This window comes from Lacerta agilis, chromosome 3 (genome assembly GCF_009819535.1).
Source record: "Lacerta agilis isolate rLacAgi1 chromosome 3, rLacAgi1.pri, whole genome shotgun sequence".
Classification (NCBI taxonomy): Eukaryota; Metazoa; Chordata; class Lepidosauria; order Squamata; family Lacertidae; genus Lacerta; species Lacerta agilis.
Window position 1 is genome coordinate 93,815,866 of NC_046314.1, and position 144,179 is coordinate 93,960,044.

Here is a 144,179-nt window from a genome sequence, read left to right on the forward strand (position 1 = left end):
ATTATGTTTTTATATATGTTGGAAGTCGCCTAAAGTGGCTGGGGCAACCCAGTCATATGGATGGGATAATAATAATAATAATAATAATAATAATAATAATAATAATAATGTCCCTATTTTCATCAGAGAATTGTTGGACGGTATGCACCTGTTCATTTACTTTGCTGAGCAGGTTATCCCTGTTGCATTTAGCTGAGGAAGGTATACAGAAAGATCAGCAAATGGGAAGGATAAGTTGAAGATGAGACAACTGCTTTGCCTCCCATTTCACTAGGAAATTTTTAAGATACTCCTAGGTTCTCCCGTTTCTGGACTAGCAATTCCAGCTAAGAGCTAGCACACGCAGCCTCTTCCCATAGCCCATGCACCCTTGTGGAAAGGTCAAGAAATGTTTGTTCTCCTTTTGTGTCATCTACCAGTTGGCCACTGTTGGAATAATCATCACAGCTGCTCAGGAAGCTAAGAAGCTTTTGGCCATTCCCACCCCCACCCCCTTATAAAACCCTCCTGTCCTTGCACATATAAAAAGTGAATTTGCATTCCTTTTTTTTCTATGTCTGCAATATGATTTTTTCCTTGTGCTAACACTTCTTTGGGTGGGGGTGTGTGTTGTTGTTAAGGATTTATAATGCACTTTTCCTCCAAAGAAGTAGCTCCGAAGTAGCTGATGCGCTACCCATTCATTGCAATGTGAAGAAATATATTTGAAAATAAATGGCTCAACAATAGGAATAGGAGACAACAAGAGGAAGCAACATCAAGCGAAATTGATTGAAAATGTCTGCCTAAACAGAAATGTTTCGGCTTGTCCTCCAGAGGACTTCTTTCAGTTGTGCCACACCCCTAAGCTGCTACATGTGCAAGCCTTAGTGTGGGGTTTCTAGCCTTCTACTACTGCTCATGACTGCAGATGAGAGTTCTCTTTTGGCATAATGCTTCTGTTTCCATCTGTGCAGGGAGCAACAAGTTCAATAAGAAAGAGCATGGGCTTCTGCTCAGTTATCCCACTTTTTCTGTACAGTGGTATGGGCTAAATCTAGATGGAGAGTATCAAGAGGGAAAGGCAACAGTACAATTTGCAAGGAAGGGAAGTGTTCGCTGATTGCATTGCAAATATGACGATGTTGATGATGGAGCTATGATTGGCGAGGATACAACATAAAATTATAAAAACTGGTGTCTTTAAAGTCTAATTAATTGGCTGTTTTATGGTCTTTTGCTAGGATTGTCTATAGCCCTCAAATTACTAATATGAATATTGGCCCTTTGCCGATATTATATGGAATCAAAAGTTCACTCGTCCTAAGCAGAAGTAAACCCCACTAAGTTCAATGGCACTTCCTCCCAGGTATATGTGTATAGGAATGCAACCATAGCTTCTTCCTTTTGTCAGGTTGCAAACAAATACAGGCTACATTCAAAGGAGTAATTCACCATGACTTCCTCCTTACCCCCCTCTTATAGCTGAAGCTCTGAAATTCCAAGTACTCTTCTGTTCTTTTTATTTTAACTGCAGTGTGTTTCAGCTATCCTTCCCGGGCTCTGTGTCAACCTGGCACTGCAGATTGTGAGCTGTTTGCTTCTGTTAGGCTGATCTACTTTTTAGGAAACAGCAGCCTTCCTGGAAATGAAATCAATTAAAGTAATCAGGAGGCCTCTAGTGGCTTACAGTTTCTGAGGATCTTCCCTCAGAGGCTGTGCCCATAAAGTCATGTAGAAACGCACACTGGGATAGCGAAAATAAAGAGGATTGGCGTATGTTGTTGCTTGGTGTTTAGAAATCAGTAGCTCTTCCGTTATATCAGGCTTGGAGTATTTATGAATTGTTTTCCTTGAAGTCCGTTGAGTATTTCACACAGGGCAATCAGAATTTCCTAGGAAGCGAAAAAGAGAAGAATTTCAAAGTGATGACCTGTATATATTTGGACTAGCTGCTGAGGTGGTACTGATCCCAGCTCCAGCTAAGTCCACTAACTAGAAATGCTTTTGGAGGGGGAGCAACATTATGGTTCATAAACTGAATACCTCCCAAATTTTGTTCATTCAGCAAGGTTTTATGGGAAAGCTTTGTATCCCTGCTCCCTTTTCTTTTTTTAAAAAAAGTATGTGTTAAAATATAATAAAAGCTTTGTCTCCATGCCAGCTTTTGAGGAATTAAGTTAATGGGAAGAAGTAGGAGGAAAGAAAGTGGAGTTATAATTTCTCTTGGAATGTACTGGAGAGTAGAAACAGGAGTTTTTATTGCGTTGTAAACATTCAGTTCAACATAAATTGATGCAAAGGGAGTTGACAGGAAGTCTGAGTGGAGGAATTAGAGGTAAAACAGGTGGAAAAGAAATAGAACATTATCAATATTATTATTAGTGTTATTATTTTCCTTTTGACATCTTCTGTTTATTTACTTGTTGTAAATAAATTGTAACGTATGCAGAATTGTGAAATCAGAACATAAATAACCAAATAATTTTGTATGTAATCATTTTTATTTTTATTGTTGCAAATGATCTGGGTAATGGCTGAAATTCTGTAATCTTATTGTCTAATTTTGTTTTGTTAATTAAAATCATGCAAATAAAAAAGGGGGGGAAATAAAAAAGTAAGGGCAGGGTTCCATACCCTTGAACTGTACCTATTTAATGCCATGATGTTATGTACTGAATTTATTCCTAGTTCTGGAACTTCCCTTCCCCTTAGCCTACTTTGAGTGACACAGCACTGTCTGTTTTGCTAGGGACCTAGATGAGGCAACTTGGCTAGGCTGCACTGAATGTTCAGTTAATGTTTTGGGAGAATAAGACTTTGCTCAAAAAACAGAAGTGTGGCAATACTACATCTCAACGTTGCACAGAAAAGTGTATTTGAACTAGACCCGAGAAGAAGCCACTTCCTTCTTTAGTGTTTGTTTTTGACAAGTTGTGCAACCTGTGGCCCATTTTTTAAATTTTCGTTGGGTCCTCGCTTAGCATTTTCATCTATATTCATCTGAACTGTGCCCCTCAAAGGCCTGTGCCCTAAGCGGCTGCCTAGTTGGCCTAATGATATTGTTGACTCTGAACATGTGAACACGCCTCCCAAGGTGGCCTGATGAGAAGGTGCTTAAAGGAGACTCACAAATGTATGGCTAATTCTGGAGTGGTGCTGGTTTACACATTCTTGCTTCGTTGCATATGAATTTCCCTTTATCTGTTCCTGTATTGTGTTGCTGACTTCCTTTTTTTTTTACAAAAGTTCTTAATTCCTAGCACTGCAATTCACCTCCACAAACTAAGCCTTGTTGTAGGTGACTTAGTCACCATGTGATCTGCTTATTATTAGAACGCATTTAGTTCTCCAACACCCTAAAATGTCTCTCTCTCTCTGTGTGTGCATATATATATATATATATATATATATATATATATATATATACACTCTGTATCCTAGCAGAAAAGTGGCACATGACCTCCTGTCCTCAAGAATACTTGGCACGAATCCCTGCATCTTCACTGAACTCTATTGTTCCAGAGGGGAATAATACCAGCATACAAAAGTCTTGCTGACACTTCTAACTTGAAACACAAAATGCCATTAATCAAACGGTTGAATCTATTTGGGTTGGGTGGGGGAATAAATGGCTCAAAATCGAGGCAAACACAGGAGGTGATCTTCCTTGGACAACCTCAAGAAGAAAATGAGCGAAAGACACGTTTTAGGACTTCCGTTTTCCTTTGCAGATACAGCATAAAGAATGCACACTAAATCTTCCATTCTACATATGTAGAAACCTGCTTCATACCAGATCAGACTTTGTCAGCCATGCCCCATATTAGGTATTCTGACCCACAGTAGCTGTTCTGCATCTCAGTTAGAGGTCTTATCTTATTACCTCTTAGCTGATTCTTTCAACAGGAGATGCCACATACTGAACCAGGAACTTTCTCAATGCAATACATGTGTGCCACTAATGGGCTCCTGTCCTTTCACTAGATCAGATGCAGGGAACCTTCAGACATTGCTGAACTACAACTCTCATCACCCCTGGCTGTTGAGCATGCTTGGTGGGGCTGATGGGAGTTGCAGTTCAGCATTAGAGGGACTGTGAGTAGGGATCAACTCAGACAAGCAATGGGTTGGTGCGACGAACCTCCACATCAGACTCTCCCCTTGTTACTAAGTTATGTTTTTACTCAGGTGTTCTGGGTCAAATTAACACGCATCCCACCTGTCCCTTTGAGGTCCGTCTGTTATTGTCTTTCCCTTTGTTTAATAAACTGGGAATTTCTTAGTAACGGGGGTTTCCCTGTCCAGCGGCCGTGGCCGGTTATTTCCACTGCTCTGGGCTTTGGGGTTTAACCTCTCTTTTGCCTATAGTTCGGGGCCTCTCTTTGTTAGATCCCCTCACTATACCAGTTGACTAAGCCCTCTTAGCAACTCTGTAGCAATCACAGGTTTTTTCGCCCACTAGCCCCTCCTGAGGGAACTCTAAGACACAAACTATCGCCTTTCAGATTAGTTTTGCCCTTTACCTGAATTCCCCTCCTCAAGAGCTTATATAACCTGCTGGACCAAAAGAACGACGACTTGGCTCAAAAACAAGAGATCTTTATTTAGTACAGAGCATAGCGGTTTCAGTATAGGTTCATGAGCTTAGTTTGTTATCAGTGTATATTCTTCGTTTCATCAACATAAACATAAACACATCTTTAACGTTCCTAACCTAACCTAAACCTAACCTCGCCCCACACCCTCCTTCTTCAGTCACCACTCTCCAACCCTCTCACACCCTCACACAATCAACCAACAGCTGCTCCCTCCTTTTAAATAGCGGAATGTCCCGCCTCCTAAGGGTGTCTGTCACTCTAACTGGGGATTCCATTAACCCTTAAAACTCCATGGGTCTCTAAACAGCCCCTAACTATGACCTGATTCATCACAGTTGGCAATTCCCTTCCTATGCTGGAGGAACTGGTGCATGCCTCAGGCAGAGATGTAGTGGTCTGGGGTCATGAGTAGGGTCAAAGTTCCATTGCCATTTCTGCAGCAGATTCCCTGTCTCCAACATCCTACTGCTAGCCAATCAGATTTTTAGCTACTAAGAAGTCTTTTCACCCTTTGCGGTGATCGAAGCCAATCAGAGTTGAAGGAGGTGAGTCAGCCACTGATGACTGGCTCCTAGGGTGACTCTGGAGAATATGTAGGAAGAACACCGTATGCTTCAAAGCTGAGCATTTGAGAAGACTGAAAATATGAGGTGGTCAGTTTTAAGAAATGGCATGCAAGTTCTGTTACTTACAATGGAATTTCAAGGAAAACACAACTTAAATCACCCAGAAAGAACACATTGGAGCACTCTAAATCAATTGCACATGGATGTGCATAGCAAATAGTGGATCTAACTGAAAAGCAATGCATACAGAAATCTGCACTGATCATTGCAGTGCATCCCTAAGTACTGTTACTGTATAATTATGAAATTATTGTATAATTATAAAATTATTGTATAATCTTTGAAGGGGGGCATGGCTGTGGGGGAGGTGTGGCATGGCAGTGATTATTGTGAAGGGACCCTGCACTTCTGAATTTGCCACTAAACTACTGACCTCGGGTAGGGCTTCAGGAGAGATTGCACATGTGACAATATGCCCAATGCCGCAATTTTAGAGCTGTGCACAAATGGCCTGTATACAAATCTCCACCGACATGGCAATTGCTTTCAGAGTCGTTCCTCCACCTCCTTTTTTCTGGATTGCCGGAAAACGATGCATTATAGACATCGACGCACCACCACCGCATTTTCCAGAAGTTAGCGGCAGCCTCTTGTTCACGTCAATTTGGCAAAAGGCCGCTGAGTTTGTGCACCAGTTAGCTGCCAGCAAGGCAGCCGGATGCTCTGCTCACTGGCTTAATAACAATGGCCTGAAGTGAAAGCATTTTCCCAGCTTCGCCTTTCAGTTCAGCTGGCATAATGATAAGACATTGTTTTCCTCAATTCATATCCCATTCCCTGACGCTGCTTGCCAGTTCTAGGAAGTCATAAGGTGGTCCGGTGTTAGCTTCACTCTCCCCTTGCCCCCTGCAATGCACTCCCCTGCCCTTTGCCCCTGGGGAACTGTACGTCTGTCTCCAGCATCTGCCCTGTCTTCCTTTGGTGACCATCTTGAGGCACAGAACACAGGACAAGCAGATTTCGGGAACATCTTCTGTGTCAGCGCGTTGCCTTTGTTGTGTCTTGAGCGGCCTCCCTCCTCCTTCACTGACCTCATGCTCCTTCTGTCCTTGCAGAACATTGGCCTGTTATATGCCTTAATCTCTAGCACAATCCTCAGTTCCTTTATTTTATTTTTTTGCCTTATCATTTTCATTGCACTGAACTTCCATTCCATAATCTGTCCACTTTCTCCCATGACCATGATGTTTTATACTGCATGCGTCTTTTCACTATTGTTTGTTCCTCATTTTTCATCCATGTCAGCTCCTACTATGTCTCTGCCTAAGTCCTGCTTTCTCTAAGGCCTGAGATGAGCATAAGAATACAGTATAGGGACATAAGAAGACTCTGCTGGATCAGGCCAGTGGCCCATCTCGTCCCGCACCCTGTTTTCATTGGGGCCAACCATGCGAAGCCCACAAGCAAAACATGAGCACTGTCCCCTCGTGTACTTTCCAGCAACTGGAATTCAGATGCATTCCTGCCTCTGACATTGGAGGGAGATGCTTCGCAACTGGAAATCTACAGGGAAGCTTGCTGTGTTATAAAGATGAATGTGAGAGCCTACGTTTTGTTTAGAGTAGGGTATGGTAGTTGGTGGCAAGCAGGCTCAATCTGTTCCTCTTAAGATTGCCATATCCTACCCACTCCTCTCACCAATTCCCAATGCACTCCTCACTCCTTTCTGGACCATGCACATGACACCTGGTATATATGCACTCCCCAAACAATGATAAGCTATTTGTGAAACAATAATGCAGAGAAAGAAAGTCTGGCAGAATAACATTCTGAGGGGCCATTACAGAGAAGGCCCTGCTTCGTATGGAAACTAATCCAGTCTCCAAATAGCTTAACAACTTCAGCAAGGCTCCAATAGCTGATCTCATGATGAGTAGGGGGAGTCTGATGGGGAGGAAAAACTCTCCTTGAGATAAATATTTTCCTTCCTTTGGCATTCATCCTGGGGAAATGATTATCCATTGAAACAGATAATAAATTCCTCTCATTCTTGTGCAATATGCCTTTAAATATTTGTCCTAAATTTCCCTCTGATTTCTGAGCATTTCCCCCCTCTTTCCATTTGAGAAGCCCCTGGGATCTGTGTGTGCATAACTGTGTGCCCTAAAATTGCTGCCTTGGCCACTGATCACAATCTATCCCCTCTTTAGCAGCTCCTGGGTGCAGATGCAAGCCATCTCTTAAACTGCCACTGTTGTTTTGCTTTCAGTACCGTCCAAGGCTGGGCGAATCACAGAAATCCATAAAAAGGCTGCTACAAAGCACCTAATTTTGCTCTATTATTCCTGAGGGACACATTTCTTCTGGGCACATCTGGTGATCACATTATTATGCCCTGAAGCATGAGGACTCATAAGAATTAGATGAATCTTCCCTCCCATGCTAGTTCTGCACATCCATAACCAGAGATGTCTTAAAACAGACAAGACCCTCCGCACTTGGAGGGCACCAGGTTGGTGAAAGTTGCCTTAAGGAATCACTTCCATGCATCACCCAAAAGCACTGGCAAGTGCCACAGACAGTTAACATTTTATTTTTGAGGCCCACGAACGGAGTGGCTGGAAAAACAAAAGGAACACCGGGGAATACATATCTGACTACATTTTACAGATAAAAAGCCCCTATTTTTGCCCTATCCCTTATGCATTGCTGAAAGCTCTTTCTCGCCTACTGCATGCTGTATTCATTTTCTCTTCAACAACCTAAACAGCCAGAGGTTCTGACTTCGGCCCCAGCCTGTGGGTGCCCAGCAGCGTGTGCCACATGGTGTCACAACGTTGCATCACGCCATACGCACACCCATGCCACCACTGCTCTCCGGCGCCACTTTCAATGTGGTGACGGGGGTCAGGTGGCGCAGTGTAGGTGCACGTCCGCGGCATCAGCAGGCCCCAAAAGAGGCCCCACAATGGAGGCAGCGGCCCCGGCCCAGTTGCCGCCACAGCACCAGAGAGCTGGAGGTAAGGTAGCAGGCAGTAGTGGGTGGAGGCCGGGTATGCGCAGTGAAAATTTTGTTGGTGCCCAGGCTCCCAGGAGTTGTCACCCATGTAAACAGCATGGCAACCTTGTGCCAGCAACTGCCTCTCAGGCTAACTTACCTCACAGCGGTATTGTAGGAGAGAAGTGCATCTTGTGTTGTGGCAGAAGCAGTTCCCTGCCTCAAAGAGCTGACCATCTAAACAGTGAGGAAGTAAGAGTGGGGTCTGGGATAGGGTTGTCATATTTCAAACAGTGAAAATCGAGGCAGAAAAGTTGCTGCGCTTTGAGCTATTTTTATGGGGAAATGACAAAAACGCTGCTGCCAACATGGGCTGCCATACATCCGAATATTCCTGAACATTGGACCAATTTCCACCCGGACACTGCTGCCGACTGCAGTATTCCAAATATGCCCAGGAAAATCCAGGTGTATGTCAACCCGAGCCTGGGATAAACAAGATAAAACTATGAAGATTAAGGCAAATGTGGGAAGAAACATGAACAAATCTAGTTTGACATGTTTGGAATTTTTCAAAGATTAGTTCAAGGTGTAAAATGTTGTCCTCTTTACTCATTTTTTGTGGGTCCCATTTTCTACCTTACACCCAGTTTCCTCTCCGCAAAAAGACCAGCTCTTTTCCCTGCTATGCTAACAAATGTTAAAATCCCCCCTTTCAGTTTCATCGGCAAAGAATGTGTTGAGATCACACTGTTCCCCCCTTTCAGTTTCATCGGCAAAGAATGTGTTGAGATCACACTGTTCCGTAACAACGACTGCAGACAGGGATTTAAACGCTGTATACTCTCCATTCATCTTCGATATCATTACAACTTGTTTAAAGCATTTCCGTCCATTCAGTGAGAAAAGCCCGGGAGGCAGCAGGGGCTGTAGAAGGCTTCAGGCTGCTAAATGTTTCGCTTGAGAGCAAGTATAATAAAAGCTGAAGGGTCTGATTTCTGAAAACAGTTTAGGCTTGTTGTGGAAGCGTTTGCGATGAGCAGACTGGAGGAAACAGAATGCTCAGGCACCTGTGCACCTGCCTGCACGGGCCCTCTCAAAGAGGAAGTGATGTCATTAAGGTCGCGCCGTAGTAACAATGAGGAGAAACTGATGAAGAGCTGTTTTATAGCCTTTCTCTAATCCTGATGTCCTGTCTGTGTCTAGAGGGCAAGTATAAAACATGTTTTTCCAAGTTGCAGAAGGAAGTATAAGCGATTAGTACTCAGCAGACAACTCGCATAGAAGATTAATCAGGCATGAAGCTGGTTCTGAAGTGAAAAGTCTTCATGGTTTTTTTTAGTGGGGGTAGGAGAGAAAGAGAACATTTCCCACACGCAGAGAAATTTAGCATAATCAGGAGCATAGTGGGAGGTGTGAAAGTATGTGAAACTTGCATGTGTAAGAGAGGAAATATTTTAGAAACTTCACTTTTGTGTCATAGAATCATAGAATTTTAGCGTTGGAAGGGACCCCAATGGTCCTCTAGTCTGACCCCCTGCAATACAGGAATCTCAGCTAAAGCATCCATGACAGATGCCCTTCCAACCTCTGCTTAAAAACCTCCAAGGAAGGAGAATCCACAACCTCTTGATGGAGTCCATTCTACTGTCAGAAAGCTCTTACTGTCAGAAAGTTATTCTTGATGTTTAGTTGGAATCTTATTTATTGTAACTTGAAGCCATTGGTTTGAGTTCTACCCTCCAGAGCAAGAGAGAACTTTTTCATGGTTACGTTGAGAGACATGAAGGGGAAATTATTTCAGCTTTGGTTCAGCTTTGTTATCAAGCCCTACCCCATGAGGGAGTTGCAAAGTGGCCTTCCTCATTTGCCCAAGGTGGTTTCCAAGGCAGTACTATCACATCTTGTGTGGGGGTTACATTCTGAAGATAGTGTGTATATGCAAAAAAAAATGTGTATGCTCAAACCTCCACCTTGAACCACCCCCGCTCAGGCATCCTTACTATTCTGGAGCTAAGCGCCGAGTGGGCCTTGCCCCCCAAGCAAAGCTTTGCTTACCGGGCTCTAGGATGCTCTCGTGAGATCTCTCGGAGCCATCCAAATTCTTGCGAGATCTCTTGAGAGCACCCCAGAGCACAGTAAGCAAGGTAGAGAGCTTAAAACCTCTTTCTGTGCTAGGAAATCCCTGTGCAAAAATAGTTTTTAAGCTCTCTGCCTTCCATGCATTTAATTTGTGTGATTTCAAGCTAATGGACTTCAACCACCTAAGGTTGAAATCACACATGTTAAACGTGTGTAAGTTGTGATTGTACTGTACTCATAAAAGCACAAGATGAGCCAATGGCCTAGATAGATAGATAGATAGATAGATAGATAGATAGATAGATAGATATCAGAGCCCATTTGATCCCACTCTGGTAGAATATAAACAGAAAATTAAGGTCACAAGGTCAGGGTAAATGAAAATCTTGCATGGGGGAGCGTGTTCCAGAGGGCTGGTGCCACTGCAGAGAAGCCCCACTTCCATTTTGTCACTAGACGACAATCTGCAAGTACAGGTAGGTAGCCGTGTTGGTCTGCCATAGTCAAAACAAAATAAAAAATAAAAAATAAATCCTTCCAGTAGCACCTTAGAGACCAACTAAGTTTGATCTTGGTATGAGCTTTCGTGTGCATGCACACTTCTTCAGATAGTTACTGAGACCTGTCCCCTTATCTTCTGGCTGCTCTACAATATATCTGTTTTTGATGAGGGACCATGTACAAAGCTTTTTGAAACTATGCTGTATACACACGACAGCTTTAAAGCACATTCTAAGCACATTCTTTCCCTCAAAGAATTCTAGGTACTCACAGTTACAGTTCCCAGAAATCCTGAACAAACTACCATGCCCAGAATTCCTTGAGGGGGAAATGTGTTTTGAGTGTGCTATAAATGTATAGTGTGTACATAGTATATAGTTAGTGTCTTCCGGATCTTTTCTATCCACCTGCTTATTAGCATTCTCAAAGAACTCTAAAAGTTTAGATAGACAGTGCTCTCCTTTGCTGTTCTTCTTCAGCAAGACAACTTTTATATGCTTGGTAATTTTATTTTTATTATAGCTTTCCACCAGTTATCTTGGAACATACATTAAGCTAACGAGTCTGTAACTACCCAGATCCCTGCTGCCGGATCCCTTTTTTTAAAAGCTGGTGTTAGATCTGTTCTGAGTTATAGCCGCTGATCATATGTTACATACTTTTGTTAGAAGATTTCACCACCATTTTAAATGAATATTTTATATCTCAAGTTAAACAGCTTAGAAGTTTTTGTTGTTGATGATGATTAAGTGGTATATAAACATGTCAAATAAATATATAAAAGGACTTCAATTTCTTTCAGAACTCCCAGGTGGTTACTGCATGGAGCTGGTGGTTTGTACATTTTTTTTATTTATCAAGAAGGCCTAATTGTCACCACTATTTCTCTCAGCTCTTCAAACTCATCTCCTGAAAATGTCAGTTCAGGCATGGATCACTCCCCTACATATTCTTCAGTGAAGACAGACATAGCCATGTGTGTGGCTGATGAAGCATCTCAGCCCCAATGCCTGTCATGACTCTTGAACCCACTCCTTGCATTAGCTTAAGGAAAACAAAGATGTAGAGGAAATACAGACCATCCCTCTGTGGGGGCTCCCAGCAGCTCTGTAGGCCTCAGGACATAACTCTCCCACCTTCCTCAGTCATGGGGGTGAATTCTTCCCATCACTTCCATAGTGCCTACATAACTGAGCAGAGCCTTTTAACTTTAGCAAAGCTGGCTCCTCAATCAGACAAGACTGAGAGCTGTGTAGGCCCTGTCAGCCTACACAAGGCTTCCGAAGGTCTTGGCTGAGATAACACCTTCCAAAGCTCAGCAAGCAGGGCCCATCGGGAGCTGTCCAGGGTCCTGACCTGCTTGACATTGCCTGGACCTGACCTGCTTGATATGCTTCCACTTCCCCTGCTAGCCCCAGCAGCAAAGGATAGCATCAAGAGAAACAGCTATAAGGAGACTGGTGAATGGAGACGTGTAGAGGATGACCGTGGCTTTTTCTGGGCATATGCTAATGAAGACCCAGGTCTGGTGACTTGGGAAGCTAGAGGCCCACCTCTCATCTGTCTCACTTTTATAACTTTGAGACTCTTCCCTTCACTTTGGTAATAATGTAAAGTATCAACTCAAAATTGCAATGCATGCATTTCATTTGAGTTTTATTGCCTTAACAGACAGCATTAGATTACAAAAGAGAACATTTTTCTTCTCAGTTTTAGCTTATTCTTATGATTTACGACGAGATACAGCAAGAGTTCATAAACTTCCCTGACCCGCTGACAGTTTTTACAGGCTCCTTGATTTATTTTCCATCTCAGATTTAACAGCTTTCATGTGACTGATATTTCTCGAGTCCCGGCGTGGCTGCCTCGCAGCCCGAGAGAGCTCCTCTAATCTCCATGTTACTAATTTAAATGAAGTCTTGGTCTGTTGTTTAAAAAAGACATTTGTCATCTTGCTGAGGTTTACAGATCCTCTTGTAATGTAATGTCAGACACTTCTGAGATATGAGTTTTATAAAGCTTCCTGATATCGAGTGTTGTAAGAAGACATGCCAAGGTCAGTTGGATTTGCCAAACCAGTATATGGGAAGGCGGCGAGGAGGGAGGGGAAGGCTGGCTCACAATGTTTTGCAGAATTGGAAAAGAGAAGTTCTTAAGGAGCTGAGCACATTTAGATACAGATTTATATATGCTTCGAGTACATTTTGCAGATAAACTCCGTGCTGGGGGAGCAAGGGGTGTGAGAAACATTTTTCAACCCAAGGAAAAACAGAGGCAGCCACTCAACAGCTACGAACTTCTGATTAAACTTAAGTAGGCACGCAGGGAAACAAAACTCTTCTCACAGTCATGTGGGCTGTTAATATCGGTGGTTTCCCAGTGTGCTCTAAAGCTGTGGTGCCAGGCCGCCTCATTCAAGAAACTTACAGCTGGCTGGCTGTTTTCTTTGTACCTCTGCAAACAACACAAGAGTGAGCTGCGTTTTTAGAATAAACAAAGACCAAAGCTAATAAGCTAAATGGGAGAGATAAGGACAGTATCTCTCATCTGAACTCAGAAGAGTTCTCTTCCCCGTCCCTCAAAAGAAAAGGGAAAAACATCTGGAGGCTGAGAAACGCAAACAGTGGCAGGGAAAGTCCAGAGATTATTGCAACCTGCTGTGGGTCTGTTCCAGGAGCTTCTGCTAGTGCAGAGTGCAACAGCCAGCCTGGTGGTGGGGACAGACAACTGCCAACAGATGACACTGGAGCTAAAAGGCCTGTACTGGCATTTCTTCTGCTGCCAGGTCAGGTTCAAGGTTCTTGTGCTAGTGTAAAGGTAAAAGGACCCCTGACCATTAGGTCCAGTTGTGTCCGACTCTGGGATTGCGGCGCTCATCTCGCGTTACTGGCCGAGGGAGCTTCCGGGTCATGTGGCCAGCATGACTAAGCCGCTTCTGGCGAACCAGAGCAGCACACGGAAACGCCGTTTACCTTCCCGCCGGAGCGGTACCTATTTATCTACTTGCACTTTGACGTGCTTTCAAAATGCTAGGTGGGCAGGAGCTGGGACAGAGCAACGGGAGCTCACCCTGTCGCGGGGATTCGAACCGCCGACCTTCTGATCAGCAAGCCCTAGGCTCTGTGGTTTAACCCACAGCACCACCCGCGTCCCTTTTGTACACACCCTGTGCTAGTGTACAAAAGTCCTAAACAACTTAGGCCCAATTATCTTTTGTATACCTTTCAGTAGCTTTTGGCTGTAGAGCAGTTTATAAATCCGCTATTAAAATAAGTAAATTAATAAAATCTGTCCATTTCAGCTTCTCCCAGTGCCTCATGGTGCCCCCCCCATCTTAAATCAAATTGGCACATTTCTGCATCAGTTTGCATTTGTTTAGAAGACTTCTTAAAAATTAATTAGCATTTCAGGGCATATTTCTCCCCTTTATAACACACTTTAGCTTAATTTACTGTAGCTGTCCCCCCCCCAAAAAAAACACATGCATTATTGTGCCCATATAGGTATACTTTTTGTATGGGGAACTGCACTGTCAGTTTGGGAGACATACGAATTTTGAAGGATAGCTGTGTTTTTGGTCGCTGCTTGTTTCAGGAGATCCAAATAATGTAGGTTCACATTAAAATGTGAAGTGAACCGTAATTCTCCCCATCCCTGCATCCTACTAACAGTTGCTTCCTCTTTACACAACGGTCATCATCTTTGGTCTAGATTCACCAAAAGTATGCACTGGATTTTAAAAGATTTAAAAGTTGTTAATTTTTAAATGTGACTGTATATAAAATGTTGCTTGGAATGTGCTCGAAACAACCCTTCAGAAAGTCTGCCTTTAATAATATTTTTCAAGGGAAAAAAACCAGAACACAGCCATTGGTCTCTCTCTGAGAACCCATGACAGATGAAAGACGAAGGGTTTCTGCTTTGTTCTCCAAGGTTTACTCATTGAAAGGTAGGGCATACAAGACTTCAGTTGTTGTATATGGAGTGTATGGCTTTATTTTCTAGAACAAAGGCGCTGCTCCTTCAAAGAACACAGAAACAGCACAAGAGAAAACTCACGTTAACATTTGATATCTTTCGGGGGGTTTCAGCTCTAAGGCTTGGTTTTTGGTCCAGCTGAAAGGAATTTGACAGCGCTAATTAAACAATTGATTGTATAGTTCAAAAGACAATGTTCAGGATTACACTACAAAACATTTTGTGTTTCCCACTTTAATTGTACCTTTGTAGATGAAGTACGGGGTGGAATTGAGATTCTGGAATAACGAGCCTGGATTCTCCTAGGCAAATGGTTTGGCAGTGCACCAGGATGGACAGATCAGGCTAAGTCAGTTTTGCGGGTTCTCAATCATAGGTCCATGTTGGGCTGTCAAATTCACCTTTTTCTCTGCAAACCAGAACCGTCTACACACTTGCCCCTCACAATACATCTACAGTATGGCCCAAGTAAAGAGCAGCGTAATGACTTGCACATAGAGGAAATAGTTTCATGTCTTGGAGCCACTCAGAATTCAGGGGCCCCAGTTCTCATACAACATTGCATACATAAAAATCTGTATATATGAGGACTTTCTTAAATAATATTTTAAAAAAAAACAACCATGCAAACTGATGCTGTAATGTGATGTCCGGAAATTCAGCCTGGAAAAATGAGAAACTCAGAGATACTGAAACTGACAGATTTTTCAATCCCCTAGCAGGGGCAGATGGGGGTCCAACACCACCTGGAGAGTCCCTTATTCCAGATCCAGCACCTGGTAGACACCAATATTTGTATTGTAGCTGCATTTGTAGATCACATGTTGTGAAGGGTTGAGCTGAAAGATCTCTCTTCCACATAAGCATGGTTCTTCTGCCATGGTAGGTTGGTTAGTTTTGCTTAGCTGCATTGCTGAAGGACTTGACTTTGGCAGCACATTAGAAGCTTTGACTCTTTGCACTAGGTAAAGTTACAGTGGTACCTCGGTTTACGAACTTAATCCGTTCCGGAAGTCCGTTCTTAAACCAAAACCGAGGTGCGCTTTCCCTAATGAGGCCTCCTGCCGCCGGTGCCCTTCCACCATTTAGATTCCGTTCTTAGACCAAGGTAAAGTTCTCAAACCGGGACACTATTTCCAGTTTTGCAGTGTTTGTAAACTGAATCGTTCTTAAACTGGACTGTTCTTAAACCGAGGTACCGCTGTATTTATTTTTCATATTTATATTCCTGTTTCCCATATGATTTGTGAGTGAAGATGGAGTTTAGGTTTCTTTTGTAGAGCATTGTGCTTGCAGTTCTCTCTTGGCGTCCTAGAGCAGACTTTTTACTTGTTGTTGTGTTTTGTTTTGTTTTGCCTTGGAGATTCTGAAGTAGCATAGTTCCACAAACATTTACTCCAATCCTATCTATCTAATATTCTTTAGGAAGGTAGATAATAGGTTGGGAAGTCCTTGAGTTAGATATATGAAACACGTGCATGAAATTTACATGTGTTAACCGGATACTTTGCTCTAAGCTGCACGGCTATCTCCTGTCCTTGCTTAGTCACCATCTAGCTCTAACTTAGTTGATTGATAAAAATTCTAAACCTTCAACAATGGGTTCCAGAGCAGGTTACGTACAAACAAAACAAAACATTACATTACAGACATTTGGCTATCCAGATCGTGTTGGACATCTAGTCCTATCAGCCCCAGCCAGCATGGCAATTTCAGGGGAAAGAGGAAATATTATCATAGAATCATAGAGTTGGAAGAGACCACAAGGGCCATCCAGTCCAACCCCCTGCCAAGCAGGAAACACCACCAAAGCATTCCTGATTAACTGTAGCCTGAGAAGCCACAAGGCCAAGCAAATAGGACTACCCACCAAGAGTCTGAACTTCATGATCCAGCACAGAAGAGACAAGGTGAGTCTTATTGATATTTTTTCTCATGTCTCTGGCAGTAAAAGAATTGCACCAACTGCATCTGATTCTCAACAGTCACATAAATACAGTACAGAAAAGTCAGTTTCTGCTTTCAGAACCTGCCATTGCAGAAGATAGCAACACCAGGAGTGGAAACCAATCCACAGTTACTAAGTGCATGCAAACTTTGCAAGGTATGCTGAAGAGTTCTATTAAAAACATAACATCAATTGTATGGGATCATTACTGCCTCAGACCGCAGAAGTGATTGTGGCCAGTAACTGCTTTGGTGTTTCCTTGTGTAAAAATGATAGGGGCTGATGGCTGCATTCCAACAGCTGTGATGTATGCACTGCATCCATGTAAGTAAAAACTTTCGATTTTTGCCTGTAAATGTGTAACATATGGCACACATAAGAAGAGCCCAGCTGGATTGGGCCAAAGGCCCATCTAATCCAGCATCTGTCCTCACACTGACCCAGCAGATGCCTATCAGAAACAACAGCACTCTTCAAATCCATCTTCCCATGCAACTGGTATTCAGAGGCATAATGGCATCTGAAACTGGAGGTAGTCCACAGCCATCGTGGACTGCCTGTAGCCATTGATAATCTTATCCATGAATTTGCCTAATCCCCCTTTTAAGACACCCAAGAGGATGTCCATCCTTCCATCTTGCAGCAGTGAGTTCCATTCTTTAACCATGTGCAAAGTGCCCCTTTTGGTTGTCCTGAATCTTCCAACACTGAATGACCTTCTGTTCTAGTAGCAGAGGTGCCGCCTTGTGCCTAAGATTGAGGGGGCCTGGCATGCAGTGTGTGTGTGTGTGTGTGTGATGTCATGTGTGCAATGCATGATGCATGCGTGATGTCGCATCATCAAGAGGAGGCAGAGCATGGAGCCCAGCGCAGCCCAGTTTCATCTCTTGCGCTCCAGACGAGCCAGCCACATTCGGGCTGTGCCCAACCCCACTCTCAGCTTCCTTCAACATTGAGGGGGGCCAACATTGAGGGAGACCAGGGTCTGAACGCCTACTCAGCCATGAAGCTCACTGGGTGATGGTGGACCAGCCACTGCCTCTCAGTCAGTGAGGGTTGTTGTGGGAATTAAATTCGGAGGAGAACCATGTACACCATCTTGAGTTACCTAAACAAAAAAGGGCGTAATAAATAAAATAAGCAAATGTTCTGAAAACACCCCAAATGTTCTGACTTAGGTGAGTTGCTCCCTCTCAAACAGAACAGAAATTGGGAGTTCCTGTTCTATAGAGAAGATTGGGAAGCCCCCTCCACACAGAGAGTTCTGTGTTAACAACCCTTAATTCTAAAAGCATTGCAAGAGTTTACAGCCCCTGTCAAAAATGAGGAGTGACAGCTGGAGAAGTTAAACGTCACTTTCAGTGATCAGAAATGGTTTGTCTGTGCGCAAGAGTGTAAAGGTTGTGTTTTCAGCATTTTAGTTTCATTTCTTCCTCCCCTGTGCTTGGTTTATACAATGGCATGATTAATGTCTCGTTTGTGAGACGCTTATTCAATAGCAGGATTTTTTAACGTTTCACGGGCCTGACTGAGAAAAGACATAATAAGGGGGTTTAAGGCCTCCCTTGTAATCAGAGCTTGTCAAGAGAGGATAAACATGTATTGGAGCAAGCTAGTTACCAAATAGTTGTATATTTTTTATATATATTTAACTTGAGGGCAAATTATGAGGGAACATATTCTGCTTTGTGGCAGACAGCAGAGGAAACAAGTCTGTGACATGTTAGGAACAAACCTCACATTGCACGAGAGATCTGTGATTTGATCTCACAGTGTTTCTTGTTTTTACTTCAGCGGTGACTGAAAGTGCTCGAAATGTTTTTCGGTGCCAGGGATCGAGGAGGTTTAGCACTTCACCCCCACAATGTCTCCTACCTCCTTTGGGCTGCTGTTGGGTGGAATGGGGGAAATGCAGGTAAACTATTAGAACAGAACTGGGAATTATGTTCTGGCCAGTGGGCCAGATCCTTACCTCTTTTACCTCTCATACCCCTCACAGACAAAGTGATGACATCAGGTGATGGGAGACCCCAAGCAGGGTCCTAGAGGGAGGGGGAAGTGCAAATGGGACCCTAAGAAGTGTCTGAGCCTGGGAAGGAGGCCAGTAGACTGGGGAATGGACAGATAGATTGGAAGGGGGGTGGATCAAGTGGGCTGGCGGAGGAATCCTCGGATTCTTTGGAGGAAGTCATGTATGGGGTGGATGTGAGCTCAGTCCTTTGGCCTCACTGCCCTGATACAAATATTCTAGCTGCTGAGTGGCATGATCACTCAGCCCTGAAAGGGCATCCCCTGCAGAGCTCCACCGGCAGATTGCTGGATGGTCAAGCTCCATGTAAGCACCCACTCCTGTGATCAGCGAGTGTGCCTCATAACTAGATCATTCTTCTCTCCTAAGTATAGAGATGGCCATGGTCAGTGAAAACACAAAATCAGATGCAAGTTGTTACGGGGAGTAAAAGGAGTTCTAAAAATGCCAGAATATCGCCTTGGTGGGTAGACTACATTAAAAAGCTGGAAACTCCCTGAAGTAAAATACAGTTCCCACAAGTTGTTTGGAAGTCTTATTGATTTATTGTTTTTCTTATGTTTTTATCCAGCTTTTTTTCAAATCCTGGAATCCAACAGGGCCAGTGAAAGAGGCTGAGTTGACTGAAGAAGGGGACCAACTGCCACCACCTCATTCTTCTTCCTCCTGCCCGTCCCTCATGTCTCCTCGGGTTCTTTTTCTCTTTCTTTTTGCCACCACAGCGGTGGCAGCTCTCCTTCTCCACCCTGCTGTGCTACGAGAAATTGGCCACTGAGGCAAAGCAAGCTTCTGACCATCCTACCCAGAATGCATCACTCTGAGAATGGACCCCTCCTCTCGGGCCTTTCCCAGTGTGAGGCTGGGTGGCAGAGGAGGAGAACCTGCGGCAATAGGAGAAAGCGATAGTCTCCAACTTGGGTGGCTTAAAAGAGGATTAGAGAAGTTCACAGAGAATAAGTCTCTCAATGGCTGCCAGCCAGGATGGCTATGTTTTCTGCCTCTGTAATGCTTCTGAAACCACAGGAGTGCTGTACTATGCTCAGTTCCTGCTTGTGGATTTCCCAGAGGCATCTGGTTGGCCACTGTGAGAACCGGATGCTGGACGAGATGGGTCATTGGCCAAATCCAGCAGGACTTTTATGTTCTCATGAGCCTCTTGCAGAAGACTTGCAAAGGCGACCGCAGCCCATATGAGGTTCCAGTGGGCCCAGGTCAGCAGCAAGGCAAGCAAGAGGCGGGCAGCACCAATTTGGTGCCTGGACTAGCCCTGAAGGCAGCATAGGTGTGGTCCCTAGGCAGTCCCCCATCCAGGCACTGACCAGTCCCAGACCTGCTTAGCTTCAGAAAGGTGCTGGCCTCACATGCCTTCAGACCATACCCGGGGACTTCCACTTGTTCAGGAAATAAGAACCTGCACTCTCTTCTCTGTTTTCGACTTTACTTTGACAGCAGCTTTAAAACAATTAGCAAGCAGGTGCTGCCTGGTTAACAGCATGTGTGCACGTGTGTGCTAGTTCTGCATCTTTGTCTGCCGTTGGTGCCGTTTCATTAACTGAATCTTTTTAATTAGCAAAACATCTGCCAACTCCTGCAGTCTGTCAGGGAGCCCCATGGATGTTCTCTTTGTTGTACCTTTTTACAACATATGCCAACAGGTGGAATGAAAACTTGTTGTTTGTATCTTTGGGGTTTATGAGTAGGTGAGAGGAGGCTCAATTATATATTTACTTATACATCTCTCTGTTCTGCTCCCCATATATTAATATCTGTAAAACCTTATCTCTTCTAGTTTTACAATAGTTATCCCCACCTCTGTCCTAAACACATTATTCAGAACAAAGTGCAGACAAAATCTATTGTTGCTGTTTTGGTTCCCAGAATATGTATTATCTTCACACTGAATTGGCTTTTTTTGCTGCCCATGATGCCATCATGCAGGGAACTCTGATTGGCTATGGTGTGCCATCACTGTTTTTAGGAAGCAGCTAACGTAGATGGCTCTGCTTGACTCACCTTTATTTGCAATCACTTTTTCCACTCCTTGTGAGCATTCAGAGCTTTTAAACAATGATATGGCATTGTGAAAAGCTGGTGGCTATTGTTCTAATTGTTCTACAGCCATGATGTTGTTGTTGTTGTTCAGTCGTTCAGTCGTGTCCGACTCTTCGTGACCCCATGGACCAGAGCACGCCAGGCACGCCTATCATTCACTGCCTCCCGCAGTTTGGCCAAACTCATGTTAGTAGCTTCGAGAATACTGTCCAACCATCTCATCCTTTGTCGTCCCCTTCTCCTTGTGCCCTCCATCTTTCCCAACATCAGGGTCTTTTCCAGGGAGTCTTCTCTTCTCATGAGGTGGCCAAAGTACTGGAGCCTCAACTTCAGGATCTGTCCTTCTAGTGAGCACTCAGGGCCGATTTCCTTGAGAATGGATAGGTTTGATCTTCTTGCAGTCCATGGGACTCTCAAGAGTCTCCTCCAGCACCATAATTCAAAAGCATCAATTCTTCGGCGATCAGCCTTCTTGATGGTCCAGCTCTCACTTCCGTACATTACTACTGGGAAAACCATAGCTTTAACTATACGGACCTTTGTTGGCAAGGTGATGTCTTTGCTTTTTAAGATGCTGTCTAGGTTTGTCATTGCTTTCCTCCCAAGAAGCAGGCGTCTTCTAATTTCGTGACTGCTGTCACCATCTGCAGTGATCATGGAACCCAAGAAAGTGAAATCTCTCACTGCCTCCATTTCTTCCCCTTCTATTTGCCAGGAGGTGATGGGACCAGTGGCCATGATCTTAGTTTTTTTGATGTTGAGCTTCAGACCATATTTTGCGCTTTCCTCTTTCACCCTCATTAAAAGGTTCTTCAATTCCTCCTCACTTTCTGCCATCAAGGTTGTATCATCAGCATATCTGAGGTTGTTGATATTTTTTCCGGCAATCTTAATTCCGATTTGGGATTCATCCAGCCCAGCCTTTCGCATGATGAATTCTGCATATAAGTTAAATAAGCAGGGAGACAATATACAGCCTTGTCTTACTCCTTTCCCAATTTTGAACCAATCAGTTATTCCATATCCAGTTCTAACTGTAGCTTCTTGTCCCAAATAGAGATTTCTCAGGAGACAGATGAGGTGATCCGGCACTCCCATTTCTTTAAGAACTTTCCATAGTTTGCTGTGGTCGACACAGTCAAATGCTTTTGCGTAGTCAATGAAGCAGAAGTAGATGTTTTTCTGGAACTCTCTAGCTTTCTCCATAATCCAGCGCATGTTTGCAATTTGGTCTCTGGTTCCTCTGCCCCTTCGAAATCCAGCTTGCACTTCTGGGAGTTCTCGGTCCACGTACTGCTTAAGCCTGCCTTGTAGAATTTTAAGCATAACCTTGCTAGAGTGTGAAATGAGTGCAATTGTGCGGTAGTTAGAGCATTCTTTGGCACTGCCCTTCTTTGGGATTGGGATGTAAACTGATCTTCTCCAATCCTCTGGCCACTGCTGAGTTTTCCAAACTTGTTGGCATATTGAGTGTAGCACCTTAACAGCATCATCTTTTAGGATTTTAAATAGTTCAGCTGGAATATCATCACTTCCACTGGCCTTGTTGTTAGCAAGGCTTTCTAAGGCCCATTTGACTTCACTCTCCAGGATGTCTGGCTCAAGGTCAGCAACCACACTACCTGGGGTGCATGAGACCTCTATATCTTTCTGGTATAGTTCCTCTGTGTATTCTTGCCACCTCTTCTTGATGTCTTCTGCTTCTGTTAGGTCCTTTCCACTTTTGTCCTTAATTGTGGTAATCTTTGTACGAAATGTTCCTTTCATATCTCCAATTTTCTTGAACAGATCTCTTGTTTTTCCCATTCTGTTAGTTTCCTCTATTTCTTTGCATTGCTCGTTTAGAAAGGCCCTCTTGTCTCTCCTTGCTATTCTTTGGAAATCTGCATTCAATTTCCTGTATCTTTCACTATCTCCCTCGCATTTTGCTTGCCTTCTCTCCCCCGCTATTTTTAAGGCCTCATTGGACAGCCACTTTGCTTTCTTGCATTTCTTTTTCATTGGGATGGTTTTCGTTGCTGCCTCCTGTATAATGTTACGAGCCTCCATCCACAGTTCTTCAGGCACTCTATCCACCAAATCTAAGTCCTTAAACCTGTTTTTCACTTCAACTGTGTATTCATAAGGAATTTGATTTAGATTGTATCTTACTGGCCCAGTGGTTTTTCCTACTTTCTTCAGTTTAAGCTGGAATTTTGCTATAAGAAGCTGATGATCAGAGCCACAGTCAGCTCCAGGTCTTGTTTTTGCTGAGTGTATAGAGCTTCTCCATCTTTGGCTGCAGAGAATATAATCAATCTGATTTCGATGTCGCCCATCTGGTGATGTCCATGTGTAGAGTCGTCTCTTGTGTTGTTGGAAAAGAGTGTTTGTGATGACCAGCTTGTTCTCCTGACAGAACTCTATTAGCCTTTGCCCTGCTTCATTTTGAACTCCAAGGCCAAACTTGCCAGTTGTTCCTTTTATCTCTTGACTCCCTACTTTAGCATTCCAATCCCCTATAATGAGAAGAACATCCTTCTTTGGTGTCATTTCTATAAGGTGTTGTAAGTCTTCATAGAATTGGTCAATTTCAGTTTCTTCAGCACTGGAAGTTGGTGCATAAACTTGGATTACTGTGATGTTAAAAGGACTGCCTTGGATTCGTATCGAGATCAATCTATCATTTTTGAAATTGCATCCCAGTACAGCTTTCGCCACTCTTTTGTTGACTATGAGGGCCACTCCATTTCTTTTACGGGATTCCTGCCCGCAGTAGTAGATATGATAGTCATCTGAACTGAATTCGCCCATTCCCGTCCATTTTAGTTCACTGATGCCTAGGATGTCAATGTTTATTCTTGCCATCTCATTTTTGACCACATCCAGCTTACCAAGGTTCATGGTTCTTACATTCCAGGTTCCTATGCAATACTTTTCTTTACAGCATTGGACTTTCCTTTCGCTTCCAGGCATATCCGCAACTGAGTGTCCTTTCGGCTTTGGCCCAGCCGCTTCATCAGCTTTGGATCTACTTGTACTTGTCCTCCGCTCTTCCCCAGTAGCATGTTGGACGCCTTCCGACCTGAGGGGCTCATCTTCCAGCGTCATATCTTTTATATGCCTGTTGTCTTTGTCCATGGAGTTTTCTTGGCAGGGATACTGGAGTGGGTTGCCAGTTCCTCCTCCAGGTGGATCACGTTTGGTCCAAACTCTCCACTATGACCTGTCCATCTTGGGTGGCCCTGCACGGCATAGCTCATAGCTTCCCTGAGTAATTCAAGCCCCTTCGCCACGACAAGGCAGTGATCCATGAAGGGGACAGCCATGATACTGTACATTTTATATGTACTGTAAGCTGGTCAGAGTGGCTGGGGAAACCCAGCCAGATGGGTAGGGTATACTTATACTTATTATTATTATTATTATTATTATTATTATTATTATTATTATGCCTGAAACTAGCATTTGCAAACTTGTCTTCATTCCCAGCCATTTAGCAATCCAGATATTTGACTTTGCCTCCAGTGCCTAGTCTACTGCATAACTGCCAGGTACAGACCCAACATTTCATTTGCCTGTATATATTTATAAGGTTTATTGGTGAAGATAAAAGCAAGCTGAGGGGAAGGATGAGGTTCTGCACATGTCTGGCATTGGAAGAGGAAGGGATCGGCAAAGAAGCCATCTTTTGACATTGCCTGACCCTTGCAGCCTACAATGGTCCATTCAGTTAAGAATCATTTTGCCATTGTGAACGAAACTTCTTTTGTGATCACCATGCTTAAAAAATAATTGGAGCATGAAAGACAGCTAGATAGAAAAAAAAACGGTGCCTACAATATCCCTTTGCAAGAATAAAGGTTTCCTGAAGCTGTTCAAACAGGTAAGAACAAGGACAAACAGGAACTCTTCTGTGAGAAGACATCCAGCTCTCCCACCTGTTTCATTGCTGCCCACATAGCCTGAAGGGGTGTTCCTCTGCTTGGCATAATAATAATAATAATAATAATAATAATAATAATAATAATAATAAATTATTTATTTATTATTTATACCCCACCCATCTGGCTGGGTTTCCCCAGCCATTCTGTACGGCTTCCAACAGAACACTAAAATGCAATAATCTATTAAACATTAAAAGCCTCCCTAAAGTGATGCCTGTCTCCCATTTTAAAGAAGATGAGTCATTTATGGGGGGGGGGAGGCAGTTGGGACGGGAAAGCTGCCGACAGTGGCTAGAGCACAACTAGGGAATATGGCCCTATAAACATGGTTGGCCGGGGATTGAACTTGGGACGTTTTGCAGACAAACAGATGCTCTATCACTGAGCTACCTGAGGCCCTTCCCCTCAGTCTTCAAACCCTTGAGGGAAAGTGGCTGGTGCACAGAAAAAGCGGAGGGTGGGGCAAGCATCATTTCCTCCCCCTTGCTGTTGTTCCACTACAAAACCCTCCCCTCACCATGCTCGGCATATAGGCAGGAAAACGCAAAACATGGGCTGGGACTGCCATGTTTCCTGCTGTTCCCCACACAGAAGGAGAGTATGAATGGAGAAAGTGATGGGGGCACACAATTCAAACTGAACCTGTTTACAGCAGGGGCACTATGATCCCTGGATATTTTTTTCTGAAAACTGGGACTTCTCATGCTATGTCTTTAGCAACAGTTGTATTCCTCCAGAGATCCTCAACCTGCTTCTACTGCAGGGCTTCCTCCCTCAGAAATACTATTGTTACAAGAAACCCTCTGGATTCCTGGGCACTGGGGTTTGATTAGTGCCTCTCCCCATATGAAGCAACCTGGATGCAGCAAGCCCTTCTTTGTGTGCCTCCTCCAGTCATGGGGGGTAGCAACACAAGAAAGGGCCTCTTCTGCAGTGGGTCCCTGTTTGTGGAAGGCTCTGCCCTGGGAGACTCACCTGCCGTTTTTGTTACATATCTTTGGGCTCCAGGCGAAAACACTCCTTTTAAACTATGGCGGAGGGGAGCTGTTGTTTTGTTTGTTACTATGGTATGTATTTCTGTGTTTTTATATTGTAAACTTCCCTGTGGTCCTTGGGTGAAGGGCAGTACAGGCATCCCATAGGCATCTTGTTGGCCACTCTTGAAAACAGGATGCTGGATTAGATGGTCCGATAAACAGATCTAGGAGGCTCTTTTTATTGTCGTGAGCTACACAAAACAGTTGAGATCAGTCTTGGATGGGCAGGCACTGACAGAGGAGGAAGAACAGGAGCAGGAGGAAATGGAGGGGGTGTTGAACTGTGGAAACCTGGTTTGGAAGAGGGGGAATTCCCCCTTTCCACTTCAACTTCAGCCACTTTGGAAGGAGGGAAGAGATGCTGGCCCTCCGGTCCAACCTTCCTACAGAGCAGAAAGGGATTTAATTAGTTGAGAGCAGGAGGCTGATCCAGAGGTGGCATCTTTGACACCTAGAAAGTGGACCTACCCAGCCACAAAGCACACTCTTGGAATCTCAATATTCCTGCAGGGTGAGAGAGTCTGGCAAGTGATTGCACGCTGCCTCATCTTTGAAAGCTTGGAAGAAGGAGTGAAGGAACTTACTGGGACATCATATTTGCTTCCATCCAGTTCATTCACTTCTTGCCATGATCCTGAACTTCTAAATCATGGGTCGGCAAACTAAGGCCCGGGGGCTGGATCCGGCCCAATTGCCTTCTGGATCCGGCCCACGGACGGTCCAAGAATTGCCACATGGATCGGCGTGGAGATTCTGATCGTTCGGGCTGTGCCATTCCCCCCCCATACACCGTGGCGGTGCCCCCCCTCGTTCCTCCTGGCTTTTCCCCGCCCTGCCTAGAGGAGGAAAGGGGCTGGGCTTTGTTGAGCCATGGTTGGCTAAGCGCCATTTTAAGCAGCCCGTCTCTGGAGCCAGCCCTTTCACGCCACTCATTGTCCCGCCGCCACCAGCTCCTGCCACACACAAGGCACAGGTAAGAAGCCACCAGGGCCCATCCGGTGCTATGGAGAAGGGAGGGGAGAGTTGGGGGGTATTTTTTCCCCAAAATATACTCTGGCCCCCCACAAGGTCTGAGGGACAGTGGACCAGCACCCTGTGGAAAAGGTTTGCTGACCCCTGTCCTAAGTTGTGATTCCTGCTGTGTAACCTGTACCATTACTTGCTCAAATAATGATCTCTTTCCTGCAGCAAGAACCTCTGTCTGCATGTTTGGGCTGGGAGCAGGCTGCTTGTGTTCTTATGCTCATTGGCTATGCTGTCTGGGGCTGATGGGAGTTTGAGTTCAACAAGATCTGGAGGGCCACAGGTTGCTCACCTCTGTGGTGAAATATTCAGAGACAGGGTATACCAAATTAGACACAGTGTTGGTTTAATACACTCAGGCTTTCCACTCTCTTCAATGCAAAAGGTTACAGCCAATGAAACCGCTCTGCAATTATCATCCTTTCCCCTCCATCCCTGCGTCCTGATGCCGTTTCTGCTTAGAAATTGCTCCAGTCAAACTGTGACAATCTCTCCTCACACAATACAAAAGACATCCCTTAGCATTTTCTGACAACAGAAGGACAATGGATATCACAAAGAGAAGGCCTTGCCACCGCCACCTTTTTGAAAGTGCTTGCAACCACATCGAACATCAGAAGTGTTTGAACTTAAGCAATTAGAACAAGTTGTCAGGGACACAAGAAGCTCTTCAGAGGAACACAAAAGCAGCATGGATGTTGCCCAACAGTGTCTCAAACCTTCCACCTAGGTATGGTCACAGCTGAGTTGGTAGGGTCGGAATTTTTAAAAAAATAATAATAATAACCCTTCATGCTAGCCATTATATAGTCACAAAGGATTTTTTCTCTCCTGTATTACATCTTCTTCCCTGTGGCTTTTCCTTCTGTCTCCAAGTTCTTTTTAAAAATGCATATTCTTATATCTGAGCTCCCCAGATACACACACATACACACATTTTCCAGTTAATTTATCCACCTTCTTTTATTTCCCATCTTTTATCCTTTCACCTCTACTTTTCCTTCCATTCATTAATTATTTTTGCAGGGAAGGGGGCTCCCTTCTGTGTTCCCTTTCTGCATTTAAATCTGTTCATTGCTCTCCTTTCTTTGCCCCCATTACTCCCATATCTCAGGTGAGTGTCTTCGCGTTCACATCATTGTGCTCACTCCACCTGCCACCTCGGAGTTTTGACTTGACTCTTTGATCCTTTACTGAAGTTGTTAATGGGGTAGATGGCATGCCAGAGTTGACAAGCAGCTCAAGATGCTCCATTGAACTGGGAGGAGAAAAGGCAGTTTCTGATCTCGCAGAGCATGATGTGACCCTATAGGCTCCTCTCACACAAGACGGCATTCTTGGTAATGCGTTTCTCAAAAGAAGGGTGTACAGTATGGCACAAGAGTGCATCAGAAATACCTCTCACATTCAGTAACCAATATGTAGCAAGAAACTTGGAGCGGCACTGCCAAGAGTGTGAGCCAAAATGCCCCCTGAATTTCACAACCCTCGTTGTAGACTGCAAACAGAGACACCCTCTTGATTTTCAGCAGTGAAACCTTTGCCCTACTCATAGCTGGCAACTATCACACTTCCTTCATTTGCCAGACACCCCATTTTTTTCATTTGTTAAAACAGGGGTGGGAGACCTTTTGGTTTGGGCTAATATTGGGCAGGTTCCACACCAGCAAACAGATTACTCAGGTGCTCAGGCATTGTTTGTCCCTGCGTTTACTTCAGACCTGGGCTTTTTTTCAGCCAGGACTGACCAGAACTCAGTTCCTCTCAGATGAGCTCCATTTCCATCACAAGAGAACAAGGGAGGTATTCATAGTGCGTTCTGGCACCTCTTTTTCTAGAAAAATAGCACTGCTCCAGACAATCCCAGATGGGGAACATTTCTGGCCTGAATCTAGAGGTTTTGGGAGAGAGGCAATGCTAAGTGGGCTACTGTCCTGATCTATCAGGCCATTCTTATCTTCTTGTAATAGATAATGATTAAATATTTGGTGCAAGGTTCACAACAAAGTGGTGTCCAAAACTGAAGACCCTTCCATTTTTTTCACCCTATCCACTGGTAAAAATGGCATGGCAAAGTATTGGAAAGTGCTACCTATGAGTGTAAGCCTTACACTGCAAAGGATTTCTGTTAGTTTGCATAAATCCTACTGGCTGTGTGTAGTGGGAAATTAACTCAGAGAGAAGGGTTTTTTTGTTTGTTTTAATTATTCGAGACAGTTGTGTTTGTAAATGTGATTGACACTAAACCTCTGTTTTGGATGGTTTTGAATAAATGGATGAACATGAAACTTAGTCACTGTAAGCATACAGAGTAGGGGCATTGTGAATATTACAAAAGTTTTGCTACTGCAGGGGTCCTTTGCTGTTACTAACTCAATAAGTTGTACATTTTCAGGATAGGCAACTGGGGGGTGGGATAGAGAGCGTCATACATTCGTACATTGGAAGTTGAACGGAATCCGTTCCAGAAGTCCATTCGACTTCCAAAACATTCGGAAACCAAAGCGCAGCTTCTGATTGGCTGCAGGAAGCTCCTGCAGCCAACGAGAAGCTACAGAAGCCCTGTTGGACATTCAGGTTCCAAAGAATGTTTGCAAACCAGAACACTCACTTCCGGGTTTGCGGCGTTCAGGGCCAAAACGTCCAAGTACCAAGGCATTTGGGATCCAAGGTACGACAGGACTGGGGTACATTTCTTAAGGACTGTGTCCTCTTTCTTGGTTTCCCACTACTGCCAGTCAACAGACACAATAATAAAATTCAGTTATTCAAAAGTATGAGCTGGGTAGGCTTTGATGGTCACATGACAAGACCCAAACCCCTACAGGGGCTCCACTCTCAATTGCTGGAGCTTGCTGTCCCTGTGGCTTCTCCTTCTTGCTCTCGCTGCAAGCATATGAGTAGGGGTAAGGGGCAAGAGACAGATCATCCCCTTTCATTTGTCTCATGGTCTTCCCCTGTGGACATTGTCCTCCAAAACATTCCCAAATCACTGCCTGTTGATTTCCCCATGCCCAAGGTTCTGAGTCACTGGAGATGGCAGCTTGTCACCTCAACAACATATAGCTTGTGTTGTGAAAATCGATGCAGAAGGAAAGAGTAAGTCTATTTAAGAAATCAATCTGTCCAGTGGTCTGAGGGCTGTTAACCAAGAAGTACATTGCAATGACTCCATCAAAATATACTGCTATTTATTTGTCTTTTCCATTTTGGAAGTTGAGGCGTGATGCAAGTCATCTCCTCTTTCCTTGGGTCTCCCAGTTCAACTTTGTTTTTTGTTTTGTTTTTTACCAGGGAGAACACCCATGCTGGAGAGAAACAGATTGCCAATGTTCACTTATTTGTCCCATGTCTGGGAGAGGAATCAATCCAATGAATACCTTCAGTTGTTGTTGATTTCAGTCTGCTAACAATACCTAATTGATTGTATTGTCCCCTCCGTTGCATTTTATTTCCTTTGCATTGAAATGAATGGGGTGGGCCATTGTGATGACCATTTATGTAATAGCATAATTACATAAATAACGTAAGTTACATAATTTGGTGGAAGATGAACTGCAGCAGAATGGACGCGGTGCTTCAAATACAGGGCGGAATGGGAAATGATCCTGTCTTACTTCCCTACCCTCCAGTCCAGATGTTTTTGGACTGCAGCTGGGGCTGATGGGAGCTGGAGCCCAACACCACTTGTGGAGCCACGATTTCCCCACCCCTCTTTTAAGCAGCAGTAAACTAAGACAGCAGCATGTAAAATGGCACATCCTTGTAGTCAAAGCGTGCCATCTAGTTTTCGTTAACATTGGTTCTGGTTCAAACATTTCCCAAGCATTTTAAAGGTGGGAGCAGATGGAAGCCGAGTGAGGAGGATTCAGATCCCTTTTCTGATCTTCTGGTTTTCTGAAGGGCTTATTTGTAAGATAGGAATGGGACAGCTGGGCATCCATCATTGCAATGTGTGTGAAGATTTAGTGAGATTGATGCAGAAGGAAAGGACAAGTGCATTAACAAACCTATCCGTCCAAAAGTCAGGGGTACTGTTAACCAAGAAGTACATTACAGTGATTCCATCAAAATGTTATGTTATTTATTTAACTTTTCCATTTCCATTTTTATTTGGGTAAGATAATTGCTTGCGATAAGCTGCCTGTGCAGGAAGCTGGAAGCATGGAAGAAGCACAGCTGTTAGGCTGGGATATGTACTTTCAGCCGTAGCATTAGAACTGTGTGACGGCCCAGGCTATATTTGCATATTGAAATGATCTCAATTAAAGTCTTTTATCAGACAACTTCACAGAAAGAATCTCTAGAAACACAGGATTCCACCCAGCCTCCCAGCCCCCCCCCCCCCCGATTAGGGTCCCGATATGTTTATCTGCATTTGTATAAATGGTCGTTTTATAATTAATTTCATAACTAATAGGTTATTATGTTATTATTTTATATTTCTTTATACTCCACATTTTTCCCTGATGGGACTCAGGCAGCTTACAGATACAAAAATGGGGGGGGGGGGGGTTCCATTCAAAAACAATTAAACATTAATAGAACTAAAACTATATACATATATATAATCTATTTAGAACATAAAAATAATTACAGTAAAAACATCATGGCAACAGCCCAGCCATTAAAAGCAGTCAGTTCCCAAAAGCTTGTTGGAACGACACCTGACAATGAAAGGACAACAGGGAGGGATCCAGTCTAGCTTCTTCAGGGAGGGAGTCTGGAAGCTGCCACTGAGAAGGTCCTGTCCTGCATCCCCAGCAAGCAATCCTGTTAGGGTGGTGGAACCAAGAGAAGGGCCTCCCCTGAAGATCTAAAAACTCGGGCAGGTTCACATGAGGGAAAACGGTATTTCAGGTAGAGTTTGGATTTGATATCCCGCTTTATCACTACCCAAAGAAGTCTCAAAGTGGCTAACATTCTCCTTTCCCTTCTTCCCCTACAACAAACACTCTGTGAGGTGAGTGGGGCTGAGAGACTTCAAAGAAGTGTGACTAGCCCAAAGTCACCCAGCAGCTGCATGTGGAGGAGAGGAGACGTGAACCCGGTTCCCCAGATTACAAGTCTACCACTCTTAACCACTACACCACACTGGCTCTCACAGGTAGCTTGGACCTAAGCCGTGTAGGGCTTTATAGACAGTGGAGCTGTTATATAACCAGCTCCCTATATCCAGCCCCAGTCAGCAATCTGACTGCAGGTCTTTGAGCCAGTTTAAGTTTCTGGGCACTTTTCAAGGCAGCCCCATGCAGAACACATTTCAGTAATCCAAAAATGGGCTCTAACTGTGCAAATGCACTCCTGGCCACCACAGAAACCTGAGCGTCCATGTGAACCTGTGTCTTCAGGGGGAGTGTTACCCCATCCAGCACAGGCTGAATCCCTGTCCGGCTGGACAAGAGCACTAGTTTGTTTGTGTTTGTTTGTTTGTTGTTGTTTGTTTGTGGCATTTATATCCCATCCTTTTCTCTCCAGGAAACCCAAGGTCTGAGTGTTTGTTCTTTCCCCTCCTCATTTCATCTCCGCAACAACCCTGTGAGGTAGGTTAGGCTGAGAGGCAGTGACTGGCTCAAAGTCACCTGGTGAGCTTCACAGTTGGGTGGGGATTTGAATAAAGTGGAGAAGTGGATGAGACAGAGAGCTGGGAGGTATCTGTATGCCACCTCGAGCTCTTTGGGAGAAAGCTGGGGTGTAAATGTAATAATGAAAATATACGTGTTGCAAAGATGCAACAAAAATGACGTCATGTACCAAAATGAAAAAAGTAAAAGGGATTTAATATTTTTAAGAATGGAATAATAAAATGGGACAGTGCAGGGGAGGAGAAATCTTGCATTCCCCTTTAGTGGCAATCTTGGCAAAACAGCAATATTACCCATATCCAGTCCAGATTTAGATAATCTGGTAGAATATTTACTTATCCTTTTGAGTTGCATTTCATTACACCCAAACTGCAGTGCACTCATTACCAAGGGTAGGCAACCTAAGGCTCGTGGGCCAGATGTGGCCCAATCTCCTTCTCAATCCAGCCCACGGACGGTCTGGGAATCAGCGTGTTTTTACATGAGTAGAATGTGTCCTTTTATTTAAAATGCATCTCTGGGTTATTTGTGGGGCATAGGAATTTGTTCATTTCCCCCCCCAAAAAAAAAATATATATATATATAATCTGACCCACCACATGGTCTGAGGGACAGTGGACTGGCCCACGCCTGAAAAAGGTTGCTGACCCCTGCTCATTACAGTTTTTACATGCAGACTTTTATGGTTGTTAAGACTTCTAACTGCTGCCTTAAGGACTCTCCTCCTTTTTCCACACTACATAGATGATATAGATATAGGTATAGGTATAGGTATAGATATAGATATAGATATAGATATAGATATAGATATAGATATAGATATAGATATAGATATAGATATAGATATAGATAGTGGGTGTGCATTAGCCTCAGTGGCATATTCTTCTGAGCCACCAAAGGATCCTGCAAGTAGAATTTTTCTTCCTTAACAGGGTTTTGTTTTGTGTGTTTCCCTCCTCTGCGCCACAACTCGAAACCAAGAGGTTGTCCCAGCTGACATTGAAGAGGGAGAGGCGATACAATGTCGTAGGTGGGAATCCAAGCAGAATATATTTCCGTGAGGCTGTCAGGTCATGCAGCAAAGGGGTGTGTCCCAGAGTCAGTAATAGATGTAAACCACAAACATCAGTTCAAGAGGGAGCTGGGGCAGCGGAGAGAGATGGAGTGAGCCGCAGGAAAGATAATTGGGCTTAAGACGGTGAGCTGCCATAGAAAGTGATTTGTATCTCCAGCATCGAGAGATGCAGGCCTTTGATGGACTGGGTGGTTTTCTCCTGGCCATTTGTATGTCTCCAGAAAGCATTCCATGCTATCACAGTAGTAGTGGTCATAAAAAATTGAGTTAATAATATTACTCGTCCTTTAACCCATCCATTTAGGTTTGGTTGGGAATTGCCAATGATTCTCTCCTCTTGGACCTTCCTTCCTATTTTATTTCTTTCATTTTTGTAGTTGTATTTGCAAACCACGATTCCATTTTTTAAAAAAACCACAGTGGTTTAGGAGACGGGCTGTAACTCAGTAGTAGAGCATCTACCTTTGTTGCAGAAAGTCTTGGGTTCATTTCCCGCATCTCCAGGTAAGGCCATGAGAGACTCTCTTTCGGACACTTTGGAGAGCCTCTGCCAGTCATTGTAGACAATAATGAGGCAGGTGGACTCAATATAAAGCAACTTCCTATGTCCCGTTGTTTAAAGAGAAGAATGATACAAAAATTGCAACAGATCAATAGCTGACCATTACAGAAAATGTTTTTTTCCTAACTGGTGGCATAAACCTGACAGCCAAAAAAAAAGTCTTCAGCAAATGTTTGAAAGTTAATAATAACAAGAACAACAACAATAATAATGTCATCATTTTATTATTGATATGCTGCCCATCTGATTGGCTTGCCCCAGCAACTCCATGCTGCTCCCAACAAAATATTAAAAACACAATTAAACACCAACCATTAAAAACTTCCTCGAACAGGGCTGCCTTCAGTTGTCTTCTAAAAGTCAAATGGTTGTTTATCTGTTTGGCATCTGATGGGTATTCCACAGGGTGGGTGCCACTACCGAGAAGGCCCTCTGTCTGGTTCCCTGTAGTTCACGTCTTGCAGTGAGGGAATGGCCAGAAGGCCCTCAGAGCTAAATCTCAGTGTATGGGCTGAACAATGGAGGTGGGCTGCTGAATGTGTATCAGAAGAGCAGCGCTGATGTCAGATGAGCCTCGCCAGCTTGCGGAACAACCAGTGATGCTCCTGCAGATTATCTCAGTGAGTAAGGTGGAGTATAACGATTCAGGCAGTCTCCTATCTGCAACTGAGGATTAAACACATTTCCAAAAATGTACCTTAGCATGTGTGAGTTCCTGTAAGATGTCCTTGACAGAATGGCATGTGGCCCAGTAGAAAATATAGTCCATGAAGCAAAAGAAAGAAAGAGAGAGAGAGAGAGAGAGAGAGAAAGGTCCCCCACGATTCCTGTAAAGACATGTCTCCCAGAAGTTTTGCTTTGAACTGCAAGAGTGCTAAGCATGTTTGCTCAATACCATGACCTTTCCAATCAACTAAAAGCATCCTCTCAACAAGACTTATCCATGCACTATTCAAGACATTGAAAGCGCCTGCAGATACACCAGGGAGAAGTCCTTCCCCACCTGTACGTTTCACACAATAGGTGCTTCTTCCTCAAGAGGCTTACACTTTTTGCTAGCTAGCACACAAGATCTAAACAATGAGCTATAAATAAGTTGAATGATCTTCATTCGAACAATGCATGCTTTATATCAGAAGGACCATCTGTTCCCTATCAGTGATGAGTTGAAGGCAACTGTCAAGGTGGAGCCAGGAGCTGGGAATCACACTGGGGATCAGATCGAGGAGCAGCCACACCAGAAACCAGAACCAAGCAAAACCCAAGACAGATGATTACTCTTGATGGGCAACTCCATCAAGTCTGTTTTTATGGATCTTTATCCTTAAATTAGGCTGAGACCTGGCTACCATTGAAATGGAAGTTTTCTTAAAAACAGAGGACTTTCTTCTCACAGTCCTTCACCCTTGAGATGGGAAGAGACCATGTGAGCAGAAGGCCTTTTCTTCAAACAGCACCAAACTGTGGTTTGCTCTGATGTCTAGACATTTCTTACTGCTGGCATGGGTGGTGCTAAAATGGTGCAGAGGGGCAAGCACTCCCCCACCCCAAAAAACACCCCATGTTTGCCCCATCAATGCTTGCCTCCTGCCATTAACAGATACGGTTATTTTTCTTTCAGAGATCTTAACATGTGGGGCACAACTCACCCGTCCAGAAATACATTGCCCCTTCTGTGCCCTCCCGCCTCCCGGGAAAAATTATCTGCCACCACCACTGACAACTGAATGTATTTTAATGTGTGAAAATGCAGAATGAGAGCTGGAACTGTAATTCCCTCTTTGAGAGGGAGAGAGAACTGTTGCTTCTTCACAGGAAGAACTTCCTAACTTCATTAGAGGAAGGTTATTTCTGTATCTATTTCCTGGAGGAAATAAGGCATCCATTGTTATAGGAAACCTTCTTTCTCAAGAGACATGAGTAACTCCTTATTTGAAAAACATGGGCATGACAACAGGTGTTGTCCTGGTAAATGACTTCCTGTATACAGGACTTCCTTTTTTATATACCCAAAGTGATAATTGTGTAACATTCTTTAATCATTTTTTTATGGATATGCCCTTTGTACTGTGATTTCGGGTAGGGGGTGTCAGGAAGGGAAAGGGGGAAAGAATAGAAAAGGCCTGAAGTCTCAAACAGAAAATAGGAACTTGTTGAGTGACTCGAGCAAAAGGGAAAAAAGATGGCTGCCTCTTTAATTACCCTTTCTTTTATGGATTTGGTATCAGGAAAAACAAAATAAGTACAAGCATTCTCAGAATTACAGTTCCTGCTGAAACCACACATCAGCCAAGGGGGCATTGGATAGCTTTTCTTAAAATGACAAAAATGAAACGATTCACTTAAACTAGATTAGTATTAATGATACAGTCTCTGCTTTAAAAACCTCTATTGAAGGAGAGTCCCTCATCTTCCAAGCTAATCAGTTCCTCTGTCAAGCAACTTGCAGCATCAAGAAATTCCTCCTAATGGTTAGCCAAAAATCACCTTTCTTATCATATAACCCGTTGGTCCAAGACCTACCCTCCAGAGCAACGAAAACCAAATTTGCCCATCATCTGTGTCAGTGCTTTTCAACCACTGTTCCGCGGCACACTAGTGTGCCGCGAGATGTTGCCTGGTGTGCCGTGGGAAAAATTGTTTCTTTGATTCCTATTCAAGAGAATTACTTTATATTATAGTCAATATAGGCACAGAGTTAAATTTTTTAACATTTTCTAATGGTGGTGTGCCTCGTGATTTTTTTCATGAAACAAATGTGCCTTTGCCCAAAAAAGGTTGAAAAACACTGATCTATGTGACAGCTCTTCAAATATTTGAAGATGGTGATCTTATCATCTATAATTGTCTCTTCTCCAGGCTAGAGACAGCCAGTTCCTTCAGTCTGGTATCCTCATAGGACTTGACCCCCAAGCTGCTCAACACCGCCTGCACTGCCTTCCTCAGGACACATTCCAGTTTGTTGATATCCATAAATGGGCAGAGTACTTTCTGACTGTGTGAATGAACCCAATGAGTTCTGTGGCTGCATTGCCATGGCTCTCATGTCCCAACCACAATGTCATGTAAAGGCAATGTCAGGTAAATTGGTACCCTAAAAATCTTCGTGGTGCTGCTTCTTTCCCTTCAAATCCCTTCCCATTTTTTTCCAAAAAACCTATGAAGCAGCCGCTTAGTAAAACTAAGCACTGTACATGTCACTGAAATGAACACATATTCTCCCCTCATTTCTTTCTTCCCCCTCTACCTCTGACGACTTCCCTAGGTCAAACTTAAGATCGCAGTTTCCCTGTTTCAGGAACCTATCTTCATGCCAGAGCCCTCATCCTGAGCACCAGCTCAGCTATGGAGTCATGATGGTGATGATGATGCTTTATTGAATTTATAGTTCACAGAATAAAATCAAGATATAAAACCACAAAGTGCCAAGTAAAAATAAAAACAACAACCCAATAACCCCCTCCACACAGACACACAAAAACACATTTTAAAAGGGCATAGGATATAAATCACGTCAACCAAAGGCCTGGTTAAAAAGGAGCCATTTGGCCTGGCGCCTAAAGATGTGTAATGAAGGCACCAGGCAAACTTCCCTGGGGAGAGCATTCATCAGACAAGGAGCCACTGCAGAGAAGGCCCTATCTCACGTTGCCACCCACCAAACCTCTCGAGGAGGGGGCACACGAAGGAGGGCCTCAGAAGATGATCTCAGGGTCCAGGTAGGCTCATATGGAAAGATGCTGAAATACAGTGGTGCCCCGCTAGACGAATGCCTCACTAGACGAAAAACTCGCTAGACAAATGGCATTTGTCTAGCGGAAGCTGCCCCGCAAGACGAAAAAGTCAATGGGGCTGCTTCGCAAGACGAAAAATTTTCGTCTTTTTTTTCGTTTAGCGAAAGCGCGGCTGTCATTGCTGCTTCGCTAGACGAAAAACCCGCTAGACGTAAATTTTCGCAGGACGAATTATTTTCGTCTAGCGGGGCACCACTGTATGATGAAGGCCCCAGAATCCCGACTTAGCCTGAACCAAAGACTTACTCATATATGATTTGCATCCTGAAAGAACCACTGGGACCCCTGTGCTTCCCACGCAGACCCATCAATGCAGGCCATCAGCCTGGAGAAAGCAAATTGGGCTGCCCTTTTAAGATGATCCTCAAGGAAAGGAAAGGGGAGGAGACTAGGAGATACCCTCCAAGTGTCCCAATTCTCCAGGAACAGTCTGGGAATGGCAAAAGTTATCCTGGCTTCTGATTTGATCCCAGAATGTCCCTATTTCCCCTTTCAGTGCTGCCACCGCCAAGCTCAGAGAGGAGGATGAACCAGTGTTGTCCTGAACATCCATTGCATCTCCATGGCTGCTGCTGGCCTCCTCCTTTGGGCAGCCCAGAGCAGCTGCTGGAGAGGAGGAGAGGCACTGGGAATAAAAGGGTTCGGTGCATTCCAGGCCTTGAATGGAGCAACGTATTGGATTATGGGGTAAAATAAAGTTGGCTAAGGTGTAAACCCACCTCAGCAATAAGACATATTTCCATGCCTATGAGGAGAAGCTCTGCACATGCTCTATATGCATGTGGAGATTTCCCACTCCAATCAGGTCATTATTGACCAGGACTGCTGCCCACTGGGGTTCATTTCAGACTAAGTTAGTTGCACTCAGGTCCTACCAAAACCAATGTAAAGTTCCTCATGACTTAGTGCAACTATTTTGGTCTGAATCCAATTCAACATCTTCATCCCCTCCACACACACATCATAATTGCCAGACTGGTGTAATTTTTACATGCAAACATTCATGTAATTGGCTCCTTTAAAATTCAAGAAGACATTTTACGAAGGCTCAGACTGGTGTGTATGTATATATATATATAACCAGGGGGGTGAAGCTACAGAAGTGAATGTTGCTTTTCTGATAACTGATAATTAAATTGCAAGATTTCAGCTAATTAGATGGGGTTGGGCAGCCCATTCAGCACTGAGGGCCACATCAGAAATACATCACGAGCATGAGAACTGTAGCTAATTTGCAGAATTTATTTGCATCTCATTAGCACAATTTACAGGGCATCAGCCTGCCAGATGCCAGCTAGTTGCTGAACATGTTCCACTTATTTTATAACAATCTTATTCTGAAATAGAGAGCCTTCAATGTGAAAAAACCCATCAGCCTTTAATATACCCTGATAGATGGATTTAGACACAAGAGTTCAGAACTAAAGGTCTTTATTTATTTATTTATTTATTTATTAAAGATTTTCTTGGTTTACAGAAGTGTGTGTAATGTCTCTCGTATTTTTCCATATAACATTTTTACAGATCAGTTTTGGTTGTTGAGACACCCACCTCCTTCCCCCTTCTCTCCCTAATGTCTCAACTAAATGTCTTTTTAAAATAACGAAACAAAACATTTTATCCCTTGTTTAATGTCTGTTTGTCCCACTACTCCCCCAACTAAATGGTAGGGGAGAGGCTGAAATGATGAGAGCAGATTTTCATTGAGAAATTAAATCTCAAAGTGATCATAGTACCATGCAGTTGGAGGGGATATACAAGGTCAACTAATTCAACTCCCTGTCAAAGCAGGGAACCCCCTAGTACATTACCCCTGATTAGTGGTCATCTGCTCAAAAACCTCTAACAAAGGAGAATCTATCACCTTCTACGGCAGACATGTGGAACCTCTTCCCCGCAGACCAAACTTGGTCCATTTGGCCCACCAGGGGTTTTTGAGCAAGCCACACCCACCAGGTGCCTTCAAGGGAACAATCGGGAGCTTAAAGTGAGCTCTTGAGTGCTCCTTTGCTGAAGGAAGGTGTGGCGTTTGCCTTTCTAGGGAATACATATAAGAGCAGGAGTAAAAAAGGGGTTAAGTGGCTGGCCCTAGGCTGTCCAATAAACAGAGGGGGGAGGAGCTAGGGGCAGCTGAAGGAGTCAGTTAGAGTTAGAGAGCGGGGAGTTGGGAGAGTTGAGGAAGAGCAGTTGATCGAGGGAGTTGGTTGGTGGGTGGTTGTTGATTGTGAGGGTTGGTGGTGAGGTATAGTGGTGAGCGTAGGCAGGGTTGTAACCATTATCTTAAGTTGTTGAAGTTTTTAAATAAACACTTATTATTTTGTTTAAAATTGCACCCTGACTGTGAAAGTTATTACCAGGGAGGGGATCCTGGTTGGTGGCAGCAAAGCGTCGTGGTGGCACAGGGATCAATAGTCCGTCAAACGACCGGGGACCCTGTGTGATCGCCACAAAACTGGCGGCAGCGGCGGGATAAGATCAATACGCCAGCAGGAGACATCAATAAGCCCGTGGAGGGATATTGAAATCGTTGTGCCTGTTCACCACAAAATTGGCAGAAGCAGCTGGGGTTAAACAATACACCTGGAAGGGGAAGGGTAAATCTGTGAAGTGATAACCTAGCCCAGGGGTGTAGTTGTGGTTACCCAAGGACGCTGCAAGGCTAAGATAACAAAAGGAGAAAAGAGAGCTCACAAATCTGTTCTGGCAGAGGGTTTTGACTTGGGGTCGGAGGAAGTAAGCTTAACGGGTAGAGAGAAGACCCATAGCAGAACTTTGAGACCCGAGTCTGGAGAAACCTAGCCAGGGGGAACAGTGCTGAGAGGAGATTTCTCTTATTTTGTTAATTTAACTGTCAATCCTCAATCACACAATATGCCACCTAAAAAGACAAAGAACCCTGTGAGGGAACCAGCTCAAGATAGCTCTGAAGGGGAGGAAAATGGGAATCCTCTGAGGGAAGAGCAGAGCTTAGAACATGAAACTAATATTGTACCTGAGGCGAGAGAGCCACAAGTTTCTATAGAATTAGAAAAGTGGAAACTAGAACAACAATATAAATTTGAATTAGAAAAAATTAAGGCTCAACAAGAATTAGAAAAAGAAAGAATTCGAGCTGAGCAGGAAAGCAAAAGGGAGAGCGAAAGAATTCGAGCTGAGAGGGAAAGTGAGAGCGAAAGAATGCAATTTCAGTTGGAAATGAAGAAACTAGAATTAGCAGCCATGGAGAATCAAAATAACAGTAATAACACCAGTAGTCAAACAACAGGGAAGGTAGATTTAAAGCGATTCCCTGAGTTCAAGGAGAAAGATAGCCCAGAGGCTTTTCTGATATCATTTGAGAGAGCCTGTAAAGATTTCCAAGTGAAGGATGAGGAGAAAATGGTGATCTTAAGGGCTAGAATTAGTGGGGTACTGGCAGAAATATACGCCCAAATGACAGAAGAACAGTCAACAGATTTTGAGATGTTTAAACAATTAATTTATACGAGGTTTGGAATTACCTCAGAACAACTAAGAAAAAAATTCAGGAGTGTGACAAAGTTGAGAGAAGAAACGTATGCTCAGTTGGGGGCAAAAATTACAAATTACCTCAAAAAATGGTTAGAGCAGGAGGGTGCGGATTCAATTCAAAAAATCAGAGAGGTTATTGCGTTGGAGCAATTTTATGCCACCATAACTGGGGAGCTGAAATATCTTGTAAAGGAAAGAAGTCCTAAAACCATCCAGGAGGCAGCAAACATAGCTGACCAAATTAATGAAATTAGGGACCATGGATTTGATAGTCCAAAATTTGGCGGGAAATTGTGGGGGAACCCCAGAAACCAATTTCAATATGCTAAAGGAAGCTCTTCTCCGGCAATAAAAAAGGGAAACATACCACAGTCAAAAAGCCCAAGTGACGTGGGCCAAACTAACACCCATACCTCTGAGGTAAAAGAAAATAAATCTAATTATACTGGGGGAAGAGATATGAGGTGCTGGTCGTGTAATAAACTGGGCCACAGAAGCTTTGAATGTAAGACTGGTGAACAAGTTAAATCTGGGAGCACAAACACTCAAAAACACTCTTATTGTATCCACTCAGTAGGGCAGGGTGAGGCTAAGCAGGTTGCCACGGAAACCGAAGCTCTAGCTAGGCTTGAGACAGAGGAGATTCCTGAGGCCTCAGTAATACACTGTTACTTGATTAAACAGAATGATTTGCTCTTGAGAAAGTCAGGAGAAAATATTTGGATTGAAAACAAAAAATATCTAGGGTTAAAAGATACCGGATCCCAAATCACAATTGTTCATCCTGAGGTAATCAGTCCCGATAAAGTAATGCCAGGAAAAACTATAGAAATAAAAGGAATCGCCAAAGAGCCAGTTAGACTCCAAATGGCTGAGGTAAACATTAAGTTACATGACTGGAAGGGGAAGTGGCAAGTGGCCATTTCAGAGGAAATCCCTACTGCGGTCCTTATCGGTTGGGATCTCCTGGAGCATGTACAGAGTGCGTTTGTTATTACCCGCTCCAAGGGGGGCCCACTGTCAACTGATACTGAGGGAAGCGAAACAGTTGCCAATGAGGGCAGGACTCAAAGTCCTCAAGTTGAAACTTTGAGTGAGCCAGGCTTCCTAATACCTTTTAAAACTACTCAAAATTTCTCTCAGGAACAAAAGAATGACATGGGACTAAATAGCTGTTTTGAGGCAGCAAAATCTACTGTTCCATTAACCCCTGATTGCCCAGAGAGGTTCTGCCTAGAGGAGGGGCTGTTATATCGTGAAGCCCTTAGCACACCTTATAAAGGGGGAGGAGGAAACCGCAGACAACTAGTGGTTCCTCACATGTACCGAGAAAAAATCATAAAGCAAGCCCATAATAGTATTTTTGGGGCACATATGGGGATAACTCGGACCAAACGAAGAGTGGCGCAAAATTTCTATTGGCCAGGCATGGGGAAGCAAATTAGAATGTATTGCCAAGCCTGTGACATTTGCCAGAGGCAGGGATCAGGTCAGGACAAAACCAAGGCAAAACTGTGTCCTTTACCTGTAATCTCCACACCAGTCCAGAGGTTAGGACCCTTGCCTAGAGCAACCAAAAAGGGGAATGAAATGCAACTAGCCTGGGAGGGACCATCCCAAATTGTGTCCAAAATAAATAATGTAAACTACCTTATCCAGCAGGGGGATGAGGGGCGCAAGGTAGTTCACGTAAACATGATTAAGCCTTACCAGAGAACCGAAAGCCGGGCTCCCTATGCTATCCGAGAGGACACAGAAGAAGCAGAAATACCATGCTGGGAGGGGAGAGGGGAGCAAGAATGTAATATACAAGAAGTTAAGCTAGCCCCTACCTTAACCCATTCACAGCAGGAAGAAATAAGAAACAACCTACAAAAATTTAAAACGATTTTCAGTAATACTCCAAGACTAGCAAAAGGGGTAGTCCATCACACTGACACCGGGATTGCAAAGTCTTGTGATTTCATATTTGTTATGCCGTATGATGAACAGAGTCAGATGTGGTCGCAATGCAAAGCCAGAGCCGATGCTCCATATAACCACACCATAATGGAATATGAAAAATACATTCACATGGGCATTAATCCAAAGAAGATTGTGATGGGTGTTCCATGGTACGGCTATGATTATACCTGTCTAGGTTCAATTAAGGCCCATGTTTGTTCAATTGCAAAAGTTCCTTTCCAAGGGGCTCCATGCAGTGACATGGCAGGATGTCAGCGCCCATATAAAGTAAACATGGATCTAGTAAACAGTTTTATTTCCGGGATCCTGTGGGATGAGGAACAGGAAGCCCCATATTTAGAATGCAAGGTCTTTATATTTGACATTGGGGGGCAGGCCTGGAAAGCTTATGACTGGTCACATATTACCACAGTGGCGATTTGTGAAAAATATGACCCTGAGCTTATGGGTTATGTCCATTCAAGAGGAGTCAGAGTTGTTTTAAAAAGTGACCTATCTGTGAGATCAGTTAGAACAACTATTCAAAGTTATGATAAAACATTCATCAGTTGGAAATATAGAAAGAAAAACATACTGAAAGTTATAGTTGCCAGGGTGTCCCATCAACTTTCTATGAAAGTGAAAGTGTTTCCTACACTAGAGATTGTGTGGTGGGAAGTTGGGTACCCTGCTGCTCATGCAATACAAATAAATGCCCAAGATGAACGTGGTTACACAGCATTAACGTGGCCACCACATCAAAGACATAAAAAAGTCGTCTTCAAATTGTTTGAAGTGGGAACTGATAATTCAATACAGATCAAAGATGGACTGACAGCAAGGGAGATTGCTAACAGCAATAGGCAATCAGAGCTTTTTAATCTACTTTCATTAAGTAAACCCGTGTGTCCAAAAAGCTTCAGCAAGCTGACTAAAAAAGCAGCTTTCCACAAACTTCTGAAAGCAGTTCCCAATGAATTAAAAAGCCAGACAACTAGTTCTAATGCAGTTTTTGATGACTTGGAGACGTTTGTACAAGGCATCGAGCTTCAACACTTAACAGAGATCCTGAAGGAGAGAAAGGGTGATCCAAGAGAGCTTTTGACCCTGAGAAACAAAGACTCTACACAGATTGGAATCCACAATCGTTACAGACGCATCTGCAGGGATCGGTGTGGGACTGTGTCATATGGCGGGGGAAGACAACTTGCATCCCATCACGTGTGGCAGAGAAAAGACTGGTGCCCAGAGAAAGACACTTCTTGTGGCGGTTAAGGACAATAAGGAGCGTGAAAGGATCCTGGACATCGTTGCAGATGCCTTATCACGAAGACCCGAAGGCAAAGATTAATATGGACAGTTACAAATTTTCTTGCAATTAACTAAAGGTCTAATATTGCATGAACTATTGTATATAATGTGGGAAAAAACAATTATTCAGCCAGCATAAGAGGAGGAGTTAAGGTTAGTAAACTTAGAAAAATGTTTGTTTGAATTAATGTGTCCCGCAGTTTGATCAGGAGTATAACTCTGTGCAGTTATCCCTCCTGAATCAAACTTATTTAAGGGGGGAGGTATGTGGCGTTTGCCTTTCTAGGGAATACATATAAGAGCAGGAGTAAAAAAGGGGTTAAGTGGCTGGCCCTAGGCTGTCCAATAAACAGAGGGGGGAGGAGCTAGGGGCAGCTGAAGGAGTCAGTTAGAGTTAGAGAGCGGGGAGTTGGGAGAGTTGAGGAAGAGCAGTTGATCGAGGGAGTTGGTTGGTGGGTGGTTGTTGATTGTGAGGGTTGGTGGTGAGGTATAGTGGTGAGCGTAGGCAGGGTTGTAACCATTATCTTAAGTTGTTGAAGTTTTTAAATAAACACTTATTATTTTGTTTAAAATTGCACCCTGACTGTGAAAGTTATTACCAGGGAGGGGATCCTGGTTGGTGGCAGCAAAGCGTCGTGGTGGCACAGGGATCAATAGTCCGTCAAACGACCGGGGACCCTGTGTGATCGCCACAGAAGGTGTGTTTCCACCACCCATCATCTGAATATGCACTTCCACAGCTGCTCCTTGAACATCTGAAAACTGGTGGCTCATAGAACAGCAAAGAGTTGTTTGCAAAAGGGCTTTCAAATAGCCTGCACTGCTTCTTGAAGCTCTGAAAACCAGAGGTTCAAAGAGCAGGGCAGGGCAGCATCACCTGACAGGATAATGACATGTGATTGAAAGGTGAGCAACCCTGCCCACCTGTCAAATTTCGCCTGCTAGGGGTAGGGAGTAAAAAAAAACTGCCCTGCCAGACAGAAATGGTTCACAACCCCTGATGAGCTCTATATAGACAGGGAGCCTTTCTTATGAGTGAGGAGTGGGATGAACTGCAGAACCCTCACTAGTTGGTTTAATGCAGCATCTCTCCCTCTATCTGGTCAGAATGTGGATGTAGTTTTCGGGATGCACAAGAGTTCCTTTCTGTGCATATTTTGGTAACAGTTGCAATGCATCATGGGCCATGTAGTGTTAGGCTGGGGTGCTTCATTAAACGCTTCCTAGATGGATCCACATGGATCTGAAAATAACAATGCAGATTTTGCCAAGCCTACACATAAATTCGGAGCATGATCTTGTGCTGTACAACTCCCTGTCTCTTACCATTTCAGATTAAAATCCAGAGGTTGCCCTACCCAAGAAAACTGGGAGTCCAAGTGCAAGTCTCTGGCTGGGTATTATAATGTGCAGTTGCCTGCTTGCAACACAATGTTGACTCTGGCAATCAGCAGAAATCTTGCCATTGATCTCCATGGGAAGAGGATTGTGTCCTTGCTTATTAAAGAGGCCAATTTCTTCAATGCCTTTGTTCCTCAAAGGAGAGCAGTTTGCCAATAATTGTTTTTATCCTGAAAGGTTTTGTCTGAAACTCAGATTGGGGTCGAGAACCACAGGAAAAAAAATGTTTCGGCTCGCTGCAAATTTTGCATAAATCTCAGATGAGTGCATGGAAGCTTGTTTTAATCTCATCTGCGACGTCTTCTGGGAGGAAGCCAGATACGACAGCACTTGTTTAAAACATGCATTTTGCTGCCCCTTCCCAAGACTTCACCCAATTCACCTGCTAGGCCAGCGGCGCCTTAAAACTAAAGTGGAAGCTTTTCAGGCCAGGGTGGAGTAGGGGGGACAGAAGCCAGACGAGAGCTCAGCTAGACAGACAGCCATCCCCTTAACTCTGGGTATCAAAATCCCAGAGAAAGAGAACAAGCCCAACATTCTTGGATGGGAATCACACCTTCCACACTTTTATTTTTACTTGAGCACACCTACTGTACATAGTAGCGTGGCTGCTTCCAGTCTTTACCATCTGCTCAGATGGCATGATGCCTACACACATGTTGGATGATATATAGGTGCCAGGCAACAATGCGGATTGATGGGCAGTCTGCACAACTCTGCAATTTCTCTCTCTTGTGCATGGAGGCTGTCCTCCGCCAGAAATGAAGCATTGGCACTTTGCGTCTCCATAGACTTGCTCGCACCTGTTGACACTTCCATGCCAAAAAACGAAAAAAAGGAGAAGAAATACTTGAGCAAGCAAAACAAAGGAGACATTAACCTTACAAGAGCAATCATTTCCTAATCACCAGCCATCTACCTGGCATCAGGAATATGGAAGACTCTGGCCCATGGCAATGTATCGCCTGTAATGAACATCTTCATGAAATTTCTCCGTCCTCTGGGCCTTTTGCTATGTCTTTGTCATTCACCAGCAGGAACATCTGAGCAGATACATGAGATTCAGGGAGTGCGATTGCTGTGCTTCACTTCGAGGCCTAGACAGATGAGGGTGTCCATGAGAATAATTAGGGTAAAAAATGAAGGATTCAATAGATTGGCAATCAGTGTGGTGTAGCAGAGTGTTGGAATTAAGACCTGGGAGATCAGGGTTCAGATCCTCACTCGGCCATGAAGCTCACTGGACCAGCACCTTGGACTAGTCACTGCCTCTCAGCCAAACCTACCTCACAGGGTTGTTGTGAGGATTAAATGAGGAGGGGGATCCATGTGTGTCACCTCGAGTTTTAGGGTACAAAACGGCAGGATACAAATGCAACCAATAAATCAATAAATAATACCAGCACATTTGTAAACTCACCTAGCATTCTGAAAGAATTCTGGCTCCCAGTCCCAATCTTCAAGTGAGCATGCATAAGATTGCATCCTCCGTAACTAAATTATATATTTAGGATTCTCTTCCTAGTATATCTTTAATTCATTGAAGTACTTCTATGCCGCCAATTCACAAAATATCAAGGCAGCAAACATCAATAGGTAGGCGGTAAAAAAAAATAAAGCATCATGTTTTTTTAAAAGATATATAAAATAGTCATTAAAATGACTCGCTGATCCAGAACATCATAAACAACTGCATAGGCCCATCAGCATAAAAAAGCCTTGCAATCCATTAACAGTTCATAGGTGTTAGATGGCATAACGGTAATAGGTATAACTACATAGCTGCACCCAGTCGTTGCCAGGTACTTTTAATTTTGATGTGTTGTTTTTTTTAAAAAAAAATGAAATATCACTATGTAAATAACTCGAGTCATAATTATATGGGAGAAAGTGGAGAAATGGGTGAGTGAGTGACGACTGCGCAGCTGCCATGACTATGCTGGAAATGTATCCCTCAGCAGCCTAAACATTCATTTGACAATGTACACCATTGATTACTTAATTACATTTAAATATATGTGCCAGGCGCATCAGAAGCCCAATGTAAACCATTACACTGCGCTATAAAGCCACACGCATGCAAATGCTCGGCTAGGTGACTTTTAGAACAAAACAAAAACACAACGCTAATTTATTTCTTGGATCTGCGAAAGATCCTTTCCTTCCTGGCTCTGGAAAACATCCCTTTCCATTCTCCCAACAGGTAAACAATTCTAAGAAACGTTAGCTGTCTGCGTGGGAGCATCCGTCTTCAGCCTTACACAGCGGACTCTTACAAAAGATTCTTATTCTAATGTATATTCGAACAAGAAGATCTACATATGCTTGATCTCACTATGACCTGGTTTTGTTGCCAAGGTCACCAATTAGACCAGCGCTGTTGACTACTGAGTAGTCAAAGCATCTCTATTAATTTCTGGGGAAAGAGTGTTGTTTTACAAACACTACCATACCAGCTCCCCCCTTAATGCACGGTTCATTATTATTTTTGCATACTTCTTTTAAATTCAGAATCCGTGTATTTTATATGCGTGTAACATGAACCTTTTGTTGTTCCTTGTTAGTCAGGACATAACACAGTCATCTCCCAACTGGACGTCTTTAGCTCATTCATTCTATTCTTGCCCATAACGTCTCCGGATAGTGAGCCGGTTTATAATCTCTCATTTCAGAGGCATTGACCCTCACATTCTCATTGGAGCAGGGGTGCCATCAGAGTAGGACTTTTGGGCAGAAGCAGTGGTGCAGCGTGGGGGGGGCCCCCCACGGGGGCGGTTGGATGTAAGGCTCCAATGCAAAACCCACTGGGGAGTAAGCCTAACTGAACTCAACTAGCAAAGGGAGAATGGGTGGGGGTTTTTTTCATGCTCCAGGGTGAAAGTCTGCTACTATGAATCTTGCCCCCATCCTGGGTGGGAGAGAGGAGAGGAGTGGTGCATGCCAGGACTGTAGGATTCACCCCTTCAAGGCTCTGGTTATTGTAATGTAGACTTAAGAAGTATTTTGTCCGTTCCTCTGCAATTGGTATTCAGAAGAAGAAGAGAAGAAGAGATTGTATTTGATATCCCGCTTTATCACTACCCGAAGGAGTCTCAAAGTGGCTAATGTCCTCCTTTCCCTTCCTTCCCCACAACAAACACTCTGTGAGGTGAGTGGGGCTGAGAGACTTCAAAGAAGTGTGACTAGCCCAAGGTCACCCAGCAGCTGCATGTGGAGGAGCGGGGAATCAAACCCAGTTCACCAGATTACGAGTCTACCGCTCTTAACCACTATACCACACTGGCATGGTACCCCTCATCCTGGAAGTAACATATGGCCTAGAGGGCCATTGAGACAAGGGGCGGGCAGGTGTGGAGGACTCCCTGGTCCTGAATGGGGTAACTGTACCCCTGAAGGACCAGGTGCGCAGCCTGGGAGTCATTTGGACTCACAGCTGTCCATGGAAGTGTAGGTCAATTCTGTGTCCAGGGCAGCTGTCTACCAGTTCCATCTGTCACACAGACTGAGACCCTACCTGTTCGCAAACTGGCTTGCCAGAGTGGTGCATGCTCTAGTCATCTCCCGCTTGGACTACTGCAAAGCGCTCTACGTGGGGCTACCTTTGAAGGTGACCTGGAAATTACAATTAATCCAGATTGTGGCAGCTAGACTGGTGACTGGGAGTGGCCACCGAGACCATAACACCGGTCCTGAAAAACCTACATTGGCTCCCAGTACGTTTCCGAGCCCAATTCAAAATGTTGGTGTTGACCTTTAAAGCCCTAAACGGCCTCGGCCCAGTATACCTGAAGGAGCATCTCCACCACCATCATTCAGCCTGGACACTGAGGTCCAGCTCCGAGGGCTTTCTGGCAGTTCCCTCACTGCAAAGTTACAGGAACCAGCAGAGGGCCTTCTTGGTAGTGGCACCCACCCTGTGGAACACCCTCCCATCAGATGTCAAGGAAATAAACAGCTATCAGACTTTTAGAAGGCATCTGTAGGCAGCCCTGTTTAGGGAAGTTTTTAATGTTTGGTGTTTTATTGTGTTTTTAATATTCTATTGGGAGCTGCCCAGAGTGGCTGGGTATGTATAAATAAATAAATAAATAAATAAATAAATAAATTATTATTATTATTATTATTATTATTATTATTATTATTATCACCTTATCCTCCAGGAATTTGTCTTATCCACCTTTAAAATTGGAAACCATCACCACTCATTGATTGCTATAGTCTCCTTCTACACGTACAGCCAACCAATGGGGGAGGCATCCACTGGCCCCAATCCCCAAATGCATACCATTGGGGTCTGGTTGGCAGCAGGGAGAAAGAAGAGTGCTGCTCCTCCCCGGGTGAGAGCTTCTTGGTGAAACCTTCCCTACCCTATCAGTACACCCTAGGCGAGCAACAGGGGTGGTTTTACTGATGGTTTTTTTTCCATTTCTTGATGCGAGGCTAATCAATGTCCCTAACTCACATCCCATATGACGGATAGCTCTTTTGCAATTCTGCGATTTCATATAGATGGGATGGATTGCTTGGATTGGGTATACTTTCGTCGTATGTTTCATTTGCATTTATACGACATCTTGCCACTTTGGGGGGCCTTGAGGTCCAGAGCGATATATCAATAAGTCCCGGCGCATCCCAGCAGGCCTTGCTTTTCAGCAAACATGCACAAGTTCAGGCCGCTCATCCGCTCCTGCAACCTGGTTCCAAGCGCCACTGGCTTGAGATTAGTACATGATTTGGGGAGTGCGGGAGAGCTATTAGCTCCGTGTCTGAATCTTCCATTCCCTTTTCAGAAAAACTCATTTCCCCCTTTTTTGTGTGTGTGTCTTTTAGCAAAAAGCTTTCAAATGCTTGAAATAATGTGCAAGCAAAATGGTTTCCCCCTTCTGGAGCAGGGTACTTGCGATATACGGTATGTAAACCACTCCTTCCCCCCCCCCTCCAGCCGCATCCTTTCGTCCATCTATTATATTAACTCGAGCCTTAGCGATACAGTGGTTAAAAACAGAGGACGGCCGCATCTAAATGCAGCGATGGGGGGGGGGGAGAGATGTAATAGGTTTCCCTGCTTAATGTAATAGAATTGGCAAGAGGTACTGGGAGCAGGAGCGAAAGTAGTCACTCAAGCATTGTGTTTGCATGATATTTAAATACAAGTGGCTGAGGTATAAGTACCTCTAAGTACACCTGAAAGAGATGGTGCCTTGTAATCATTGTTTCAGCAATTGACAGTTGTTTACACAACAGCCGCACATTCTCTGCTGATTTGAATAATAAACATGCTTAAACACCAGCTGGATAATAGAAGGATAATTGAAACATAGTTTAAAGCTCTGATTTACGGGCATTGTGGCAACACTTTTATTTGTGGTACAATGCTACACTTTGGGGCTGTCTCTTGTAAAAATAAATAATAAGCAGGCATTGTTCCCAACCAAACCCAAGACTTAGGTTCACTGGATAATCTATGGGGTGTTTTGAGTACACGTGGAGCTGGGCGCCGAACTCTTGTCATCTTATAGTCAAAAGGTGGCTTGGGGTGTTTTTTTTTTCAATTCAGGGGATAGAATGCACTCAGAGGCCTTGTTATCAATATCAGTGGCTGCAGTGGGGATTTCGTCGTTGTTAGGCAGGATCCAGAGAGACTTTTGCAGGAGAGGAACAATAACAGGTGCTGTCAGGACAGAGCTTAATAATAATAATAATAATAATAATAATAATAATAATAATAATTTATTTATATGCCAGCCATCTGACTGGGTTGCCCCAGCCACTCTGGGCATTTCCCAACAGAAACTACAGAAAACACAATACGACATCAAACACAAAAAACTTCCCTCCACGATTTATTATCGTTTTTATTATGATGATTTATTATCATTCTTTTAGCATGTTCAAAACCCACTCTTTTTCTCTAGGTTGCTCAAAGTGGTGTATAGGGTTCCTCGTCTCCTCATTTAGTCCTCAGAACAACCTTGTGAGGTAAGTTAAGCCGAGAAGCAGTGACTGACACAATGCTCACTCAGGCTGAGTGGGGATTTGAACCCTGGTCTCCCGGGCCATGGTATGGCACACAAACCACTACACCTCATACTAATTCTCAATGAGGAGTCAACAGGAGGGCCTCCAAAGGCAGCAGAGATGGTTTCCCACATTTTGGAGTAAGGAAGTGAAATAATACGCATTGGCGTCTACGGGGAAGGGGACAGTCCATGCAGCACCATTTGAAAGCCCACAAGTCCTAAACCAGGTGATGCGGCCCCTCCATGCCTCTTTCCTGGCCCTCAGCACCCTACCCAGGCCGCAGCCCCTTCCCAGACCATAACCCTCACTGGCCCATCTTCATATCCTGAATTTTGTTTTATGGCCTGGCTTAACTCTAATGCAGTCTCTTGCTTGTCTGGATGAAGGTGTGTGGAGCAACCAACCTACTTGCTAAGGTAACATGGAATTGCTCCATCCATTGGAATGTGGCCCTCAGGAGGTTGCCCGGAATGGATTATGGCCCTTGGGGTTAAGAAGGTTTCCTGCCCCCAGTCCACATGCGCCGGGTTCTGTCCGACATTGGGGAGGCTCATCACATGTGACATCATGTGGGTTGTGAGGAGTCTATGGGGCCCGATGAGGCCCGCCACCAACGCTGCCACTTGAGACAACCACCAGCTCATCCTCCTCCTCGAGCTCAGCAGTAGCAGCACTGGTGTGGAAAATAGAGACATTCCAGATTCAAAACAGAAGCTGGGATGGCTTCTGTAGTTCCAGGACTGTCCCTGGAAAAGCAGGACCCTTGGAGGGTATGCAAAGCTCAGCTCGAGACTAGGCCCTCCTGCTTCTGTTCAGATTCAACCAGGATCCCCAATCCTCTTAGACCCAAACTCAACATAAGATTAAATGAGCCTTTGGATTAATAGTCAGTCTTTTTTTTTAATGCAATAGGCATCAGCTGGGGATTGGGTTGATCATGATTAGGACTGCAGCAGGTGGGGGGCTGGGAGTGGAATTTAACCCTTTCCCTGACCTGTCGTGGTCCTGGTAGAAGCAGATATGCTTTATTGTACCAGACAAAGGCCATGACAAAAACCAAACAGAAACAATCAAAGAAAGAAATATATCAGAATCTATATATCTATATATCCATGGTCCTGGAGATAATCTCTCCTCTGAAGGTACTAATCTGAAGCTCCCATTCCCCTGCAAGCAAATACCACCTTCAAGTCCACAACAACAGAGCAAAGATTAAATCCCCACTCTTGAATGTTGCACTCTTGCTCATGATCAACCCACCCACCCACCCACCCAACATGTTTTAAAAAATTATATGCACATTAAAATTACATGCACATGTCTAGTTTGGCCCCTAGAGGCCACCTGTACAGTCATACCTTGTGTTACGGCAGCTGCGGTTTGCGTTCGGCACGGGTTACAAACGTGCCTACCCGGAAGTACTGGAATGGGTTACTTCTGGGTTCGGCGGTTTGCACATGCGCAGACGCACACAATGATGTCAAACGCATGTGCAGAAGCACCGAATCGCATTGCGCACATGTGCAGGCATGGCGCTTCATGTTACGGACCTTTGAGGTTGCAAAAGGGGCTCCGGAACGGATCCCGTTCGCACCCAGAGGTACCACTGTATGAATATCAGGGCACAGGCAATATTAAGAAAGCCATTAGCTTTGACTGTAGTTAATTCACAAAATGGATGTGGGCACCATAAGTGTAACCCATTGCCTGTGGTACACTATTATAATTCATTTGTGATGCTCCAGAGCAACAGGGCTTGTAGGTACAGCCAAGTATTCTTCCCTGCAGAGTTCCAGTTCTCCTGTACATTTGTGTGTGGTAAATCACTGTACAGTGACATTGCCCTGTCCATTTCATGGAGTGAGGTGTGCATCTTATTGCACCATCAGAAAAGAGTGGGATCAGTAATGGCTGATAAATTGATTTGATCGATATACTCCCTTTCTGCCAAGAACTTCACAACCGTTTCTAATTCAAAGCGAAACCAAGCTTTGAAAAATAGAGTCCAAAAAGTGGCTTTTTCAGGAGCTGGTGGCATGGGCACTCAGGTCTGAATTCGTAGAGCAAATAAAGTATAACAGTTCATTTCTTATTTATCTTAAGCTACCCTTTCTGCTCACATTATTTTGTTTACAGGGGTACCTCTGGTTACGTACTTAATTGTTCCGGAGGTCCGTTCTTAACCTGAAACTGTTCTTAACCTGAAGCACCACTTTAGCTAATGAGACCTCCCGCTGCCGCTGCGCCGCTAAAGCACGATTTCTGTTCTTATCCTGAAGCAAAGTTCTTAACCTGAAGCATTATTTCTGGGTTAGCGGAGTATGTAACCTGGCAGCATATGTAACCTGAAGCGTATGTAACCCGAGGTACCACTGTAATGGGAATTAAGATGTACAGCCAGGCAAAGTGATTGAGGGAGGCTTGAACAACTTAAGTTTAGGCCCTTATATAAAGTTGTTTTAACCCAGTCAGATTGGAGACTATTGAAAATCCATATCAATGCTTTGAAATTGTGATTAACAGGACACATCTCAAAATCTTCAGTCCTAAATTGCCTTGTTCTGATAGGTGTTTGACGATGGAAGAGATCTTCACTTGTTATTTATTACCTGCTGGGCATCTAGACATTTGCCTTCCCTTGCAGGAATATTGCATTTCCTCAACTGCAATATTTTGCCCCTGAATGTGGATAGTCCTTGTACCAGCACTAGAATCAGCGTTTACATTCGATCTTCATCTCCTCTCACTCTCATAGCACCGTGAATGAGCTTTTCTCAGTTTCTCTTTGTGCTGGAAAAGGCACCTTGTCAACTTCCCTTCCCTTCATGTTGATGGCAAAAGAAAATTGACAGCTGAAGGGGAAAAGGCAAACTGGCTATGATTTGCAAGGTGAGTTGGTGAAAACTAAGCCTGCAATCCTATGCGAGCATCTCTGGGAAGAAGTTCCACTAAACACAATGGGACTTTATCTCTGAGTAACATGCTTAGGATTCTGTTTTATGTTTTCAAGGAAACTGCACAGTATGAAGGAACAGAGGAAGCCACCTTTATACCCAGTTGGACCATTGGTCTGTTAAGTATAGTACTTTAATTCACTGAAATTGCATGTGCTTTTATGCATTACTATGTGCTTAAATTAGATTGGTTGGTACTGTATATACTTGAGTATAAGCCTAGTTTTTCAGCACATTTTTTTGTGCTGAAAAAGCTGCCCTCGGCTTATACTCAAGTGAGGCAGGCGGTGGGGGGCGGGCGGAAAGAAGCCCTTTCTCTCCGCTTGTGCCGCCACCCACTCTCCCAGTCAACCATTCCTTAAGAAGCGTACAAGAACAGCGGTTCTTTACTCTCCCCAGGCAGCTTGTTCCATTCCTGAACTGCTCGCATAAATGCCAAACTTGGCAGAGGAGGAAGAGGAAGGAGCAGCCCAAGGGCTGCTTTCGGGCTGCTCGTTCCTCCTCCACAGCGGCAAAGGTGAATCGGCTTATACTTGAGTCAATAAGCTTTCCCAGGTTTATGTAGGAAAATTAGGTGCCTCGGTTATATTCGGGTCGGCTTATACTCGGGTATATACGGTAACTGATTCTAGAGAGTTCTCATGTGATCGGCTAACATTGGTCACATGGGAGGTATCCAGTGAAGGAGAGGCTCCATTTCATGCGAAGCAAGATACTGTGTTTTAGAATCCACTGAGAACACTGCTAGGATGGAGTGTTGGAGTCCTTCTTGTCTGCTTCAAAGAAAGAGAGCAAAGCTGCAGGAGAAGGTAAAAGTGGAAATCTCTCATAGGAGCTGCAAGGCATGGCTGAATTGAGATACAGAAGGCTGAGTGCTGAGCTCTTGAAAATACAGTTGTTGAAAGTATTGGGGATTGTGTGCCCATAAGCATGTGACTGTAAAGAAGATGAAATGGTTAAATCAGTGATGATTGATTGGGCTAAAGATGTGGGACATAACATAATGATGGACGATTGGAAAAGATTGTGGAGGGAAGGTATCAAGTTTACTGCATGTAATGTATTAAGAGAGGAATATGATGAAAATGATGTATAGATGGTATTAACACCAGTAAAACTAGCTAAGATGTATCATAATGTGAGTAATCAATGTTGGAAGTGCAAACAGGTTGAAGGTACCTTTTATCACATGTGGTGGACATGCCTCAAAGGTAAAGGACTTCTGGAGAAAATTTACAATGACTCAAGAAAGTGTTGAAAAACCACTTTCCCTAAGAAACCAGAGGCCTTTTTGCTGGGCATGACCAATCATGAGATACCCAATAAGGACAGAACTGTCTTTATGTATGCCACAAGAAGCGGCTAGGATTTTGGACAGCTAAAACCTGGAAAACTGAAGAGCTACCAACAGTTGAAGAAATGGCAGATGAAGATGATTGAGTATATGGAACTCGCAGAACTGACAGCGAAACTCCGTGACCAGAGGGAGGAGAAGGTGCAAGAAGAGTGGAAGAAATTCAAAGACTACTTAAAGGAACGTGAAAAGATAGAGATTTGAATGGAAACAGCAGAGGAGAATAGGCGATAGTAATAAAATGCTAAGCTAAAATAGGATGTAAGTAGGTAGAATTTGTAATTAAGGGTTTTTTTTGTTAAAATAAGACTATGATTAGGAGATATAGATAATTAGATTAGTTTTAAAGAAGATTTTAAAGTTGTTACAAAGTTGCTACAGTATATTTGAAATGAACGCTGAAGAGAGGGTGTGAGGAAGTCCACCAAAAAAGATTTGACTGAGTTTAGAAAATTTGATGAAATTTTGTTCTTTTTTGTATTTTGTATTTTGTTTTGTTAGATGTATTTTCGTATTGTATTTTGTATTTTTGTATTGTTTGTAGTTGTTGTGTAGTTGTATTTTGTATATGTATTTTGAATGTCTTTATTTTGAAAATTTTAATAAATTCCTATTTTAAAAAAAGTGGAAATCTCTCATAGGAGCTGCAAGGCATGGCTTAATTGAGATACAGAAGGCTGAGTGCTGAGCTCTTGAAAATACAGTTGTTGGAAGTATTGGGGACTGTGTGCCATAAGCATGTGACTGTAAATGTTATGTTTTAATTCATCTATAGCTATAAATTTCTGCAAGTAAGTTTTTGCATGTTAAATTCTGGCATTGGCTTAATTTCCAAAGAAGGGTGTCAGTCATATATATGTTCTGTTTACAGGTAGGTTAGCTGTGTTGGTCTGCCATAGTCAAAACAAAATAAAAAATAAAAAAAATCCTTCCAGTAGCACCTTAGAGACCAACTAAGTTAAGAGAACAAACTTAGTTGGTCTCTAAGGTGCTACTGGAAGGAATTTTTATTTTTTTAGTCCTATATATGATTTGAGTTTCTTAGCTGTGATTTCGCTACCCTTACTTCAACATGGGCCTTGGTGCTCAGACCTTATATAAGTGGTGACAGGCAATGGCTGCCCAGGGTTTCAGACAGGAGATATTTCCATCTCTATCGGAGATGCCAAAGAATGAACCCAGGGGTAAAGCAGATGCTCAATCACTGAGCTGAAGCCCTATTAGTGAACTGTTATGGGTAAATCAGGATCCGGTGGAATCCTAACAGATGCGTGCATTAGCAAAAAGGAACAAAAAAGGGGGATGCAACAGCATAGGAGCAAAACAGGTTACAGTGGTACCTTGGGTTACAGACAATGCAGGTACAGACGCTTCAGGTTACAGACTCTGCTAACCCAGAAATAGTACCTCGGGATAAGAACTTTGCTCAGGATGAGAACAGAAATCCCTATTAGCTGAAGTGGTACCATCAGGTTAAGAACGGACCTCCAGAACGAATTAAGTTCTTAAGACCCGAGGTCCCACTGTCATTAGTAATGCTGAGTAGTTAAATTTAAGGGACCATGTCCAGGCCCGTCTTAGAGGGATCTGCCGCCCTGGCGCAGCGATCCCTCGGCGCCCCCAGCCTGCCAGCCTCTCCGCCCGCCTCCCTCCCGCGCTGGCCGCCCTCGGGAGGGGGGGTGGGCGAGCGGGGATGAGAGGCGTGGCGTTGGAGCGGGTGCCCGCGCTCCAGCGGGCGAGGATGAGGGGCGGTGCGGGCGGGCGGGCGCTCGCGCACCGGCGGGAGGGCGGGCTGCAGGCCGGTCGCCCTCGCCTCCCAGAGCCCCAGCTGGAGTGCTGGAAGGTCGCGCAAAGCCCCGCGCCGCTTCAGCGCTCCAGCTGGGGCTCCGGGAGGCGAGGGCGGGCGGCTTACAGCCCGCCCGCCGCCCGCCGGCGCGCGAGTGCCTGCCTGCCCATGGGGGCGGGGGCGGGTTGGGGAGGGGGAGCCGGGAGCCCGGTATGCCGGTGGGCTCACGGGGGCGCCCCTGGGGTGCCCTGCGCCCTGGCGCGCCGCGCCACCCCTCTATGGGTGAGACGGCTCTGACCATGTCACACCCTTATTTGAACAACTCCACTGACTACCAGTCTGTTTCCAGGCACAATTGAAAGTCCTGTTTATGACCTATAAAGCTCTACACAGCTCCAGGCTATCTGAGAGACTGTATGTCCTCCTATGAACCTTCCTGAGAGCCAGTGTGGTGTAGTGGTTAAGAGTGGTAGTCTCGTAATCTGGTGAACTGGTTGTGTCTCCGCTCCTCCACATGCAGCTGGGGTGACCTTGGGCTAGTCACACTTCTCTGAAGTCTCTCACCTCACAGAGTGTTTGTTGTGGGGAGGAAGGGAAAGGAGAATGTTAGCCGCTTTGAGACTCCTTCGGGTAGTGAAAAGCGGGATATCAAATCCAAACTCTTCTTCTTTCTTCTTCCTGGGTTCTGAATCTTGTGGCCTGTGGTCAGGAATGGTGGGAGTTGGAATCTAACTCACTTGTTGGAATAGAGAACATCCGCTTTTCTCTACTGCACGGATTTTATCACCTTCAAAATTAAAGAAAACTTTTGCCTGCTGCCCACACAGAAGTCTCTTCCTCTCTCTTTCCAGCTGACTAGAAGAGATGGAAATCCAGTTCTATTTGCTTTCCACTTGCAAACTTCCAGCCATTATTTTAAAACATTATTTTCTCAGGCAAGTGCTTTGGGTCAAAACATCTCATTTTTGAGAGCATCTCAAGAGATAGCAGCAACAGAGAGAAAACAACTCCTTTTTTAATCAGGCACAATGCATATAATGTGACTTCTGAATGCAACAAGTGCTATATATATTATATTATATTATATAATATATTATTATAATATAATATAATAATAATAAATATTCAGTTGCTTCTAAGTAGCTAGAGGTGAGCAAAAACACTTATCACTTTTGTGACAAAGGGAAAAAGAGGGAGGTGGAGAATCCTCAACACTTTGCCTTAAAATATAATGTAAGCAGCTCTTACAAATTTATGAGTACAAAGCCTTCCATCTATTAAGATACACCCCCCTCGCGGTTAAGCCCAGGTACCAAAAAGCTTTGCTATTAATGTGCCATTGTGTCAAGGACAACTAATGAAGCTGCATTTCATAGTCCAAAATGATCCATCAAAATCAGTGTGTGTGTGTGGTGTGTGTGGACACAAAAAGTGCCAGGTCAAGTTCAGCAAACCATCAAAACATATTTTCATTGTATTATTGAAGGGTTCAAGAGTTTAACAGGAAAAATGCATGGACTCGATCAGCAGCAGGTAAACTGATGCATCTCTTTTATTTCTCACTTTGTATTGAATCAAGCTCAACATAATGCCTTCTCCAGTGCTAAGGAGATCTAGGAAGCCCTTGAAGTTGTGGGCTTCCATTGCTATGGGAGGTGGAACTTCATTGCTGAAGTCATTCTCATTCAGTACTGCTTACAAGACTGCAAAAGTGGGAAGTAAGCCAATTCCAACAAATGGACTACTGGCCACATCATGCCCAGGCCTGGTCCTACCATTAGGCAGAGTGAGACTGCTGTCTCTGGAAGCAGATGCTGGTGACTATGTGCAGCACACCAGCCTGGCTGCTCCTCTTGAACCCACAGCTGCTCCAAACTTCATGTAACGTCTTGCCCGATGAAGTATTCTGGGGAACCCAAAGACTTGCCACCATTTTGTGACATTTTGTCTGGTCCCAACCATGTTGGCTGGCTATGGATTCCCCCTCCTCCTCATAGACTTGGTCCACATCTGCACTATGCAGTTAACTCAGTATCATACCACTTTAAACAGTCATAGCTTTCCCCGAAAAGTAGTTTGTTAAGGGTGCTGAAAGTTGTTAAGAGACCCCTGTTCTCCTCCCAGGGCTACAACTCCCAGAGTGGTTTAACAATTGATCCCTTCCCAGGGAATTCTAATAGGCTGCATTGAGAGCACTGAAAGAACTTGCAGAATTGCTATCCCTCTTTAACAAACACCTCCAGGCACTTTCTAGGACCTTTCTCTCTTCCTGAGTTTACCCAGTCATGGCCTATCTGGCAGCTAACCTGCCAAAACCAAATTGCGTACCAAGGCTCTGCGCTCCCAGTTCCCTAGTGATTAATAAACACACGGACAGAGTAGCTTGCTTTATGGGATAATAAAGGCCACAACTTTATTGGTTACAGATATGAGCCGTTTGGCTTAGGCATTGGGTGAAACCAGGCTATATCTCAACTCCCACCCATCTGCAGGGAGTCCAACTAAGGGTAAACCACCAATGACTTACATAAAATAAGGGCACCCTGAAGGGTCCCCATTGGGGTCATGGCATAGCCCTAGTCCATGTCCGTGCATTGGACAGGATCCACAACCACGGATCCCTTTAACACGGTACCCTTATTGAGGAGGGGCAGGTGGAGGCTACAACCTCCCCTCCATTAAACAAAGGCTTACCCATGCCTAACCTTACAAAGTTGTGACGATTGCTACAAGGTAACCGAAAACCAAATGGTTGGTGCCAATTTGCCATGTGGGAAAAATCCCACCCGGCCCCAACAATATGGCACCCGACATTTGTCCATAGCAAGGTTGTGTCATACCACAGCATAAAAAGAGGGTGGGTGAGTTGAGAGATCCAGTGTGGAAGTTAAATATCCCTTGGTCACACACCACACACAACCATCTTTGATACATCCCTGCTTGTTTCTAACAGATCTTCTCACAGCTACCCTGAGTACTGAGGATTCCTTCTAATCTGTCTTAACCGTGGTGCTATAGGTAGCAGGCACAACCACATTTTGTTGGAGAGGATGTATTCCTGCTGCTGCTGCCAGCATCCAAAGGCACAACAGCATATTTTTGATGAACAGAGTCAACTTCATCATTGTGGCACTGGACTTTTCCCTCCCCAAAAAAAATTGTTTTAACAAAAACGAAACAAAACAAAAATCCTTCAAAGAGCTGTAAGGCGTTTTGCAAATATTTAGAAAGAGAATTAAGGTAATATATGTAAAGAACTGCTCATATTTGATAAACTTGAATCAATTTAATAAATCCTGTCCAGTTTATAAACACTGGATTAGGGTTTGACTTCTTAGGAACAAATTTATAATGAAAATATTTAATATGTGATGTCTTGTGTATCTACTGTGCCCGGTTGTGTTTTCCTTTTTATCAAGGACCCGTATCATCTAACAGTGTTAAGAATTTAAAGAACTGTATTCAAGGAAATTGTTTGGAGACAGAATGCGCTATTAATAGGTAGAAAGGCACGATCACTAGGCTAAACAGAGCTCAAGTGACTCATTCACACTGATCCCACTAAAGGCCATATGAACAGAGGGAGGTTTCTGCACACATACCTCTACTGTGCACCCTGTTCCTCTCCCCAGTCTAGTTGCTGGGGCTACATATCTAAAGCATTCTTTAAAAATAGTACGAGAGCTTAGTAGCTCTATTCCCTGATCTTGCCAAACAAATAGCTCTGTATACATAACCCCAAAAGATGGATCAGGGGGACGAAAGATGCTCAGAGTTCCTCATCTAGCCAGGGATGCAGCCGTCTGAGTGGATGCAGCTACCATTCTTCATGTTTCGGCATCATCTTGCCAGGATGGGTTTAGGAGGTCCTGTTTTGCGGTAGCTCTGGGACTTTTGGAAAACTAGCTCTTAGAAGGTGGTACTGGGGGACTTTGCCTTGTGATTCCATCTGGTTCTCCATGTTTCCAGCACCTACATGAAACCTCTGGGAAAGGCCATCCAGAGATTTGGACTTGGGTGTCATCCAGTTTTGCTTCCCTAAATCGAGAGATTGGCTATATCCAAATTGGAGAACTACACCAATTGTTTAGGGAATCTATGGAATTAAGAAGAAGAAGAAGAAGAAGAAGAAGAAGAAAGAAGAAGAAGAAGAAGAAGAAGAAGAAGAAGAAGAAGAGAGAGAGAAGAGAGAAGAGAAGAAGAGTTTGGATTTGATATCCTGCTTTTCACTACCCGAAGGAGTCTCAAAGCAGCTAACATTCTCCTTTCCCTTCCCCCCCACAACAAACACTCTGTGAGGTGAGTGGGGCTGAGAGACTTCAAAGAGTGTGACTAGCCCAAGGTCACCCAGCAGCTGCATGGGAGGAGCGAGACACGAACCCGGTTCCCCAGATTACGAGTCTACTGCTCTTAACCACTACACCACACTGGCTCTCACAAGAAGAGCCTGCTAGATCAGGCCAATGGCCCATCTAGTCCAGCATCCTGTTCTCACAGTGGCCAACCAGAGGGGAAAGTGTGGGACAGCAGTAGTTGGAGGAGAATTGTGCAGACAAGGAGGCATGATGGACAGGCCCTTAAAGAACAGCATCACCACCTCCAGAGTAAACTGCCATTAAGCTCCAGCCATTGTTCTTACCACGTTAATTATTTTGGGAGTTTCTTGTGGTGCTAGATTTGGTTCACGAGATGCTCATAGCTGCTCCTTTTTCTGTAGTTTAAAAACAAAAGAGATTTTCATTTCCTTGCAATTTGCGCATGCTAATGGGACACTGAAGAACTAAGCATAAAATTGGACATAGAAATGATAGACAGACAGCGTGCAACCTGGGATCAATGAGCAACTCCATCACAGAAGCTGCAGCATAAATATTGTCCCTCCCACATGATACCCTTCCCAAGGGAATCTGGATCCGGCATCTTCTTAAATCTCATCTCTTATTAAATTTGCTGAAGTTGTATATAATTTGAAAGACATTTTTCAATTGTCTCCCTTTAGAGATTACTGCTTTAAAACACTTAAACATATATTACTCAGTCTTCCAGCAGTTTTGATTTGACAGATTAACTGGAAAATCTCTTCTTCTGAATTCCTTTCCCCCTACCCCTGCCTCCAGAATTTGTGTACAGTTCGTAATCTCTTTAATATAATCTTTTTCAAAGATAATTCTTCAGACGCAAATGAGGGGATCCATGAAACAACAAGAGAATCTGAGCAAATGCTCACATTTTATGTGTGCCCATCATTTCCTTGTACCACAGCAACCCGTTCAGCCATTGATCACATGAAGGGTCAACACAAGTATTATATTATTATTATATTATATTATTATTATTATTATTAAATTTATATACAGCCCTTCATCCATAGCTCTCAGGGTGGTTCACAACACTAAAGTAGCAAGGGGCTTTAGCCCTAGCCCAATTGTGTGATTCCTTCTGGCTTTCCATGCAGTCAGAAGAAATATCTATAGCACAGAGACTATGGTACTCATGTAGGCTTTCCAAAGCCTTTAGAACCCTGCTTGTGCAAGGTTCTAGATCATGAAGGTTCTAGATCCAAACTCCCTGCTACAGACAATTATTTGCCCTGGTGACAGAAGGAGCTGTCCAACAATGGGGAGCAAACTAGACCCACAATATCTTTGTCTTCACATTGTCACTTCCCATGAGCAATGGCTGATAAAGGCTACAGTTCTGTTGAAGCAGACAGATAACACAACAGCCTTAATATTAAAACTACTTATTCCTACCCACAAAAGAAGACTTTTAAGCCTTTATATGTGCTATCTATCCAGAAGGCAGAAGGCAGCATGTGGTGTAGTGGTTATAGTGTTAGGCTAAGATGTGGGAGACCAGGGTTCAAATCCCCACTCAGCCATGAAGCTCCTGGATGACCTTGGACCTGCCACTCACTCTCAGCCTAACTACCCCAAAAGGTTGTTGTGGGGATTAAATGACAGAGGAGAACTATGTATGCCACCTTTAGCTCCTTGGAGGAAAGGTGGCATATCAATGTAATCAATCAATCAATCAAGAACTTCATGCTAACATGCACCTTGGGAGGTTGCACTAAGGAGTGCACTAAACATTCTGCAACCAGAAGCACACGTCTTAATCACAGTTCTCTCTTCTTGAGCAGTGATTTTGCACAAAGTCAGAAAAGGCCCTTCTGCATGCTGAAGGGCAGCTCCAGATCCAACCTAATATCTATTGAAGTTTGAACATCCCTGCCATAGAGGAATTGCAGAGAAAAGCATGCATACAATACTACAGTATTTTCTCAGAAGCCTGTACATTCTTGTTTAATGCACTCTTACTAAGGGTGGCGCTATGGTCTAAACCACAGAGCCCAGGGCTTGCCGATCAGAAGGTTGGCAGTTCGAATCCCCGCGACGGGATGAGCTCCCATTGCTCGTTCCCAGCTCCTGCCCACCTAGCAGTTCGAAAGCACGTCAAAGTGCAAGTAGATAAATAGGTACCACTCCGGCGGGAAGCTAAACGGCGTTTCCCTGCGCTGCTCTGGTTCACCAGGAGCGGCTTAGTCATGCTGGTCACAAACAGCAGCTCCCTCGGCCTATAGAGTGAGATGAGTGTGCAACCCCAGAGTCGTCCGCGACTGGACCTAATGGTCAGGGGTACCTTTACCTTTAACTTACTAAGGGAGGGCAAATCTGTCAATCTCAGTTTTTCCTATTTCTCATTCCGATCCTAAATTCAGTTTGACCCATTTCCACATAAGTTTTCATTTTAAAAAAAAATTACATGAAAATTTGTACTAATGTCCATGGACATTTTTCCTAATATGCCTATATTTGTGCATAGTTCTGCCTAGGATAATAATAATAATAATAAATAATAATAATTTTTATTTATACCCTGCCCTTCCCGCCAAACCGGGCTCAGGGCGGCTGAGAATATGCATTTTCAATTAAAAAGGAAAAAAGTGTGCTATGTATGTGTGGCACCACTGCAGCAAGAATGCTAGTGGCTAGAAATTGGAAAAATAAGGCTGTACCATCTATAGCCGATTGGCAAAATTTAATGATAGAATACTTGCAGTTAGCCAAAACAACGGGTAAAATAAGAGGACAGATGATTCAGGAGGTATGGAGAGAATGGTGGATATTTAAAGAATACTTAATGGATAGTGGTTTAAATGGAATCCTAGTAGCAGACCTAGATTGAACCTTAGTTTAAGTAATAGAGAGTATGAGAAGAAAAAATGAGTAACAAATGGGAACTATAACTGTACGTTATGTTAAAAAAAAAACACGAAATACAAAGAGGATAATTGGAAGTTTGAGAATGAGTGATTTTAAGTGCTGACGGTTGGTATGCACGGTATGCGAGAATAAATGTGTGCATGTAAATTTTTGTTTGAAGTTATGTATGTAATGTGTATGTAATTATGTTTGAATATGCTTGGATATGTAGTTAATATGTGATGAGTATGTTTTATTTGTTATGATTTTAAACAATAAAGAGATTTTAAAAAGAGAGAGAATATGCATTTTAAAGCAGCTTTTCATTATTATATGCATATTTGTGAATACATTCTTTAGTTGGAGAGTTGCATTGCAAAATTTGGAAAACTCTGAATTTCAAAGAAGAGCAGTTTTGGTTCACATTTGGAAGTGTGAATTTGCATTAAAATGCAAACCATACTAATTCTTACTATGGTACCTTTTTACTTAGTTTAAGTAATCAAATTTAGTATGATTCTTGTAGTTTACAAAACCTGCTGCCTTTTTACATGCAACCTGTAAGCTCACTGTTGCTTCTATCTTTTCAGGAGATGTTAAGAGAAAATATCAAAAAGTGAATTAGATTCCCTCTCACTTTAAGCTTGAGCCGGTCTTATGACATAACTAACCTCTGTTCCTAGTTAACTGTTTTTCTGTCAACTCAATATTTGATGTCAGTAGTAAACAAGATGAAACTTCTCCCTGTCTGAGCCTGCAGAAATCTTCCTATCGCTCAGAAAAGGATATACAGTAATGCATTAATAAGGATAGCTATTTGCAGGGGAGTCGGTTAGTTAGTGAAACCCCTGCTTTTGCTTTCAATGCTAATTGAATGAAAATGAGAGGAAGTATATGAGACATAAATATATTTTTGAGCTGTCAATAATAATAACAACGCAAGCCCAGAGACCTGGAGTCAAACGAAGGAAACAAATTTGATCCAAGACGGGATGGTGGGCCAGATTCTCCCTTTCCCCATCCCCTCCATAGGCAATATAACATATAACAGCAACAAGAAGAGCAGGAATAACAACAGTTTACCTGATGCAGATGCAAAGAATTTGATGGCGTAAATTATTATTATCAGGTAGTTCAGGTGTCACATTCCAGGTAGTTTGATGTTCCTAATAGGCCAAGATGGTTTGCATCAACCTCTAAGCCAGGCATAGGCAGCCTCGACCCTCCAGATGTTTGGGACTACAATTCCCATCATCCCTGACCACTGGTCCTGTTAGCTAGGATGATGGGAGTTGTAGTCCCAAAACATCTGGAGGGCCGAGGCTGCCTAGGCCTGCTCTGAGCCCTTACAAAAACCAATAAGGATTCTTAATCAAGGATTCTTAGTTTTCCAGGGGAACTTCCACTATGGATATGTCAAGTAGCTGGCAAGCAGACCTACTGCTTTATTCAAAAGTTTCAGGGTGCATCCTGGTACTAGATGTCACTTTAAGCGCAGTTTGTTGTTGTCACGCACTTGGAAGAGATAACTCCTTTATCCTTATGTGCCCTTAGCCATCCAAGCAGGGCAGGCTATAACTCTAAATAAATAATTTGGCTGTATACCAATTTAATCTTTCACTGCGATCTAAAGATGTGCAAGGAACTGCATGTTTAAAGAGATGCGGCAACTCCGTTCCCCTCTAATGTGCCTTTGGGGTCCTTTTCCTCTCCCTTTTTAAATGGCAGGGCTGAGGAACTGAAGCAACGTGGCTGTAACCTCAATTGACTGAGACTAAATAGAGTTCAGAGGGATGTTTAGCAGAGGAAGTGGAGAAATGTCTTTTCGAGGAATCAGGAGGAAGATTCGTAAAGTGTCTCAGCCAGTTTACGCTGAGCCTTAAGAGTCGCCCAGCAAAGAGCAGGATTTGGAAATGGGTTGTTTCCCAGCATCCCAGCTATTGAGATTTCCCTGGTTAATTGCCTTTATTTTCCTCCAAACTCTCCTTAGTCTCAGTAAATTGAGATCTGTAACAAGTTATTTCAAATACTTAGGCCTGTCATAAAATGATATTGCATTTCATGGTCCTTAATGTGGCCCTAGGCTTCAGCTCACACTCTGCAAACCATTTTATCACATGGTTAAATGTTGCCTCCATTCACAATGCTGTCATATTTCCTAGCAAGAGGTGTGCGGTTTTGTTTTTGTTTTTTTGTTTTTCATCTGGAATGTACAAATATTTGCTTTTCAGTCAACACTGCAAAGCAGGGTCAGGTTATCTTGAGTGTATCCAATGTTACATGCCTTATAGTGAAAAATCCGACTAGGACTCATAAAATGTGTTAAGTAGTGGGTGGACACAGCAGACGACACAGTGATTTCCAAGCAGCTCTTGTTTATTCTCAGGCTGGAACAGAAGTGAGCTGAAGGGCTCAGCAGCCTGCTTATATAGAACTCAGCTACAAAGCAACAGTAACAACTTTCTGTAGTTACCCAATCCCTGAACATCACTTTCAATCCCTCATTTGCATGTGCGGACCTGAGTGAAAACTGCCGCAGAATGAACTACCGGTATATACACGCACCCCTAGTGGCCTAGGGTGAGAATGTCAATACATAACAAAATCCAGGTTCAAATCTCTACCTGCCCATGAAATAGTGGGTAAACAGTCATTATTTGTCACCTCACAGGGTAGCCACAAGAGTAAAATTGACCCATGTAAACAACTAAAACATCCAGTCCTGCCCCCCTTGCATAGTGGTAGGGAAACCTGCAACCGGAAGGACTTGCTAGAGATAGGAGAGCTTTATGGGCCTCATCCTTAACTGGTTTGGATGCTCAGGTATCTCATTGTTCTCCAGATGCATGGAACTCAGAGTTCTCTATGCCTTCCAGTTTGATTAGTTGACCTGTGAGGCACGGGAACAAAAACTCCCACATTTACAAATAAATAATGGCAGTGCCTTTCTTCATGTCTTGGGGAGTGTGAGTGGAGTTTGAATTTCAGTATTGAGATCAGAGTGCAATATTGCTTCAGGGTGATGTTCTTCACCTAGAACTGTGGTGCCAGAGGGTCACAGTCACGTCTTATTCAAAATGTCTTATGTTGGTAGGGCTACCACAAAACAAATCGCAGTCACGTGGGAGGGCTTTGAAGTTTCAAGAGCATATTAATTGGTCTTGGTACACAGGTCTACCTTATCAGCACTGCTAATTCCTGGCACCTGGTTGTGTTGGCAGCAAGCATGTACACAGTTGTGATTTTCTGACGAAATGTGGGACAGCCATCTCAGTGGGGGGAAACTTACTTTCCCGAGAAAGTATTCAGATACCTTTGTGATATCAATGGCAACTTAAAGGTTGGCAGTTACAGGGTTAAAGCACAGCTATGTATCTTAATCATCACCACATCTCAAGGTTTTGTCAGCAAAGGAGATATCTTCCAAATGAGAAGAGGCATTTTGCTGTAAAGAATCCCTCATCAAAGACAATAGAATATGAAGGTACAAGCTCAGGTGTTTTCAGACTGGCATCTAAGCAATTCAAAACCCTGAGGATAATGTCTTATTCGGAGACCTGAAATACAAATGAATAGTAACGTTGACAACCTACAACCGAATACAGGGAGCAAAGAACTTGAACGCTTAATGGAAACGTCTTTGTGCAAATGTGTTGCTTTAAATGAAGCAGGAAGGTATCTATAGATACGAAACCCAAATTAATTGGACAATATGTTCATTATCCTCATACTTGGGCAGTAGACTAATTCCTATGTGGTCCATCATTGTGTGGAAGTCCTGACTCTATATTGGGACATATTAGCATCGTCCAGCTATCTTTCGAGAGTTCCAGAACATCCAGCCAGCATCTAAATCCTTAGCAAGTTGAACACTTGACTATTCATATGCTCTTTGTGTTTAAAAGATTTGATAATTGTGCATTTATATTTGTAAGATGCTTTCAGCAACCCTTTCTGGAAGGGAAAAGTAGAATATAATTCAATTAATTAATAACTGAAAAGTGATTGTCATTTTCCCCGCTCCTGAGCAATCATACCAGCCCATGCACATATCCAGGATATTAGATGAGTGTGACTTCATCCGGGGCTAATTTGTTGCCAGAACCCATGCAGCCTACACTATATGCAGAGCATTCCAAAGTAGTACATATTTTTTTTTCAATGGACAGATATAGTCAGGTCAAGTAGATAGGCTTTCATGGTTGTTAGTCATGGCAAGTTCCCCCCAGGCCACCTTCAAATGCATTTAGTTTTCCTGAGCATTCTGGGAGAATTTACTACTTTGTTTATTGTGCAGTTTATGACTGTCAGTCTATAAAATAAAGAAGACTGCAAGTCTAACCTCACTTACCTGGGAGTAATCCCCACTGAATTCAACAGTACTTACTTCTGAGTTGAAATGATCAGCATTGCACATAAAATGGATTGGGGGTGGTATCTTTTCAAATTTGTGTCACAAAACTTGGAAAGACTGGACACAGCGGAGCTCCTTCTTCCCTTCCCTCTGAATTTTGGTCCACTCTGCAAAAAGGGGTGGGAGGCAGGAACTGGTGATGGGGGCTTCCTAGATGCAGGTAGGGATGAGGCAATCTGTCCATTTTAGCTTCTCTTTTAAATCTATAGCATACACTTATAGCACCTCCAACACACTTAAAGCACACGACTCCCCCTAAATAATGCTTGGAACTGTAGTTTGTTAAGGGTAATGGTAACTGTAACTCTGTGAGGGAGGAACTACAGTTCCAAAGATTCGTGGTGGGTGTCATGTATTTTCAGTGTGCGTGGATCTGCCCTCAGTTTCTAATTTTAAATTCATTTTTTCTGCAAATGACATCTCACCATAGTGAGGGAAACTATGACTCTGCACCTACCTTGCTCAGTCTTCTGTCTAGGCATTGATTGTTGATGGGCAACTTCAAAGCCCTTGATCCCCATTCTTAATCTTTACAGTGGACTTGGACCAGTCAGTTCAAAGACAGGATTGTTCCTTTTGTTGTTGTTGAGTCGTTAGTTCTGTCCGACTCTTTGTGACCCCATGGACCAGAGCACGCCAGCACTCCTGTCTTCCACTGCCTCCTGCAGTTTGGTCAGATTCATGTTGGTAGCTTCGAGAACGCTGTCCAACCATCTCATCCTCTGTCGTCCCCTTCTCCTTGTGCCCTCCATCTTTCCAAACATCAGGGTCTTTTCCAGGGAGTCTTCTCTTCTCATGAGGTAGCCAAAGTATTGGAGCCTCAGCTTCAGGATTTGTCCTTTCAGTGAGCACTCAGGCCTGATTTCCTTAAGAATGGATAGGTTTGATCTTCTTGCAGTCCATGGGACACTCAAGAGTCTCCTCCAGCACCAAAAAGAGGGCTGTCCTCTGTAAACTAGGACACATAGGCACCATAACCTTATGTATGTTTATGTAAGACAACAGCATTACAAAAGTATTATTATTATTATTAATGCACTACCTTTCATTTCAAAAAGAAATAACAAGGCTTTCACAAAAAATAAAAGCAAACAGCAAAATAACAAGTATAAAACCAATTATAAAAATATTGCTATCCATAAATAGTAAAACCATTTCATCAAACCTCCATAGATAAATGTATAATAAACTAGCCCATTAAAACAGCGAAAAGTTTAAACGGCAATTAAAGAAGGTTTGTTCAGATCAGGAGATCAAGGAAATACTGGTCTAAAGAAGTGTCTTCAAGAGCCGGCAGAATGCCAATACTGATGGGACCTCTCTTCTCTCAGCAGGGAAAGTATTCCACAACACTGGTGCCACCAGTGAACATTCCCATCTCCACAAGCCAATTTTTGCTCCTTGGCCATTGTCTATAGGAGGAGAAACAGGATGAGGGAGAAAGAGAAAGATGGTGGGTGTTATATATTCAGTGGTCTGTGTTTGCCTGAGCTTAAGTCTGGACTAAGGATTCTGAGTTCCTGTGTTCTGATTTGATACATGATATCCAGTCACATAACATTTCAGGATGTGGGCCTCTGCCATTGGTTCTTAAACCCTGAGTCATGATTCGCAGCTTGAAAGTTTAGACAGCCAATCATGGTGGGAGTGGGAGTGGCCCAGGCCTTCAGAAATGTATATAAGCATTGATTTGCCCCTGCTGTCCAGTTCTGTTAGTTCAATAAAGGTTCTTGCTGTTATCACTGTGTCTTGCCTCATGGGAACCCACCTACACTTCAGTGAGCGTGAGAGAAATACAATTGTCTTCTATCAAAAGAACTGGATGAGCAGAATTGTAGCGGTCAAATTTCCCTCCTCCATTTCTTGATTATTTGTCAGTGCAAAATATTAAATAACTATTCCAACCAATATGTCTCAGCTCCCAATATGCACGCCCTCTGTGAACTTCAAGAAATAGGCTCTCGCTTCTATTCATTTGTTTTAAGAGTATCATACCAGAAATTCTCCATTGTTCCTAGGTTAGGATCTAGACACGGTGATATCGGTACATCTCTGCGGAAGGCTCTTCTTACCTTCTCTCCAGCTTCACTGGAAGTATTGCTTCCATCATCATTGCTTTTTTCCTGCCCTTGATCACATCCTCAGGGTATAGAAAAGCTGGCAAAGGTGAAACCTGAGCCGCGCCAAGAGCCTTGGAACATCTCACAGTTAGAAGTCGCAACAATAGATTCTCCTAGTGCGGGTATTTGAAAGCCCCCATCTGGCTCAGGTTTCACCTTTGACAGCTTCTCTTGCAGATCATATGATCTAGATCATATGACTCCTTTGGAATTGTATGTGTCTGTGTGCAGGGCCGTCTTAAGCATATCCGGCGCTGTGGTGCAAAGATCCTCCAGTGGCGCTACACACACACACACGGTTCCCCAGAATTGTTGACCTTTTAGGGGGAGCGCCAAAGTTGTTGACCTTTTTTAGGAAAGGTTCCCCAGAGTTGTTGACTTTTTTTAGGGAGCTGACACCCGCTTACACATTATCTCTGCTTGGGGAAAGAAAACATGAAACATGAACAAACTTTCTTTAGATGCTCATTTATTAACAATGCACCTATATACACATATAGTCTCAGATGCATGTGGGCCAGCCAAAATCTGACAAGTCACTCCTGTTATTAAATTGTCCAAGCAAAATGGCATAGCTTAACCTGGCACCAAAATGAGAAAAAAATGCTGGATTAGATATACCTCAGTCAGTAAAGCATGATGTCTTAATCTCAGGGTTGTGGTTTCAAGCCCCATGTTGGGCAAAAGATTTCTGCATTGCAGGGGGTTGGACCCTGGTGGTTCCCTCCAACTCTGTGAATGGTTCTGTTATTCTGTTGTATCTGAAGGGCTGTTCACAGGGAAGATGGAGCAAATTTGTTTTGTGAGAGATGCTTGTGCTTTATTCCTGCATGGAGGGGTTGGTCTAGAGGACCCTCGGGGTCCCTTCCAACCGTCCAGTTCTGTGACACTATGATTAAAATACTCCAAGAAATAAATAAATGGGCTTCTCTATGGCAGTCACTGGAAAGGGCTCTAGGGGCAACCATCCCACAGAAAGTTTGGTATGTGCCCGGTACCCCAAGCCCCATTCACCAGGCGGGACCCGAGCCGAAGGAGTGCTGCAGTGGCAACGGGGCTGCCTAGGAGAGCTTGAGTACGTGACTGCACACCTGAGGGCTCTAGGCAGGTTGAGGCGCATGCAGACCAGCCACTTAAACGCCTCCCTTGCAGGAGCCCAAGGCCAAGTGGAGGGTGGCAGAGGCAAGGCTGGGCTGTGTGCCTAGTGGGAAGCGCACAGCCTCTAGGCAGGTTGAGGTGTATGCAGGCCGGCCACCTCAACGCCTCCCTTGCTCAGCCTCAGACTCTGGGCAGGAGCCCAAGGCGGAGGAGGGGTAGAGGCACGGCCGGGCCGTGCACCTAGTGGGAAGCGCTCAGCCTCTGGGTGGGCTGAAGCACGTGCAGGCCGACTAGGCCTCAACACCTCCTGCTCAGCGCTCCTAAGCAGCAGCCGGAGCCCAAGTCCCGAGGCAGCAGCAGGCGGCAGAGGCTGCAATGCCGGGTGCACAAAAAAAACAAGCATTGCTGTGAGCCAAGGCAAGCCAACAGAGCCTCGTGAGTAGCGCACTGCTGGGCTGGCCCTACACCGATGGCAAGCAGGGAGCAGAGCCGGGCAGTCACCTCAATTCTTGTGCCGCTGAATAAGCAGAGGGAGCTGTCCACAAAAGAGCTCTGCCTGCCTGCTGCTAGGCTCTCTTGGCTCTTCCCAGACTCGCTGCGCCCTCGGCAGTGGGGAGCGCCCTGATTCAGTGTGCCAGCTGCACCACTGGTTAGAGACGGGCCTGTCTTGTGTGTCTGTTTTTGTGAGTGTGCTCAAGCACGAAAGAGACAAAAGCTTTCTGAGCGCCTCCTTCAGGTGTGGGTTGGGCCGCACAGAGAGCCCCCATGATTAAACGTGGGTCACCTTGGATATAGATGTGTTCCTAGGATTCCCAGAACAAATGTTTCAATTCAAACATAATCTGGATCAAGACTATATTATGCAAGAAATATGTTAGGTTTCTTCTTCAGCCGCCCACAAATCACTAGGACCAGCTGCTCATGGTCCCATCCTATATAGCCGGGATCAGAAATAAATGGAAAGACTTCTAAATTATTGACATAGTTATTTAGCTACATTGGTTTAAGGACAGTGACATAAATGACTGAAGGATTCACTCAGAGTGTTTTATGAAGCAGATCCAATGTGCAGGTTTTGTGTGACCTGCGATGACTTTAACGTCTCAGTAAATCACAAAAGCTTAACAAATATTAAGATGGCAAAGATTACCTGTGTGTGCCAGATTTTATCTTTTATCCATTATCATTTAGGAAATGAAAAGCTTGAGTCGGAAATCAGACAGTAGGTCACATGACAAGGACGATCTGTCAGCCTTGCAAGACAACAACCTGCAGCAAGAGGAAATTGTATATTTATGTGTGCGTTTGCGTGTGTGTATGCGCACACACAACAGTCATACAGAGGCACACACACACACACACAATATATACATGCATACATACATACATACATACATACATACATATAGATGTATTTACATGCTTGTTTTTCTGGGGTTCGTATAGTCATTTATAAAACAAAATTGACACATAGGCAGGAGCAATATACACTGAGAGTATATGCTCAATTTAGGTGAGGGAAAAGCACAGCTCAGAAATCCAAAAAACCATGGAGAATGTTTTGCATTGCTAATGCATCCTTGAAAATATTAGCTGTAAGGATATGTGACTGTTTTTCCATGTTTTTAAAGGTTTCTAATTTTTTATGGTTTTGTTTTTATTTTAAATTGTACTGTATTGTATTGTTTTGTTTTTGTGCCCCCTGGGCTCCTTCAGGAGGAAGGGAAGGATAGAAAATAACTAAATAATAATAGCATTTAAAAGTTGCTTTGCGCCACACCCTCCTTCAGTGCTTTTGGGTGGCTGAATTGTGGGATTGTGGAAATGGAAGGCCTGTGATAGGTTTGCATGGCTGGTAGGTTTGCGTGGCTGTTATGTGTTCTGCTCTACACAGGTAAGGGTCACATCTATTGCACTCCTCACTTTTGCCTTTGGCCCCTCCCACCGCTGTCATGTGACCCCTGGAAGGTCACCCATCAGCAGGCTGAAAGGGTTTCCAACCCCTGGTCTAAGCTATAGTTTGAATGCTTCAAAGTTGGGTGGAGAGTCTCTAATTTTTCTTATAACGTTTGGTGCCATTGAAAATGGAATGGAACTCAATATAAAATGGAATGCAATATAAAATATTTGTTGGGAAATGTCAAATTAAGTCAAAGAAAAACAGCTTTATGTAACTGTGTAAATAATAGTTTAATCAGTACAATGGGCTTAGTCGGAAGTTTCTTTTCTTCGCTGATTCCCACATCAGATATAATTATGTTCTTTTTCTATTCACACGTTCATCTCTTTTCTTCTCCCTTTTTCTCCTTCTGTTCTTTTTCCTACTTTATACTCTTTACAATCTCTACAATTCACTGAATGTTTGTATGTCAGTATTGTATGTATTTTAAGGTTTTTCTTGTTTAATAAAATTTAATAAAAGAAAAGAAGATGGAATGGAACTCTCTGTCCCACAGCATGAAACCTTTGCCCAGCTATCCCTTGCTGCTTTTTCTAAGTATCTATTCATACATCCATTTCATTCTTCTATGATTGGATAGGGATGCGGGTGGCACTGTGGGTTAAACCACAGAGTCTAGGGCTTGCCGATCAGAAGGTCGGCAGTTCGAATCCCCGCGAAGGGGTGAGCTCCCGTTGCTCTGTCCCTGCTCCTGCCAACCTAGCAGTTTGAAAGCACCTCAAAGCGCAAGTAGATAAATAGGTACTGCTCGGCGGGAAGGTAAATGGTGTTTCCGTGCACTGCTCTGGTTTGCCAGAAGCAGCTTAGTCATGCTGGCCACATGACCCAGAAGTTGTACGCCGGCTCCCTCGACCAATAAAGCGAGATGAGCGCTGCAACCCCAGAGTCGTCCGCGACTGGATCTAATGGTCAGGGGTCCCTTTACCTTTTTACGATTGGATATGGTCAAGAGAAATGGCCATGTATGAAACCAACATAGCTCTGCCTCCAAGCTCTGCACACCAGCTGTTGGGAACTGCAGGAGGAGAGAGTGATATTGTGGCCAGGTCCTGCTTGCCAGTGTCCCACAGGCATCTGGTTGGCCACTGTGAGGTCAGGAGTTCTTATATCTCCTGGGTTCACCTAAAATCCATAGTTGTGGGCCATTCACGTAGGTGACTGAGCACAAGTAAAAGATGAGTTTGTATGGTGTGGAACTTTTGGCTCTCAGGCACATTTGCACCTGGCTCACAAGGACGATAACTTCTTTAATAAACCTAATTATAGTACCGGAAGGGCTTTTTCAGAAGTAGGTGGCTGGATGGATGAGGAGCGTTGACTGTGTCAATCTGTCACAAGGTCAGCATTCTTCTGAGAGGAAAATGGCGAAAACAGGTTATTTACTGGGACAGTGCGATTTTTGCAGCTACAGTTAAAGTTGCAAAACAATGAAGCACGTACAGAGCAATGGGTAACTTCTGAAACTACAGTGGGATATCAGCTCCGCCCAAGGCATGATGGACAACAGCAACAACCAGGGAAAGATAGACATAATATTTTACAAGGACAGGAAGAAACATCACGGACAGAATAATTGCGACACACAGGAAGAACAAGGATATAGTTTGAATGCTTCACCTGTAGCTTTATAAATCATTTAATGTATCAGTGCGAATGGAAGTCGTCAATATTGCAGTTGTTGTATGACGGGTTGTTTTTTGACTGGAGTGCAATTGAAATTAATAAGAGTTTGGAACGCAGAAATAAAGCAAATCATCAAACCTTCAATTCCAGCATGCGGGGGGCCACCTAAATTATATAATTTTGCATCTGAATGATTGGTATTGGTAATTGTATTATAATTTGGCATTGCTATAATGAGGCTATTATTGGATTATTGTAATTGAAAACTAATAAAAATATTTTTTTAAAGGTCAGCATTCTTCTGTGGTAGCATGAAGGAAAGTCTCTAAAGAAATAGATAACCTGTAGGAGGGGGTGGGAATGTAAATATTTTACAGAGAAAAATCCAAAAGAACTTTTGCAGGGGGCAGTGGAAGGCAGGTGAGTGCAGCAAGGAACATAGGAAGCTGGTCTTATAATGAGTCAGACCATTGGTCAATCTAGCTCAGTATTGTCTACACTGACCGGCAGCTGCTCTCCAGGATTTTAGGCTGGAGTGCTTCCCAACCTTACCTAAAGATGCCAGGGATTGAACCTGGGACCTTCCGCATGCAACACAAACTTTCACCACTGAGCTACTGCCCTGAAGATAAATGGGACAGGAAGCTAAAGGAATTTCTCAACTGCCAGCATATTCTATTGCAAAATATTACTTCCTAATTAGCAGTATGCATCACCTGGAAATTTATAAATACAGTGTATATCTGGTAATTAGTAGCTGACACGTCCCAAAGCCTACAGAAATTCTGGGCAAAAACTGTACAGAATGCAAAACGAAGGTATAAGGGTTAGGGCAATTTAAATGTCAAAAATATATGTGTGTAGAAATGCAAAGTTCTGCAAATTCAGTCTTCGGTTGCCACCGCTGTGGCTTTAGTGCTTAATTCGAGATTTAGAGGTTGCAAACTCGGTTGTAAATCACTTTAGGGTGATGCCTCTGGATGGTGGAAGTGATATATAAATATAATAAACTAAACAAACTTGCGATCGTGATATAATATCCTCATCCACATGAACAGCACACCCCAGCTCTTTCTGCCACACACCTTGCTGTTTATCATCCATCATTCGCAGGGTCGTGGCAGGTAAATTCTGACAATATATGTTAATAACCCATTTCCATGTCAATGACTTCATCACATGAGTATTATTATAATTATTTGCCCACCATTCACCATAAGGTCCTGGGTGAGTTACAACTATTTAAAGGATTATATTAAAAACAGTTAAAAGCAAACGACAGTCACAGGAATAGGGTGGGTGCATATATTCATAGGGTGTATCAGAACTTTCCCCCTATGCATGGCAACTTTTGTTACAAGATGAAAACAGCATTGGGGCTGGAAATGGAAAGACCAGGATGGCAAGTGTAGACTCAACAGGTAACTTGCATGATGTGAGTATTTGCATACATCTAATATATTCACACTTTACAGTTTCACCTAATAATGTGACAGAAAGTGAATGAGAACCTACGACTGTCACTTCTTCCTCTAACCCAGGAGCAGAGGGCATTTTTCAGCCGGAGGGTCACATCTCCTCATGAGCAACCTTCCAGGGGTTAAAAGTGAGTGTGGGGCAGGACCAGAGGCAAAAAAAAGTAGATGGGCAAAGCCATCATACCTGTCTGAACATTGGCCAGCTCCTCATGTGTCGGAGAATGGAGCAACTTCCCAAAATTGAGGTGGACGAAAGCCTCCTCCTGCACTGGAACGCTCCCAGATTGAATGGACTCACACATTAAATATTAGGCTCTTGAAGTAATTCAGAGTGGAGCATGCCGAGAATATTTTGATTTATTAACGTTATTTTTGTGGGGTGCTTCTTCTTTTTTTTACTTTATTCATACGGTTCTTGCACAAGGAGGCAACTCGGCTGTAATAAACTAGAAAGGCTGCTGTGTGTTCTATAACCTTTGCCCTAGATGCATTTTTTGTGGAACCCTATATAGTTTAATTTCATTTAGGAGCTTATAACCTGGTTATTAATAATAAAAAAGGCAGTGGCTTTATAACTGCATCAAAAAAAATGGTTGTCGAAAGTTGTGAAAACTGTCAGATGCTTTATATTCCTATAAATGTTTTTAAAAAGAAAAAAAGAAAGAAATACAATGTTCAATATATTTTGTAAACACTTTTTTCAGTGGATTATGGTGAAAGGATCTGCTCTACATTTTTCTCTGAGAATAGATTTCTGATTATACTTTGCATTATTTTTTCAGTTTCCTTAAGGATTAGCATTTAAGTTCAGCAGACATTTAGAAACCAGCCAATAATTCACCTTTTTCTCAAATGGGTGGTACGGTTCTCCTGGTTGCATATCATCATTATCATTTCACATATGACTTGAGGCAATTTACAGTAATACAGTTATTGCCCATACTAAGTTGCCATACACAGAGTCAGAGAAAGTCCAAGGCTGCAGGCCGAAGTCTCTCCCAGCCAACCTCAAAATGCTTGGGATTGTACCTGGGGTCTTGTGGATGCAAAACATGTGAGCACAACTAAGATAGTATTTTAAAATAATGCAGAGCAACTACAAGTATGTATAAATATAAATTTATAAATGATTAGTGCATGCATTATCTGATACTCAGACCTGCTGCCCTTCAGCTTTCGTCTAAGGCTAGCTGCCTTCTGTTCTTGCTTAGCCCTGGGGCCTGATCACGTAGACTGCTTGCTTGGAGGAAGCCATGTCTTCCTGATAGACGGTGTTACCATCAAAGTGGTTTCCCTGGCAAACCTGAGGACTTTAAAAAAAACAAAAACTGGCCAGGGTTAGCCCACGTACTTCTAGGTTCAATACATCTAAGCACTGACAAGTCCTGGCATGGTTACAGTGAAGGCATCAGGAAGATGGTGGCCTCCCAGAGGTTTCCAGATCTTGGCTGTTGCCCCCAGGACATGACAGGCTAGATAAGCAGACAGGAGGTGCCTGGATAAGGCAGGGCAGGACTGGGAAATGGATATCTGGCTTGGATCATGATCTAGTCCAGAAAGCATGGGCACCAGTAGCTTAGGATATGTCCAAACATTGTGAGCTCAGAGTTCATATCCCAAGTGAGCAGCAACTACCTGAGCCAAAGTCTGGCTGCATCTCTACTTGTGACATCTAACAAGACATGTACAACAGGAGGGCAATCATTCTTATAAGGAGCTTCTTATATTTTTGTGTCTTGATCTATGACTTGATTTGTGTAACTCAGCCCCAGCAAAATACACAGAAATCAGCTGACCAGGTAGCTGCATAGAGCCATGATATACCCAGCGCTGAAACCCTCTTCTGATTGTATGGGCTGCTATGGCTTACTTCAAATGCTTCTACTTAATGAAGAACGTAACTCATCCCATAGGCCAAAGGAGGCACAATGGCTACTCAATTATGAAACTCTCCTAAGTGCTTAGATATTAATTCATGGTCTAATGTGGTGTCAAGCTGAGGAGAATAAAGGTTAACATATTCTATTAGTCCCAATTGTCAGAAGACTAGCATTGAACAATATGGTTCATTAAATGCAAAATCTAATAATTATGTTCACCATAATTGAAATTATTCATAGGAACACGATCTGAATAGCTGTGATTTATTAATTTAGACGTCAATTTAATTAGCAATCGATTTCAATAGCATTTCGCTTTGAACAGTATGTTTTTGTTGTAAGATATACAGCGGAACAATGTTGGGCCAGACTTGTGAGGGACAGGCAAGGAGAGGGCACTCAAGTGGCAGGATTCTCTATCTCCTGCCTTTGTAAGTACCATATTGTTCCGGCGAAGTATTTTTATTCCACTGAAAACAGCCATTTGGATCAGGGGTGGGGAACCTAGGGCCCTCCAGATGTTGTTGACCAGTGGTCAAGGAGAATGAAAACTGTAGTTCATCTGGAGGGCCACAGGTTCCCCATCACTGATTTAGAACAGCAAAGACTACTGCTGCATAAATTCTACATTTTGCTTAATTTTCAAAATTTTCACTGGGCATGATCCTCCATATCACTGTGGGAGGGGCTGGCATAAGGTTCAATGGAGCCCTTTTCCCTTCCCCAAGCATTTGTGCACCACAGCATACCAGCATTATTTGCTATAGACCCCTAGCGCATGCCTTTTGCAAAACCATTCAGTGATCTGTCTCTTCCCTAGACCTCCAACTCAGTGATTGCTCATGCCCTACAGTCCTATAAATGGAAGGTGGGAAAGCGATTCCATTGGGCTCTTCCAAAGTCCCTTTCCACAGGCATAGCTGCATTTGATAGGACTGATAGAATATGCACACATGTGCCTTTCCCTATATCTTGTTCGTTGTTTCCCATTATGTACCAATGTTTTTGTTTAGATGGTTTCTTAACCTGCTCATCGGCCTAAAGGCTCTCAAAGGGGCCCACAGTACATAAAATCCCCACTATTTAAAAAGATTGGAAAAATCCAGGATCTTTAGGCAAAAAGTAAAAATATAAGTGGTAGAAGGAGGCATGTGGGGAGAAAAGAAGAGGGGAAGGAAGCTGGATGTGCAGTGCACTGGAGCACAAAGTGTGGCTACTAGGAACAGGAGAGAAACTCAATTCTGTTCTCATGGAAAGGCAAATTGGGCACATTTGCACTTTCCGGAACAATATGAGAAGTGAAACACAGCTATCCTTTGAAATTTGCACTTCCCTGAATTTTGCAACACAGTTTATATATATATATATATATATATATATATATATATATATATATATATATATATATATATACTTACAAAGATCCGTACATTAGGTGAATGTGTGCATAAAAATTAATATATTAGTGAAAATTAGATACAAAACTGCATTATATTGGGAGGCATTGCTTGCAAAAATGTGTACGTTTCTCAAAGGGCATACAAAAATGTGTAGGGGAAATTTGCACTAAAATGCAAAAGAATTTTCATGAAGCATTTTTTAAAATACATTTTTTAAAATGCTTCATGAAAATTCTTTTGCATTTTAGTGCAATTTTTTTTAAAAAAAAATCCAAAATGTTACATGGAAAAATGCGAGAGACATTGTACACTTCTGTAAACCAAGAAAATCTTTAATTAAAAAAAAAAGTTTACCACATTCCTGTAAAAAATAAATCCAATTTAAAAAAATCCACAAATGGTTTCAGAAATGATGAGATGACCCTCCTTTCTATCCTTTCCTCTCCATGTTTTCCTTGATGGTGAAGCCGCAAAGTCTCCACATAGCCCCCGTCTTCAGATGGAGCATAGGAAATAACTGCAGACTGAATTGGATTAGGCTCTCTTAGGTGCTGTGTCAATTCCACGTTGCACCTAGGACTGCTGGCACCAAGGAGCAAATAATGCCTAATCCTCCATGTTTTAATCTATAAAACCTAGCAGTAACTCAGTTCTGTCTTTGTAGGTGTAACCTGAAACCAGGAATCTAATCCAATTAAATTCTATGACTGTACAAACTTCCTTCCTTTCCTTTCCTTCCTTAAGAGTACAATTGACTACAAGGGAAGCTGAATGTGATATTCTTTAGTCTGTTTCACCACTTATGGAAAAGATTTTTTTTACCCCCTTCCTTGCCATGAGGCAGCTTTCGGCACTTTGAATTGCACAGTTATCAGCATGATTTGCACCTTAGGCACAACAAGCCTATATTTTTTAAAAAATATATATCTTTGGGGTATCAACAACCTCAGATATGCTGATGATACTACCTTGGTGGCAGAAAGTGAGGAGGAATTAAAGAACCTTTTAATGAGGGCGAAAGAGGAGAGTGCAAAATATGGTCTGAAGCTCAACATAAAAAAAAACTAAGATCATGGCCACTGGTCCCATCACCTCCTGGCAAATAGAAGGGGAAGAAATGGAGGCAGTGAGAGACTTCACTTTCTTGGGTTCCATGATCACTGCAGATGGTGACAGCAGTCACGAAATTAGAAGACGCCTGCTTCTTGGGAGAAAAGCAATGACAAACCTAGACAGCATCTTAAAAAGCAAAGACATCACCTTGCCGACAAAGGTCCGTATAGTTAAAGCTATGGTTTTCCCAGTAGTAATGTATGGAAGTGAGAGCTGGACCATCAAGAAGGCTGATCGCCGAAGAATTGATGCTTTTGAATTATGGTGCTGGAGGAGACTATTGAGAGTCCCATGGACTGCAAGAAGATCAAACCTATCCATTCTCAAAGAAATCAGCCCTGAGTGCTCACTAGAAGGACAGATCCTGAAGTTGAGGCTCCAGTACTTTGGCCACCTCATGAGAAGAGAAGACTCCCTAGAAAAGACCCTGATGCTGGGAAAGATGGAGGGCACAAGGAGAAGGGGACGACAGAGGATGAGATGGTTGGACAGTGTTCTCGAAGCTACTAACATGAGTTTGGCCAAACTGTGAAAGGCAGTGAAGGATAGGCGTGCCTGGCGTGCTCTGGTCCATGGGTTCACGAAGAGTCGGACATGACTGAAAGACTGAACAACAACAAGCAGTTAGCGGGGTGGGAGGGACGGGACGATGACAACAAAAACTGGCCACAAAAAAGGGACTAGTGTCTCCATTGGCACTACAGGAACAGCCCCTGGGGAATGTCTGCAGCAGCAAGGTCACACTGGTTTGCGTGTACCAATAAAGCCAAGCAGACCGTCCTGCTGGGGTGCTCAAATCCATACCTGCAAGTATCCAGGGAAATCCCTTCCCCCCCCCCCCCATGAGAGCATGACGGCCATTTTGGTTGCTGTGATCTTGCACAATTTTGTGCAGAGGTCTCTTCCTGAATAATTGGATGCAATCTCACACGGCACCCCAAAACGTGTGTGTTTTGTCCTCTGTAAAACAGATGCCCTCAAACAGTGCAGCTACCAAGATTGTCCTGCAAATTTTCATTCATTCGTTCATGCTTCCACAGCACTGAAAACGCACTAGAGGGGGGGCGGGGAATGCAAAGAATTATTATCCATTCTAACTGACCTTCCCTTGAAATATCACCATTTGAGTCTTAATTCCAAATCCTTCCTATGACCAAGTGCTACATGGTGGGATTAACTACATTAATGCTTAAAGCTGTTGCTCTTTTTTTATTTCTTCCCCTCCCCCACCTCCCAAGCTCAGGCTTGTAGCGATGTAATCTTGGAGAATTCCTTAATGATACAGATTTTGAAATGAAAATTACTATTACAATTCCCTGGCTTCTGGCATATGTTGTATTATTCTTATTGTCCTTGCACTTAAAATGTCAGAGCGCTGATTAAAATAAGTACTATGCTAAAAACAAAAAAAAACCTTCACAAATCATGCGTGCTACACGAATGCATTACATATAGATGGATGTAGACATAAGCATGCTTGGAGATAGCTATCAGGAAGGTGTGTTGCTGTATCTGTCTAGGCACATTTAAGGTTTTATAGGTCAAAACCAGCACTTTGAATTGGGCCCGGAAACTAATTGGTAGCCAGTGCAATCAGCCAGGATCGGTGTACTATGCTCAAACAATCTTGCTCTGGTGAGCAACTTGGCCACTGAATTCTGCACTAGCTGAAGTTTTCAAACCATCTTCAGAGGCAGCCCTATGTATAACACATTGCAGTAATCTAACCTTGAGGTTACCAGTAGTTAGGCTATCCCTGTCCAGATAGGGGCGTAGCTGGGCCACCAGCCAAAGCTGATAGAAGGCACTCCGGGTCACTGAGGCCACCTGAGCCTCATGCAACAGCAAAGGATCCAGGAGTACCCCAAGCTACAAACCTGCTCATTCAGAACTGTAACACCATCAAGAGCAGGCAATCTCCCACCCATCCGGTCTAGGGATGGTCTAGACTGACCCACTAACAGTGCCTCAGTCTTATCTGGATTGAGTTTAAGTTTGTTGGCTCTCATCCAGTCCATTACCGAGGCAAGACACTGGTCCAGCACTTCCACTGCCTCACCTGCAGATATAAAGAAGAAATAGAGCTGGGTGTTAACAGCATACTGTTGACAACAAATTCCAAACCTCCAGATAAGCAAACTCAGCGGTTTCATGTAGATGCTAAACAGCATAGGGGATAGGATTGAGCCCTGTGGAATCCCACATTGACAGTTCCACGGGGCTGAAAAGCATTCCCCAAGCAACACCCTGTGGAAACGACCATCCAAGTAGGACTGGAACCACCACAAAGCGGTGCCACCCTCCCCTAGTTCAGACAGTCGCTCCAGAAGGATATCATGGATGGTATCAAAAGCCGCTGATAGGTCAAGAAGAATTAACAGGGACATGTTTCCCTTGTCTCTCTCTCTCTCGACAGAGGTCATCATACAGGACAACCCAAGCAGCTTCTGTGCCAAAACCGGGCCTAAACTCCGGTTGAAATGGATCCAGAAAATCAGTTTCTTCCAACAGCGCCTGGATCTGGTCTGAGAGAAGAAAAAGCTAAGCAGCAAACCCTACACAAATCGAAAGTGGGGTCCCTAAGATGTTTGAATGGTGCCTTGTATGCCTACCTTTGCCAACTCCTGCAGCCAAGCTGGTGCCAAAAGTATTGCTCTGCTTTCCTTTGGACCACTTCAGCGAGGTGGAGAGGGGGGGTCTTGTCATCTGGGGAAGCTCAGGACCTCCATACACAGGCAGCGCAGGAATATGCTGATGGATCAACCTCAGATGGATGACTTAGAAGGATTGGGCCACTTTTTCTGTACGTGTGTTCCAGTATCCATACTCAGCAGAGTTACATCTCAACCCAGCTCCTTCCTTGGAAGTGTCTTTGGGGTTGAAAGTACACACCTTAGGTAATAAACACTCGTGGGTGCCATGAAAGATTCAGTCAAGTGTAGAGGTGTTTACTTGACAGGCATAAAAGCATATTGGTAGCAAATATGCACAGACATTGGTCACTGCCGTGGTCAAGGCATGCTTAGAATCCAACAAGACTCTCACCGCAAGACACAAGCAAGAGACTAGCAACAAGTTACAACAAGTTGCACAGAACCATTGTTATCAGTACTTCCTGTCACACTGTGCATGGTCGAAGAACAGTTCCCACAGAAAACGTCCTTCCATAGACAAAACAATCTGAACCTTCTGCTGCTTCTTGAAACTTCTTCTCTGTTCTCTGTTTCTGGAACAAATGATTCTCTCTCACAGAGAGAGAATATCCAACACCCCCTCACATTTTAACAGAAACAGTGGGAACCATGACCATAATGCTCATACATCACACACTGCAAACCCCAACATTTTAACCAGTTGAGCATGTCTCAGGGGGGGGGGGACTAAGAGATTGGGTTACACACCAGCAACAATCAGTTTGCTTCCTGGACTTCTACCACACCAAGGAATCGCCAAACTGAAACACCATACTAGACACTGACTCACAGTCAGGCAAGTTGGACCAGTCACTATATACAAAGCACTTCAGCTCCTCTGGTCTTGAAGATGAACACTTAAGACAACAACTGCAAATAACAAAAACATGTTTCAGCCCCCTCCAGGCTACTACAATACGATCGCCTTTGACTGGACTTGACTGTCCAGGGGTCCTTTACCTTTACCTTTTACTACAATACAAGTACTTACAAACCCTACTTAATCTGGTAACTTAATCTGGTCTACTCTATTGAGAGTAACTTAATCTGGTCTACTCTATTGAGAAATATACCGGTACAACAAACTTCCAATCCCAGAATGATACAGCTCAGAATCCACTGGCTCTGAGCTATCTCCCTCAGTCCTGAAACCACTGACTGCACACACAGTTGCAGGTCAAACGTCCTGACACTGACAACATGGAACAACTACCTGGCTACAAAGAACCTCAAAGACACCTGTTCACAGCCCATGGTCAAAGAACCATGAAGACACTTGTGCAACCTTTCCACAGCTATTCCTGACTGTTACTTTAGAATTGCTAGCTTCCCTGCCATAGCGCCACTTCATGGTGAGGCAGACGTGGAAACTTGTGATACACAGAACATTGTCTTTCCATCTCTTTCTCTCTGACTTCCCTCCTCCCTTCACGTTTGGGAGAAAACAGATGTTGCCTTTTGGGAACAGAGATGCACACCTCTGGACTTCATCACTATCCTAAGAAGAATGATCGCAGGGAAAATTGCTCCCTCTCTTGGAATTCTCCTCCCAGAATGCCCGGTTCACATTACTGGAGCGGGACGCAAGCCCACTGTTGTAGCAAACCAGCTACCATCTGCACAGCATCTGTGGAACTCACTGCCACTAGAATATAAACACCACCATGTAGGCAAAACCACTGACCATCTAGTTATGCAAAACACGAGATGCTTGGATACCTTGCGTCCTGCTAAAGGTCACTTCAGTGCTGCCAACGCAGCAGTTTGACTTCACCCCCAGAGGCACACTCCATGGTCTCTCAAGACAGAAGGATCATAGAATCAGAACTGTAGAGCTGGAAGGGACCCTGAGGGTCGTCTGGTCTGACCCCCTGCAGTGCAGGAATATGCAGCTGCCCCATGCAGGGATCGAACCTGCAACCTTGGTGTTATCAGCACCACACCTAACCAACTGAGCTGGCCACACTGCCAGCAGCAGCAATATAATGTTGCACCAATAGTTTGGTATTGTCTACACAAAATCTGGGAAAACTCCAGGTGTTTCTGAACTACAACTCCCACCACAGCTGTCCATTGTGCATGCATGCTGAGGCTGACAGGGATTGTAGTTCAGCAACATCTGGAGGGCAAAAGGTCTCCCGTTCCTGATCTACATTCATTGACAGAGGCTCTCTGAAATTTTGGCAGAGTCCTCTCCCAGCCCTACCTGGAGATGCCAAGGATTGAACCTGGGGCCCTCTGCATGTAAAGCAGGTGCTCTGCCACTGAGCTACGGCCCTTCCCCATCACAGCTGTCCTGTCTTCTGGAAAACCTTGATAAGGCTTAGGAACTGCTCAGCGCAACTCTGAATGGTAGTTCAGCTGAGTACACCCGACTGAACAGCGTCAGACTGTTCGAAGAATCAAACGGGAGCACAGGGGGAAAGGACACAGCCAAAGACTTGGAGTGTGCAGTGAAACAAGAATAGCCAACAAAAGCACTAATTAGGCGGCTGGTGGAAAGGGAGGGGGGCAGATTCTTCAAGGTGGTGCATCAGTTCAACGCATCACTAGGCCTGCCCAGCAGCAAAAACAGTCAAAACAAATTGGAGAAGACAATCCTAGAGGACTTCCCAGAAAACACAGTTCAGCCAGCTGGTACGGGGTCTCGGACCATCGTTGCCCTGGGTGGTGGTGGAGAAGGAGATATTGCACCATGAGCACCAGGCAGCACAGCGCCGTAAATAAGGCCATATAAAAGAAGGACAAACCAAGATGAAACCCTAACATTACCAGGAGGTATCCATTTTATTTTTAAGTACTTCACGTTGTGTCTATCGCTTTCCAACGTGATATCAGCACAGTTTATTTGAAGCTTCAAATATAAAGCATCTCTCCCTCTCTCCCTCCCCCCCTCTCTAGTATATAAAATGCCTTTTGTTTTGGTTTATTATATATTTGGTTCATGTTATACAATATGCCTATGAGTTCTCATGATATAACTGAAATCAGTTTGCTCTTTTGTAGGTTCAGTTGAAAGGTTGCAAAAATGTATTTGTGGTTTTGCTGTGTGGTTCCCTTAGTTTTCTCTTAGTTTGCATAACATCATCATCATCATCTAAGTTTATGACCCACCTTTCCCCATGGGCAGTTCCAACTATTTAAAAGACAATATTAAAAGTTGTTGTTTTAATTTTTATTAGGTATTTTGTGGTTTTACATCTTGATTTTATTCTGTGAACCACTCTGAGACCCACGGGTATAGGGCGGTATATAAATTCTATATTTTGTTGTTGTTCAGTCGTTCAGTCGTGTCCGACTCTTCGTGACCCCATGGACCAGAGCACGCCAGGCACGCCTATCTTTCACTGCCTCCCGCAGTTTGGCCAAACTCATGTCAGTAGCTTCGAGAACACTGTCCAACCATCTCATCCTCTGTCGTCCCCTTCTCCTTGTGCCCTCCATTCTATATTATTATTATTATTATTATTATTATTATTATTATTATTATTAAAACGTAATTGGGCAGATTTTGTACAAACCTCCATATTCTGACAGAGGCAATATGCCACTGAATACCAGTTACTGTGGAGTTGAGGAAGAGAGTGAAGGGACTATTTTCTTCAAGCGCAATGTCCCGAGCCATGGAGACACCCTCCTCTGTTCTAGTGCCCTGCTTATGGAATGGCATCTCCCCTGAGGCCTAACTGGCACCAACACTGGCTTTGTTCCATCTCCAGATGAAGATCTGGTTATTCACCTGGCCTTTTTGGTGAGGTTGGGCATGGTGCTTAATATTATGACCAGCTCTTGTTTTATTAAAGACTGTGCTTATTCCTTATTGTTGCGTGTGTTGTTATTTTATGCGCTGTTTGCTATTTTAATTGAATTGCATGGCATAGGGTGGGTTATAAACATGTTAATTAATCAACACTTGAGGACTTCTGAGAAGCAACTGGGGGGCCATAGTGGAACAGACGGAGTGAATTACTGGTTGCCAACATATTGCCTTCTACCACTAACTCCTGGGGCACCTGCAAATGGCCTCAGTAATTATCCCCTCAAAAAACCACAACGCACAAAGAAACCATTTGCTCTTCCTGCTCAGTTTCTGTTCTGTTTCTCCTACCTCGATCATGCATCCTCAGACATGTCCATATTTCATTGGATGCCAGAAGTAAACAACCACCTTCCCTTCTATTTTGAACAGAGGAGGGATACAAAGAGCACCTCTCTATGAGCAAGTGCAGTGGTGACTAATGTCGGTAGCTTTGTATTTCCCCACGGATGGGAGACATTTTGTATTACACTACATCCTCAAAACAGCCCTTTTGTGTTGTACCAGGTCTACACAGCAGCCATTTTGTGATGGGCACCCACGGCATTTTCTCATAATTCCAAATGTGTCCACTCCAAAAAAGGTTGGCCTCCGTTGGAATAGATAGGTCTCTGGTCTGATCCAGCAGGGCTCTTTGTATATTTGTATGTTATAGCACACGTGCAGGAGCAAGGACCCATGGCCTTCAGACAGAGATTCTCCCCAGGCTTATGTAGAGGTACCTGGGATTATTTTTGCATGCAAAGCACAGTTAGAGATCCCTTCCCCTCTGCACATGTTACTTCATTGGACTGATTAGGTTGAAATTTAGAAATGCGCTTGTTACATTGGGCCAAGAAGCTTCCAAGAGAGGTTTTCTCAAGAGTTTCCCAGCAGCACATGAAGTTGTCAAACAAGATGGATGATTGTTGTACTATTTTTGTAACAGTTGTGTACAAACGACCACGTGATTCTCCACATGATTTGTGCTGTGAGCAGAGAAATTGGGGTTACCATTTCATCAAATTCCTCCAGGGGGGTGAGAAAACCTGCAAGTTTGGGGGAGCCCCCTGGCACAACTTCTTATTTCTCCTTCCTTCCTTCCTTCCTTCCTTCCTTCCTTCCTTCCTTCCGCTCCTTCTTCTTCATACCATTATTATTATTTTATCACATCAGTATCTGTGAAAGCCGGTTCTCCTTCATGGAAAGCACGTGCTGCGGTGGAGGCCAACAGGTCACCCCTCTGTTGCTGGGTGGGTTAGTATGGATGGCCACTACTGTGATTGGGCTCTGGGCATCATTGGGAAGATTCATATGTTGCAATTTGTTGATGGACAGCCCAGAGCCTATAAATTACCCTGCCCGCAGCATGGGAGCTCTCCTGGCTTCATGCATCGGATCACCCGCCCTCCCTCCCTGTTATTAGGCCTCTGCGTTGACCTTGCTATGCCTGTCATGGGGTCGTCTGCTTTTGGGGCAGGGGCCTGGTAGGAATTTTTCCATTTGGCTGGTTGGCTGGTGCCATCTGGTTTTCGCCTACTGCATAGCAATTAGTCACAACTTGTAAGGTTGGCGGTTAGGCATTGGTTATTAATTGGTTGGTGGAGGGGCAGGGTTGGCTGTGGCTGCCCCTCCAATGCTGCTGCTGTGTGGGGAATTCCGTTAAAGTAATCCAGGGGCTCGCCATGCTTGTCCGTATCCCCCAGTCGGGGGCCAGGGCCCACGCAAGAGCCCCTGGGAGCATTAGGGGAGAACGGGTGCACATTCTCTCCCCAAAGTGTTTTCCCCTTTACTGACTCCACAGGCAGGTAGATGTCAGTTCTGTCCCCAGCGGGACCGATAGTCTTAACCAATGCCTAAGCAACCACTCACATATTTTGTATTTTAATAAAGTTGTGGCCAAAATTAATGCCAAAAACCTTAAACTTATATTCTTGTGTGAAGTGTGTTTCATTTGATGGGTGGATTGGGGACCTCGACACGCAAGGTAGCCTGGTCACTGTTACTCATCACCCACAAAGTCCTTGAGCTAGTGTCTTTCTGGGACATTGTGTTGATCTGGTTTTGGGCGGGGGGGGGTTATCACCACCCCCCAAAAATGGAGGAGAATATTCTGATACAATTCTGCAAAATGGCCTCTCTCTTTTGGGGGGGGGGTAACAAAAAGTGGGGAAATCTAAAGGTGTTTCTGGGGTATGGGAAATGCCTTCCAAGAAATTTTGGCTCAACACTTTCTGCGAACAGTTTTGCTCTGTGTTTCTACTTAAGGTAAGCACTCTTATAAAAAAGCATTTTGGGCAGGAATGCCATTATTTCTTGTGATCGTATTCCTATGAATATTCATAAAGATAAAAATAGTCCTGGGTCACTTTTTAAAAATGTGCATTAAAAAAAGAAATTGAAGTAAATTCTCCCATACATACAGCATATTTTCCTTGCTCTCAATCTGGATTTCCTGATGCCTTTTAACTGGTTTCTAATGAGCGCCCCCCCCCCTTTTTTAAAAAAAGTCTGTCTTGGTTTTGCAAGGCAGTCTGTGCCTAGCAGGGTTCCACATCCCCGCATGAGCCTCCTTCATAAAGCTGCTCACTTACTTTAAATATATCTGCAGACCCAAAGAAAACGTTTGCAGAAAGCCACACCATTTGCTAAGCTTCTTCGGTAGCACATTTCCATGAAAATAAAACCAAGCCAGGGATTCAGATTCAATTTGCTCACACACACTGTCCGCAATCAGCAGTGGAGGTTGGGGGTGGGGGTGGGTCAAAGCCCACCCAACCATGTAAGTGAAATCATAAAATACAATTATAAATATAAGAGAGGGCATTCCTTTAAATTTAAAAAAGAGAGAACTAAGGGAAATAATGTAAGCAAAGAATTAGCATCTTCTAATAATCTTCTGCCCAAATGATTTTGTTTTGCTTTGGTTTGTAAAGTAGCTCATGATTAAAGTATTTCTCTACTCATGCTTTATTATCTTCTGGTGCCTTAAAAAAAAACTGCAACCCTGACCTGAATGCACTTGTAGCTCAAGTACAAGATTTGAGAGCATGAGCAGAACAGGCTTTATAAAGTGAAGTACTTACAGTTTTACTGCAAAATCAATGAACTTTTCAAGTGATTTTACTGTGTTTCGCAGCTGTTCTGTTTGCTTATGAATGATGTTTATCACATCATGAGCCGTAATGTTTTTAAAACAGAACCCTCTTCTAGAAGCTTTTTCCACCTTTATTTTCTTCCTCGAGCCCCGCGATTGTTATTTCAACATTCTTTTTTCCTGAAACCAACTCGTTTATCTTCATCTTCATCTTCATCCTTTTATATTTTTGAAAAGATCTCACAGCGTACCTGGTAAAGGAGAGGGAGAGAGATGAGTCAGAGCCTTATTTTGTTCTTGCTTGTGGTGACTTTAAGTGCAACAAAAGAAGAAGAATTCAAGGCTAGTTTGTTTCATGGAAGCCTGAGCTGACAGCAAGTGATGAAGAAAAGATGGTTTGGGCTGTGGTACATAGTGCAAAGTGCATAGTGACCTAGCATGCGGCAGCTGTGGAAACGATGAATGCCTTGCTGGGGATCGTTAGGAGAGGGATAAAATAATAATAATTAAAACAGCTAATACAGTAGCCTTCATGAAAATCTGAGGCACCACCACACTCAAAATGCTCTGCGCAGCTCCGGTTGAGGTCACCTTACCTCAAAAAAGGATATTGAAGGGCTGAGGGAGGTTCAGAAAATGACACATGCTTCAGAGGCAGGCAGCTGCTCCCCACTCCCCAGCTTCTGCCAATAGAGCTGCTCACCTCATTCTGTTGGCCTTCAAAAAAAGGATATTGTAGAGCTGGGGAAGGTTTCAGAAAAGGGCAACCAGAACAATCCATTGGTTGGAGCAACTCCTTGTGGGGAAGGTGACAACATTCGGGACATGATGGTTTTAAGAAAAGGCGACTGAGAGAAGACATGATAGAGGTGCAGGGCTCTCTTTTTTCAGCTGGAACTCACCGGAACTGAGTTCCTGCACCTCTCAGGTGGGTGCCATTGCCATTATAAGAGATCAAGGGAGGTGTTCGTGGTGAGGTTCCAGCACCTCTTTTTCTAGAAAAAATAGCTCTGTAGAGGGCTGGTGGATGTTGAAGACCAAAACAGAGCAGGAGATTGGGGGAGAGTGCGCTAAAAGCAGGCAGCTCACACCTTCTGAATTCATAGCAGAGGTGAGAGTTGGGCCACATACATTAGTCTCTTAACCACTGTGCTATAGTGGCTCTAACTAACCCATTTGAAATAGAGCAGAATCACATGTTCAGTTCCATCCTAATAACTGAACACTGCAAGAGAAGAATCGCTTTCTGTACCAAATCCCCTTTCCCTGGCCATATCTCTTGCAGCAGGGGTTCTCAAACTGCAGCCCGTGGGCCAGATCTGGCCTGCCAGGGCCGTGAACCAAGCCCCCCCCCCCGCAAGACCCAAGGCTCGGAAGCAGCCAGGCGGGAAGAGCCCTGAGGTAAAAACATGCATGTGTAACAAAGTCCTGGTTACACGGTTGCTACCGCCGATGCTGGCTGCTTGATAACGGCGCACTGCCCCTTTAAGCCGCCGGAGGGCAGGGCAGTGGCAAAGGAACCCCTTCCATGCCAGCCCTTACCCTCCTCCCTTCCCCTCAGGCCAGCTCCGTGCCCACCAGAGCAGCGCCTCGCCGGCCGGTTGCCTCCTTAACGTGCGCACGGGTCCTTGGCAACCTTAAAAGTTAGGGAAGCACCAAAAACGCAGGCGACATATGCAAATAGAATTAGCAAGAAGAGAAATCTGAATCACAACAGGAATCTCCATGTAAATAGTGGTGGGTTAATCTTTAAAATAAAGCTCTCCACCCAAACTTCCCCAAGTTTGAAAATAAACTTCAATTGGGAGAATTCATACGCATGAGGAACAACAACGTCAAAAATAACCCAGAAGAAATGAAGTATAAAAGTGAGGTATAGGTAACTTATATTATTACTGATAGCACCTGTTCTGGCTATTATTTTGAAACAAGTTTAATAATAATAATAATAATAATAATAATAATAATAATACATGAAAAAGAGCATGTTTTTGGCACCTCTTTAGTCCAGCCCCCAACAGTGTCTGAGGGACAGTGAACTGGCCCCCTGTTTAAAAAGTTTGAGGACCCCATCTTAGAGAGTCCAAAACATTATGTTGCATCAGAGTATACAGAGATGCCATTTAATGCACCAAAGAGCAAACGATGAATAAAAAAATTACACTGAGAATTTTAAGTGAATAAACCAAACAGAAAACACATCTCAAAGGTGTCTTGTTATGGCATTGAGTCATCTAGAGGAGGAGTGAGAACCACCCGCATTCTGCCGTTGGAGTTTACAAATGTAGGCACATTACTATAATTCTCTTATATGTTCAGGAGAGAGTCAATTGGTTACAATTAAAATTCATTTTGCTATATTCTTCTACCACTGAAATTGCCTTTTGCCCTTTCTTTCACCTTTTCGTTCATCCTTTCTTTCATTCCATGCTCCAGCCTTTGTTTTACGGTATGCTTGTTTGTTTTCTCCAAAAGGAGAGCTATATATCAATTCTGAGTGAGTTCATGCATAAGGTGCAAGTCAGTGATTTGAAGGAGAAGCCAGGGGCATCTCAAGGAGAGAGGCAGCACAATAGGAACAAGAAACCGAAGCCCATTAGGGAGATAGATAGATATATATTAAAAGAGGACGAAGGCATCCAATGGCTGCCGCACTCAAACACAAACATGTTTCCTTGACATCCTTGCGATTTAATTTCATGCAGATGTCTTCAGTATCAGAGCACAAGTTAACTAATTGCATACCTTGCCTGGAGTCCATGTGCTGCGCTACCTTTGCCAACTGGGTGCTTGGGACTGGGCCGTGCTCACTGGGGCTGATGGGAATTGTAGTTTGAAACATCTGGAGAGCAGCAGGTTTACAAAGAGTGTACTACAACATTCATTTAGTGGTGCCATTTCAAATTTTGGTGAGAAGATGCTCTAGGACAGCGGCTCACCTGAAAATTGTTGGGAGCGGGTTTGGGAAACTTTTTAACATAGATTTTTTTTCTTATTCTGTACTGGCATCACCATCCAAACCAATGTACAAGTGGTGCCTCGCAAGACGAAATTAATTCGTTCCGCGAGTCGTTTCGTATTGCGAAAATTTCGTCTTGCGAAGCACGGTTTCCCATAGGAATGCATTGAAATTTTCGTCTTGCGAAGCACGACCATAGAAAAATTCGTCTTGCGAGTCACCGAAAAAATCGCAAAACCCTTTCGTCTAGCGAGTTTTTTGTTGTGCGAGGCATTCGTCTTGCGAGGTACCACTGTAGTCCTCTTGGTCAGGCCTCTGAGAAGGGCTCTTTTAATAGGAAACTCACACAGTATTGTGAAATCCACAGACTGAAAGCACAGGGGTACCGGTAGTTAGCATGTTTGATTATCCATTCTTCATCGAAACAGCCCTGATCTCTGTTGTCAGGGGGAAATAAGCCTAGTGCAGGCCCAAGCACAATAATAAAATATTATTAAAGGTTTTCGTGGGTTACAGAAGTACATACATCATCTCCACATTTAAATGAATAGAAAGAGAACCAAGCACAGATATTCTTAAATATTCTGCAATGTTTGCACAGATCACCTGCAGACCATAGCTTGAGAGCCTCTTGTTCTAAGAACATTGAGGTAAATAGCAGCATTTTCACAAAATTGCCGATTCCAGGATACCTGAAGACCATAAGAAGAAACCTGCTGGATCAGGTCAAAGGTCCATCTAGTCCAGCATCCTGTTCTCACAGTCGCCTGCCAGGTGCCTCTGGAAAGCCTGCAAGCAGGACTTGAGCACAACATCACTATCACCCCACCCTCTGTGGTACTACAGTTTCTGCTATTCAGAGGCAGGGCAGGTAGAACATAGCCATTGTGTCTAGTTCACCATTGATGGAAACTCTTGCCAGTTAAGCACATTTAAAACCAGTTTGCTCTCATAGTGTAGGTGCATACCTGGCATACAGTAGCTTTTGTTCTAGATTATATAATTTTGCCATCCTATGGCTTTCTTCAGTTGACATTATAGATTAACTTCTTGGCAGGGTCTATGGTCTTGTGTTCTGGGTAACCCTTATGAATCTACAAAGCTCATGAAGACTGTACCAAGGTTTTGATGAACGAACAGATAGCAAGAGCACACAAGGCAGCACACTAATCTCATTTGCAATCTTCTGCTCACTTAAAAATAAATAAAAGATTGACAGTTTATCAAAACTGCTGCTTCTGAAGTCCTTTTCAGTCCAGCTACTTTAATTTCTCCATGAAGTTTGGAGCTTCAGCCTGCTAACACTAAATCTGTACTCATCCTTACCCCAGACCCTGCTGCAAGGAATAACAGGAAGATGGGAATCACAATTTTGCGCAGGTTCATTATTCTAAAAATTCAGCCTTGGCTATTGATATGGGCCAATGGCCGTAATAAATTTTACTACGACTACTACATGCAAGCCTTGGCTATGAGAGTGCCAGACACTTTGCTAACAGAGGTTAAAAGGGGAGGTGGATTTCTAAATACAACATATGACTATGTTGCATTCAGGGGTGATCTCCTTTTATTTGTTTCATTCATATCATCATCAGCAGTGTATTGTCTAATTGCCAAGGTAGCTTCTAAGTGGTTTGCAAGAATAAAACCAATTTTCTACCCTCCCTCAAAAGAGCACAAGCGCATATATAGGCGCCCCCCCCCCCCCGCCCCTTGGTCTCTCTCACGCGCTAGCCCTGTGAAACAGTTTTTGAACAAGGACCTGAAACTCTGTCTGGACAGTGTCTGCCTAACTTCTTGTGGGAAGGACTTCCACAGAGTTGGGCCCACAACACAGAAGCCAAGACTCTGCATTGATATGACAAGTCATGCTTATCACATTCATACAATGCCTTTCTGCCAAGGCAGCCAGGGCAGTTTATAATTTAATACAAGAGAATTAAAATTGGCCAGCTTCTCTCAGCTTGTTGATGGCTCTTTGGTTTCTGATGGCACAAGCTCCTGGTTTGAGCTTCTTCACTTCATTCATTGCTATTGCTGGGTGGTGAACAGCAGGTCTGGGGACCAGATGAAGCCTTCCAGGACTCTCCGTTTGGCCCTCATCTCTTCTCTCAGGCCACATTCCCTCTGACCACAGGCCACACTCCTTAGTGGTCCTGTGTTATACCCTGAGTACACTTGCCCGGCTGAAATGAATTCTTGAACTCTGCCTCTTGATTGTCTGGACAGAAGATACAGAGAGGGATATGTACAATGTACACGCTTCCAGAATTGAGCAGAGTGAGAGAAGGCAGACAAGAAAGAGACAGTTTTAAAGATAAATGGAACCCTCTTGCTGAATTCATGCAGAATGAATGTAACAAAAATGTGGAGGAATATGTTCCTAGCTCCAGCAGAGAAGGTACCCATTTAAGCCCAAGCCATCTTTCTCTGAGGAGACAGAGCTAGAGATAATCACTTTATTGAGGGAGAACTTAATCTCACAGTTGACCACACTGCACCAGACTATTGCTGGAACAACACTCCAGCCACCGCACTTGTTCCCTTGCCACCACCTGCCACAGTGTGCTATCCGTGGTCCTGACAGCCACAGTGAGCTATCCATGGTCCATCCATCCATCCTAGATGCTTTCCGTGTTTGGTCAGTTCACCCCTTTGCTCTCCTGTCAGCAGCAGGTGTGTGTGTGTGTGTGTGTGTGTGTGTGTGTGTGTGTGTGTTACTGCGGGAAAGCATTCGGTCATATGGACCTCCTGCAGTTTGAAATGGCAGGGTTCAAGGCAAGCTTTGGCACCGGATTCTGTTGAAAGTGATAGTTACAGGTGGGTAGCCGTGTTGGTCTGCCATAGTCAAAACAAAATCGAAAATTCTTTCTAGTAGCACCTTAGAGACCAACTGAGTTTGTTCCTGGTATGAGCTTTCGTGTGCATGCACACTTCTTCAGATACGGGTTAGGGTTAGGGTTAGGGTTAGGGTTAGGGTTAGGGTTAGGGTTAGGGTTAGGGTTAGGGTTAGGGTTAGGGTTGAAAGTGATATTCAGTGCAAAACTACATGTTATGAACACAGGAATCTGCCTTCTTCTAAGTCAGGCCATTGGTCCCAGTATTTTTAACACTGGCAGTGGTTTGTTCTCCAGAGCTTCACACAGGAGTTTTCTCCAACCCTACCTAGAGACACTGAGGCTTGAACCTGGAAGCTTGTAAAAGCAAGTGCTTTCCCACTAAGCTACAGCGCCTCCTCTTTCCTCTGAAATACATGATAAAACCAAATTAAGACATCATATTTTGTGTTTCCCCACAAGTGGCAGCAAATGAAATTAATTGGGTGGGGGGAGGATGTGGGAAGCCCACAGCATGTTGATGTCACATGGCTCATTTCATCTGACGACATGATAGAGAAAAGGAGGGTGGGGCTGCTGTTTTTCATATGAGCCATGCATCTTCCATCATACCTGCAGCTTGATAGAATGGCAACATTCAAGTTCCAGCACAATTATCTTCTTAGTTAAGATACAAGGACAAAATATAAAAACCAAATAAAAAGCCTAGAAATGTTAGCTATTCAGGAGGTTTCAGTCTTCTGCTACAAACATGGGTCCATGATATTGGAAGCGGTGCTAGGGTGCTTAAGGGGCTTCCGTCGGTGTCATTTGTTTCTCGAAACACGCACGCACAAAACTCCAAACAGACCCGCAAAACTCAGACTAATTAAAGACAAATAATTAACCACATTGAAACTGGGAAGGTTGGCAAACTCCCCCTGCATCACGGAGAGACCTCCTTGGCACTTAAATGGTTAGGGACCATATCTCGCAACATTGTGCTCATCTCACTGTGCTGGAGAGCTCTTGAGAATGTTATTAGCTGGGTGTTCGCCTTGCCGTTTTTCCACATGAGGCAGATGGGTAATTACGAAGCTAATAGTCTGATTGAGAGAAATCAGATGCAGTGGTTTGCCCAATTAGATGATACATTAGCTCCCTTCTTTGTAAGCAGCTAATGTGTGAAGCAAAGTGGTATTTTGGGGGGTCAGAATCCTTAAACAAGTGCCGAGTTGCAGATTATTGTGCATGTGTGTGTCTGTGTGTCTGTGTGTCTGTGTGTCTGTGTGTGTGTGTGTGTGTGTGTGTGAGTGAGTGAGTGTGTATGTCTCTCTCTCTCTCTCTCTTTCTAATGGAGGAAAAGTGCTAAGTCTTCATTACTAAAAGCATAGAAAATGCAAATCAGGCTCTGAAACAAAAGACTGAAGGGACAGGCGAGAATATTTGGTGTCCAATGTGTCAACCTACAACATCAATTACATTGAAATGCAATGCATGGGAGCCTAATCAAGGATAGTATAATTGTAATAATTGCATGCTTTTGTTGGAGAGCTGCTGCCGTTGTTATTGTCAACCATTTGTTTCTTCCTATTGTTTAAGGGGGTGGGGGATTTTAAATATACATGTCCATCTGAAAAAGTCTGTAGGTAAAAAAGCCTGGGCGACTGCACACAATGTATGTACGTCTCGCCCTCCTGATTTCGAGGGAGTGCAGAAGAACCAAGTGCTCTGAAGCTGCAAAGGAACCAAGAAAGTAAATAGCATACAGTTTAATTTGATTTAGTAGAGATCGCTCTCTCTCGCTCTCTCCTTTTGCTTTCTTTGATTACCACCCTGTTCCTACAATAAGGTAAAGGGGGATCGCTCAGGGACAGAGCACCTCCTCTGCGTGCAAAGGATCCTGAGTTCAATCCTCAGGGAGTCTGGTAAAGACTCCCAGTTTAAAAGCTTTTACAGCCACTGCTAGGCACTGGACAATACTCAGCTAGATAGACCAATAGTCTGACTTGAAAGTCCGCTCCCTACGTAAGTTACAGTTATCATCAAGTATTGGTAAGGAAGGGCACTGATGTGATGTGTTTGTATTAGAGCAGCGGTGTGGCCCACCAGTTTTCATCTGTTGTTCAGTCGTTCAGTCGTGTCCGACTCCTCGTGACCCCATGGACCAGAGCACGCCAGGCACGCCTATCCTTCACTGCCTCCTGCAGTTTGGCCAAACTCATGTTAGTAGCTTCGAGAACACTGTCCAACCATCTCATCCTGTGTCGTCCCCTTCTCCTTGTGCCCTCCATCTTTCCCAACATCAGGGTCTTTTCCAGGGAGTCTTCTCTTCTCATGAGGTGGCCAAAGTACTGGAGCCTCAACTTCAGGATCTGCCCTTCCAGTGAGCACTCAGGGCTGATTTCTTTAAGAATGGATAGGTTTGATCTTCCTGCAGTCCATGGGACTCTCAAGAGTCTCCTCCCGATTGCAAGCTCTAAGTCCAGAAACAACATTGCTTTGGTGTTTTGTGCAGATGCAATACACACCTTGTTCTGCCAATCCATGATGGGGAACAGGAAGCTGCTATATACAGTCAGGCCCGTGGTCCATCTAGTTCAGCATTGTCTACACTGGCCGGCAGAGGCTCTTCCAAGGTTTCAAGCAAGAGCTTCTCCCAGCCCTAACTGGAGATGCCAGGATGCATTCTGCATGCAAAGCAGATGGTTTGAAACTTGTGGCCTTATTAATAAAGCTTCTTAATTTGGAGGCCATCTAATTCTTGAAAACCTAGGGATCTTTCAACTATATGGCAGACCGAACTTTTACACTGCATACTTTGACCAAAGGAGAGGAAGCTTGAAAATTTATCTGGAACTCTTGAAGTTCCTCTCTTTCATTATTATTATTATTAATTAAATTTCTATACTGCCCTTCACCCGAAGATCACAGGGTGATTTACAATATGAAAACACACAAAAAATCATACCAGAATAGCAAACAAAAACATTTTTTTTAAAAAAAAAAACTTACATGCAGTTTAAAAGGCCATAGATTATTTAATTAGCCAAAGCCCTGGGGAAACAGGAATGCTTTTGCCTGGCACCTAAAAATATGTAACGAAGGCGCCAGGTGAGCTTCCCTGGGGAGAGCATTCCACAAATGGGGAGCCACAACAGAAAAGACTCATTCTTGTGTTGCCGCCCTCTGGACCTCTCACTGAGGAGGCACATGATGAAGGGCCTCAGGTGATGATTGCAGGGTCCAGGTCAGTTCATATGAGGAGAGGTGGCCCTTAAGGTATTGTGGTCCTGATCCATTTAAGGCTTTATAGGTCAAAACAAACACTTTGAATTGGACCCAGAAACTAATTGGCAGCCAGTGCAGTCAGGCCAGGATTGGCATTATATGCTCAACCCGTCTTGCCCCAGTGACTCAGGAGGTGAATGGAAAGGTAGTATCAGGTGTAAGTGGCTTGTTGCCGACTGGCCTTGCCATCAAGGCAGCTGGGCATCCCCACACCCTATCCAAGCTACTAGCCATCTTGTCACTACATCTTGTCAAAGGAATTTTCATAAATTAATCAGGCATATCTTTCCATTGGTCCGAAAAATAAATAAATCTGAATTTATACCAGTTCAGACTATGGCTTGTACTCAGGGTAGCACTATGGCTAAGGTTCCAGCAGTGCAAGGATTTTCCTTGAGCAATGGAACCTTCTCCCCCCCCAAAAAAAATCTGTTCTGGTGTTTCCTCCACCCCTCCAGAGCAAATCTGGGTATGGCATGGGTACGCAAGGGAGAGGAACAGGGGGAAATTCCCATTGCTCTGGCAGGAATTCCTGTGCTGGCTTCTGGGGACACAATGAGTTTGTTGAATACGACCCTATTCTTCCACCAAGCCCACTATTGTTGAGATGGTACAATCTTGAACCAAGCCCAACATGAGAAAAGGGCTTTTGCCTATTGGAGTGAAACCCATTTGAAACCCAAATGTCCAATGAAGCCAACTGCTGAAAGACTGAGGGCAGACAAAATGAAGAACATCCTCATGCAGAGCATAGCTGAAACTATGGAACTCACTTCCACAGGAGGCAATGATGGCTCCCAGCTTGACAAATATCTGGTTTGAAAGAGGATTTGACAAATATCTGGAGGATAAGACTATCAGTGGCTACTAGTGGTGGCAGTGGTAGTCACCAACAGTGGCCTGAATTAGCTGAGCTGCTGGCCTGATCCAGCAGGGTATTCTCATGTTCTTAAATCAACTTCTTCCATAAAACACCATGCCACATAAGAAGAGTCATTCACGGTAAGGATAGACCAGCTCTGGGTACCCACACCTTGCAAAGCCTGAGATAAAGGCATTAACCTCAGCATCCAAGGGCCATTTGCCGTTGCTTCACTTGCTATCTGATCCTTCTATTAAAAAAAAAAACCCAGCAGAGATAGAATTTGTCATTTTCTGCATGTACTTTGACACTAAGGTAAAGGACCCCTGGACTGTTAAGTCCGGTCAAAGGGGACTATGGGGTTGCAGCGCTCATCTCGCTTTCAGGCCGAGGGAGCCAGTGTTTGTCAACAGACAGCTTTCCGGGTCATGTGGACAGCATGACTAAACCGCTTCAGTCACAACGGAACACCGTGACGGAAGCCAGAGCGCATAGAAACGCCGTTTACCTTCCTGACGCAGCGGTACCTATTTATCTACTTGTGCTGGTGTGCTTTCAACCTGCTAGGTTGGCAGGGACAGAGAACGGGAGCTCATCCCATCGCGGGGATTCAAACCACCAACCTTCTTATCGGCAAGCCCATTGAGGCTCAGTGGTTTAGACCACAGCGCCACCCGCCTTTGCCACTAAAGCAGCTGTCCCAACCTGGTGCCCTTTAGATGGTTTAGACTACAAGTCCCATCAGCCTCCGTCAACATGGTCAATGCTCAGGGATAATGGGAGTTGTAGTCCAAAACCTCTAGAAGGCACTGCTTTGGGGGAGGCTGCACTAAAGCTGCCGTGCCTCCAGCAGCATCTTATCTTATAGGTATGCACCTATCTTATAGGTATGTGAGTTTCCCAGGCTCACAGTCTACTGCTTGAGCAGGACTGTGGCATTTGCCTTCCATTAGCATCTGACCCCCCAAGTTACAATCCTGTAGCAGGCTGAGCTCGCCTAAGATAGTGTCTTGCTATCTTGCTAAGATAGTGTCTTGCTCTAATACCTTTCCTCCAGCCACTGTTTAAAAGGAAGAGAAATGGAGCACAGCAAGTAGTGGATCTGTCATACACAGGGGAGATCAAAACAAACTATCTTCTTAATATTGCATTTTAGAAGATGGGAATAAGTCCAAAGAAGCCACTCCGTGCTCAAGACGTCCAGAGTTGGAGTTCAAATTTGCTTGTGATGGAGCCCTCCGCTTTCAGATAAGATCAGAGATTGACAGCACAATCCTCTGTATGTCTACTCACGAGCAAGCCCTACTGAGTTCATTGAGTAAGCATATAACTGTACCCACTTCTGACTAACTCCCACTGACCTCAGCAAGGCTTACTTCCGAGTAGAGGATTGTGCTGTCATTTTCTCACGTCCACTGGGGGTTCTGCCAGTCAGCCGAAACACGGAGGCACAAGAGGGAAGGGGCTAAAACGTTTAGCGTTGCTGTTAAATCTCATTCTCCACGGCTCAAAAAGAACAATGCTGCACCATCTTTGTGGAGAATACATTGTCCTTCTGCAGGAGGCTTTGCACAGATCTCTAACAATCCTGTACATACTCCAAAACTCACCCTAATTAAAAGCAAATAATCAAATACATTCAATTTGAAAAGTTGGCAAACTAGCGTGTATTATTGTGTTAGCACCTTGGCATCAAAACGATCACATCATGCTAATCTCATTGTGCAGGAGAGCTCTTGAGTATGTTATTCACTGAGTCTGTTTCATTCCCCTCCAGCCCCTTCCCCCTGTCTTCCTCCATCACTACTGTTCTCTTTTAACTAGGACTAGACCAGTACCCTCCTTCATGGATCCCTGCCTTGTTGTGGTGAAGGGGCTTGAATAACTCAGAGAAGCTATGAGCTATGCTGTGCAGGGCCACCCAAGATGGACAGGTCATAGTGGAGGGTTTTGACTAAACGTGATCCATGTGGAGCAGGAACTGGCAAGCCACTCCAGTACTAAATGACAGAAGAAGAAGAAGAAGAAGAAGAAGAAGAAGAAGAAGAAGAAGAAGAAGAAGAAGAAGAAGACCAGCACCAGCCAGTGTGTGTTGCTGGCCAAAACAACCAGAGGGCACCATGTCGGAAAAGTCTGGTCTAGAAACAAAACCTGTATCTACCTGCATCCAAGAAAATATACCTCTCTCAGCGTATTTCTTATAAAGCTTCATTCAAGTTAAACCCTTTTTCTTTCCCCTTCCCTTAACCGCTTACTGGTTTAATTCATCTGCACATATATGGTAGGGAACCCTAAGCTGCTTTAGACACAAAATTGTAACCAGAGCACTTCCAGTGTGGTCTTGTTGACAAGCCCTAAAATTAGCCTTCTTTAGCCTTGGGTCCCCAGCCAGCTTAGCCAATGGTCAAGGAGGACAGGAATGATATTATCATTACTATTACCACCATCATTGATGTATTGCTTCTGATGAAGCATCTCAAAGTGATTCCACTATGCCACATCAGGCAACTGCATATACTGAAAACAAAAATATCAAACCACTTTAAATAGTCACATATCTAAAACTCGTTTCAAGTCCAACACGGATACCAACTAGCCTAAAAAGCATCAGTTAGGATGCTTTTGTTGAAAGGGGGAAATTTTCAACATATGCCAAAAAGAAAATAGGGGCAGTGCCTGTCTGATGTGGTGGGAGGGAGTTCCACAGGGTGGGTGCCACCACACAGAAGTCCCAACTCCGACATCATGCAGAATAGATCTCTTGATAGGATGGTATCTGCAGAATGCCCTCTCTGTAGAATGCAGTATTTGGCTGGTTATATAAGAAAGGAGGTGGTATTTTGACCATAATTCAGCAATGTCTGGAGACCCAAAAGTGAAGAGCTCTATCCTAATTGGATGATCGAGGGTGCAGGAATCTCAACTAAAGCATCCATGACACATGGCCATCCAACCTCTGCTTAAAAACCTCCAATGGAAGAGACTGTTCCAGTGTTGAACAGCTCATACCCTGAGAAAGTTCTTCCTGGTGTTTAGTTGGAGTCTCCTTTCTTGTAAATTGAAGCCTTGGTTCGGGGCCAAGGCAGAATACACTATGCAACCTAGAAAAGCATTAGCTATTTTTGCTGTTGCATCACACTGCTGACTCATGTTGAGCTTGTGGTCTGTTAAGACCCCTAGATCTCATACATAAACCAATCCCACTCAACAATATCCCAACCCACAATATTACAATAATATTGCAACTCACATAAAAAGGGACCCAATTCCCTAAGGGAGCACCTTCTCCCATCCCAGCCTGCCCATTCATTGAGACCTGCAGGTCAGACCCTCCTGGTGGTCCCATCACCTGAGCATGTACATCTTGTGGCAACCAGGGGCACCACCTGTACATCTTGTCTCAGGAAATTGTGACACCCAGTTCCCTCAGCCCAGTGCCTAATCCCATGGTTTGACCCTTGTTTCACCACCAACTACGGCCCATTTCCCAGTGCTGAAAGTAATCAACTTTGGGATTTCATGAGCTGGTAGCTCTAAGAGCTCTAAGAGATATCTGAAGAAGTGTGCATGCACACGAAAGCTCATACCAAGAACAAACTTAGTTGGTCTCTAAGGTGCTACTGGAAAGAAATTTTTATTTTGTTTTGACTATGGCAGACCAACACAGCTACCCACCTGTAACCACATCTTGTTGAAGCAAGTTCCACAAGTGGACTCTTTGCTGCAAGAAGAGCTTCTTCAACCCTTCCCCATGTCCAATCAAATTCAATGGAAGACTTCTTAGCACAATAAGAGACGGATAAACAATTCCCTTTTTCCTCCATGCCATTTGCAATTTTCTAAACCTCTACAAACATCCTTGGGTGCCTTGTTGCTCACGGAGTAAGTGTGAAAATACAAAAGCACTTATAAAGCCAAGCCTTGTTGTTCACACTCGGAGAAATGCTTGCAGATTTCAAGAAAGCATGTGATCCTTTTTGACTTCGCTATCGAGAAGGTTAGCTCCCATTGTAACATAAAGCAACGAAAATAAATGACAACTGGAGTTTATACAACAGTAAAATCGCACTCTGGCAGATATCTTGGCTCCAGTAGGCTATTTACAAGAACACAACATAGTTCCGAGAATGGGGAGATTTCATCGGAAGCTTCCAGGAGCAAATTGGAGCATTATTCAGGGGAAACTCCAGAGACCACACTGCGGGGAACGGCCTGGTGGAACAGTTGCTGACGAGACGGCTCAGGATGTGACACAGCCAGCACAGCATCTTTCTTGAAGAGGAGGGTGCAAAAGAGGGATTAAAAACAGCCAGGTAGCCCCAAGGTGGAGGTGGAGGTAGGCCTCTCCTGGGAATTCAGAACAGGCTGTTGGCAACTACTGCCAGCCTTTCTTGACAACACTGCGCATTACTCCAGAGACTTGCCTGTGAAATCGGTACCTTCGAAAGAAATCCTCATTTAGCAGCAAAAGCATCACGTGCGGAAGGTTTTCCAGCACTGCTTTCCACCTGCCATATGGCTAGCTTAGTCCAAATTTGCAGCGAGAGGCGACAAGCACAGCTTCAGTGCTTTGAAAGCAGTGAGAAAGGCTTTCGGCTGGAGCCTCAAACAACTGTGACACCCCCCCACACACACACACACACAAAAAGCCTTTTATTTTTGCAAGGTGGTGAAAAACGTGCCATTTGGCCTGATAACAGATTGATTCTTTAGGACCATCCCAAAGATCACTGACAGACGGCAGCGTACGTTGGATAAAACTTGTCACACCTGCAAGGCCTAGCCAGGCATTCAGAATCAATGGGCCACCAATGAGAAGGTGCACCACTGCTTTTCCCTTGGGACAGTAAGAATAAATAGAAGCATTACAAATGAGGCCTGCAACAAAAGGTCTTCAAGGAGCTGGTCGGCCAGCCAGACATGCACCTCTCCCAGAGACTCCATTCCGTTCCACCCAGTCTAACGCTTTCCCCCACTTTTCTTCTCCAATGGAACATTTTGTGGTTACTTAACATGTGCAGTCCTTATGAAGATGTTTGGTGGGGGAGGGTGCCCCATAGATCTTTTTTTATGTTCACATGTACTTTTGCAAACCTGATTTCCTGGAGGATGCCAAGACAGCCCTTTCTTTTTCACTTCATGGCCCCATTTAGGCTCCATTTCAGTCCGCCCTCTCCGCCTCTTTGTGGCAGCGATCCCAATTAATCAATGCTCAGCCTGCGACACAGGTGTCAGAAGTGACAACGACACTGGGGACAGGAGTTGGTGTGTCTGGATGGCGCATCCATGGATCAAGTGATGCTCAAGCCAGCCAGTCCTACAACTCTGCTTACCATCATATAGCTGGGCTATTGTGTTGACTGCTCTTTGGTTCTTCAAAATAGAAGCAAAAAAATGTATCACACAATATTCTGGATATAAGAAGAATCCTGCTGGGTCAGACCAAAGGCTTTCTCCTGTTTCTCATAATGGGTAGCCAGATGCTTCTGGAAGCCCACCTTAGGGCATAAGGCAAGTGTTCTCCCCTGTGCCATCCCACTGCCCACTGCCATGTTTCATTTCTATTGCAGACTTCTAGAATAGCCTTCCTCAACTCAAATGCTGCTGGAGTGCAAATCCTCATCCCTCTGACCATTAGCCATGTTGTCTGGGGCTGATAGTTCTCATCTGAAACATCTGGGTGGCACCAGGTGTGGGGAAGGCTGTTCCAGGGAAATGTTTCCTTTGGCGTTCCTCTGGTGTTTAACTGGGGTGCTGATAATGTCTGGGGTTACAAATCACCAATCACTGACAAAATGCAATAACCTTTTGGATTAGAGGACCAACTGAATTTCCCTTGAAGGTAGCAGTGGGACGCTCTATATTTTCAAGGATGTGCATTGAGGATTCTTCCTGTTAACTGTGCCTGTGGAAGATCTCTCTCACTGCCACATGAAGGAAAATATTTTTAAGCTGCACAGCAAGTGCTTTGACCTGCTCTTTTTCCTTCTCTTCCCTCATTATTTCTGCTAATTACTGATGGTGTTAATTTTTGCATGTAAGCTTTCTTCCCACTTTTCTCACAGCCTCGTTTCCTTTCTCTCTGTGTGTGCGCGTGTGTGCGCTTGGCTTTTAAAAGGGGGGGGGGGTTTCCACAATAATCCTCTGTTTATTTCAGCACACTCTCTTGGCAAATAAATTATTGTAACATCACAGATTCCATACTAGGAGTTCGCAGGAGGCACATCAGGAGGAAGAGTGAGCCAGCTTTGGTTGCTCCAGAACTTTTCAACTTCCCCCTTCCTCTCAAATGAATGCCATGCAAAACTAAAGGAATTTGCCTCCTAAAACAGATTTCATTCAGGCATGTGACACATTTATTCAACATTGCCTTCAAGGGATGTGAGAAAGCAACACTTTCCATTCTGCCCTGTATATATCACACACAGCCATGCTTCTGTTCCCCTGCAGTTCACCTTCCACCCAGAACTCATCTTGTTGTGCAAAATTATGTGTGGGATCAAACTATGTTTTACTCAGAGCAGACGTACAGAAATTAATGAACATGACCAAGTTAGGTCCATTAATTTCAATGGTTCCACTCTGAGTGAAATTTAGTTTTCACTGAATGGGTGCCTATCGGGGAGACCCATTCATCCAGCTGGGAAAAACTGTCAGAACAAAGGTATTTTCCATTGTTTCTAAAAAGTGAAGGGAGTGGGCTGTTTCATAGAACAGAGGCGGCCACACTCAAAGCTATGTTCTTCTTTTCTTTTTCATAATTTTCATAATATTCCAAACCCTGTTCTGAGTTATCATAGAGCAGACTTCTGAGATCTTTGGTTCTTCAATGAGACACTCTCTCATAGACTGCAGTGACCTGCTGCATACATAACAGATGAGGTGCTCATCCACAATTGTCCTGTCCTTTCCATGTCCAAGAGGTTTTTATTTCATCCTGCTGAATCAAAACACTCATCAATCAGGTTTTCTGCAGATTGACATTTGTTCCGATTCAGTGGTAATCAGTGAGTTTTCCTGGGGAAAGCAGTGGGGCAAATGAAATACCTCTTGGACCTGTGCCTTAAAAAAGCAAGGGACAATCGGAAATGTGGAGCCATCAGTTATATCCCACCTTTCCTCTAAGGAGCTCAACGTTTCCTGCCTTCTATCCTCATAGCTACCCTGCAACGCGGGCAAAAATAAGAAAGACTGCCCCAAGGTTAGAAAGTGAGCTTCACAGAAGAGGGGAGATCTGAATCTGGATCGCCTCAGTTTGAGTCCTACACCAGGGATGGAGAACCTATGGCCCTCAAGAAGCTGTTTAATTCCAATTCCCATCAGCCATGGGCCAGAATGACCCAATGGGCAGGGAATGCTGGGAGTTGTGGTCCAGCGACATCTGAAGGGCCACCAGTTCCCCATCTCCATCTTACACACTAACCCACATCTAGGAAACCTGTGGTCCTCCAGATGTTTCATTTGTTTGTTTAAGGCAATTTTAAAATGTAAAGGTAAAGGACCCCTGTCAGTTAAGTCCAGTTGTGAATGGCACTCATCTCACTAAACTGGCCGAGGGAGCCAACGTTTGTCCGCAGTTTTTCCGGGTCATGTGGCCAGCATGACTAAGCCGCTTATGGAGAAACCAGAGCAGAACACGGAAACGCCGTTTACCTCTCCGCCAGAGCGGTACCTATTTATCTACTTGCACTTTGACTTGCTTTTGAACTGCTAGGTTGGCAGGAGCTGGGACAGAGCAACGGGAGCTCACCCCGTTGCGGGGATTGGAACTGCCGACCTTCCGATCGGCAAGCCCTGGGCTCAGTGGTTTAGAGCACAGCGCCACCCGCGCTGTAAGCATTTACATACCACTTAATCATTAGCATGTTTTTGGATTCCAACCATGCTGTGCCCTAACCAGCAGTGCCTATGGTCAGGGATGCTTTGAAAACAACCAGGAAGTAACTTCATTTACAGAAGGAATAAAGGAAGAGAGGCAAGAAGAGGTGTCTTCAGTCACTCCTGATAACATCCCCGACAGCTGGATAGCAAATGTCACATCTCATGTCAGATCTTGCCTGGATAGATTACCCCCGAAGACTTGGGTCTGCCTCCGAAACTAACATTAGCAGCTGCATGCTTTAGGTTAACCCTTCACCTGCCTCACAGCTGCTGTCGCTTTGCCCTGAGCCAAACCTTTTAAAGGAGGGGTGACTGGCTTCAGAGCACATCAGGCAAGACTGCTGCAGGATAGATAGAGAAAGAATACAGTGGAGAACATCTGTGCATGTTTGTCCTTCCATAGGACATTGTAAGGATGTCCCAGAGCAACTGGCATGGCTGATTTGAAAGGACAATATTTCAGCGCAGCTTTGCAGATAATACCAAACAGGGTACATCCCAGCCAAAGCGAAGCCCTTGGGACTCCTACTGGTTTCAGCGAGCGAGAGATAAGTAACTGCTTGAAACATCTGGGAGTTAACATGACCTGGATCGTGCCACTAGTAGCCAAACTCACAATGAAATCTAAAATCATAGGGGCAAGGGAAGTTGCTCGTGACGTAGGTCAGCCATCCCAAACCCTGGCATACCTGTCAACTGTGCTGAGAGGAAAAATGGGACACCCCATTTTTTTTCTCACTTGAAGATGGTGGCCAATATCTCACACAATTTCAGACCACACTCTTGCCTTGAAAAAAGTGTTTGGGGGGAGCAGCAATCTTGCGCAGCACCCCAAAATGCACAAAAGCGCTTTTGGGGGGCTTCAGTCTCAGACAGGACGTGTGACTCATGTGTGGTCCTGGAAAATGGCATCCCGGTTTGGGGCCACTTCGTATTGGAGGGCATGCTGCAGCCAGCACGGTTAGCTGAAACAGCTGGAGGTTCCCTCGGTGTGGTGTAATGGTTGGTGTATTGGACTAGGACCAGGGTCCGAATCCCCACTCAGCCATGAAGCTCACTGGGTGACCTTGGGCCAGTCACTCACTCTCAGCCTAACCTACCTCACAGGGTTGTTGTGTGGATAAAGTGGGGAGGAGAACTATGTACACCACCTTGAGATCCTTGGCGGAAATGTGGGATATAAATGTAAGAAAGGGAGGGAGGGAGGGAGCTTAAAATGGCAAATGTGTTTATGTGTAAGGTTTCGCAAAGTATTATAGACAACTATATGAAAAATCTGGAAATCAAGATATCAATAAAATTGTGATATATCTAAATAAAAAAGAGGTGCGGAAGATAAAGACAGAAATGAAAAACCGATTAAATGAAAAAATTGAAAAGGAGGAGATTACCAAAGCAATTAGAAATTTGAAAAGTGGGAAGGCTCCAGGACCGGATGGATTTACGGCAAGATACTACAATTTTTTTTAGAGATATCCTACTTGAACCCTTCAAGGAAGTGATGAATAACATATTAGAGAAAGCGGAAACACCAGATACATGGAAAGATGCAAGGCCCATCTTTTCTAGTATCCTGTCCTCACAGGCAGAAGTGTGCAAAGCCGCTTTGGCACTCGGAGCGGCAAACATGACGTGCACCCAGGGGCAGGGCATCGCTACGTACGGCACATGCGTGCTACGTAAAGGGTTGCCAGTGGCACCGCTCCAGCACCGTACGGAAGGTGCTGGGATCCTCTGCTCGTTGCAGCAGCCACGAATGGAGGATCCTCTACATGTGGATGCAGCCGCGAGCAGAGGATTCCAGCACCGTCCGTACGGAGCTGGAGTGCCGTCACCGGCAAGCCACATGCCTTGTCGCCCCCGGAGACATGGCGCAGGGAGCGCATCGCCCCCACCGCTCCCCCCTTGGTACGCCCCTGCTCACAGGATGTTTAGTTTAGTCTGTTCAGCCTGGAAAAGAGGAGACTGAGAGGAGATATGATTTGTTGTTGTTCAGTCGTTCAGTCGTGTCCGACTCTTCGTGACCCCATGGACCAGAGCACGCCAGGCACGCCTATCCTTCACTGCCTCCCGCAGGATAGCCATCTTCAAATATCCTAAGGGCTGCCACATGGAAGAGGGAGCATGCTTGCTTTCTCCTGCTCTTGAGGGTAGGATTGGAACCAATGGTTTCAAGTTACAAGAAAGGAGATTCCAACTAATCAGGAAAAAAAGTTTCTGACAGTCAGAACTGTTCAGCAGTGGAACAGACTCCCACGAGAGGTGGTGGACTCTCCTTCCTTGGAGGTTTTTAAGCAGATGGCCACCTGTAATGGATGCTTTAGCTGAGATTCCTGCACTGCAGGGGGTTGGACTAGATGACCCTTGGTCGATTCTATGATTCTATGATTCACAGTGACTAGCAAGCTGCCAATGGGAAACCCAGAGGAGAGGTTAGGATTGCAGCTTTACTCACCCATGAAGTTCACCAAGTGCTCTTGGACAAGGTGCCATTTATTCCCCTGCCGTGTGATCTCCTGAAAAATCAGTAATATCTGATCCAGGCACAAGTACTCAGGAGGTCTAAAATACTGCATGCTAGGCTTGATTGGCTCTGAAGGAGGCTTCCATGGTCTGGTGGTTTCAAGTCATGGTGACCTGAATTATTTTATGCATTAACCTCTGAGACCACTGCGGAATTATAAGAGGTGAAAGCAAGTTCACACTTCTGCCTGTCTTTGTTTCCAGTGGTCATTGATAGCGCAGGCTATCTTGCACCTGCTGTGAAAATAAATAGGGTCAATATGGTAATACGCACTTTTGTGTGTGTGTACCTATTTTCCCTTGATAGACTGAAACAAAGCTAAAGCACTTTCTCCCCACTCCCTTGCATATATAAGCATCTTTTCATTCACAAGATCACCACTGCCCGCCCACCCACCCCCAAATAAAAGGCAGCATGAAAGAAATGCAAAATAAAATAAAATAAAATAGCTGAGTTTATATTACACTAGGCCAATTTACTCCAATAACTGCACTGATTTACGTCTGCTTCTCATAAAACATTATTTCCACTTGGGTACAGATATCTAAGTTTGCATGTGCTTTGCTTTCTGTGCCATCCAGACAGCTCACAGGAGAAATCGTTCGAGAGAAGGAAAGACCAAATTAAGTTTCAGAAAAAGAGGCTACTTTTCCAGACCAGTAATAAGACTTAGGTTGAGTTGGTTAGCTTTGCAGTTAGTCCTAGCTGAGGATGCTTGAGGAATTATGAAATTCGGTGCAAACTGACGGGATCTGCACTACCAGGACTGAAGTGTGGACCAGAACATAGTTATCCATCAGATTTTGCTCTACAATTTCTAAATGCAAATGTTAGTGCAGGTTTTTTTCAGGAACAATATGGGACAGACTAATGAATAAATACATGCAAAAGGGACACAACCTGAAATAAACATTTTAAAGCTGAAGCACTTTGCAGACTATGTTAAGACTTCGGCAAATCTTTGGGAATTTGGGGGAGGAAATAAGAAGTGGTTCATGTATCTGCTTTTCTATCTACAGTGGTACTTCCGGTTACAAATTTAATGCATTCCGGAGGTCTGTTCTTAACCCGAAAGCGTTCTTAACCTGAGGCGTACTTTTGCTAATGGGGCCTCCCGCTGCCGCCGTGCCAGCAGCACGCAACTTCCGCTCACATCCCGGGGCAAAGTTCACTACCAGGAGCATCTACTTCCAGGTTAGCGGAGCTCGTTACTCGAAGCGTTCGTAAGGAGGACGGTACATAATCCGAGGTTCCACTGTACTTGGGTAAAGCTTCAGCAGTGGTTGCCTCAACTTGATGAATTTTATCAATCAATACAATTCCTCTTGATGGGCCCAGTACCTCAAACCCAGCTTGCTGGCTCAAACACATTCCATTTTCCCATCTTTATTGCTCATCTACAGACCATCAAATTCCAGGAAACAAAGATGAAATTCCACACAAGGAGGGATAAAAACAAAGTAAAATAGAACAACACAGGTATTCTCTTTACAATTAATTTGTTCACAGCCATAGGAGCCCACTCCTAGGGGTTCAGGTCCCTTTACCCCCTCATAAAATATTTGAGGGGGCCAGGGGCCCAAAAGTGGATGGACATTGCCTTTCTAATGATGTGGTGTGCCGTGTCATGTGATCAGGCAGGGTGGGGCTTACCTGGGCCACCCCACCCCCCAATATTTTATTCAAGTTGGTATCCCTGCTAACTTGAAACATTTCAGCTGACTTGGTTAATTATGATTGTGTGTTCATAACCAGAGCTGGCTTACTACAGTTTGCAGTCACTGAGGTAATACAGTGGTGCCTCGCTAGACGCAAATAATTCATTCTGCGAGTATTTTCGTCTAGCGATTTTTTCGTCTAGCGAAGCACCAATGTAAATCACGGTTTTCGCTAGACGAAAAAAAAATCGGCTTGCGAGGCAGCCCCATTGACAAATTTGTCTTGCGGGGCAGCCTTCCACTAGACGAATGCCTTCGTCTAGCGAGTTTTTCGTCTAGCGAGGCATTCGTCTAGCGGGACACCACTGTACACATTGCCATGGGTAGGCAAACTAAGGCCCGGGGGCCGGATCTGGCCCAATCACCTTCTAAATCCAGCCCACAGATGGTCTGGGAATCAGCGTGTTTTTACATGAGTAGGATGTGTGCTTTTATTTAAAATGCATCTCTGTGGGGCATAGGAATTCGTTCATTTTTCCCCCAAAATATTGTCTGCCCACTCCCCACAATGTCTGAGGGACAGTGGACTGGCCCCCTGCTGAAAAAGTTTGCTGACCCCTGCACATTGCCATATAATGAAGGGGACCTTTATAAATCCATTAAGTCTAGAGTAAAAGGCCACATCTGCCCCATATATGTAAAGAACTGTGATACTACTTTAACAGCCATGACCCCCCCCCCCCCCAAAAAAAGAATCTGGGGAACTATCGTTTGTTAAAAGTGAATTTTAATAATCATACGTTGGCAGTCATGCCAGTATTTATTTATTTCGGTCAGCAACCAGCTGAGAGCAGCCATACCAGTGCACATTATTTTGAGTCCAGTTTTCATACCAAAACGTTAGTATAAAACCCACCCTTTCTCCTAAGTTATAATCTAAACTCAGGGACTTGTTTTTAACAAAAAAAAAAAAGCATCAATAGCTCTTAAATCTTTGCTCTTGCACTCACTTTAAAGTCAAGTAAAGAAAAGAAAAAAAATTCTCCTGCTTTCAATTCTCAAACGTCTTAGGAATCTTCCACCAGACAAACATGTTGGAAACACAAGCACCAAAAACAAAATGGCTTTTGAGGGCAGATAGAGGAATTGTTTTTAAAGTCAAATTATGCTAGAACGCTCTTAATAAGGAGCTGAGTTTCCGTCAACAAACAATCTTGCAAAGGATGCTGTGAAATTCTGCCCATCTCTTCTCTGCCCCCGCCCCCGCCTCTTTGCTTATTAATAGATCCCCTCGGGTACTATATGCTCTTCGTACACATAGTTTGAAAAGAAAAAACATTTTTGACTTTTAAAAGCTCTACACAGAAAGTGGTTAAGAACCCCCAACTCTCTGTGAATTTCAATGGAGTACAGCCCAGCCTCCTCACTAGTTCGGCTAATACATTAGGCTCTGGGTGGACAACATTTTGAACTGAAAGTGCCATCAATGTGCAGCAGAGAAGGGCTGAAGAGTGGAATGCTCTCCCCAGGGAGGCTCGCCTGGTGCCTTCATTACATATCTTTAGGTGCCAGGTGAAAACATGCCTTTAGCTGATTAACATTCTATGGCCTTTTCATACCCTGCAACATTTTTCCAATGAAAATAGGGACATCCTATTCTACAACAGGAAGCTTCTCCTGTGTTTGATCTTGCGGCACACATAGAAGTCATATACACATACTGTACACATCTGTAACCTTGAGCCAATTACAACCTCTCTGCCTAACCTACCTCACCAGATTGTTGTAAAGATACCATTTGTGAGGGAAAGGATCGTGTACAACACCTTCCACAGATAAATGGAATGAAATAAATTTGTAGCTGTAAGCTGCCTGGAGTCCCTGTCAGGGAAAAAGGTGGAAGACAAAAAGGAGGAGGAGGAGGAGGAGGAACTGTGAGAATGATCAGAGACATACCAAAGAGTCAATCCTGTTGAACTCAGTTCTGAGTACAAATGCTTAGGACTGCAGTGTAAGGCTGCACAGTCTTTACCCAGTTACCTGGGAGGAAGCTCCACTGAATGCAATGGGACTTCTGCATCCACCGTGTAAGGCTCCATTTACAATAAAGGAATCAACACACTGACACAGGCTTGCTGCTTCTTTCGAAGAACTGCAAAACTTGAATTCCTTGAGCAATTTCAAAATGCTTTAAACAATCATCTTCTTGGTTATCTTGGTTGGTTCAATGATGGTTATCTAAGCGTCCCCAGTTAGTTTTCTATTAGTTCAGGGCAAACTAGGGCAGAGTCATTGACAGGATGTTTCCAGAGAGGCAGAATCTAGCGGCACCCTGCCATTGCTATACTGTCAGTAGTAGAATAGTGTATCTGCTTCCAGACTTCCAATCTTGAGGGATGGGGGCCCAAAATATGGCCCTCCAGACCTCTCTTTATATGAACCAGAAGGTTTCCCATCCTTGCGAGAATAGGATGCTGGACAACATGGCCATTTGCCTTGTTTTATTGTCCTATTGCTGCCTTTCAGGCTCTCCTGGTGATGGAGAGTCTCTATGATCACTTCCTGGCTGGGAGAGGGGGAGAGACAAGGTGGTGGGAGTTAGTGCAGTACAAACCTCCCTCCCAACTTCCCTCTCCCTCTTCATAAGCCACAGTGACCCACCTGCCCGGAAGCCAGTACTGCACCCCACCCTGCCCTTACAAGCCAGTTTTGCTGTTAGGGTTAGTTTGTTGATTGTTGTTGTTTCAGTTGATTGAAATGCACATCGAGGTGGGAACAGTAGGGTTGCCATATGTCCAGAAGGAAATTGGGAAAATCTGGACGTATGGCAGTCCATAAAAACAGCTCATAAAAGGCAATTTTATTAGCAATTTTGCTCAAAAAGCTCAGCAACTTTTCTGTCCGGATTTTTACTGTTTGAAATATGGCAACCCTAGGTAAAGGGTAAAGGGACCCCTGACCATTAGGTCCAGTCACGGACGACTCTGGGGTTGCGGCGCTCATCTCGCTTTATTGGCCGAGGGAGCCACCATACAGCTTCCGGGTCATGTGGCCAGCATGACTAAGCCGCTTCTGGCAAACCAGAGCAGCACACAGAAACGCCGTTTACCTTCCCGCTGCAGCGGTACCTATTTATCTACTTGCACTCTGACATGCTTTTGAACTGCTAGGTTGGCAGGAGCTGGGGCCAAGCAACGGGAGCTCACCTCGTTGTGGGGATTCAAACCACCAACCTTCTGATCGGCAAGCCCTGGGCTCTGTGGTTTAACCCACAGCGCCACCCGCGTCCCTACCAATCAATAAATAATGTGAACCAAGAAACCAGCAAATAAAATAGTCTGCCTATATCTACGGGTTTAAACAAAAAACACTTTGCTGTCACATCCTTGTGGAAGTGTGTGTCTTCTCATCTACGGTCCTGGTGATGGTCTCCCCAAGTGCTTCTCCCCAGGTCTCTTTCAGTTCTTGTTCAATCCACCAGGCGCTAGCTAGACAACTCTGCATGCACATCATAAATAATGAAACAGACCTTGAAAATATAATATGACTTTTTATAGCTACCGTGTGATCCATAAACTCAAATAAAAACAACCTCAGAAAAATAGAGCTGAAAAATCCATTATCAAATTCATGCTTCTTGCTCAGCTGTAATCCCTACAAGGGAGGGGTTGAAATTAATAATAATAGCAACCCATGCTATAAATTTGTATCCTGGGTGCATGGAATCTGATAAAAAAAACATGTAAGAGGCTTAACAATCCCAAACTGAATTTTCCCTCCCATATAAATGCTTAACCTGGTCTCAAGAATGTATATGAGAAGGAGACTTCATTCCAGATGCATGGATGAGATCAAATGAGCCAAAGAATATCAACATACTCTCGCATCTGAGAGTCGGGAGATCAAAGTTTGCGCCAAAACACAATGGAAATCAGATGGCAAGCTTCTCTGCTTGTGCAAACGCTGCATAGATTTTCATTACAAAGAGGCCCTGGCTTGGCAATGGAAGCATGCGAATGTAAATATATGTGGATTCCATAGTAAAGGTGACAATGATATTAGAGGTAATGCTAAATACACATCCCATAAATGTAAGCAGCTATACTGGAGAAAAGCACAGGTTGTATCATCAACGGGACAATTGGTGGGCTTGATGTTCGGCTCTCATCGCCAGATTGATTCAAAACCCAGATGGAAGGAGGTGAGTGCTCACGGCACAGCATCTACAGTATCATCAAAAGATTGCAGAAGCAAGAGAATCGGTGGAGTAGCAACAGGGGGGCAGTGGGGACAGTGCACTCCCAGTGCCACATCTCCGGGGGTGACAAGGCATGCGGTTTGCCAGCGGCGGCACTCCACCGCCGTACGGACGTTGCCGGGATCCTCTGCTCACAGCTGCAGCCGCACATAGAGGATCCTCCGTTCACGGCTGCAGCCACGAGCAGAGGATCCTGGCACCATCTGTACAGTGCTGTAGCAGCACCGCCGGCAAACCACTATGTAGCACACATGTGCGGTGTTGCTACGTATGGTGCATGCATCGTATGTAGTGACACTGCACATGTGTGCTATGTAGAGACGCCCCACCCCCAGGTGCACGTCATGTTTGCCGCTCCCGGTGCCCGAGCAGCTTCCTACGCCACTGAAGAGAATACCTGCTCTATAAACATATAGGCTTGTCTCCTATGCTGCACAAACACAGTTCCACTCACCCTGTAAGACTTCTCCTTCTCTTTGCAAATGCCCCAAATCTGCTCTTAGGGGGGTCCTCCAATCCTTTGGAACAGATTTTGAGGACGCACAGGGGACTCCAGGGGAGGGGAGACAGAAGTTCCATTGTGCAAGCAGAAACCTGTTGTGTGAGTGAAACGGCAGTGTTGGATGAGACCTATATGTTTTATAGTGGATTAACTTCAGGGGCTCCCATGCACACATGCTAGAATCCTGCGACTTATAATTTGAGAAGGATATTGAGAATTTTCCATTAGGTATCCCTACTTTCCCAGACCTGCTGTTCCCAGAGTTCTCTATCCAAATACATATTGTTGCCTGGGGTAGGGAGAAGGAAGAAACTCAGCTCAATTTGCAGTTTAATACAAATAAATGTATTAACACTTTCAAAAACAATACATGATACACAGCTACCCTTTACCATTCACCGACCTCCTGTTTTGTGAGGCAGTACTTCAACCAAAAAAGGTACACACAAATGTGTATATTGGGGAAAATGTGTATCAACTTACAGCGTGTGGTGTGGTTTTCTTCTTATGTAGTTTTGTGAAGTGTTATGTGGTACACCTCTTAGAAACATTTTTGCAAAAAGTGGCATAGAAAAAGTTTCATACATGAATGAATAAATATTAGTGAAAATAACATACAGAAATGCATTAAATTACTTGAATAGATTGGAAGCCAAAATGCATTAAAATGCTCCTGTAGTTTCATAGGGACTCGTTTCTTTAAAAATAAAATAAAATCTTAAACTAATGTGGATATGCAGGGAACTGAACTTAATATTGGAAAAATGAGAAACTGGAAAAACAAAAACAAAAATGGCAGATTCGCCTATTTCAGACTGAAGTTCATTTCTACTGATTCAAGCATTTTTGACTGTGGCAACCATTGCATGGATCCCCTCTTAGATAGATTAGCAATGGCAAATGTTGATATTTAATGCTCCACCCACTTTTTCCTTCTGGCCCCACCCATCATGGGTATGTGACCTCCTGGAAGCTTGCCCAGATGGGAATGATGTGGCTCAGAAAGCTTCTCCATTCCTGATCTACAGGGTCCTTTTACTATAGTTCATTTAAATACTAGAACCTAAATGTTTCCGAGACACAATGATGGATATTATCTGTAAATTCCTCTGATCCTTTCTGGACGAGCCTTCCTTTGTACTGCCTTCTTCCAAGAAGGCAAAGCTCAGCATGGCTGGTCATGGCACATTTGTTCATGACAACAAAAGCTCCCAGTAGGGCCAATGGACAGCAACAGTTCCCAGAAAATAATAATGAAAACCCAGTAACTAAGAGCCTTCAATTGCACAAATGCTAAAAAGGTAGGAGAACAGAAAGCAGCAGGCCCCTAAAAGCCATCTGCCACCTTGGCCTGCCCATTCGTCCCCTTCTCCCCAGCAGCGTTTTATATGAGGGATGATGTCTCTGTATTGTAAGCAAGTCATTCGCAGAGTCCCAACATGAGGACAGTCAATGTGCCCTGGCTCCAGGAAGACAAGTGGGATTGCCCTCCCCTTCAGACTCTGCATTATCTGCTTGGGCATTTCTCAGTTCTGAGGCACCAATCAGATATTCTTCCAAAGTGACCTGAAGCTCTACAGACACAGAGATGTCAATGCTACTTTCAGGCAATTAAACAAAACACACACACACACACACACACACACACTATTGTTATCTGGTTAAGATCTTCAGTATAGTTGTCAGCAAAGCATGTACTGGAGATGCTCAGATGAAAGTGATGCAGCTCTCAGAAAGGGGACGGGATGTTTTGAATGTTACTTATGGATGCAGGAGAGACTTTGAAAGGAACATTCTAATCTTACCATAGAAAGGAGCATTCTGAAATAGCATAACGCATTTGTAGAATGAATAATAATAATAATAATAATAATAATAATAATAATAATAAATTTATACCCGACCCATCAGGCTGGGTTTCTCCAGCCACTCTGGGCAGCTTCAAACAGAATATATTGAAAACATGATAAAACATCAATCATCAACCATTAAAAACTTCCCTAAACAGGGCTGCCTTCAGATGTCTTCTAAAAGTCAGATAGTTGTTCCTTGACATCTGATGGGAGGGTGTTCCACAGGGCAGGCGCCACTATCGAAAAGGCCCTCTGCCTGGTTCCCTGTAACCTCACTTCTCACAGGGAGGGAACCACCAGAAGGCCCTCAGCAACTGAATGGTAAGCTTAGAATGTTGCTTTTGAGGTCTCTCCTGCATCCATGAGTAACAATGAAATGTAGGTTGTAGCTTTGGCAGTGGTGTAGAGGAAGAGGGGAGCAGAAGAGAGCCGCGCTGGGACTTTTTTGAGAGCAGGAGTGGTGGCACTGGAGAACCACGGTAATAATAGCACCACTCCATTCTGCCTTGGTCAGACCACACCTCAAGTACTGTGCCCTGTTCTGGGCACCACAATTTAAGAAGGATATTGACAAGCTGGAACATGTGCAGAGGAGAGCAGCCAAGATGATCAAGGGTGTGGAAACCAAGCCTTGTGAGGAACAGTTGAGGGAGTTGGGTATGTTTAGCCTTGATAAGAGGAGACATGATAACCATCTTCAAATATCTAAAGGGCTGTCACATGGAAGATGGAGCAAGCTGGTTTTCTCCTGTTCTGAAGGGTAGGAACCAAACCAATGGCTCCAAGTTACAATAAAGAAGATTCCGACTAAACATCAGGAAGAACTTTCTGATGGTAAGAGCTGTTCAACAGTGGAAAGGACTCCCTCGGAGGTTGTGGACTCTCCTTCATTGGAGTTTTTTTTAAAGCAGAGTTTGGGTGGCCATCAGAAGGTTGGCGGTTCGAATCCCAGCAATAGGGTGAGCTCCCATTGCTCGGTCCCAGCTCCTGCCAACCTAGCAGTTCAAAAGCACGCAGTGCAAGTAGATAAATAGGTACCACTCCAGCGGGAAGGTAAATGGCGTTTCTGTGCGCTGCTCTGGTTTTCCAGAAGTGGCTTAGTCATGCTGGCCACATGACCCAGAAGCTGTACACCGGCTCCCTGAGCCAGTAAAGCGAGATGAGCGCCGCAACCCCAGAATTGTCCGCAACTGGACCTAATGGTCAGGGGTCCCTTTACCTTTACCTGTATGATACAGATAATGCTTGAGGTAGTGAGTGGTTATAGTGACTGTACGGAATGGATGGTGAGATGAAGTAAGTAACAGAATGAATGTTGTGTTTCTTGAAACAAATGATTAAAATGACCACAGCCCCTGCTAAGGTCCAACGACAGGCTTCCTCAACCTTGGCCCTCCAGATGTTTTTGGCCTACAACTCCCATGATCCCTAGCTAGCAGGACCAGTGGTCAGGGATGATGGGAATTGTATTCCCAAAACATCTGGTGGGCTGAGGTTGAGGAAGCCTGTCCAATGATGACAAGAAACGCAGTGGTGTCATGAGTAAAAATGGAAGAAAGCATCAATATTCATTCTGTCTCATATTTGTCACGTACAGTGCTGCTTCTGTTCTGCTACAGTTCAGCTTCTGACAAAACTGTGTCATTCATCTAACTGTCCGTTATGTTAAGTTTTTACACCATTCTTTATGTATTTAATTACATTATTCCACCCCATTCATTTCAGTGCAAAGGAAATGCAATGCACAGTGTGGGGGCGTAATCAATTACATATCGTTAGCAAACTGAAAACAGCAACAACAGTGAATGTTGACTGTATTTGCTTGCTTGCTTTCTGTTCTGTGTGGGATAAATCCAGCCTCATATAACAAACATGCTTAATTCTAATTAATGCATGAAGGAGTTAAGACAATAGAGTTAGGTGTCCTGTCAGGCTTAGCTAGGTCACACAAACCCTCACCTTGGAAAGAAGTATTACCAAATTCTTTGTTCTCTCATTTCTTCCGCCATGTGAACCTGACCAGCACAGGTGTCTAAGATGGATGCTCCAAGATTAGACTGTGGGGCTTTAGCCAGCCACCTTTGTGTTTCTACACAAATAATTTAGAAATGTTTACCACTTTGAAATTAACCTAAGTTTTGCTGCTTGTCTTTTTGATGATGATGATGATGATGATGATGATTGCTGCTGTGTGGAAAAGCACATGAATCTGACCTTTGAAGTGTTTGTAGGTAAAGCAGTTTTAACTTACCAAACATGTGGCCTTGTTCTACTCTAAGGAATGTGGGTGACTTAGAAGGGGCTATTTTAAAAGTAACAACCTATATTTCCACAGTTTACTTTGCTGCATGTTTTGTTATTTTAAATCTCTGCTGGGACTCTCTCACCAAATAGTATCCCCTCCCCCCAGTTGTTCTTTTACCAAATTGTTAAAACAAATAGGACAAACAGTCAAACATCAGCAATTTCCACTTCCATTTCTGTTTTTGGCAGAATCCTCTGACATCTCTTGTCAAGTGTCCTCAGAGGTGCTAAGGCCACCAGACTGCAATATGTAGATTGTAGATAGATAGAAGATGATAGATAGATAGATAGATAGATAGATAGATAGATAGATAGATAGATAGATAGATCACCAGATAGAAACCAGAAGCATTTCTGCTTGGAATCGTAGGAAAAGAGATTAATAGACAAGATAAGAGATTGTTCCTATACGCAACAACGGCAGCAAGAATGCTATTGGCACAGAAATGGAGCAAGAAGAATTACTGACGATTGAAGAATGGCAGATGAAGTTAATGGACTATGCAGAATTGGATAAGATGACAGGAAGAATTCGAAACCAGCGGGACCAGGAATTCTTGAAGGATTGGACTAAATTTGAGAAATATTTGAAAGGCAATTGTAAACAACAAATTATGCTACCGGTAGTAGGTTTACAAGAAGTTTTGTAATCTTAATTTTAGGAAATGTTACGGAGATAATTTTGGAAGGTACTAATCAATTATTGTGATAAAAAGTAATAGTGAAGTTGGAAATACAAGAAGAAATTAGGAAATTTGAAAATCTTGAGAAGTGGTTGATGGAAGTCAAAAATATGTATAAGAGATGAATATTATTGGATGTTTAAAAGAATGTATGTAAAACTTAATAAAAATTATTTATTAAAAAAAGATAGATAGATAGACAGATAGACAGACAGACAGATAGACAGATAGACAGATAGATAGATAGATAGATAGATAGATAGATAGATAGATAGATAGATAGATGTTCAGGACAAAGTTTAAGTACAACTCCAACAAAACACTGACCATTAAAGTATTTTTGCTTCTAACAATTCCTTCTTTTGTCAAGACAAACTTAGATCCACAACTCAACAATAGTTATTGGTCAGAAATCCTAAGAGGAAGATTCAAGAAACACAAACACATATAATGCTCAACAGCACATTCCACCTCGAAACCCATTGGTGCAAATTTTGATTCTCTTGTTGGTTCTGAACTTCCATCTCCGGCTGCTTAAAATAACAGGCTTTTCTGATAATAAGTTTCCTTTCCTTTAATAAATCTTTCTTTTACTTTTGTTTTGGAGAGGGGTAGAGTCAGGTTTTTTTTTTTAAGTCCTCTGTTTCCTTATGAAATTGACTTCTGTTTTAGCTGTGGTCTTATGCTGTCAGTATCGTCTTTTGTGCAGCTCATTTTCTGTTGCAATGGGATTGTTATGGTTTGGAGGGAGAGCAGCGTTCCAGCTCTTTCGCCACCTCTGGGTAGAAAATAATCAATTTTCCTCCTCCCACTTTGTGTTTAATGTCCTGGCTGCAATCCAGATGATCAGCGCAGCAAGTCTACGCGGGGCTTCCTCATTACCAGCTATGGATATGTTCAGCAGATATAACAAGCAATGGGAGGCTGACGAGCACCCATTCCCCCCATGATTTTTCCTGAATTGCAGAGTCACTGTGAACACTGTTATACTGCAGTGAACTGAGTCCATATTTAAACATGTTTACCTAGGGATCCCTAGATTGGAAGTCAAAGTAGGATACAAATCTTACGAATAATAAGGCTTTTAATGGAGAAATGAACTTCGGACTAGAAAAATGAGAAACCCGGCTTGCAGATTTGCCCATCCCTATCAGGGAGGTAAGTACACCCATTTTTAAAATTCAACATGAAGCCCCAGCTAAGGGCACGAGCCCAAAAGGAAAAAGCTGTTGGCGCAGCTTTCTGTTGAAAACGGTCCCGTATTTGATGTTCGTCAGCAGAAGGGGCCAAACCTCAGAAGGCAGAGAATCATCCCCGGCCTGGGTAGTATTCCTAGCACAGCCCCTCCAGTTAACAACCAGCCGCCTTTCCTTCCCTTTTCATGGGCACTTTTTGAGCGCCTCTTGTGAGCTCCAGAATCCCACTCCAACTCTCTAAATTGTGAGCAGCCTTTACAGGCAAAGCTGAGTGTCCGTCACTTTTGAATTTTCATTGTGGCATCTGTTTTGCCATTTGTAACTGCAGCAGGTTGTATTACAATGACGCCATTAATAGGGAAATGGAGACAAACATTTATTTATTTTATATATAAGAAAAAAAATTCAAATAGCAGCTCTTGGAAGGGGGAGATCTGGGAAACGGAATCAAGCCATACGATTGTTAAAGAAGTGGCAGGGGGGAGGGGGAGGGACGATCGCAAGCCGACGGGCAGCGTGCTACTCTTTGCAAACATCTTGTAAATACAAATACGTATGTGACCCTGGCAGGGATTGGAGGTGGGGTTTGGCAGAGATTGTATACAGATCGCAATTTGGCTAACTTTGTTCTCTCTCTTTTTCGTTTTCGCCATCTCGCTTGCCTTTTTAAAAATTAATCGATGCTCCTTGGGAAAATGTTTGACATAGATGTCAAGTTGAAATAATGCATATCAACGGATTTTATTGTTTATCTTTGTGGCTGGAATGGGGGGTAGTGGGGAGCCTGTTTGCTTAGTTTCCATTCAGGAAAAAGAAAGCAAGGGGGTGCATAAGCTGTAATACTAATAACCAAGGCCTTCGGAGTTATTCCTGTTTCACTCTACAGTACATTGGTCACAAACAGACTTCATCAGTAATTATATTAGCTATAAAGCATCCTTTTAGTTCCACAATTTCCTGGAGATTTAGAATCAGCAAAATAATGCGTGCAAAGTATGCTAGAGTACAAGAGAGAACCTGAGTGCATCTCTCTCTTTTTTTTAAATGTATAAATGGCAAACTGCACAACCGGAGATGGTCCTTGATGCAGAGGGACTGACCTCCTCTTGAATTCTATCTTAATAGTAATTTAAAAAGATGGCTTATCCTGCAGAGCTCCTCTGAAACAGGTGGTTGAAACGATTCATATTTTCATCAGGGTTGCAACTCCACACATGCCTACTTGGAAGGAAGCCCTACTGAATCCCAACAGGGCTTGTTCCTGTGCAAATGGAGACTCCCCACTGCTCACAGAGGCAGTGGGAGGTTGGAAAGACGATCATGACATACAATCGCATCAGCTCCAGGCTGGTGCAGTGATTGGTGCCAGATGAGACCCAATGCTGTTGGGCAATGGCAGCAAGACTGGCTTGGGATGCCAGGCCAGTTCAGCTCCCCTCTCCCCTCTGAAAGTCCAATCTTAGGGCTTTCCACTGATCTCCGAGTCTCCACTCCCACGTCTAGCAGCCAGCTGGTTCAGCCAACACTGTGGAGTGGAGAGACACCTTCGCTCATTACAACCCCACCACCACAGCCCAATGTGAAGAGAGGGTTGGATTCTGCTGCCTATTCACAAGGGGGAAATCCTACAACTCTTACTGGGAAGGAAGTCCTACGGAACTCAGTCAGGCTTCTGAGTGAACATGGACATGATTGCACTTTTATTGGATTAATTGATCGAAGACACTTGAACAACTAAAACGTCGCCACCAGTTAATTGGGCAACACATCCCCACCCCACAAAAAAATCATCTTTTATTGATTTTCTTACCTACATATCCTCCCTTTTTTCCTTCTTGAAACCCAAGACAATGTATGCAACATGGTTCCCAGAAAGTCACCCATCCAGACTCTGATTATACTGAGACTGGCTTAGCTAAAGTGAGGTGGTATCCTCATGCGCCTTCAGACAATACCCTAGGATTTTCAATGGCTTTAAAAACTGCAGGTTGTAACCATTGTCTTCAAAGAGGTTCTCTCGTTGGTTTATTTCATAGGTGTGCACCTCGCCTTTTATAAAACAAGGTTATTTATAAGAGCGCCACTAGAAGAGCCTTTTGGTCAACAATGTCCCATCCAGTCCAGCATCCAGTCCTCACAGCCAGATGCCCCGGCAGGAAACCTGCAAGCAGGATTCAAACACAAGAGCACTCTCCCTTCCTGTGACTTCCAGCAACGAGTATTGAGAAGCATTGCCGCCTCCAACTGTGGAGGCACAGGATAGCCATCATGGCTAGTAGCCATCCATAGCCCTCATCCCCATGTGTTTCTTCAACCCTCTTTTAAAGCCACCTAGGTGGGTGGCAACCTTCTCCTGAGGCAACAAGATCCATAGTTAAACCATGTGCTGTGGGGAGACCTGCTTTCTTTTATCTGTCCTGGCTCTTCCAACGCTCAGCTTCAGCTTCCTTAGAAGGCGACTCACAATAATGTATAATTAAACAAATTTGAGTCTAAAACTAGAAAACACAATTAAAAATAATATTTGGCAGCTCTCTGGCCAGTAGATGCCAGCAGCCACCCCCTTGCCTTAAAGGGGTAAAACGTTTCCTGTGCTTTCAATATGCTGAAGTGTTTTAATCCAAGAAGAAGAAGAGGAGGAGGAGGAGGAGGAAGAGGAAGAGGAAGAGGAAGAGGAAGAAGAAGAAGAAGAAGAAGAAGAAGAAGAAGAAGAAGAAGAACAAGAACAAGAAGAAGAAGAAGAAGAAGAACAAGAAGTTGAAGTTCTCGTTGTTTGAAAGAGTGGAGGAAATTCCACCTTTTTCACGTTTTCACTATTTGGGTTATATTAATGAAATGTGTGGGGACATCAGAAGAGCCCATGAACCTGACTTTCTTACCAGGCATCCAGACACATTGTCACCTCTCCTGTGGCTGCAGTGGTCCAGGACAGGGAGCAGCATCCACCACCCAGAGGCGTAGGAAGTTCAGGTGGTAACCAGTGTGGAAAATTTCTTGTCAACCCCCCCCCCCCATTGATTCCCCCCCACACACACAAAAATGGTTTTACGTTATTTCATATTTTCTTACAAATGAATAATAACAAGTAATAATAATAAAAAACTTTTATTTATATCCCGCCCTCCCCGGCTGGAGTCGGGCTCCGGGTGGCTAACATCAGATACATAGCATTGGTATAAAATCAAACAATAATTAAATTACCTCCTGAAAACATCTCAAAATCAAATTAAAGTCTAATTAGATGGCTTTCCACAGGGTTAGGGTTGGGAACAGTAAGTGCTTCACTGAACTTGAAATTTCAGCCTTCACGACATAGGAAAACAGCCAAGTAAACAACAATTTTGGTGGAGGAGGGTCAAGATACTAACCGATATGCATGAAATTTCATATATAGCTATATAATCTCTAGTATAGTAAGATAAGACCTTTGGAGCAGGCATTTTAAAAAAAAGTTTTTTTTATGAACCGCCCCAGTAGGGCAGTAATTGTTCCTTGATAATTTGTCAGCCCCTCCATTATGGAACATGCAGCAGACCGCCCCCTACGCCCCCCTTGCTATGCCCCTGCCACCACCAAGAGCTCCCATAGAAAGCCACGCTCTGCCTGCGTGAGGATGCAACAAGCCAGGTGTGGCTGGGACAGGTGGTGATTGGTGGAGTGGGAGGCAGGGAGCCTAATGATTGGTAGAAGCAGAACCAATGGCAGGTGGAGTCTACCAGCTATAATTTGGTCTTCATCCTCCTCTCTAGTGTGCTCTACAAGAGCAACACTGAGATGGAGGAGGAGGAGGAGGAAGCTCAAACCAGGCCCACATTTTTGACTAGTCTCAAGTAAGAAGGCAGGCAGGTGAGGCTGGCTGAGGGCAGCCTGAGATTGGTGGGGCAGTGTCCCATTTGCTGTACTGCAACCAGCCCACAGCCTTCTTTCTGACACAGGAAAATTGCCCCTCCAAAGATAACACACAGCGACATCATCTTAAAAGCAGCAAAAAGGTATGCTTCTTGTTATAGAAATATTGCTTTCCCACGAATACATGCAAATTTAATTGATGAATTGGTTTTTCAAAACCCTCACATTGCCTAAGATTTATCTAACCATATGTTGCCCCGATATTATTATTATTATTATTATTATTATTATTATTATTATTATTATTCCGTCCATTTGGCTGGGTTTTCCCAGCCACTCTAATAGAATTATTGCTATCATTTATAAGAACAGTTAGTGTGTTTTAAATTTTATGCATTTTTAACAAATAAAAACTATAGGGTGACTAGTCATTTCCCAAGTGTACATGTGAAAATGTTGCATCTTAAGACATACCTCATGCAACCTGCTCCAAATCAACCCAAGGACTGGAATCCTAGGTAGAGCCAAGTTATGTAATCATTTTTAACTCTCGTTGCTTGAATGATCTCCTGCACTGAAATGTTTCCACTGATAAGCACCCAAAATCTGCCCCAAAGCACTGATTCATTCAAAACTATGGTATATTGATATCCATCCTAGATTTCTCCAGGTTCAAAACATCATAGGTGGGGGGGATTTCCAGGAACTTCTACTTTGCAAGCTCTGATCAAAAGAAGCTCTTCCTCAGAAAGCTTCTATTCTTAACCACGGGTCTCATACATACAAAATTCTGCACAGATAGTTCATAATTTTCCACACTGTTGCCCTAGAGTAAATCTCATTGGTTTTCAGTAGGATGTACTATGATGTGGTGTATGGGCAATTGCATCCATGGAGATACAGAAACTGAAATATATAAAACAGATAATACAAAAGGCTGAAAGCACTATTTATATCAATTTGACCGAGGTTTTAATAGTTGTACCTGTCTGTGCATGAAGATAAACCTAATTTCTAAACAACATCTTTGCAGTCTACATAAATGCAATTTGGCACATCGATATTTGTCTTAAAATAGCAGTTCAAAAAGCAAAAACTGGTATTTAAACCATGTGGGCAGGGAAAACAGCTGTAAATTTTGTGGATATGTCTCAGCAAACATCATATGATGAGCCATCGAAACTAGTGAATCAGAGAGAATATTTGAGCTACAAACTTATGCTCATTTACTTAGGAGTAAGTCACATTGTGTGTTACCATATACTTTACTTTTATTTTGAAGTATGGTCATCCAAATTAGCAACGGGTGGAGGAAGATTTTCTATACCGCTAATATAAAAAAGAAGATTTTGGATTTTCCAAGCAGTAGGGCCAGGCAACTTTTCAGGTTTCTGTGGGGGTGGAAGGAAAGAATTTAAAATATTTTAAAATGTAGATTCCCCCCCCCCCCAAAAAAAAAATTCAGATTTTAGTTAGAGATGCTACTTAGGATACATTTATCATGGCCCACAATATTATTGTCAAGAGGCTATATTTACTCAGGCAACGCATTTAGCACATGCAGTGTTCTTTTGTAATATTTAGAAGATAAAACATGTTTGTGAACACCATCCCTAAAAGGGCACCTGCGCTGACACCTATTGAAATTTATTTTAATAAGTCTTCATTGATCCATCTGCCAAATATTACTGTTGATTGGTTGACAGCTACAGCACAATTTTTAGTTTTTAAAAGGGGGAAAGAACTATTCAATATCAAATCAAAGAAGCAATCCAATCTTGAGGATTCTGTATTCTACGAGTGGAAACTGCAACAAAATGTTGCAGTATATTCTCACCTCCTAACAGGAATTCAGGGTTCCAGACAGACAGATGCTCATATCCAACTCCAACAGACCATTCCATCCTTCCTGCTCCCTCACTCCCCCCTTTTTTTGTTTTCATTTCAAGCTGAAACTCAACATTCCTTAGCTATTGAGCATGATCTGTTCTCATTGGGCTATTTTTGATTTGGCTGCCCCTTCATGGTACTTTTATTTGCTTGTTTGTTCTGCATATCTAGGAGTTCCCCCAAGCCTGCTGATTCTTCCTCTTTGCTTCTCTGTATCTCTGTGTTGGCTTCATTTCTGTTCCATCACCTGAGTTCCCTGGTAGAAGGTGTGCTATCAGTAAAGCATGAGATGCTGGGGGAACTTTTACACCTGCAGATGTTGGGAAAGGAGAGATATCAGCCAAAACATGAGATTAGTTGTCAGGGAACCTTCCCCCCAATATGTTGCTGAACTACAACTCCCATATACCCCAGAAAGCATGGGGTGGTGGGTATTGTTGTTCACACATGCATGTTGTTTTCCACACGTGCATTAGATCAAGCAATCTGTGGCTGTCTGGCATGCCAGACAAGGTTTGGGGTCTCTAAGAGACTTGCACTGGACATTTTGTTTTGTAAAAAAAAAAAAAAACCCAAAAGCAACCTTCTATTTCTAAGAAGAAAACAAGTAACTTTCTAAAACATGGGCATTGTAAGTTAGCCATATATAGCAATGTATAATATCAATCAGATTCCCAATATAGGGGAGGAAAGGGTGTTTCATTACTGATTTGTTGTTGTTCAGTCGTTCAGTCGTGTCCGACTCTTCGTGACCCCATGGACCAGAGCACGCCAGGCACGCCTATCTTTCACTGCCTCCCGTAGTTTGGCCAAACTCATGCTAGTCACTTCGAGATTACAGGTTTTTTTTTTAATGTTTAGGTCAAAATTGGAACTGTCCTTATAAGTACCATGTACTGACCTGGGTCTGCTGTTATAAGTTTGAAAGAAAATTTGTATAGGTCTCGTATCTGTCTGAATGGAACTGATTAATGCCTCCTGGCTAATGAAAAAGAAAAGTGTTTTCCAAGTTGTTGGAAATGAGCCTGTTACATGTGGGTTCCTCCGTGATTTAAGATGACATGTTCATTTCCCCGTTATTGCCGGGTCCCAAGGTTTGCTGCACCAGTTCTGAATGTTCAGTCCAGAATCATTGTTTTTTCTAGTACTGTGCATGCTACCACAAACGTAAACCTAGTCAAATCCTCATAAGGTGTTCGTGCATTGTCATTGGAAAATGTAGGTAACAGTTTAAAGAGCAGGATCTTTAAACATGGGGTAGCAATAATGAAGCTTACCCCAGCAACATCATGTGAGGGGAGTTTCTGGGACCCAGGTGAAATTGCCAAGCTCCCTGGTTAGTTTTGCTGTGGCCAGGAGGTGTAACATTGTCAATGAAGTCTTTGCTCTTTTTATAGTACAGAAATGTTCTTGGTTTGGTGTAGTGGTTAGGAGCGGCAGACTCGTAATCTGGGGAACCGGGTTTGCGTCTCCGCTCCTCCACATGCAGCTGCTGGGTGACCTTGGGCTAGTCACACTTCTCTGAAGTCTCTCAGCCCCACTCACCTCACAGAGTGTTTGTTGTGGGGGAGGAAGGGAAAGGAGAATGTTAGCCGCTTTGAGACTCCTTCAGGTAGTAAAAAGCGGGATATCAAATCCAAACTCTTCTTCATCTTCTTCTTCTTCTTCTTAAATCTGCTGTTACCTTGTTATTTTTTTATTATATTATTATGAAATTATTTTTGCAACGGTTGACTTTGAGACGTGTCCTTGCTTTCTTCGAACCGGATTCCTTTTTGTGCAAAAGCAGCATGCAAGTAAAATTAGAAATGAATGAGCAATCACATCTTGCCCAACATCTTCCACCACAAATTAAAAGAGCACCACTTTGCGATGGGCACTGAAGTGACAAACAAACAGAAGATCAACTTTCCCACTTTCTCTCTCCCAGCCTTCCTACTCTAATAAAATGTTACCCAATTCTGCCCAGGACTTTGGCAGTAGATTTCAAACTCTGGCCTGTCTTTTGGGGGGGGGAGGGTGGAAATCCCAACAATAGCTGAGTTGGATTGAGACCAGCTGTTGGTGCATTACCATTTGTAAATGCTTAAAGCAGCTCCTTCTTCTCTTGGCAGCATAGCCTGTTCAGGAAGGGGTGGGGGGGGGGGAGAAGAGGCGGCTCTCATTCAGACATTAAGAACCGTTGGATGCCAACTTTTGGCATATACCAGCCATTGTTTGCACATTCCCCCTTCAACAAGTTTTCACATTGGCACGCCAAAATAAGAAAAAAGAAAATCAGGTACTGCTTGGAACCAGAAGACCAGATTTCTGTTCGGCTGATCTACTGCCAAAATCACCATATTCTAGGGAAACATGAGAACAAGCTCCTTCTTTCTCTCCTAAATGAACAAGGAGAGTGACGGCTTCTCTCTCTCTCTTTTGCCAATCGGATCAGAGCTGGTGCTATGATCTGTTTAAACACTGGGCTGCCAGAACAAGGAAGGGTGGCAATTCTTTTCTTTTTTTTAAGCCTTGTTTTTAAATATCTATATATACCAATAAGGCAATAGTATATACCTGAGAATTCTGAGCCCGTGTTAAGAAGCCCAGCTTGGCTCGATCTATTGAAAAAGAAAGGGTCTCATTCACAGAACATGTCCATGAATGTGGCTCTCCCCACCACCCCCCTCCTTCCCATCATTATTATTCCATTGAAACTGGTGACCTTTCATTGTCTTGTCTCTTCCAACCATCTCTACCAGAGCTGGTGTGCTGGAAGAGCCGAAGCACGAATGCTAACGTCTTGCTAGTTGCAGCTGCTAGTACAATAGGATTAATTTGCCATCTACCAACTCTAATGCCCTTCTGTTTCATCGTGTTTCCCCCACCAGGGGCAGTGGTGGCAGCATCTGTTCCACTGTTATTTCACTGGTGCCGTTCGTGCCGTAACAGTGGAGGTCTGTCAGCATTTCCATGACACACACAACGCGCCCATTTGCCTTGCCAAAGGGGAGGCATGGCATCCGCAAGCTGCTCAGAGAAGGAAAACCAAGAATTCGTGTTGAGATTAGGGATAGCTAAGAGTTTCAGTTTCTCCCCATCCCCCAACCCCACCAATCTTAAATTCAGTTCACCACAATTCTGCATCGGTTTACAATTTTAAGTCCTCGTGGGGGGGGGGAAACCGGCCAGCATTTCAGGGCTCGTCTCTTCCAAGAGACACATGTTTGTGTGCAATTTTGTTGCATATGCTGTAAAGAACAAAAGATGTGCCTGCTGGATCAGGCCAATAGCCCATCTATCTAGTTCAGCATCCTGTTCTCACAGTGGCACATTTTGCAAGCAACGTCCTTTTAACACAATATATATTTGCACGCTTTTTCCTAATGTACACGGGGGGGTGGGGTGGAAAGGAAAACTGCATTGCAAAATTCAAAAAGAAGCAAAGTTGGAAGGATACCTGTGTTTGAGATCATGCATGGTTGCATCATGTTGGCAAATGTCAGCAGCCTTTAGACACTTCTTGTTCGCCTGATTGTTGTTTAGGACAAAGTAATGTGACGTTAAGAAGATGAACAAAATGGACCAATGTACACACTTCACCAACCTCCCCTTCCAAAGAAGATTGCCTTCCAAGAAAATTCAGGTCACAATGTACACAAATGTTCATTTCACACAATGCTGTTGGCAATTGCAGCAGAGGCTTCAAAATAGTGACTAGCAGTTTCAGATAGGGATTTGTCAGCTGCTGTCTGTCTGTCTTAGAACATCTGGGATGTCCCAGATGACTACATCTTCCCCAGAGTCTGCTGGCTTGCCCAAAATGAGCTAATTGGTGCTCGGTTCAGATCAGGCTCAAGTTGGCTTGCCATTCTGTAGTTTCATTTGGCTTCTGACAAGGATGTTGGGGAAACTGAGGCCTGGAGGGGGAGGGCCCCCTTCTTGTGAGCTCCTCCTTTACTGCCCCTTCCATTTCCCTTGAAACTTGGTCGTCCTGGCTCCTGTCGGCAGCAGCACTGTGCGTACCAGAGAAATCTAGTTTCCCAGGGCTTGTGTATCCCAAATAAACTAGACTTCCCAGAGGTCTTACCACAGCTGTTGCCAAATGAAGGCTGCAACAGCTCCTGTTATTGACCCCAGGTAGAATTCAGGGTGAACAGGAAGGGGGCGCTATGGGGAGAGATGGGACCAAGGCAGAGTGAATTATGGATCATCTAAAGAGAGGGACTGAGCAGCGGGGTGGGGTGTGTGTGTGTGTGTGTGTGTGTTTCACCAGCACAAGTTCACAAATTTGAATGTTCCACGAGTTGGTTTTTTTTCTCCCCTTCTTCAAGATGAGGCTGAAAAGTAAGTACTAGGCCAGAGCTAGGGAAGCTTTCTCAGCCTGAGGGCCACATTTGCTGTTGGGCAACCTTCAGGGGGCCACATACCAATGGGGGGGCAGAGTCAAGGGCAAAAGTGAGCAGAGCAATGGATGAGACTCTTACCTTTGTGTAGTAGAGTATATTGTGGCCACAGAGATTTTCTACATCCTTGCCTCTCCATCCAGAAAAGCAGGGTGCATTTTCACAGGTCAAGAACACATTCCAGCCAGACAGAAGTACGTGAAGAGGACACAGAGCAGGCCTGGTGAAGGCTTTGGCCTGAGGTGAAACAGAGATACCTGGCTGCTCCCCCCCCCCCAGGTGGTAGATTGAGCACCTTATATTCTGTAGTGTGTGAGGAGCATTTGACTTCATAGCTGGTTGTCCTAGTAGGAGCCATAGTAATAAATACACACACTTCCAACTTTCCCTCGAGCAGGAGTCTAAATGCAGCCCAAACCAAAATTAGGATATGCTAAATGTGGCTCCTCAAAGGAAAGTCACACAGAGTCCAAAGGAACCAACTTCCTAACAAAGTGTCTGAGGAAAGAATCTCAACCCCAACAGTCAATGATAATTGCTTTAATTATTTTGATGCTACAGTTACCCAATCCATGTGTTTTGGAAGAGTAACTGTACTGGGATTCAGTTACAGGTAGGTAGCCGTGTTGGTCTGCCATAGTCAAAACAAAATAAAATAAAAAAATTCCTTCCAGTAGCACCTTAGAGACCAACTAAGTTTGTTCTTGGTATGAGCTTTCATGTGCATGCACACTTCTTCAGATACACTGAAAAGTACTGGGATTGTTCATTGTTTTATAATCTTTTGTTACATATAAATTGCTTTGAGGTTTTTTTTTTTTAGTATAAAGCAATATACAAGACTAACAAATCCATCAATCAATGGTAAGTCAGGAACTTGGCAAAAGGCTGCATACACATCATATGTTTAAAGCACATTTAATCCTAAGGACCCTCACAGAGCTACTATTCCCAGCATCCTAAAGAAACAACAGTTCGTTTTTAAATAAATTTCATTGTGACTTTTCATAATACAAAATAGAGACTAATCTAAGCACAAAAATAATTTTTTTTAAATGCAAAGAAAGAAGAAATGAAGAAAAGAAAAAGAGATGAGAGTGCAAATTCTTCTCTCACATGTGTATCTCGACTTTTGTCCCAAACAGAAAAAGGTGAGCCCTCCCACCTGGGAGCATCCCTTTCTTCCCCCAACCTCTCACCCTGGGAGATCTCTCCTTCCCTGCCTCTCACACAGGGTCCTTCACAAACGGACCATCACAGTTTGGAAGTAGTGATGTTCGGTAAATGTGCCCAAAATGTATGGTCAGTGTACATCAGCTCAGCTTGAAGTAATGACACCCAACTGGAGCCTACTGTTTTTCAAAGAGGGTTATCCCCCCCCCCTTTTTTTTTTACACATGCAGCTTAAATCAGCTTTTCCTTAAATAATTGGTCTGTGGTACGAATGCAAAACTGACACAATGCCAAGAACGGACATTTGATTTCTCCTCTGTGTTGTATCTCCCATTAACAGTCACGCATTTCACAAACGACCCTGGAGAGACCCAAAGCCCTTCTTTAAGCGTCTCGGTAGGGTGGGGGGTGGTCTTAGATATGCATTGAGACACGCTTTTTTCTTGGGGAATGGGGAAGGGGGCCGTCCTGAAGCTAGTTGTTCTCAAATAATGTAAGAGTATTAGGATTTATTTTTTATTTTGTTCAAGATCGCCTGGTTGGGGAAGAGGCCGAATGGAAGATCAACAGTCCAGATCTTCCATTAACGTTCTTTGATTCTAGTGTATATATGTGGGAAGAAAATAATTTAATACTGAATGCAAGGCAAGCAATAAGCCCTTATCCTGTTATGTTTATTTTGTAAAAAAAGAAGAAAAAGAAAAAGAAGAATGCCCAAGGTTGGATTAGATGAGAAAACAAAAAGATAGCGAACTGAAAAAAGTGCCTCTTAGAAATACGACATTCATGAGGTGTATGAATTATTTAACAGACAGCTGAATAAGAGGGAACTCAACAGAAGACTACCAAGAGAGAGAGAGAGAGAGAGAGAGAGAGAGAGAGAGAGAGAGAGAGAGGAAAAGCCAGAGCCAACCACCAAGCCCAGTGCAGACCCTTTCCCAAAAGCCCGGGACAATGAAATAAATTTTATATCTCTGATTCACTTGCCAGCAGACAAGTCTAGCTCGCGCTTGGCCCCCCCTTCCTGCATCACAACACCAAAGGGGGGGGTTGATAGGTATCATTCTCCATTATCTCCCAAACCTTTGCCACCGGCATGCAGATATAGAGGCGGCAGGAGGGGGGGGAAATGAAAATGAAAAGTGTGTATATTGTAAGCGTTGGTTAAACAAGCCCACAGTAATTCTTATTTGCTGGAGGTTTTAGAGAGCAGATGTAGGGTTGGCAGGGGCTAGTAGGAGCTGGCTATACTGCACACGTCCGTTTGGAGCCAACATGGAAAGAACACAGAAAAGCTGTGGGTTTTGTTTTGGGGTGGTGTTTTTTTTTTTTTTTTGGTAGGGGGGTGTGTGTGTGTGCAAGCACGTTTGCCGTTTTGCCGTCCGCTAGTCTAAGGTTTTCTTGGATTGACAATGACCCATAAGAGGGAGGGATTGGGGGGGGGGGTGTTGAGAAACAGATTAGGGTACTATCCAAAAGAAATATGACTTCTATATCATCAGCTGCTGCCCGAGACTATCTGCCTCCACTGCCTCTGCTAAGCTGCTGCCTCTTTAGGGGTAGCAAATGGTGTAGGAGCACAATCCGATCGCAGCCTATTTGGGTGGGCTTGGTTGCTTTAGAAAGGCCAAACAAATGGGGGAATTATATATATTTATCTACACACACACACACACAAACTTAGCACCAACGAAGCATTTTTCAGCAGCCTGGCAATAGCTCCGTTATAGCTGCCATCACCTAGTTCACGCAAGCTTTTTAAATATCTTTTGGCAGTGCTCAGTGTCATAGCACAAAAAGAAAGTTGGCACTTCCAGCCTTACTTTGTTTGACATAACTGTAGGCAGTACCCAGCTGATACCTTCATCAGTCTCTCTCTCTCTCTCTCTCAGTGTGTGTGTGTGTGTGTGTGTGTGTGTGTGTGTGTGTGTGTGTGCTCTTAAGGTATAACCTAGCAGATCAAACATTATTGCACACACACTTGTTTCACTTGCAGATGACTCGGTTAAATCATAAGATAGGAATCAAAGTAGATTAACAGGAAACAGTGCACTGGAGCATCTAGCCAGTCACACACACACACACACGAGAAACGTGCATATTTTAAAAGAAATCAATGGGTGTTTAAAATAAAAAAGATTCACTAATTTGTCATGCTGTGCTGTGCTCAAAGCAGGTAAAACGGTAAAGGGACCCCTGACCGTTAGGTCCAGTCACGGACGACTCTGGGGTTGCAGCGCTCATCCCGCTTTATTGGCCGAGGGAGCCAGAGTACGGCTTCCGGGTTGAAAACAAAGCTTTCTCGGCATTCACCCTAACTTTTAAAACCATCTTCGTGGGCACAAATAAATTGCCGCCACTACAATTAGAGATTCAGCCTTCCTTCCTAGCACCATGGACCATAAAGCATCCAAGCACCAGAAGATTCCATCCATGTTTCACGTGCTGTTTTTGGCGAGCTCGGCCATTCCCTTAAAGGTATGTGAGACTGTGCAGGTCATCTGCCAAAGTAGACAAACATGGACTTTTTTGACTGAGAGGGTGGTGCATTTACGCATCTGCTGAACAACTTGCTGGTGCCTTAACTTCTCCTAAGACTTGTTGTTGTTGTTGTTGTTGGGTTTCATAAACAAGAATAATGTTACACAAACAAGTATACCAAGTTTTCTCATGTCATTTGTATATCACAAAAATAGTATAATAAATGAAGAACTGACCTTAAAGGGGGGGGGGGTTTCAGAAAAAGTAAAATTGATGTATTTACCTATCCCTAATTCTGAGTCAAGGCACTGAGATAAATAACCAACCACTTAGCTTTATTTGACATTTTTTTGTACTTTGCTTCTTTACTGGCTTGGTACCGGAAACTGTTTAAGTGTGAGCCAAATAATAAGTCTATAACTGCCCTCGGAACTCATTGTTAAAATTAAGTTCATTCTGAATCACTTTTTAAAAACCTGAGCCTATCTTCATTTGGCTGAAACAGCTAATATAACTTCCCCTTGTCTTGTATGAAAAATGTTTGTCCTTCCAAAGTGGAAGTATGTTAGGCTCTTCTGATACTTACTTCCTGCCTCCCATTTCCCATAAACAAAAATTAGTCATTGCTCATTACAAATGAAAGCTGTTTCCTTCTCTCTAGTAGATATCCACTACAGCTGTAAGGAATTCTTGTCCTGCTAAAATGTGAGGAGCTGGGTATATGTCTATGCATAAATATAGAAAAGCTTGAAGTGCAGACACTAGCTATGAAATTGCAGACAAGCTATAGATCGGACAAAATTATGTAAAGAAATAGGATATGCACATGAAAATTAAGATATGCATTGTTTACTGTACCAAAGTGGAAAGAGGTTTAGTTCTTTACATATTTTAATGTATTTATTATCATGGGTAAATTTCTATCCATCTTATTATTGTTGTATGTGGACTATTGATATGTAATATGGACTAGCTTTTAGACTTCATTGATATTACGGTAATAGTGCAATCCTACAGCTGTTTACTCAAAGGTAAACCCTGCTGCATTTAGTGAGGCTTACTTGCAGGTAAATGTGCATTAACTTCACTGTTCTGGATTATAGAACTGCTTCTTTAACATTTTTGTCCACATTGAGAGACATCTTGCACCATTGGGAAAAAAATAATCCAAAACTGATCATTGCTCATGTTTAGAAGATATATACGTAAACTTAATATCTACTGGCCAATTAGATTTGACCAAAAGATTAAGACAGAATCCATCGTGCAACAGACAATGTGTTTAATTGTGATAGTCTTGCTTCCTTGGTAACTGGCATTAGAATGCTTCTGCTGCTATTCATTTCATAATGAATTGGAAAAGTTGAAATGGAATTATATAACTGAGTTTTTTCACTTCAGTGTGCTGATAAAGCTGACACTAATCTTTAACTACAATCAGCGTATCTTAGAAAAGTGAACCTCAAGTATTTTATTAAAAGCAGCTACAAGTATCTGAAGAAGTATGCATGCACACGAAAGCTCATACCAAGAACAAACTTAGTTGGTCTCTAAGGTGCTACTGGAAGGAATTTTTTATTTTATTTTGTTTTTATTAAAAGCAGTAACTGCTGGTGGCTTCTTATGGTCCACTTGGTATGTGAAGCCCTAAACCCACAACCCATTATTGATCAAGAAGACAAGAAGCAGGGGAGTGGTTTGCCAGCAGGCAAAACGGAGGCATAATTCTTCAGCTCTCCCTAACTTGGAATCAAAACTAGCTGAAGAGTCGGACACGACTGAACGACTGAACAACAACGGATGACAGGGGCAGGGAATTAATTTTTTGAAGAAATCATAGTATGAATCTAAAGAATACGTCCTCATGAATGTTGTGAAATACGGCAACATTCCAAAACCTCAAGGTGAGCCTAATAATTGGCTGAGTTAATCAGAGCTCTCGGGTTCTAACAGTGGCATCAACATGGCATGCAATGGTGGCAAGGCAATGAAAAGTGGGAAATCGGAAAGTTTTTCATTAAAAAAATTTAAATGTATACCCCACCCATCTGATGTAGCGACACATAAGGAGACTGACATTACATTGATAAGATTCACAAGGTGCTGTCAAAGGACTGGAGTGCAGCTCTAGAGCCCATTGAAAATAAAATCTCAGCAGTTATGGGGTGCCTGTTACAAAAACGGCTAATGAATCTGGAACTGGAACATCAACTTAAATTAGAGGCACTAAAAATAGCACCCAGTGAGCATGATCACAATAGGAGGATAGAAATTGGTGAAAGAATATTTTCTGGTTTGGGATTATGGAATGGGAGGAGATGACAGGTATGGCTGAATTCTTGGCAGAATGGCTGAATATTCTACAGTCAAAACAAAATAAAATAAAAAATTGCTTCCTGTAGCACCTTAGAGACCAACTAAGTTTGTTCTTGGTATGAGCTTTCGTGTGTATGCACACTTCTTCAGATACACTTCTTCAGTTATCTGAAGAAGTGTGCATGCACACAAAAGCTCATACCAAGAACAAACTTTGTTGTTGTTGTTCAGTCGTTCAGTTGTGTCCGACTCTTCGTGACCCCATGGACCAGAGCACGCCAGGCACGCCTATCCTTCGCTGCCTCTCGCAGTTTGGCCAAACTCATGTTAGTTGCTTCGAGAACACTGTCCAACCATCTCCTCCTCTGTTGTCCCCTTCTCCTTGTGCCCTCCATCTTTCCCAACATCAGGGTCTTTTCTAGGGAGTCTTCTCTTCTCATGAGGTGGCCAAAGTATTGGAGCCTCAACTTCAGGATCTGTCCTTCTAGTGAGCACTCAGAACAAACTTAGTTGGTCTCTAAGGTGCTACTGGAAGGAATTTTTTATTTTATTTTGTTTTGACTATGGCAGACCAACAAGGCTACCTACCGGTAACTGAATATTCTACAGTTAAGAACTCATATTACAGCCCATGATTTTGAACAGGCATGCAGGGTCCTGGGTCCCCCTAAACTGCCAGTGGAATTCCTGAGAGGTATAATTGGTCTGCTTGAATGCTACAAAACAAAAGACAAAATCTTTGAAGCTTTTGGGAACCTTAGAAAAGTGAAAAACAAGGACAAGCAAACAGGTGTTTCAAGACTTGAGTGCAGAAATGTCAAAGAGACTAAAGCAATTAAAACAGATTGCTGAGACTCTGCAATAGGTAGGGGGGGTATAAAATCCATATATCAGGCAAAATTGCATGCAAAAAAAAATGTGTCCAATAGGTGATCATTGCATTGAAATGCTGGAGAATTTTCAAGACAATTAACAAAAAAAAAACAGACACTGATTCAGAAATGTGGCGAACTGAACTTCAGACTGGAAAAATTAGAAAGTGTGAGAAACCAAAACTGGCAGATTCATCCATGCCTAGTTTTTGTATTTAAAGTATCTTAAGGGGGAAAAAAGTATGGGTAAGTGTGGGTTTCTCTAACACATTGCTTTGTATTATGTGCTACAGGTTTGTTTTTATTTTTGGTTTTCGGGGGGGAAGTTTGTATGTTATTACCTTCATAATATTCAGTCTCCCTGCACTGCTGATGTGGACATTTTCCAGTTGGGACCCCAGTGGCAAGCTGCATCAGCCAGTGTTAGAAACTGAGATAGGAAAGCTAGGAGCCAAATGGCACCTTAAACCTAGGTTATGGGCAAGGTGATTGAGTGAGTGGTTGCTGAACAACTCCAGGCACACCTGAAAGAAGTGGACCATTTGGATCCCTTCAGGCCTCATCATGGGACTGAAACTGCCTTGGTCGCACTGGTTGATGATCTCTGGCGGGGTAGGGACAAAGGTGAGAGCTGTTTCCTAGTTCTGCTGGATTTCTCAGCGGCTTTTGACACTATCGACCATAACATCCTTCTGGGCTGTCTAGAGGGGCTGGGAGCTGGGGGCACTGTTATACAGTGGTTCCGCTCCCTCCTCCTGGGCCGTGTTCAGAAAGTGGTGGTGGGTGACCCCTGGGCTCTCACTTGTGGGGTGTCCCAGGGTTCTGACCTCTCCCCCATGCTTTTCAACATCTACATGCAGCCTCTGGGAGAGATCATCAGGGGGTTTGGGCTGGGTGTTCATCAGTATGTGGATGATACCCAGCTCTACCTCTCTTTCAAATCAGAACCAGTGAAGGCGGTGAAGGTCCTGTGTGAGTGTCTGGAGGTGGTTGGAGGGTGGATGGTGGCTAACAGATTGAGGTTGAATCCTGACAAGACAGAAGTACTGTTTTGGGGGGACAGGAGGTGGGCAGGTGTGGAGGACTCCCTGGTCCTGAATGGGGTAACTGTGCCCCTGAAGGACCAGGTGCGCATCCTGGGAGTCATTTTGGACTCACAGCTGTCCATGGAGGCGCAGGTCAATTCTGTGTCAGCTTCATCTGTTTATCAGCTTCATCCGGTACATCGGCTGAGACCCTACCTGCCCGCGGACTGTCTCGCCAGAGTGGTGCATGCTCTAGTTATCTCTCGCTTGGACTACTGAAATGCACTCTATGTAGGGCTACCTTTGAAGGTGACCCGGAAACTACAACTAATCCAAAATGCGTCCATACTTCCCTTCCCACCCCCCTCATATTCTTATGAGGGTCCCTCCTCCAGTCTTCAGAGAGTGGCTGGAAGTGGGGAGGCAGAAAAAGGTCCTCGTTTTCTTCCAACTGTGGCAGTTTTAATCTGAAATCTTAGGCTCAGTGCTGTGCCCAGAGCTCAGAAACTGCTCACATTAATGAAATGTGGGAATGTTTAGGAGTGTGGATGAGTATATATTATTTATATATCTCAATCCCAGCTTGTGTGAGCAAGCTCCAAACTTAGCAGAGTTTACATTCCCTTTTAAAACACAGCAGAAAAACGTTTGCATAGGCTTGCTTAAGCCAGCTATATTCCTGGTATATTTCCCCTTGTTCCCTCTTAAAAGCAAAAAGACACAATACTGATTATAAGATATGAAAGGAGTTTACTTACAGACATCCATGAGTCACAGTACAGGCAAAAAGAGGCAGACGAACTTAGATAAATGTATTTACATGTGGTGAAGCTGATTCCATGAGGAAACAGGCTTCACCTCTGCTTCTCTCAGCTGCAGGCTGAGAGAGAGCATGCTGCTTCTTCAAAGGATGAGGCAAAATGGAGAGTGATCTTTGGGATGTTGTTCCCAGGTAAGACCACACCTACTTCTGGTTCCTGTAACTCAGTCCAGGTAAACAGGAAGTTAAGCCTGGAGGACTGAGTTACCTTCATGTCCTCTCTAGGAGTGTTGTGTTTGGCTGCTCTGTGCTTACATCCCACATGAAATTCCCTGTCGTAAAACACACCTAGAACAAGGAGAGTTTTGAATGCTGGTATCAGCTACATGTGGGAAGTCCCCATTGAAAACAACCTCCCGTGTGGATGAGGCAACATGGCCCATAACCTGCTTGATTTTTAAACTCAACAGCCATTGGTCAAATACCCTCATAAAAGCAGACCCGGAATTTGCTTCCTTTACCTTACCATCAAACCTACAAAATGCTGTTTAGGGTCACTTTTGCAGAAATTTAAAACGTTCAAGATTACCCATCTGAAGGAAATGACAGGGAAAGCGGGGAATCTATTTTGGTGTGTTGTTTACACATTTCGCTCGGCTGAATGCTTTGTGAATAATCACCGAGACTCTTCACAACCCCTACGCCCCATATTGCCAGTTTTCCCTGTTTGTGTGGGCTTTCCAC